The sequence below is a fragment of the Trematomus bernacchii genome, unplaced genomic scaffold (genome assembly GCF_902827165.1).
Source record: "Trematomus bernacchii unplaced genomic scaffold, fTreBer1.1, whole genome shotgun sequence".
NCBI lineage: Eukaryota > Metazoa > Chordata > Actinopteri > Perciformes > Nototheniidae > Trematomus > Trematomus bernacchii.
This window is the reverse complement of record NW_022987654.1, coordinates 393133-505884: the sequence shown is the minus strand read 5'-3', so window position 1 is coordinate 505884 and position 112752 is coordinate 393133. Positions and strand designations below refer to the sequence as shown.

The window sequence follows — 112752 nt, the reverse complement described above, 5'->3', positions numbered from 1 at the left end:
TTTGGCTCAACAAAGAAAATCAATGCAACAGTTTGCATCGATGTTTATTGAGTTATGACAACTTCTAATGAAATTGTCTTAAACCAACAAAGTTATTTGAGTTAGGGGAGAAGGCTTTTCCTCTACAATCAGAGGTGTTTTTAATGACCACTTACCGTTGTCATTTAATTGGTAGCATAAACACCATTTTTTAAGTTGATTACTCAAAAAATTAAGTTGTTCCGATTAGTTTTACCACGTTATTTAAAAGGAATTTTAAGTTGTATGTACTTAATTACCCTCATTCGGGATACAAGTTTTTAAGTTGATTACTCAAAAAATTAAGTTGTTCCTATTAGTTTTACCACGTTATTTAAAAGGATTTTAAGTTGTATGTACTTAATTACCCTCATTCGGGATACAAGTTTTTAAGTTGACAACCATTTATAAATTAAGTTGCTCCAGATATACAATACAAAAATGATAGGCAAGTAACTTTTTTATTTTGAACTGCAGTTGTGTATTTCAACACATGATATTTAAACCTTGAGGAAAAAACATTTAAATTGCCCCACAAATAATAAATAAACACATTAGTCATAGGGAAATGAAAGGGGACACAGCAAATAAATTCTGCCATCACATCAAAGTTAAACTTTTTGTTAAACTACACAGTAACAAACTTTCCAAAAAATGTAAATAATGGTTTAAAAAAAAAAGAAAAAACTGGCCACCAATCTGCAGATCACACATACATTTTACAAAATATATAACAAAGTTGTTTACACTGCTGACAGTCAACATAGAAACATAAAGATATGTTTACAGCCACGGTACGGTTAAGCCATAGACTAGCTCTTCAGTGCCTTTGGGTTTTGCTCTCTAATGCCATCATCCCATCTTTTTTTTTTTTGTACAAGTCTTTTTATTTCATTATAGTGTACAATAATCGATGCCATTTCATTTACATTGTAATATCACAGTACACTCACTACACTCCCCGCTCCCTCCCTCCACCCGCACATGCCCACACAGGAAAAACCAAAAAAAGCTTATCAAGATAACTTAAACAACAGAGCCATGAAAATAAACATAAAAAGGAAAAGAAAAACAAAAGAAAAAATAAAAACATCAAAGTAAAACAAACAAATCCCATCTTTTCTTGACTATCAGCTTTTCTGTAGAACATAACTTTTTCTGTAGAACATCACTTTTTTTTCTTCTGCAGAACATAACCCAAGTCTACATGAACAGCCAAAGCCAAGTATCATGCTGTGGAACTAGTGGAATCTTCAGAAAATACTGTACTTGAGACTCATCACTTTTGCACTGGCTTTCAGTCCATCAAGTTCAAGGAACAGCTTCTGAAACACTTCACAAGTATATTTAAGTTCCTTGCGATAGCTCAGATTCAGAGCATATAGTATGCCCATTAGCAAAGCACAGAGCCTTGGGATATCCTTTCCCTCAACAACTTTGGTTCCCTCGACCACGACGGTTGCCATCTTATGGTCAGATCCTGATCGGTCACTGATAATGGTGATATTCATTACTTGTCCATCAAGGCCGGCCTCGAACTCTTTTGTGTCCTTTTGAAGCAAATTAAATGATAGGTTAGCGTATAAGAGATAATGAATTAGGTGATTGCTTATACTTTTTAAACTGTCACTCTTAGTGAATTCAGAGCCATTATTACCAGCTGCTAAAGCGATGCTTTCCACTGGTTTCACCTTGAGGATGAGGTGGTAGGTAATTAACTTCAGCATTTTTAGCAGGAGTCTGGTCCTCTGCTGGTTTCCTCTTGAGTGAGTTCACCAGAACTTCTGGACAGCCAAGACCTCGAAGTTTCGATCTGAAGTTGTTCATTTTATATTTTAACCGCAGGATCCATCCATAAAATCCATTGTAAGATCCTGGTTCTTTAAGGCAGGGATGTTTTTTTATCAGGGCCTCTGCTACTTGACTTAGCTGCGCACTTGAAGGATAAGCAGTGTACTCATAAATGACCTCAGCTAATTTTCCAAAAATGTCTGGTAATGCAAACAGAAATCCCTAGAAATCTCAAACTGAATTAAGTTCTTCAACTGTTCCAGGGATCCCAGATGGTAATGTCAGTTTCTGGACAGCATGGTCTGAAAATAAAACTCGGAGATGGGCTGGTTGCGACATTAATCAATCTGTAATACATACAATGTTTGAAATGTTTCAGTAAGTACCATGACTACAAAAGTCAGTAAAAATACAATATAGTGTTTCCCCCTGAGTTGTATAGGCTTTGCACAGTACCAGACTGTGACAGAGCGGCTCTATTACTGACTGCGGGCAGTGCACACACGCAGACATTCCCTGCTCCCTGTGTTCTCGCTAAGTTGTAATCAAACATCACTATTATCACTCTTTTCCTACCCGTTTCAGTAGCGCGACCATGGGTGCACACTTGGCCGTTCTATTTTCATTCAAGCATACATTCACAAACATTAAAGTAACTTATGTGTTGAAGTGTGGGGCAGATTCGCCACCGTGACGAAGCCGCTCTGTCACTGAGTGCGGGCAGTGCACACACACACGCACGCGCACGCGCACGCACACGCACACACACACACACACACACACACACACACACACACACACACACACACACACACACACACACACACACACACACACACACACACACACCACACACACACACACACCACACATTCCCTGCTCCCTGTGTTCTGGCTAAGTTGTAATCAAACATCACTATTGTAGTGCCAAGAGATAGGAGTCGGAGGCGGTGCATCAAAGGTGTAAAAGGCTACTTTATTGAGGATCAGAAAAGGACATGTTGCTGGCTTGCAGTCCGAGTAGAGAAGAGAAAGAGAAAGGAAGGAGGACACAGTATATACCCCGGAGGTACAGTAAGCATTAGTGTCCGTGCGGAACAATACCCCCAACCTGTAGTTCCATGATTGAATTATGTAACCCAGTGTATTAATAAGTGATCACTACACAATTATCACTCTTTTCCTACCCGTTTCAGTAGCACGACCACACTTGGCCGTTCTATTTTCATTCAAGCATACATTCACAAACATTAAAGTAACTTACGTGTTGAAGTGTGGGGCAGATTCGCCACCGTCTCCCCAGCTGTGATTTGTATTGGCAGAGGCATCTCATTTCAGCGCCGTAGGCATTTCAATAGGTTAAATAGTGTGTTCTCGTGCATTTTCATGATCACGTGAAATGCATTATTATCTGTTTTGTTGGAAATGTTAATTTGTGTTTACAAATGACCTTTTATGTTCAAGGGGAAATGTTAAGGTTAATAGAGAAAATCCTCGTTTTATATTGCTTCAGATTTAAGAAACTGTAATGCTTTATTTAGTAAGAAAACAGACTAATTGTATTTCCTAATGTAAAAGTTTAAGCCTAGTGGGAGGGGCTACATGTTTAAAAGGGGCTGCATCGGCCCTGTAATGCAACATAAATGTAGCGTTTGAGGGTTACAATGCTTTTCCCACCAAACACGTAAGGTGTTAAGGGAGCATGTCGGACAGCTCTGCAGGCTCTAGCACTTTCACAGTTCGTGTTTTCTCAAGGACATAGCTCCTGAGATGCTCAACTGACCAAGCACTCAAGCATTTCACAATGAATGAATACAAGAGTGCCCTTGACAACAACTATTTGGATCAGCTCTCCAAAATCTGTCAGACCACCTGTTGAGCCATTAGCCAAAATCATTCCAATTGCATACTTTGTGCCACTGTAACATACATTGTTGGCTATCTGGATACGTGTCTCCTCAGGGAATTTTGCTCGCAGTTCTTCCTGGATATCTTCTCTTAGCACAGTAACATCTACAGTAGACAGTTGTGTGGCCTGTAAGACAGGTTTCACAACACTGGGATCATGATGGTTATATGCAACCATCAGCTGATGCTTCATGGAAAGTGACAGCAGAATATTTCGAAAGCTGTGAGTTTGCCTGAAAACCCACTTAAAAAAAGCTGTGTTTGGCTTCAAACCTCATAGTCCACAGTAACACTAGTGGACCATAGGCCTTGATCAGCTGTGGATAATGTTCCAGGAAATTATGTTTGGGGATTAGTTTTTCCTGTGGGAAAACCTGGAGAAACCTGTGTCTGTGTTCAGAGATCTTACTGTCTAGGTAACAAATAGTCTCCTCTGTGTGAACATGACTTACTGCAAGCTCAACTATCTCTTTGAGCACTAGAAGTACTTCCCATGCTGGTTCACCCTCAGGGATTTTTGATCCAATTATGAGGGGCAGGAATCGCAGCAATGACCAGTTTTCATGGGCGTTCCCTCCAACACTTTTCCTTGCTGCAAAATTCAGAGGGACCTGCTGTGGAGCATGAGTTTTGTCCGACCATTTGTAGGGAAACGTTTTGATGCATGTGTTGAGTTCATCAAGAGTGAAGTATTTACTCTTGATAAACACTTGAAGACATAGAGCCAACTCTCGCGGGACTACACCCTCAAACAGATCGTGCAACACATCAGGTGGATAACCTGTCAAAACACTGAAATACTAAGTGCACACTGCCTCTTGACTCCACAGACATGAACCAATGCAGTATTCTCCTGCACAGTCTGGACATGCATTTCATGCTGTTCTATAGTTCTGGGTTGAAATGCCCCTGTTCTCACTTCTTCCACCTGAAACAGTGACTTCTCACCCAGACAAAATCTGCAAACATAAGAACTGGAGAAGCTTTCCACAAATCCCCCAGGAGAATGGGCCCCAAGATTATCTGCCACAACACTAAACACTGATCCTTTGATTTTTTTTGCCTAATGCTGGGACATACAGGCCCTCCTCTTCCAAGCTCACAAGATCCTTGAGCAGTGGCTCCAGTACAGTACCGTAACCAAATCTTTTTACATCCTCAGCCCTGCAGAGAATTGCTAAGAAGATGGAGGTCAGAGAAGATCTGAGCAGTGCAGGAACATCAGCTAACACCCAGTACACAGCTGTGACTTTGTGTTTTTTCCTAGATGTGCCCAGAGGATTGCATATCTCAAAGTCATCAACAAAGACAATGATAGCAATGGTAGGATCTTCTCCAGAAAATAACTAATTTGTTTTATAATAAATGCCATCAGAAAATGACCTGTACTGAGTTTCAGCATTACTTTGAGCTTCTCTGTCATGCAAGATCAAATCCTGGATCTCTTTCCGGCTCAACAGCTGAAGCATCGACTTCTGAATGGGGACATACTGGAAGCTTCTCTCTCCTTCGCTACTAAGTACATACTCCACTGGTTCCACCACAGCAAACTGCTCCGTAAAATAAGCCCTTCTCTTATATGCAGAAGAAAGTGGACCGCCACTGCTCACAGCAGAGGTAAAGGGGTTGGCATCACAAAGCTCTGTCACCATGTCTGACACAACAGACTCATCAATCTCACAATCGTGCTTCCTCAAACAGGAATTTCAAATGTCTTTGATAATGGGACTTGATGCTGAATGAGAGATAAAATGTAGCTCTTCGACAACCTCATCAATACACCTGTTAGGTACATTAAAAGTGCTCTCAAGTTTTAGAAACAACAAAGCCAAATTCTTTTCAATGAGGTTTGGTAGATCTCTCACATCATTATCTTGACCATCATCAGTAATGGACAGTTCACCATCCTGAACATCTACATCACTGTTATCATCTGTATTTGAACAACTTGCATACCTCTTTAGCAGGTCTTCTTTAAAGTCTTGCAGTGAGTGAGGAGTATGCTTTCGGCTTTTGTGGGAGGCAAATGTTCCGTAAATGTTAGTGCTGAAATTGCAGTTCTTAAAAACACAGGTGACAGTCTCATGTTTTTTCAAATGTCGACCAAGGTGTTCAAAAAGCTCTCTTTCTGTGGAGATTGTGCTGGCACTGCAACACTGGCAAGTGAAAGAGAAACCTGCAGTTCTGACTCTTTCCTGAGTTTCCTGAGAGTGATTTATTGATAGATGTGATCTAAGGCTACCCCATGTTTTGAAGGAACAAAAACAATCTGGATAAAGACATGGCAGAGGTTGCCCACCATGACCATGGCGTAACCTGTAATGTTTTAGCAACCCTGTTTTTGCAGAGGTTTCAAATTTACATATTTTGCATCTCCAGCCCATTTTTTATTAGAATTCAATTGTTCTAGATACAGTATATAAGCAACATTGCATGAAATGAGCAAGAAACACAACAAAAAGACACTCTCTGCCTCTACTACTTTGTACCCTCTCACAGAACTATTCACAGTTCAAAGGCTGCTAATTTTGGTCAAACAGCAATTTGCCTATACCGTGCAACTACAACTAATATCTACTGTATTTGAATGACAAAAGATGACACCCACTTTTAAAATGTCCTTTGTGTATTTCTTCAGCCTGTCCTCGAACACACATCTTGACTGTCGGAACTTGTTCGGGTGTGTTAAGTGGGAGTGGACTTGAAATCCTTAACTCAAGGTGTAGAAAAATTAAGTTATCAAGCCAATTGCATTACTTACTACAACTTGAATGTTGTTTTAAGTCAATTAACGCAGAAATCAGAGTTCAAATTACACACAATATTAAGTTACCAACATTATTAAGTAACGTGTCTCTCAGAATCGTAAGGGAAAAACCTATGGGAAAAACACAAAAGCATTGTACACCATTAAACCAATTAATGTTGTGTAATTAAGGATAAACGGATGTTTTTACTGCAGATATCACTGTAAAATCATTTGACAGTGAGGGGAATACGGTTTTATTATGAAAACTTCGAGACCGGAAATACTGTTTTCACCCCGTGAGGGTCGACGCTAACTTTACATGGACGCTGCAGTCAATAGAAATGAATAGGGAGAAAGACGCATACACGTTCTCCTGGCGAGACCTCAAATCATCTTCGTAATATCTATCAAACTATAGACCCTACACATCCACTGGACGTCGATTCTAAAAGTACAATATGCACTTCGCGATAGAAATGTAATCAAAAAACATTTTAATGGCCAAACTAATCTACAATTTAGGATTTTCCAAAGAGGGTTATTTGTGAATACGACCCACCGGAGCGTTTGCAGTCAACGGGAGCACTAGAGGTCGATAACTTTAAAACGTGATTATAGGTCGTGATAAGCTGCTTGAACAATCGACCTATTTGGTCGTATGAGTTGGAGGACTTGTTGATTTAAAACCAAGATTTACATTTATGAAAAATACTTTTGGATAGGCATAAAATGAGGCCAGTCACAAAGAGAAATCAATCATCTGCATAAAGTAAAACACAATATCATTTTCACATTTTTGAATGTCCATATGGAGAACAAGGATTTGAAAATGGACGGAAGGTCGAACACTAAGATAAATTGTGAGGGGCGCCCTGACTATCATATTTTCAAATATAAATAAATAGACTTTCAATAATAAAATCATGACAAAAAAAAACATATTTATTCAACTACAGTATGACTTCTTAGTCCTGTTTACATAGATACACGGCTATACAGTATTTTAAACTGCTTTTTATGGCTGTGGATGAGATTTTACAGTGATAGAGGACATATTTGAGCCTTTGTTTATCAAGGCAACGTCCAGAAGCACCCTCACATTCATGGTTACATGACATCTGGGAGCTGCCAAATGCAACCAAAATCTTTAGTGGTGTTAGTTGAACTGGAATTACAGTTGTTGTTTGCATCTAAAGGACACTTAAGTTTGGATTGAGAGAGTGTTACTGATACACTGTACATAATTTTTTTTTTAAAGGGTACAGATCCATACCATACATTAATATGCACACTTGTAATATCCTACATGTAGATCCCAGGTACAGAAATATTTTGGTATGCGTTTGATTCAACCTGATATGTATCTCAGTGTGTGTATACTGTATGGGTCTTTGGATGCTTGATTTTAAACTAACCTATAAAACCCTAAGTTAAATCACATTAAGACTTTCATGTTGAAGTAAATGCTGCAGTAACAATGACATCAGTGACACAACGTTAACATACTAATGTTTGGTAGCTATAATATTTGTTCACTATTTCAGTTTGTAATATTATCAAGCTTTCATTTTATTATTAGCACTAAACATGACATAACACAAGACATAGACTACCCTCAAGACTGAGCCACTGGTTGGATTGATATATTATAGGTTTCCCTATGCCATAAAAGGCTATTTCCAATTAACACACACTCTCCTGCAAACAGCCAGTTCCTGCTTTCAATTGTTGTTTTCTATAAATATAATTTGAGTGTCAGCTGCAATGTGTTAACCCTTCCCAAAAACAGTGTAAAGAAAATGATAATTAGAGTGGGAAAAATACCAACCATTGCATGAGAGTTTCAGCATACTGCCATTCACCCAAACCATAGTGAAGTTTAGTATATTGTAACTCTGTTGTGTCATTGCCTCACTGTTGCATCATAATATTAAATGGGATTGTATTTTGGGGTCAATTTAAGCATTTAAAAAAGTATGTTTTTGTTACACATTTTGTAGGATTTCAGTTTTCATATATTGGAACTTAAAAATGTCCCCTAAGATTGAATGCATTGGAGAGATTAAGTATTTAAGTTAATGTTTGGATAATATTCAGAAATGATGATGATAAAACAGACTTAAAAAAGGTACGTGTGATTGCTGTGTAATTATAAGACCAGGGTGTCGGACACACTTCCAAATCTCTCCACCAGAGAGAGTCAACAAGCTGTGTTGCGGTCCATTTTGTATAAAATGGTCAAGATTGAGAGACTATTTATTCTTGGATCAGTTTAGTTCCCTCTCCAGTGATCTCATCCTCTCTCAAAAAGGTCAAAATGGTCATGTACTTCATGTGCTGCAAGCAGGACAGGTCATAACCTGTAACACAACTGATTTATTTTTTTATTTTTTTCACAGTATAGAGATAAATTGCACTTGCTGAACCACAAACCAAACTCTATTACCATGGCAACCATGCAAAGAGAACTGGCTGATAAACACAGACCTGTTGCCATCTCCCATGCAAACACACACACACACACACACACACACACACACACACACACACACACACACACACACACACACACACACACACACACACACACACACACACACACACACACACACACACACACACACACACACACATGGAAATACAAAGATACACACTTACACACACAAAATGGTCTCCTTGGCTCCCCAGGTACTTTGAGGTTTGAATTCCTTCAAGCAGAACACATACTGTAGACCCAATCTCTCACACACACACACACACACACACACACACACACACACACACACACACACACACACACACACACACACACACACACACACAATGCGCGAGTTAATTGAAATGTGTCACATTGAAATGATGATTAATCGTGGTTAATCACGTTGTCTTTGGAAAACAGGAAGAGGCCACTGACCCATCTGCTTTTGTAAAATGACAAACCACAGAATAATGGCACATTCATGTCTGTGCGCAGGTCTGTCCCTGCAGGCGAGTTGGTTGGATAATTTGTTCAATTAGAAACACCTTGAACCTGTGTGAACTTGTGAGATGTATATTTAAGATATAAACAGGCTCCATTTGTTTTCTCTTTATGGCCACAATTATGTCAAAAAGCATTTCACTGTAGGCCTATGTATGATGTCCCTTTGCACTCGTTGTAAAAGAACATGATCAAAATGTAAATACCGTGCAACCTGTAGTAGCACTCAGTGTTCAGTTCCCTTTCTCTGTCCCTCTGCTCTCTCCCTCGCTCCTCTACCTCCCCCCCCCCCCCCCCCCCCCCCCCCACAGGCGACTCAACAACCACTTGCTTTTAGATACAGCTCGGCTTGTCACCATGGCAGCAAATTCTCAATAATATTTTCCTTATCTGACGTGTTTCGAAGTGCACACACTCTCACAAACTCACATACAAGTTTAGCGGTTGTCATGTGGGAGGTGTGTCTGTCTGTACTTCTGTACCCAGGTCCAGCTGGACCACATGCAAACAGAATTCATAGTGCATGCTGTGACAGGAAGGGATACTGCGCCATGAATGATTAGCACACCATATTTTCAACATTTTCACAAAATATCATGCCATTATGTGCTATCATGCATGGCATGGCAGATTTGTGTACCTCACGGTGAGTGCATGCGTGCAAGCTTTTCTTCTGATGTATGAGTCACACACATTCCTAAACTTGACAGATTTGCCTACTTCTGTTCAGGTGAACTGGGAACAAAGATTACATTTGCAAATTGTATCAGTGCATGAGATTTAGGGTCCTTGAGTCACTGACAGCTGAACCCATTTACATGACTTCAGAGCACTGTCAGTCTCTGTATTTGCATTGTGGCAAGGGGAGAGTGAGGTAAGATGAGCCAGTGGGTAAATTGACCCACCCCTTTTATCTAGTGCACTGTGCACATTTGTTGTCATGTGACCATAGATTCAGGAAAGACCCATCATTTATATTTTGGTGTGACATTTAGAAGCACATGGTAAAGTGGCAAATGTTTTTTGTTCACAATAAACCATGTTTTGCTTGTCAAAGTACATTTCAACTTGTCAGGTATAATTACAGTTGTGTCAAAGCAAATGAATCCAGGTCTAAAAATATGTAGCAAGGTGTAAAACCATGTGAATCATTTAGCTAAAGATTAGCATAAATGACTGAGCTAGACAGTTATTTTCCACAAAGTGAGACAAATGTTGTGGGGTAATTGAGCCAGAAGTTCAACTTAACCCCCCATGAGGCACTGAAGTTAAGTTAAGTCTTTTTAGTATATGGTATTTGAATTTAGTTTCACACAACTGATGTGTTTTTTATGTTTTAAGCATTGTAGAAAAGGCTAACATGCCAAGAACGTACAAGAGAAAGACTGAGGAGATGGAGAGAGCAGCCACTGATGGCAAGGCTGGAAGATCCATCAGAGCAGTGGAAAAAGACAGAAATATTGACAGGTCAACCCTGCGTAGATACATAACAAGGAAGGAGGAAAGGAAGTGAAAACAGTAGGGTACAGTGGAACAGCAGAGACAAAAAGGGTCTTCACACAGGAGAAAGAAGGAGCATGCAGACCATATCAAAAAACTAGCTGACCAGATCCATGGCCTTACTCCAAATAAATGCTTTGAACTGACTTTTGAATTAGCAGACAGAAACAACACTCCTGTACCAAACAACTCAGGTTTGAACTAAACATTTGTCAAATCACCTCTAGATGGCTCAATTTACCCCTTGACTTGGATCAACCCCATACCTCTTAGATGGGGCAAGATAAGACCACTTTTTTTTCAAGTCATATTTTCAAGGCCCTTTGCGATAGATACATTCTTATAATTGTGGTTGACAGAGGACATCCTGAATTAAAGGTTGCTGTTGTCATTGGACTTCTATCCAACTTTTCCTTGCCTAGAGGATCTCATAAGTCAAAATTAGCTCATCTTATTTTAATATGAGACATACCCAAAGGGATATTTTCTGTACAGATTTACACTTAGAAAAACATTTGGTTAATTAATCATAAAAAATAACAAATAATGTGATACTGGAGTAATTTTCATACAAAATGTCAGAAACATTTCTGTTTTCAGTCCCTAAAATATGGACATTTCCTGCTTTTCTCTGCTTCATATCATATTTAACTGAACCTCTTTGGGTTGTGGACTGGCTAAGTCATTTGAATACACCATCCTAGACTTTAATCATTGATGAAAGTAATTTCTAGTTGCAGCATTATAATAAACTATATTATATCACTCCCCAAATTGCAAAAATGAAACTACTTTCAGAAAAATAATTTAACAGCAGATGTGACTTGAATGTTCACGTCTCCAATAGATGTTTGCTGAAATCAGCTTGTGAAAAATGAAATGAACTCACAGAGAAAGAGAAAGGTGATATATAGAAAGGAGAATTGAGAGAGTGAGGAGAGTGAGATAGGAGGATAAGGCTGAGCTGATTTTCTTTCTCCAATAAAAGCAACAACCCCCCAGTGTTGCTATGGCGACCTCCTCTCTCTCCCTTCCTTTCAGCCAGCTACCACTTATCCTCGCTGCCTTTCAGTCAGCCGGGCATGTGGGTGTGTGTGCTTTTGTGTGATGGCTCCTGAATGAATCAAGCAAATGAAGAGGAAAGCCATTAGAGAGCCAAGTCAAATTGTTTCTCACACACACACACATACACATAAATACACACATAAATACACATAAATACACATTTATACATAATAATGTAAAACCACCAGCTGCAAAAATGATTAATTTCTTGTTCACTTACTACTCTGTTTTCTTAGTTCATTCTCTATTTGTTTTGCTCTTATGTCTCACAGTATATTCTGCAGTAGCTGCTCTGTATCCACTATTTTCGCTTTTTCATAATCACTCTGCTTGATTTTCAGCTACCACACGCCTACATGAAAACACACATATCCTCTGCACCGCTACTCTCTGTGAATATGTTCTACAGTCAAAACATAAACAGTGTGTGTTGGAATTTTTTCCAAGAGCAAACGGTCAATGATCATAAAAACGAAGCATTGAATACAATAAAACAAGAATCAACAGAGTTCCAAAGTATTCAATGATCGCAAAATATATACTTTAATTCCACTATTTGATGGTTGCTAAAGTATCAAAACTACTTTCAATGCAAGTTTGAGATGACTTCACAGAGAAAGAAGGATTCACTGCAGTTAGACTTGATTTTACAATTGCCTCAAGTAAAAATGAGCAGCATGGTCTCACAGGCACTTTTGTTTTCATGCTGTGGATGATCTGCTTAAATTCTGTGTGATTCAACATCACCACTGGTGCATATATTTGTCATTTCTGACCAGAGGCTGTGTTTCTCAAGAGTCTCTTCACAAGCACCTCATTTTAAAAGTTCTCTAAGTGCCTCAATTAAAAATGCATGTCGTCATGCCAGATTCTGGCAGCTGCCAGTATCGTTTGACCCAGTAAAGACCCTGGATCTCATGTCTCCTCAGACTTACTAAATATTTAATCGTTTTAAAGACGCATCAAATAAACCTGTATTGCATTTTGTATTTTAACACTTTAAACCCTTTTTGAATGCTTTGCTGCAATCAATAAAGTAGAGTTGGGCAAACGGGCTGGTAGAAGTAATAAAATGATGAAATATTCATGAACATTTGGGGTTTTTATTGCATATCATAGATACCTTCTGGTAAGGATGAATCCATAACACTTGTAATTGCTGCTAAAAGCTATACTTACAGTTAGAGTGGCAAGATCACATTTTTCCCACAATGCATAATATCTTTATAGACACATATCTGGTGATCCCGAGATGTGATGTGACATGTATATCAGATCCATTAATGGACAAATATATCTTTATGATGATGGCAATAAAGGAAGACATGTGCCCTCTGATCATACCGTTTTTGTGACTACAGGTAGAATATGTTGCGTGCATCAAGATTGAGTAGTATCCTGCTTTTTTCTACAGCTTAAGGAGTAGGGCTATGCTGAAAGACCTTCAGCTAAGTGCTATCTTAGATAATGTGGTTGATTTGGGTTCTAATATTTCTTCCACAACCACTTGAAGCAGATGACAGACCTGATTTTTTTGGCCACTTGGGGGCAGCAAAACAGGCTGTAAACTGAATTTGAAACTTTTTAGCCAACAGATGTCTATTTATGCATCCAGGTAAAAACTGTTTATTCCTATGTTTACCAGTCAGTCACTAACTCTGTCTGCAGTTGGTGCTGGCAGGCAGCAAACACTTGGTGTTAAGAACTTTTTTGCTGGACTCAGCTTTCTTCTGTGGTTGGAAACAACGCTGATGATCTAAGTTAGTGTGTACCAACAGAAACAGCTGAAAAGCACTAGAAGATGCTGGGGGAACGTAAAGAGATAGGTCACATGTAACACTTTCCAAATATCATGTAGTAATTTGATACCTATAAAAAAACCTTTAGCAGCTTTAAAAAAGAGTCAGACTCAGAACTCAGGACTCGATTATGTGTCGAGACCTGCTGGCAGATAGCACGACGCTGAACTAAACTGGTTTTGGGACCAATGTGAAACCAACATCCGCTGCCCACATTAACCATCATCGCATTTCACTGCAGTAAATGTAATGTGCTTTAAGTTTTCAAGTCATATTTACCACTTTCATGAAACATTTGCCCGGTATTCTCTGCTTTAACAGCAGGTGCTGTTTTTCCTCCACTTCAGCCTCCACCTGTCTTTTACACTTTTTATATAAAGCGTATAGTCTTACACTGCTCATTTATTTCCCAAGGGGAATACTTACCATGTTGAATGTATAATATATCAAATTACTGCTGTATTACTGCAGGCTGGAGCAATCTGCAGAGTAGAGTTTTATCTCCATTCTAGGACAGTCACACTGTATTGTCTTTGTCATTTTCAATAAAAAGTCAAAGTAATGACTTATACGTTCTTCCTTTAGCTACGGAGGAGTTATTGAAAATATAGTGCTGCTTCCTGCAGAAAGTCTGGGTTCCATTTAACATACTGTATGCATAGATACCAGACTAAATTCAATTTTTCCTATACATAAATTACCACCACATGCCAGTGTGGCATTACAGGCGCTGTGTGAGGGACCTTTACTACAGAATCAGGACAAAAATGTGAGTTTTGGAATCAGAAAACTGAGAGAAGCAACTAAAAATCAATTTACACCAACATACCTAGAGTAAGCTTCTTTTGTATTTCTCTTCTTTGAATATTGTTGATTGCTAGTCTGATTAAATGGGTTGAAATACAGATTCAGTTTCTCCTTTATCTGTATTGTATTGTTTTAAAAAATATAGATTTTAAAGGTGAAATTGGAATAAGGCTTAATAAAAGCTTCTGAATCTTGAAGTTGTCTAAGTTAACAAACATATTTCAACTCACAAAATACACAATTAAAATCTGAAATGCTAAGCAATGTGTATATGTATACACTGTATATTTTTAACAATCCTGTGAAAATACCACATTGAAATGGCTCAACAGATCTGTCAGGTGGCGAGATGAGATACAGCTTGGGCTCTGAAAAAGTGCCACACTATTGTTGAATTAAGAGACAATCAACATTAGAGGTACTGCAACACAAACCTCTATGACAATGTAACTATCTATGACTTAGCATTGTGAGCCAGTCTTTAATCTGCAAAGAAAATTGCAAGCAGGACCCAAAGAAAACTTTCCATCCAGAACAATCACACACTGTAACTAACGCAAATGGCTTTGTGAAACAGGGAAAGAATAAGAGGGAGAGAGTAAGGCAGGCAATAGAAAGAGAGGAGGAGAGATGAGAAGGACGGAAGCTCTGCTGCAGAACACACCTCATCTCCATTTTAACTGGAGGGAGAGAGCGAGACAGATTCAGTCTGAGCCAATTTACTCTTCATCTCCAGTGACGGAGAGAGGAGAGCTAGGGAAGCGATATATCAGGAATCTGAAGAGATCCACAAACGTGAGACTGAGAGGGCGAAGAGGAATGTGAAGCAGTTGCAAAGAAAGCAAATGAAGAAATGACAGAGAGAGATGTAGTCGGTGCTTCAGTTGCGGTAAGAACCCCTAAACAAGCCAGTCATTGCAGCACTCACACAGACATGCAGCTGTGGATGCTATACATTCACTCTGAGTGGAAGCAGTATGATTCAAAGGTGATGTGTTAGCAGGTGTGTGTGTGTGTGTGTGTGTGTGTGTGTGTGTGTGTGTGTGTGTGTGTGTGTGTGTGTGTGTCAGGGCTCTTTTTCTCTTAAACATCTTACATTTGTTTATATGTATGTCTGCATGCAAGATGGAACTGATTCAACTGCAGGGCAATATGTGTCTTTTAGTTTTACAATATTTGGTATTATTATTATAATCTACACCCCGCACCTCTATTGCTTTCCCTCTCTCCTGCTCCCCTCTCTCTCCTTTCCACCCTGTTGCAGTGTCTCTCTGTGTCGTAGCTGGCCAGCACGATTAAACCTTATTCAATGACGAAAATATACGTCTTAAAAGTTTTTCCTCCACTCTCTGCTTCTCTCTTTCAAAGTCAAAGGCAGCTGAAGGAGAGGCATGTTTGACTTTTGCAGTACCATTGATGTGACTGGTCTGAAATAACAATCCTGTTGCTTTACATCCCATTAAGGTTCTCAAAACGTTCAAAACTGGTAGTAAACCATAAGAGTATATAGACCACCATCTAATTGGATACATCTAGTACTGCTTAGCAATATTGACTTGTTTTCCTCTCTCTTGTAGCACACGTTGAAGTCGGTAAACATATGTGTCAAGCGATAGTGGTCACACATGTCAAAAGTAATAAATAAAGGTTATTTAATTAATTTCACAGTTTCATAGCCAACTCGGGTACATATACAGTAGATACAGTAAGTCTAGCAAATGTGAATAGGTAATTTGGTGTTTGAGAGAGGGAAACAGATCCATTTATGTACAAGAGAATAATGCCCAAATGGTTTAAAAGACAAAAATATTGGCCAAGATTATAATGATCTAATATCCAAAAACAGATGCAGGTCAAACAATCCAAAAAAAGCAGTAAAGCATGTGGAGCAGAACGGCATCTTTTCTTTGGGTGCACAAAAAGATGCACAAAACCACATATGCATAAGAGCTACAGCTGGACTTGAATAGATGTTTTTGTTTGCGCTGATAGTGTCCCTGTTTTGTTAGAAGCAACCGTACAACATGTTGTGCTAAAACTGTGGTGGTATATAAATCATAGTATTGCCAGCATAGCATTCAATACTTTGGTTCCCAATTTTGGGCTTGTGAAAAAATGAATATTTTGAAATATAGGGTAATTTCTTACACTGTAAAGCAACACATAAATTGTATAGGAACTCAAGGCAAAAGCCACAACTGTTGACAAGAGTTACAATTACACAAAGCATAATTATATTCATTCACTATTTCATGTTAGACCAATATTTATTCATTATAGGTCCTGCAACTGTGTTAGAAAAACATCTACTTCCTCAGTCGACTGGAGAGTCACTTCAGATTTTGGATTAAGGTCAGTGCAGTTCTCTCTCTTACAGTAATTGTTATTACTCATCCTCATTGCTGGGGTATTGCTCTTGATAATATGTAAGCTGCAGTCATACATACTCAGACGAGCAGAGGGAGCAAATATATTCTACAGATTGTGGAGAGCTGGGCCGGGACAGAGTTAGGAAAGTAGCCGCCGATTCATAGAGATCTTCACACTCCTTTTTCCTGAATAGTTTATATTAAAATGCAGCACAAGTCTTTTGTAAACACACGTCTACAAAGAGTTATAGATTCCTGCAAAAGAAGAACACATCTTTTGGGAGAAAATGACAAAAAAGGAGGACATCATAATTAAATGATGAATCCATTATTGAGCAGGTTTCATTTGAAAAGATGAGAGAGTGGAGATGAAAGTGAATGGCTGACAGAAAAGTAAGAGGAGCCCCGGGAGGATAGAACCGCTCCAGTGTTTTTGACTTGTACCGATCAGAGCTTGGATAACGTGCTGCACTTAAAACCCAAAATGTCACCCTAAACTACAAGGTTTCTGAATGCTTATCACGTTTCTCAATAAATGTAATGTTACTTATTGGCAAGCATCTCTCCAGACGTTCTCCTCATCAGCTAACAGAAGGTACCGTACAGCCTGTGGAGATGTGAAGAACTTCCTGTTTTCATCACACCAGCTGCCAGGATAGAAATACTCTGCAAGTGTTGGAAAAAAGGTTATAAGTTCATTCATTGACAACTCAGAACTTGGTCACAGAAAATTGACACATTTTTACGATTGACAAAGTGCAGCATAAGAAATGTAGTCATGCTGCAGGTTTCCTCATTCTTATCAACTACTACAAACCAAAACAAAATCCAAAGTAAATCTCAAAACACTGAGACTGAGCGAGGATGGGAGATGTGTTTCCATGGCAACTATGCAGTAATCCTTCTCTCTGTGTCTGTGTGCGTGTGTGTGAGTCTGTTTGTCATGCAGGAAACCAGTATTGCATACAACATGACTGACAGTTGAATAATTGTTTAGAAGAGATCTGAAATGTCACTCTCCCAATGTCTACTTGACTGACAGGTCAACTTAAATGAGTACTAAGTATACTGCATCTATTAATAATGAGAGAGTGTCTCTTCTCAAACTTAAAGCCTCTCTCGCACAGATGTGTCAATTACACAACTGCATTCATTTAGACGTGGATTGACTAAAGTGTCTTTGATCAGGACGGATATATTCACAATACTAAGGTATAGTAAATGTATATATAGTATGTCTAACTATTCACACATTTCTGTAAGTGCAGCATATTTACAATGTTAGCGGTGGATATTTGCAGTTCTCCTCAGAGGCTTAGCTCATTGTTTGGGTTTGGTTAGATAACCCGTAACTTTAATGAATTTAGATTCACCTTCACCACTCTTATCAGCATAGCACCTAACTGCACCCAGTCAAAGTTAGCAGCAGTTATTGAACAGATTAAACACAGACCTTTTTCTGTGGTGGTGGTGGAGCTCCGATCTAAATGGAGAATGAAAATTGGACTTACATTCATGAGTTAGATAGACAATTCCAGATAAATAACAGTATTCTGTTGAGCACAGGTTGATAGCTTTTACTCTAACAAGTCAATGATCTGTTCATGTGATGGTTTTGTACCGTGCTCTAGATTTGAGAGCCTGCCAAATGCGCTAAATGTAAACACTGATATAACTCGTGTTCATGGTGTCTCTCCATGTGTGTGTGGGTGAGTGTGTCTGTGAATGTGTATTTGTTACAGCAGCAGCAGCTACGTTCATAACAGCCTTAAGTGTAGAAGGCTGATAATATAAAATATCCTTGGGGTCTTTTCAACTGTTACATAATAAATAATATTTTGCTTTGTTCTAACACTGAACACTGAATGTAAAACACTGACATGAAATATTTAAGTGCAACATTATTTCATCACTCGCACATGTTTACCTTTTCTCCTGTAGGCTGTAAGAAACATTGGAGTTGACAGCAGAGTGGTTTATCTCTCTATCTCCTCCTCAGGGATCTTACTACTTTTTTCATTTTTCCATATTCTCGTTTTTTTCTAAATGTGCCAAAGCATTCACAGCCAAAGATCCTTTCTGAAACCAAGATAACCTTCTGGTTTTTTTGTTTAACCTTTTGTCTTCTTGCTTATCCATCTCTTCTTCTTAACCTCTCCCTTGCTCCCTTGTCTGAAGCATTTTGCAAAGTGCATCCTTGCAAACTCTATGTAACCTTCATAGCTGAGACATTCATTGCACACCAATTTGTTTTGGAGTGGGACCTGAGGAGGTTTAACAGACTGTATCAAGCAGATGTATGTCTTTCTCTCTCTTAATCACTTTCTTTCTCTTCTTGTGTTTCTGATAAAACAGCGAGCCACTACGCTGGAAGTCCTCCACCTGTGGCCATGATGTGAGATCGATAATGTGAAAACGAAGGCCGTCTTCGAGCTTCAGCCATTGTGCAGCCCCAGATGCTCTACTGCTGAAATCAAAATTAAACGTCAACACACTCGCATGGGTCCTTGACTACAAATAGGAACATACACACTTCAGTTGTTTTAGTTGTGTTGTGGCCGCTGTAGAAGGCTGTTAACAATATAATTGCTATCTGTTCACATTTTATGAATAGTGACAATGAACCATCTGGCCCTTTTTGCAGACACACCTTAAAACTGTTAATTGCACAACTTCTCATCCATTTGTGGTCCAAATGACTCGTCTCACATCCCCATAAAAAACTCTTTCTCACTTTGTCTGAATCAGCTGCTGTGACCGGCGAGGATTATGAGGCCGACTTTAGTGTTTCTACATTTGCACTGTCTCCTGTTTGTGTTTGTTGGTGTGTGTGCCCCCATTGCTGTGGGCTCGCTAGCTCACGCATTACCATGGCACGTCTCCTGCCCGGTGCGGTGTGTGTGTCAGATCAAGCCGTGGTTCTCCCCTGACTCTGTCTACCATGAAGCTCCCACTGTGGACTGCAACGATCTGCTCTTGACCAAGCTCCCCTTACCCCTACCCCCGAACACACACACCCTGCGCCTGCAGAGTAACCTTCTGTCGGAGCTCGACACCGCGGTGCTGCATGGACTGACCAATCTCACCGACCTCGACCTTTCCCAGAACCGTTTCAGCCATGTCAGGACAATAAGTCAGAACACCTCCATGTCCTCTCTACTATCTCTACACGTGGAGGAAAACCATCTCAATCACCTCCCTGAGGCCTCCTTCTCCTCTCTGACAGCTTTGCAGGAACTGTTCCTCAGCCACAACAACTTACACGTGATAGCACCTGGAGCCTTCACTGGTCTCACCTCCCTACTGCGTCTACATCTCAACAACAACAGGCTCACCACTGTTGACCCTCGCTGGTTCAGGGCTTTGCCCAACTTAGAAGTTCTCATGCTTGGTGGAAACCCTGTGGAGGCACTTCCAGAAAGGGGCTTCCTGGCCCTGAAATCCCTCCGAAGTCTTGTCCTTGGTGGTATGGGTCTGAGAGGATTGGCTGAAAACGCACTGGAAGGGTTGGAGGGCCTAGAGAGCCTCTCATTCTATGACAACCTGCTGACAAAGGTCCCCACCCTCGCCCTAATAAAAGTGCCAGGACTGAAGTTCCTTGACCTCAACAAGAACCGCATTAAACTCGTTGAGACAGGAGACTTCCGAGACATGGTAGATCTGAAAGAGCTCGGCTTGAACAACATGGAGGAGCTGGTGTCCATTGAAAGAGCCGCCCTGGAGAATCTTCCAGAGCTCACCAAACTGGAGATCACCAACAACCCACGACTGTCCTTCATTCATCCGCAGGCGTTTCTCCGGCTGAGCAGGCTTGAAAGTCTAATGCTCAACTCCAACTCCCTGAGCGCACTTCACCAGCACATCATGCTCTCCCTGCCGAGTCTTCAGGAGGTCAGCTTACACTCCAACCCACTGCGATGCGACTGCCTGTTTCACTGGGCCGCTGAGGACGCCTCTCACACTCACATTGAAGACACACAGACAGAGAAACATACACCTCGGATGGTGCGTTTCATCCAACCGCTGGCCACGTTGTGCTCTGAGCCCCCAGAGCTGAGATCTCGCAGGGTGAGAGAGGTGTCCTCCAGGGAGATGTCGGCCTCGTGCCTCCCCATGATTCCTACCAACTCTCTCCCTTCCTACATTGGGGTAAGAGAAGGAGGAAAACTCGTGTTGCACTGCCGAGCTCTTGCAGATCCACAACCTGAACTGTACTGGGTGATGCCCTCTGGACTGAGACTTGGTCATGCACCGAGCCAGGCCTCCAAGGGTTTACCAATTCCTGCTCCCTGCCACAGCCTGACCGCCTCTGAGGGGTTCAACAACACATCCAGCTTTTCTCCTGGTCAGCCTCAGGATAATGCTGCCTGCAATCCCTCTCAACACTACCGGCTGCTGCCTGAGGGAACTCTGGAAATGAACAAGGTCACCCAAAGCGAGGCAGGCTTGTATACCTGTGTAGCTGAGAATGCACTGGGAGCAGATACACACACTGTTACTGTGGGTGTGCATGGAAGGGTAAAGAAAAGAAAGAGGGGGAATGCTGCTAACATGAAGGGATATCAGTTTAGAGTGGATGCCAGGTTGGAAGTGAGAGATGTCGGACAACACTATGCCATCCTGTCCTGGCAGAGTGGGCGAAACCTTCCTTCAACTCGTCTATCCTGGCAAGCCATATCCTCAAACGCACACACGCCTACATACACCACACGCATCCTGGCTGGTACACAGAGCTTCAACCTAACCCACCTTCAGGCGGAGACATTTTACAGAGTGTGTCTGCATTTAGGGATCAGTGAGGGTGCAAAGCGTGCCAGCAGGAGATCAAGAGAGAGCAGAAAGTCTCAGTGTGTTTCTTTCAGGACGAAGGATGTCCCAGAGCCTCAGCCCAGCCTGCAGCTAAGCCCAGAGCTGACCTCCACCGCAGTCACACTACTGCTCCTCGCACTCATACTGCTGCTGCTGGCAGGCCAGGGAGGGGACAATGAGCCTGGCGAGGGGGCAGGAAAGCACAACATCCTCAAGGAAGTCAAAAGTCCTAAAGTTCTGATCATCAATCATACAGACGGAAGCACTGCACATTAGCCGAATCAGAGTGAGGAACTGCTGTTGCATCATGACTGCTGAGATAGTTATATTTGTGCTTATCAAATACAGACAAAAACACTGATATACTCACACACACACACATAGATAATGTTAAATAGTACCTTGTAAATCGCAGCTTAAAGAGAAGAGTCATGAATTGATTAATTGATGTAGAAAGAGATTTGTATTTATTTTATATACCATATAAAATATATATTGACATTATTTCTGTGTAAAGTTGTATTGTAAATGCCTAAACCCTAACCAGGGAAATACAAGTGGACAATCAGACTGCTGCAGCACAGTGAGGGATCTGAGGAGGAACAAATGACGGATATTTGCAGAGGTGAGCAGTCCAAATCTCCAGAGCGTCCGTCTTGTTTCCTGTCTACATGTCCCCAGACTCAACCATTCTCTCTCCGAGCAGATGAAACTGTCTTGAGACATAAACTGAAAGAAATCCCTAATTGATATAAACATCCTTTTTTTCTTAGCTTTCACTACCTTGAACTGGGTTGTCATGTGGATTACATTATACAGTAAACTCATCCTTACTTCCTCCCGAACTCCCCGTATCTTCTTTCAACATTTAAGTGGTCTAAAAGTGATTGTGTTAAACTCTATTTTGAGCTATTATACAATAAAATCTTTTTAATTTACACAATTTGACTGTCTATTTAAGTTCTTCTTGTCTCAAACATGGTGTGAACATAGCATGACAGATGAGAGACCTTAAACTCTATACATACAATTAAAAGCATATTAGGGATTCACCTGCAGCATCTACTCCTTGCAGCTGGCATTACTCCACTGTAGGAGTATGATAATATCTCAGGATATCTGACACCTATACAGTAAACACAAGACACAGTGTGTCCCCTGCTGGACAAGATCTGAAACTGAGCAATTCTAACTAAAGAGATGCAGGAGTAAATCAACTCAAGTACAAATCTCACACAGTTAGAGGGTTTTTCTGTATGAAATTCTCATTTTGTGTACTCACAAACAATGCTTCTTTCCCGAGCTGTAGCACATGGAATATCGACCTAAAATAAAACATTGATTTCTCTAACTAAGACGTATATATAAATTCAGCTGGACTTGATTTACACAATTGTGTTGTATATTATATTGTGCTGTAGGTTTGATATCCTTTTAACCAACGATAAAAATGATGGCCTAATTAGAGCTTTTGTGGATCAAAGGTGTGAAATGGATGTAATTGTTGGTGAATTTGTTTTTAAGCTTCATAATCCCTATATAAAAACTAAAAACAAATTGTCAACAGCAGTTAGACTCTGTATTTATTCACACAAAACATAATACATTTTCTTTAATAAGGCAACACAATACATCAATGATTTATATGTATACCATATTTAGATTTTATGTTGTTATTTCTTATCTAACAACACGTCATTCTTTACTATCACTAGCAAGTGTAAATAAATAACTTAGCAAGTCATGTAAAAGAGTACCAGATGCGTAAACTTCAAGTCATACTGTTAGTACATCCAATGCAACAATCCTTGACTTACTTTCGGAATTTATTGATATATTTTAGCAGTAGTTAAATGACTTGCTGAATTATAAATAACCTTTTTTAGGCAGTAAAAAGGAGGCCCTGTGGAGTTTTCTAGTAAACAAACAAAACATATGTATAGCCAAGGTCATACAACAGTTCACAATACTTTTGCAAGGTCGATTTTATAAGTATTTTAACTCCAGTACTGTTTTAATAGCTTGCTCAACACTACGTCCTTTTCTGGCACATTGCTGTATTTCTTGGTGATTTACCAAGCCACCTGTTGAACAGTGAAATATCGTAAAACTATTAGCTGGAAAGTGTACTGCATGTGTTCCCTTGTTTGTGTGAACAAGAAAAAAAAAACAGGCAGTAACATCAAGAAAAATAGATCCCCAGAACAACTCATGGTCTGAAATCTCCACAGGGTACCTTTCTAACATTCAACATCAGTTAAAAATCAGACAGCAAAAACATTTTCCGAAAAAAAGCTGATTTCAAATATATTCCTTTTCACAAACATCAACAGTAACGGCAATTTTCATTATTTCCATAAGCATTATAAGATACATTAACACTGACATCATCATTAGGTGCTGGAGTGGGTGTCATTCCTAAGAGTATGAGGTGCTTGTAGTATGAAAACGTGGTTGTGACTTTAAAAATTGTGAAGATCAAAAGCTCTTTCCAGTGTGAGATGCCCTTCCACAGTAATGAGCGTGTTGAATGTACCGTACAGAGCGACACAAAGGGAAAATGCTGTTAGTTGGATACCCTTTCTCTTCACAGCTGTTAAGATTGTACAATCATTTACAAAAATATAAATCTATTCTGCATTAACAAGTGACAGTAGTGATTAGTACATTTGATAGTTGACAGTGACATGAATAAAATACACAAAACAATGACGCTCTGGTAAAACAACATCAAACAATAGCACTATAATGTATATCACTTTACTGTACAGAGCACAACTACGTTCTGGTCATATGTTACATGAGCTGAACTAGATGTTCCCGATTCTCACGCACATGACACTCAGCTGTTTCTGACCTGCTCTCATTCCTTTATGCAGTATGAATGAAACAAAACAATATCAAGCCTTAAACGGCTGATTAATAGAAGTTTAAAGGTCCCCTATTAGACTCTTTTTCAACAACACATTATAGGTCTCAGATATGAACAAAACATGCCTCTGAAGTGTTTGGCTGAAATACCAAACAGATCATGAGTTGTAGCATCCCATAAACCCCTTTGTCTCAGCCCTGTTTCAAAAGTGCTGATTCTGTATCTGTAGCTTTAAATGAACATTTCTAATGCTCCCCACGCCCCTGTGTGAGATATTTGGTTAAAAAGAACACATTGGTGCTCTAGGAGAAGATTCAGGTGATAAGGTGTGGGGGGGGGGGGGTATTACCCTGGTTGGTGTTTGGCTAATCGTTACACAACCCCAAAACTTGTTATGACATCATAAAGTGGCCAAAATCTGATCAGCTCATTTTCAGACAGGTTTTTATATAAATGGATCAGGACTAAGTTTTCCTCAAACTTTCCAAATCTCAACACAGAGCGGACACAAATGTATGTATAAAAGACATGAAAAAGTGGATTTCGCATAATAGGTGACCTTTAAGAGGGGCGTCAAACACATTTGAATTTAATTTGTTCTTCAAAAAAAACAACTGCTACATACAGAATATTCATATTTGTCAGTGATTTCATGTCAATTCGGCGAACATAAACATCAATGATGATGATTAAATTAGGATTAAAAATCGGGAGAGCCGGCTCGTTCGTTTTTTCCGACTAAACAACATCTATTATTTAGAAGTTGATTTCACATGACTCCAGTGTGGAACCCCACTGCACCCCCTGGTGGATCAATGATCCATTGCAGCTGGCTTCACAATAATTAAATGTATTTATCATGGGGGCGGTATCAAGTCTGACTGGGGGCCGGCCGGCCATCACGGAACGTGCATGAACCGATCACGACCCTCGCACTTTAAACTGTCCAAAATAAGACGCTTCATCTGTAATATCTGTTTAATATTGTATTTGTTAACAACTGTTACTCTTCATATAAGGCATTTACTGTTGTATTAACAGTTAATTATGTTTGATAACACAGCAGAACATTTCGTCATAATCATACATATTCATATTTTCAGTGGTTTTAATTACATCTAGAAATAGTTTTAATCTTGCTCTTAATGTAAAAAGTTAATATTAAGAGTTCCTAAATTATGTTAAACACACTGTAAGATAAAAAAAAATGTAAGCTAATACACAGTAAAAAATAATGTAACTATTTAGAAAGAAAAAAAATGTAAGCTAATACACAGTAAAAAATAATGTAACTATTTAGAAAGAAAAAAAATAATTATATATTATTTCAAGTGAACTGCTGTTATCAAACATTGATTAACTGTTTATACGCCATGTATGAATGCTTCTCAGCAAAAAATGTTTTCAACACACATTATAGTATAATTCATGTACTACCTTATAAATGCTAATGTTACAAAATATATATAACGACTTTGAGTGATAAGGCAATGCAGTGACTATGAATAAAAAAAGGTAATTCATGTTTTATAATGTGTTGGATGTGGGAGCTTTAGCCCAGCATCACACTCACGAAATATCTCTCAACATAAACAATTACCACTAAATCTCAAATACGTGTACACACAAATGTACACTCTTTACGGCAGAACAGCTTCTCAATGAGATACATTTACCCACTTCTTCTCACTGTTTTACAAACTATAAAAGGTTTGTAGTCTAAGGAGAGAAGTGATTTAAAGCAGCATGAATGTCAAGAAAATATATAAGCTGACAGCACCACTTTAGTGCATCTGAAGACATGTAGAGTAATAATTGATAAGTTGCTGGACAGGCCTTAATTCTGCAAAAACGACAAACACTTCATTGTTTACGAAAGATTCCTCTAAGAAAGAGAAAGAACACCTACATTTACTGGTCCTAGCTTCTCAAATGTTGGTAACTGCTGGTTTTTCTTTGACTTTATAATAGAAATTAAAATTGCTTTGGGTTTGCAAAACATTAGTCAGACTAAACAACTCATTTTAGATCTTTTACTCCTGGTGAATCATTTTAAATTATTCATGTCCCAGTATGAGAGACATGTTATAACACTGAGATTAGAGCTCATCTGCTTCTGCCTTACACAAGTTGACTATTTATGTTTCCTGCTCTCTTTATTACTGCATGTCCAAACCTTTCTATTGAAACACTGAACTGATCGTCAGATATTAAACATTTATGAGACCTCGAAGGGATGGTGGATGGTGTACTGATTAGGGAGTTATGTTCGATCCCCCCTGACATCAACGATCCCTCCTACTGAAGCGACCTTGATCACGACACCAGCTGAATATCACTTGTGCAAACTCTCGGCCCACTCACTCTACTTTGTGTCACATTTCACTGTAAGTCTGTCTGAAGGGACAGACTGAATCAAAGAGAACAAAGAATCCTAACTGGATAGGTAGCTAATTCATTTTCTGTTGCCATGGAGACAACACAGATTGAGTGACCAGTTAAGCCTCAATTTGAATAACATACTTGAACAAAGACTAAATAGGAGTTTTGTACAGCTTTCATTTATGTCCCCCATCAGGTAAAGTATTACTCGACTTTACAGACAAGTTTATAAGTTTAAATAGCAAGAAATGAGTAGACGTTGCCTGGAAACGGCACTGATAAAGGAGAAACACTCATTGAATCCTGACCGGCGGCTCTGTAGTGGACCATGACCTCTAAACTCCCTGTGAAGCTATAAACATCTCCTATTTGTCAAACCATACAGCATTACAAACACAGGTGGAGAAAAGTCTCCAGGGTTCTGAAAGTAAAAAAAAGTATTTTCCACGGCAGCTTAATTCATCAAAGAATACTCATCCTTGACAAACACACACATGCACTGCACACACACGCATCTCAGCTGTAGTTGTAGGTGAAGTTATACGAGCTAGGCTCCTTGGGCACGGGGGGCGGGGCTTCTGGGATTGTGATGTTCTCAAGGTCGAGGAGGCGGAGCTTCATCTCCATGCTGATGAGAGTATCCAGGTCACTGCGCGTCAGGTCGCTGCCCATCTCCCTGCCCAGCAGCGCACACAGGCCGTCGGTCCAGATGCAGTACTGCTCCGAAAACATCAAAATCGCACACACACACACACACACACACACACACACACACACACACACACACACACACACACACACACACACACACACACACACACACACACACACACACACACACACACACACACACACACACACACACACACACCACACACACACACACACACACACACACACACACACACACACACACACACACACACACACACACACACACACACCACACACACACACACACACACACACACACACACACACACACACACACACACACACACACACACACACACACACACACACACACACACACACACAGGATGAGAACAGAAACTTCAAGTTAGGGGTTAGTTAGTCTAACTGTGTCTTTCGGCTTTTGCTGTTGAGGCAGGTGGCAAACTGTTGAAAATAGCTTCTAGCTAGAGCTGTAACTTAAGTTGATGTAAGCCTGTCGGAGTGAAACAAAACAGTAAAGTTGTGTCTGACCAAAACAATGAGCTGAAGGACACTAAAATGGTGCTTAGAGCTGAGAAGAAGTATTTATAATTTAACCGTCACATCTGCTTAGCTTACCTCATACTTGTTGGGTGCCACAAAATTGAGTGTCTCATCAGGATCATAGAGGACAGAGAAGGCTAACTCCAGCACCTCCTGAGAGAAAGAAAAGGGACAAACAACACGCTCATTGACAGCAAAGAAAAGAGAAACAGCCATGTGAATAGAACAACAAAAGAAACTAATTAAAATCACATTACCTTGTTTTGTTTGAGAGCACTTTTTTCTTTCATATGAGGGCAGTCCTTCCCAGTCACCACAGACTTGATGTCAGAGACGGGGACTGAGATGAATATAAAAGAAAACAACTTAATAATAAGCAAAGTTAATAAGGTCAGCCAGTGTGCACTGCTGAATGTGGCATTGTGTGTGTAATGAAAAGTTTATGAGTTGGGAGGCGGAGCCACTTGAAGAAATACATCTTACTTTTGTCACTGAGTAGCTCAAAAGGCACTTCACCCTGAGGTGACTCATCGAGGTCTCCATAATGCAGCACTTTGTGATTGAGTGAGAGTCTGCAGAACCAAAACTTCTCTACAAAAGAGGCAGGGGACACAATGCTTAGCCGATAATCAACATACATCAGTGAACCTTCAGCTAAAGAAACAGCAAAGTGATTGTATTGATGCTGTAGGTACCTTGCCTTCGGCGGTTCCCCAGCTTCCGGAAACAGCTCCCCTCACACAGGCGGTTGAGTCGCTGCTGCTTGATGAGCTCTAAGATCTCGGGCTGTATTCTCTCCCGCAGCTCACTGGAGGACAAACACAGCATGAGCAATATGGAAAAACACACACAAATGCGTACAACCCTGTTATATTCACTGTATTTTATATTATCTACAAACTCACATGATGGGAGGAGACTGGAAGTCGTCCTGACTCATTCTCTCTGACTGCCGCAGACGCAGGATCTCTGAATAGTTGAGGCCTCGCAGCTTGTTCTTCAGCTGGTCTAAAGAGGACGGCTTCATCGCCAGAGCCCTGGTGATCTGCTCACGAACCACCTGCATCACCTGCTCACGGTTAAAACACACACACACACACACATATACGAATGCATTAGGAAAGGTGACAAAAAACATATCAGACTTCCTAAATATTGAGGCAATGTATGTTTCATCAAGTCTAATGTTATTAGATATATCTGCATTAGTTTTTAGAGAACAGTGAATATTGTATAAGCTTCCTCTAGAACTCACTCCCACAACTCATCAGAGACGGCACTGACCTCATCACCTTCAAAAAAACTTACAAAAACTCACCTCTTCAAACTGGCTTTTAATGTGTGATTGTTGTTTTGTTGCTCAATTTTAATGTGACTTTTACTATATTTATTTGTTGTCCTTTTTTTTACTACCTCTGTAAAACGACTTTGAGCACCTGTAAAAGCGCTTACAAAATACATGTATAATTATTATTATTATTTAGTTGCCCTTGAAATGAAACCTTGATTTGCATTCTGAAACAGATATTGCCGCCAGACATATTTCCCCATCAAAAGGCATAGATGTTAGATATATATTAGATAGTCCCAGGTGTTCTGAACCATTGAGTTGCATGCCCTTCAAATACATGTCTGATATCAGCTTGACAAAATACTTTGAATCCAAATAGACAGCCTTTGGAATATAATAGTCCAATATGTTATCTAAACAAAAGACCTCCAGCTCTCTGCCTCAGTGGGCTGCTCACCCACACACAGTGGAGGAATACAGCAGCTGCTAAAGCTTCAGATTTCAATTCTATCTCAATAAATGTTTTACTTCAATACATATTTAGCTTTTCAAAAACAAAATGTTCACTGCTGTCAATAAAAAATGTCTACCAATTGACACACAAAAGGCACCTCTATTAATTGGGCATTCTAACAACATCATAAAAAAACATTTATATAACCACAATAACAAGGTCATGACATCATAAAATATGACGATTGAGGCCTAAGATGGGAGGCAAGTACACAATCAAGTTGGGAGTGTAAATATTTAAATATATGCTTAAATCTCAGACCTTATTGAAGTCCTCAGCTGTGGCTCGCATCTCCTTCCAGGTTTTATTCAGCAGCTGGATGCAGACACAGAAGAACTCCTCCCATGCCCGGTCATGAGTGAAGAACATGGGGTGGTAGTCGTTACATCCCTCATTAGCTACACAAAAGAAAATATTAAATTAGAAGACAGGAAATGAGTACAACAGACTTTCTCTTCTTTCACACACAATGTCCTGGACTGGAGTAACAACTGCTGATACTTTTTAAGATTGTAGATTATTAAAAGTACAACAGCTCCAACTCTTTCAGAGAGAGATCTACTTACGCAACTCTCCAACCTGGAGAATCTCGCACAACATTCGAGTGAGTTCGATGGCACACCGGCCGAAGGGACATTCGTGTTTGTCTTCGCGGCTGCTGTTCTCCAGCACAATCTGTCATGGGTGAGAAGACATGTTGGGTTTGGCTGACTTCACCACCTTTGTGAGATGTGCAACGTCATATAAAGGCCAAAACTAACCCTGATGTACGTGTCCTGGTGAACCTTGGCGAGGTACAGCATGTTATCCAAAGCCAGCATTCCCGGAGGAGTCTGGGTGAAGTCCATGGCTGGATTCACATGGTTCTGCATTTGAAACAGAAATAACATGAGCCATGAGACAGCAACATCTAAATTATATTTATTATTATTATATATTTATAGAGCTGGTTTTACAGGTACTACAGAGGACACTGATATAGTGGAGACTCACAGTGAACCCCAGCATCTTATAGTCCTTGGTGTACATGGCCTTTCTCTTTTCTGTACCAGTGGGGTCATTTTCTCCATCGAAAGCAATCCTACGCAGCTCGAAAATGATGTCTCTCTGAGCCTGAACCCCAGCGAAGAAAACACGTTATCAGCATAAAAAAGGGACATTTTAAAGAAGATAGCAGCAAAAATAAAAGATGTCGCCATTTGATCGTTATTGAAACCATAGATCTTTCATTACATCTAAAAGGAATTTGTTTGAATTCCCTTATTATGTTTGTTAAACTAAGGCATTATAGGAATATATAAGCCATTGACATGTCAAACAGAACATTCATTTTTTACCTGGTCATTGGGATCCATTTTGGTCATCATCCGTTCTTCCAAGAGGTTGAAGGTCAATACCTGCAGCACATACAGCTGGTGTGCCATTTCTGCTTTGATTGGTCGATTTCCTCTGATCACATGCTGAGAAAAGAAAGATTGGCAATAAGGAAAGAGTAAAGCCTCTAATTTCTTTAGAGAGTAAAGCCTCTATTTTGGCTACAAGTTGTGTACAAACTGCTGAAACAACACAAAACACAAAACTACAGCCTAATATACTGTTTGCCTCCACTGGAGAGAAACCAAAGGTTGTTGCTTCCTCAAGATAGGAAGAAAGCTGATCATTCTAATGCTCTTTATAGACTTATTACGCTCTGTGAATAATGCATAATGACAAGGAAAATGATCTGGCTTTATAAAACACATAGCAAGACTCCAACGGGTCTTCCTCACTGATGTGTGCAACCACATGCAGGCACTTCCAGAAGAACGGGTGCCAAAATAAATCATTTTCATTTTCTGCCACTTCACAGATTTCATGCCATATAGCATTTGCTGGTTTTCTGTCACAGCTGTGTAAGTGACTAAAGTAACTTAAAGTGAGTTTCCACTTTCTGAACTGGGGGGTCCCTGGGATGAAACGTATAGCCCCACACTGACCACCAAATCCCAGCATTGGATAGTCAAACGAAGGTTGAAGAGATTTTTGTTGAAGTTTTTTTATAGCCACTAGTTTCAAACACAATTTCTGGGAACTGCTCGAATCCTGTGTTCACACCTGGATATTTCAAAGCCGTCGAAAAGCTTTATAGCCCGTAGAGCAGGGCATTAACTCTGATGTGCAGCTGTTATAGCCAGAAAGACTTTCAGAATTTCATTTCAGACTTCATACTCACATTGAGGATGATGGATCGCAGGTGTTTCTGAGCCAAAGTGCTTGCCATTTCCTAAAAGGTAAAGAGATGCATTATTTCGACACACAGGCCAGATGAGGGAAGTAGCTTCATTACACGGTAAAGCAGTGCACACAGCAGTAACTTCACTCAAATTGACCTACAGTGAATTGAAATGTCAAACTACTGAAATGCAGCATCACTCAAAGGCTACATTTCCATCCCTGGCTTCAACCATCTGCCCTTCACACATTCTGAACAACATTTTCAATCTGTCAACACAGTCTGCCTGCAGCTGCAGCAAGCTGTCCGTGACACGGAAAGAAATACAGAGCGGAGGAGGAGAAGGGCTGAGGTGTGGAGAGGAGGGTATGAGATGCTGAGGGATGTGTACTCACAGTGAGGGGCTGCTCCAGCGGGTTAGTATACTCCTCCTACAGGTTGAAGGGAGGGAGGAGGGACGTGGGTGTAACAGTGATGGAAACAAAGAGCGCACACACGGACAATGAGATACAGAGAAAAATCACCGGCACAGCATGCAACGAAATAAGAACATAAAACAGCATAATAGGAACGTCCGGTAGACACAACATGTAGCTGTTTAAAAAACTCCACATGGCCGGCATGCAGTATAAGACCACTACACGTTAATTGGTGAATAAGACTGTTTTATAAGACATTTCAAAAACCTAGGAGCTGTGAAATGATATCAACACAGAGAAGCAGTGGAGCTTTAAAACACTATTGTTGCATGAAATTCACTGTTGTGTCCTGATAGCTCCCTTAGTAGGGACGTCTTGCAACCTGAATCTGCTGAGGATTTGCACTAGTGTTAATGTTCAATTGTGCAAAAAAATGTTTGCTCAGCTCTGCTTCCTGAAATGCTGCATTTTCAACAAGTCTCTTTCATTTGAAAAACTATAAAATATGCAAAGATGTGATAAAAAAAACATCTATTTAATTTTTCAAAAGTAGCTCCACTCTATGTATCGATGTATTTATTTTTAATCTTGTTAGTTAGCAGTTCGACAGTATGCACTTTGTGTCCCTTTGCTGTATTTATCTCAAAAGAAGTGACTCAGTCGCCCTCCAGTGGTCAACAAAGGCAGCTGGAGGTGAATGCATGTTCAAGGACAACTGTCCGAACATACTGTGCGTCATATGGCAAATAAATTGAAAGGAAATTAGAGCACTCAATAACACTTAGGGAAATACTCCCCCTCCTCTCCTCACAATGTCATCCAACCCTTCGTCAACAAACACAAGCTTAACAGTCAGTCAATGGAGGTTTTTCTTAAGCACAAATCAGTGAAATCTTAACATTTTCTTAACTTGGCGAGTGATTACCACAAACATGTTTGATCAAAGTGTTTGGAATAAATGATCAACAAAAGGAAAGCCAACATGAGCAGCATTTACATAGCTATTTGTCAAACATTTGCATTGAAGGCATTTGTCATCTCTGTTGTATCTTTTCCTCCTTTTCCTGCACGTATTTAGCTCTATTTGTAATATACTAAAACGGTTGCATTTGGTTGGATACTGAATTCTGAAATGCAAAGGGCAAAGAGTTGAGTTTGTGATAGAAACACAGCTAAGAGAGATGATGCCAACGAAAATAGAACTTCTGTAATTGTGTTGTTGGAAAATCATTCTGGGAAACGGAAAATGAAATCATATGTTAGTAGATAGCTGCAAATGAATGGTTTTCAAATTATATTTGTATGACACTTAAAGTTACATTACTTTATATGGTTATATTTAAGTGAAAATTAATTGTGCTGAAGGATGTCAATTATTAATATACTACTGTTAAATTTGATGTAATCCTCTCCCATTTCATTGTTGATTTAGTATAGAACAGCTTAATAATAAAACAAGGCTTTGAAGTTTCTATTGTAAAAATGGTCTTAACAAATACAAATGAAACATGGAGAACTGAAATGTAAAGAAAGACGTGCAGCACTAATGACAATGCATGAGACAGGATGAGACACAGCTGTATGCTAGCTAGTGTGTGAGCTGGGACAGAGGTTATCACAGAGCGGAGACAAAGGACACATGACGACAGTTATGAGTAGCATACTGGACACACATCCAAAGCAGCACTCGCTCCTTTCATCTTTGTACATTTTGCTCGCTACAAAGATCTTTCAGAATTAGAAAGCATCTGTTTGAGATGTTTCTGTCATTTAAAAAAAAAAAAAAAAACAGAACTTAATCTTATATCTTGGTATATTTTGGTTATATGGATAATTCTTCATGTTACATTTGTTAAATCTGGCTAACTATGCCAGGTTTAATTAATCATCCCAGTGGATTTTCTTAACTCTAGTGTAAATCTTTGAGTTTAATATTTTTAAAAAAGCCCATTTCACTGAATTTAGCAAATGAATACTTAATCACTGCATTCTGCTCGGATCCTATCCAACTCTTTGTCTATTTGGCACAGTCATCCTTCAGTTGGTCTCCTGAGCTGAGCTATCCTGAAATAACTGCAGCATAACAAAAGTGCAAACTTCAAAGGAGAACGAGTCCTATTTTGAGTGAGTGTGTCATTACAGCAGTGACTGTCGGATATAATCATGACAGCTGGCAGACAGACGTCTAATTCGTGAGATTAGCTTTAGTAACCAACCTGCTGCTGCATATATCAGCACTAAGGGTGAGGCAATATCTGCAGCTTCCTAACATGCGGGTATTATGAATAAATGTCAGTCCATTATGTACGGGTGTCTTTATTTAGAGCGTAATGTGAGCACAGAACATCATTAGTATTCTAGCTATGTCTATCTATTATGCGTATTCCGTCTTTTCTCTAATAAAGTACACTGTGTACTGACCTGCCGTCTGTCCTCTGGTGCCTTCAGGAAGAGAGCGTTGATGAGCGCGATGGCGTAGGTTTGGATCTCCTGGTTTGACCTGAAGGAATATCAAGCATCGTAACAACCAGTTAGAAGCATCGGGCTCCACAGGAGTCAACAGTTTAAACTAACAACTATTCTGCATAACAATTCATTTTACTTTTATCACTACCATTACTCGGGATGGGTGCAGGATATTTAGAAGCCACTCTTTCACACCAACAGGTTAGAATAATTGTTTGTTAGTCTAAGGCCCCGCTCACACGGGACCGTTTGCGTTTATGCACAGTATGCGTATTCAAAAAAGTGTTCCGTTCACATGCATTTGTTTCATTTAACGTGTCTGTTCAAACGAGACCGCTGGAAACGCTGTAGTACATATGCCGGGACTGTAAGTGGCGCTGTAACTTCCGCCACAAAATACACCAAAAGCAGTGAAGAAGACTCCGCAGCAGCCCCGCAGCAATGTTGCCATGGCTACCCTTCTGTTTACGCCCCGCCGTGGATTTAGCAACATGTAGTTCATGTAATTCTCCATGTCCACTTGTTGCTGATGGTTGTGGTAGAGGAGCTGTATATTTTTGCACTAATATCTGTAGCATGGTCAGTAGCAGTAGCACTAGCAGTAGCTACTGACAGGAGGAGGAGCACGTCTCCGTGGAGAGGACTCGCTCAGAGAGATATTCTCTACAAACACCGGGTGAGATCCTCCTTTGTCAATATAATGGATCAATGCATGAAATCTGACTCTGTTTATTTTGTTTAAGGAGTATATTGGGCGTTAACAATTCTGGTTTGCCTTTTATAATATTATTTCATTCAAGAACCCCTTGTGCGTTTAATTAACACAGCCATGCTACAGCAGTGAGCAGGAGAGGTGGGGAAAGGCGGGGCTATCGTTATTTTTTCAGGAAATATTCGTATAGAGGTGATTACACGGACTCGGTTGACCCCCCAGAGCGTTTCGTTTGCAAATCTATCCACCTTGGGACCCGTTATCGTTTGTGGGGTCAGTTTCTATCGGCCTCGTGTAAATAATAGGGCTATACGCACGCGAAACTATGCAGATACAAGCAGTTTTCTCCTCGTGTAAACGGCGCCTAAATAGAGACACAGGGCCACACTGTTGCAGGGTTATAATTACATGTGATAAAGATGGGTATTTTATGTTATTTTTAGCATTCCTACATACATCCTCCTGCGGCTGTACATAATAACTAGAGCACGAAATGTGTATTAATCCGCTGCAAAAAGTAGCGCCTAACAAGTGCACTACTTTCTTCTGAATAAGTAAAGTATCGTACATAAAAAAGGGCTTGTTTTTTTAATGTTTACATCTTCAATAGGAACCAACGGGAGACAGACTAACACATTGTTAGTTTGTGTTTTATTCATAATATTTGTTGACGATAAGAAAAATATAGAATAACTGCAACCATGGTGTTTGATAGGGGTCATCTAAGCATCCTGAACTCACCCTTTAAAAAGTGGCACGAGCCAAATATCACAGCAACATTCTAAGACTTTACTATCTATGTTAACCCCAACTAATACATCACACAACAACCCCCCATATCAGAGTGCGGGACGCCCCTGTGCGTGTGTGTGTGCTCACACTTGCAGGTGCCCGATGAGCTGTCCCACGGTGATCTCCTGTGCCACCCGATGGTAGAGGCTGTGGCTGTTGAGGACCATGCTCTCCAAGATGGCCAGAGAGCGCTGCAGGATGGACACGTCCACCATTGGCTGGTTCACGTAGCCTGCAATCTGAAAAGGAATGGAGAAGAAACAACACTGACTTCTGAGGCAATTCAACAAGAGCTTATGAAAACGTATATTTATCTGTGAGAAAAAATTAAATCAAGAGTTTAGAAAGTTTCCCTGAGTGACTGTCAAGGCCACAAAGTTTTCAGAGGAAGTCTAGTCACACACTGCACACACTGATGAAGCTCGGAAAAATGTGGAGTTGCTAAGCAACAGCACCCACTCATTTCCGGCATGTATGGAGAAAGGTTGGTAAGGTATATAAATAAAAGTGTATGAATAAAAAAGTGTGGATGTATGCAGTGGGCTCTCTGTGAAACCAATATTTTGGATACAGGAGGAGGAGGAGGAGGAGGAGGAGGAGGAGGAGGAGGAGGAAGAGGAGGAAGAGGAGGAGGAGGAGGAGGAGGAGGAGGAGGAGGAGGTACCTGTTTGATGAAGGAGAGGGAGATAAGGTCCCAGGACACAATGCCGTGGTCCATGAGCTCCAGGAAGGCAGTGAGAGTGAAGGCCAGCATCTCACCAAAGCTGCAGGAAGCAGAGAACAGTTAGTGGATGCTTTATCACATCACATGACCAGGTCTCAGTGGATGTGTGAGACTTTCTCACCATCATCATCTTGATGCAGTAGGTTTTATAAACTAATTTAAAACAAATGTTTTACCAGATATTTTCTTTAAATGATAATAAGACATACACCTATTAAAAGGTGGAGTCTGGGATTATAATCCATTACCCTTTTTTTTCAAACTCATTGATTACCTTTTTTACAGTCCACACTGTAAGCTCCGGATATATATGATTAAATATATCCATATATGATTAATCAATATATGGACTGAAGCAGAACATTTTGTAAGACAAAAACATGCTATGATATATTTAAAATATCATATTTCTTCATTACATTTTGACTAAGAACAAAGACAACTACAGACTGAACTGTTTGAGCATTTTGTTTTTTTGAACAATAAATATAAAGAAAATGCTTTTATTATGCATTATAGAGACATGGGGAGAGAAAAACCATGCAACCACTTTTCATTATTGTAAAAGAAAAATATTGATCTCACTGGGTGCCACTCTCAACAAGACGTGCCAGAGTCCCTATGCCCTCCATGTTGATGAACTCTGCTGCAAAGGTTGGGTCTGCGGACAGCTTGGCGAGCTCCTTCAGAGCCTCCAGCCGAGCGTCAATACCGTGAGACTGGATCCTCTCCAGGAGCTGGCGGGCGGCACGAGCCTGTCCAACACAGAAAACATCCATTTTATAAGTTTACCTCACCCTCACATTCATTCATTCTGAATTATGATCTTAAGGATTTGCATCAGTGCATTCTAAAGTAGCTATAATACATGTTAAAATATTAGTTAGTAATTTTTTAGAGACCGACTATTTCTTTGTAATCCAACACTGCGTGCCAGAGGTAACTTCTCTCAGCCTTTTTGCACTTCAAGAAACAGTTTGGTTAAATTAATTAAATGTGACTACTCATATCAACATGGTTGATGAAGGCTGTGTGATATACATGTAACCTGATATTGTTTAAGGGTTCATTGATGGGAATCTAGGCACAGAGCATTGATAAATACATATTTTCTCAGATTATGAAAGGGCAATGTTGGGCTAAAAAGTCAGGCAACAAAACTTGTAATGAATCTGAATTATTCCTTAAAAAAACAGCTTAGTGCAAAGTGCATCGGCAGCACTTAGTTGTGTGTTTTGGCGGTGGAGGCGTGAGCTGCTCCCACAGTGCATTTGGGAGAAAGGGTGGGATTAGGCGGAATATATTATCATACATTATTATTGTGAGGGCTTGGAGGCTGGTGTCAACCATGGCAAATCACATCAACCTCTTTCTTTCTCTAAAAAGCAGTGCTCTCCCACATCATGTGCTGACAGCAGGTTATGAAGCACCGACACTTGCAAAGCACAACAAGTTTGCCTGCACACAAGAAGAGTTTGCTGATGCTCTTTTCAAGTCTTTACAAAAGAAGAATGAGATACTTGATGGGGGGAAAAATACACTCTCATTGTAAAAATAGCTCACGAGCTTATGTGAAGTAAATTACAATTTCAAAACTAGTACAGACACAACTGAGCGGGAATAAAATAAAGCAGACTCACAGGTGAGATAGCTAATCGAAGGATCGTCCCATTCTTGATTTCACTACGGCTCTGAAAGATAATCAAGGAACAATATTTCCAAACGTTCAACACTGATTTGAAATGCCATTAACACAAACCTTGGAGGAAAACGTTAAAGCTCACCTGCTCCGTGATATAAAGCTGAGGGCCATCAGCATAACGCAGAGCAAACTGCTCTGAGCCGGATAAAGACCAGCTGAGGACGAGGACAGAAAGAAAACGTTAAGAAGGAAAATGAATATGGAAACTAAAAGAAGCAGTAGGATATCAAATAAACGTGAATGCACAAACAAAATTCAGATCCTGCATTTGTATTTACACAAGTGGCAAAACTAAAAGACTGTGGAGGAGAATTATTCAGTGGGTGTAACAGTAACAGTTATGTGCAAAGAATGTCCAGTTTGAAATGAAAAAAGGAGGCAGTGGGTAGATACAGCAAAAAAGGTGGATGGGTAAGTTTAAAAACTAAAGTACCCGACAAAAGAGCAGATCAAATATCTAAAGACAACAGTGAAGCACAAAACCACATGTTGAGACACACACAGACATTATGATACATATAACATAAATTAATAATGGGTATTTAAGTAAGGTATAAACGGTCAGATCGTATGTCTGTGTGTGACCCACTGAAGTATTACACAACTTTACATGTGCCTGATTTTGTAATTTAGTTATCAAACAGAGAGTCAGAGACAATACAAAATATCAGGAAAATATGGAAATGTGTGGGAGTTCGGCTTACCCATCACAAACTTCCCGTATTATTGAGGACAAAGCTCTTTTCTGCAAACAGGAAGAAAACTCAGCATTACTCATGCCTTTCACATTCAAAACAAATCAAGAACAATATCCGTCAATAATTATTGTTCTGAAGGTTTAATTGAGTCATTAGAGGCAGATTGGAGATTTGTCATGATGTCACGTTTTTAGCAGATACACACCTGGTCCATCTCTATTAGCTGAGCATTCGCACCAGGCCATTCAATAGCCACCTTCACGATGTCGACTGGGGGCGGCATGATGTATTTTTGCAGTACTCTACATGGGAAAAAAATCATTAGTTTTATCCCTAACACAACTTTTCCTGTTGGACAGTATTCAACACCAGTTGGGAAAAATTGTTATGACCTGTGTACTTCACTTGAACACAGAAATACATTTTAAATACAAATACATTTAATTCCAGTTCAAATGGAATATACGTTTTATTTTTATTTTTTAGAAATCATTTATGACTTTATTCACACTATGTCAATATGTTTGGACCCCAGCCAAATAAAAATCTAAAAATACAATTTGGATTTCAGTCTGATGATTGATTAACTTCAAATGACATGAAATGAAGGTTATACATCACCTAATGGAGAAGCGTTGAGGGGGTCAACCACTCTCACAACTTTGCTGTATAAACCGCTGAGTCAGCTCCTCTGTGAACACAGAAACCCACACAGCAGTCGTGTCAGTGAAAAACTTTTTCTTAAAACCCAAATGCTCAGTTTGCTCCATCCATGCATTTCTCTCTGAACTGAATCTGTCAGTAAACGGATCAATAAGCATAACTGTTTTACTGAACCATCCACACACACACACACACACTGAATGTGTCTAGTTTTCTGCCTACTGGACTCTGGGCCGTGCTTCCTGCCTTTGACAAGTTGTTGTTATTATTTCCAATGAACTTTACAAATCAAACAAAGATGCTGAATAGAAGTTTACCCCAGTTGTGTAAAATATTTCTTCACCAACTTATTCTTCAAACATTTTCCTTTTTAGTGTCAAATGTCAGTTGTGTTCCAATTGCGAAGTTTAAAGGAATCAAAATGGGTTTCTGTAGTGGGGAAACAAAAAAAGACAAACCTAATATGCAACACAGCTTTTGAATGGACCTATAGTCTACCCTCTATAGCCTCTCTGCCCAATGTTAGCTTATCGCAGATACATATTTGTTGGCTGCTAAGTAAAGAAACTGCAGAAATGAAGGCCAATGATATGTCTGAGGTTATTTATAAATATTTCGCTCAGTTCAAATCAAAACAGTATTTTTTAAGGTATATTGTTATCAGGCTTTTAAACTCCTATATATTTAATCCTGTATATTGAAACAGGCACAGCTTTAAGCCCGAGTAGAAATCCAAGTACCGTTCAAGCTCTAGATGTTTGTCAAAGATAATATCACTATTTGTTATCACCGGCCTTGAAGAAACAGGTTCCACAGATTTATTACAGTGTCTTCACATTTGCATTTGAGCAATGAATAAATAAACTCACAAATAAATCATAGGAACAGCATGCTCTAAAAGCTGTGCAGAGATAGCTTCAGCTTAAAACAAAATGGAATACATTTACTGTTTTGCTTAACATCTGCTCTCAAATTACACTTTATTGCAAACTCTTATGTGGATTACATATTTGTACAAATGCAGTTCTTAAAACAGTTTGATTAGAATCATTGCAAAAGCACACATATTTACCAAAAAACAGTCCCTGTGTATTTATCCACATTACGTCACGTTTAATTTTACTGGTGCACTGACGCTTGTTCAACTTGTTTCTTTATTTGCTCTTTAATTCAAGGGTGGTGGTACGAGGTAAAGGAAACCCACAGCATCTGGTCTTTGGCAACAGAAAGAGACATGAAGAGTCAACAACATTTTACCATGTTAGTACATTTCTAGCACTGCAGCACAGTGTTTCTCAGTCTGTCTGACTCTATAAATATGTTTAGTTTACTTCAACAATGGCTCTGACGTCTGACTGGTGTTATTTGATCATTTGTAAAAAAAATGTCATATTTTGCTCTCATACACAAGTTTTGTCTTTTGGGAAAACACACTCAGTTGTCTCTGAATCATTGCACTGCAGCTGTCTTTTCTCATGATGAAGAAATCTCAAAGTTAGAAAAAAAAATTCAGCTGTAAGATTAATTATAAGCATGCCCGAATCCTTTCATTTAAAAAACGTTACACCACATGATCATTGGATATTCTACACATCATTTGTCACAAACTAATAGAAGAGTATCGGGTGATGTGATAAACATCAACAACAACAAATGAAGTTGGATACTGCATAATACAATAATACAGAGGGAAAACTGCAAATTAATTTCAGATTCCAGCCAGCCATCTGATGAGAGACTGCACTGCCTCCGCATCTTCAAGCAAACTGCCCAACACATCACATAAATGTGTGATCTCATAACTTTCTGAAAAGTTATTGTAATAAAAACATGTTTTCCACAAGCTCTGGAGCATGTTTTTTTTACGAGTAATGATACATTTTGCCAAAAACATTACAAGAAGGGATTAACCATGTGTTTCCTCTATTAGTGAGTTGTGGAATAATTGACAATGCAGCTTCAATTTGATTGTTTAGGTTGCCAACATTAACATGCAGTGAAATGTAATGAACATCATAGACAATTCAAGATGTCATATGTTGTGGTTTTTTTTTTCGTATTAACTTGCTTAAATTAAATGTTACCATGAAATAATATTTCCACACCTTAGTTTGCGTTCCCATGAAGCTTTGGGTGCTCAACAAGGTTGAAATAAAAACTTGTTTAAATGCTCTCTAAAACCATTTGAGTCAACTATGAAAAGCCATTTATCACAGACCTTGCAACTCATTCCGATACAATTGTAACTATTGGGGAATTGAGTATTGACCTAAATAAGGCTGCTGATAGCTAAGTTAAATATTAGTGTTACTTCTTTAGGTTTTTTTTAGTTCACACAGCTTGCACATGAAAGCTCTCACTCCAGTAGCAACACCTTTGACTTGATTTGTTCCACAGGATTGAGGCTCCTGCTCTGACTGCCTCCTGTCACATCTGTGCTGTCAGATGACATTATCACATGTTGAGCAACACTGGTCTCTGAAATGTTGGTGCGGATGTGTTCACCACTTGCTACATTGGTTTGTGAACTTTAACTGTATATGGTGAGTAAATTGCCTGTAGTCCTGACTCCTTTCGCTGTAGTGACAGGGCCGGTCAAAAGTTGTTTGACTTACACACAACTCTTTCCTATCTCCTGCGTTCAGTTTGCAGTTTTATTTTACTAAAACAAAGACTGTAAAGTATGTCTATACTTTGCTTTTTAAAAAGAATGTGTCCAGCCTTAAGCGTGTCTGCAGGAAATTGAGCAACAAATAGTCTACAGTTTATCAAAACAGTTCGTTTTCTACATATCATGGAACAAGTATGTATCAAAATAGCACTCTTTCCACTGCTTTATCAGTAACAATAAACACTAGATTTATTTGTGCACTGTAACCAAACTCACCCAAAAAAGGTTGTCTGTTAGTAGCTGCTCACCATTTAAGGTTTGTGATTTTTCTTCTTCAGAAGTATAGGCATATTAGATACAATCCACATTTAAAGTTACAATATATGGATATTGAACCTGAGATTCTGAAATGTAATTTTTGTGTTTGAACCCAATCAAAAATGTCTGTTCTTACACATTTTGAGACTATCTCGGCTGTCCTGGGACTGCTCACTCTCTCTCCCCCCATTCCAGATGTTTTGGATCTGGATATTTCCAAGTCTCCATGGTGGAGAGGAGGTTGTGATCCCAAGTTGCTTAACATCCGCCCTGATTCAAATTCTCAATTTTTATGCTTACAATCTTTCCATACTGTAATTTTTACTTGATTGGCCTTTTCTGTGACACATCTATTGCACACCTATCCTGGGAGAAAGATCTCTCGCTAATTGTTCCTCCTAGGGTTTCTTCTATTTCTTTTTTGGAAAGGTCTAACTAAAAAATCAAGGGTCTAATTCAGGACAGAGGGTGTTGTAGCCCGTACAGATTGTAAAGCCCCTTGAGGCAAATGTGTAATAGAGGGGTATACAAATAAAAAGTAGGCCTACTTGTCCGAGTGGAAGTGAGCCAGCTTGCAAAAAGCACTTGAACTGACACACCTGTTGTTGTTATTATTATTATTATTATTATACAGGTCTGCTTTTCCTGGGACTTTTTTTTGGTCAGGGTCGGATTAAAAGATTTAGGGACCAAAGGAAAGGCGACATTCCTCGTTTCTCAAATTGGGAATGTTGGGCTTGGCATTGTTAGAGGAAAAGCTCAAAACCTTTATGTCTGAAATAAATCTGATAACTATGATAAGCAACACTTTTAAATCCACACAACACAAGTCCTGCATTTGTGTTCAAGGTTGAGCTTTCAACTCTAATATAATGCGTAATGGATGAATGTATTACGAAGATCCCATTAAATTGTTATACTTTAGGAGTAGCCTACAATCTTAAACTTCATCATAGCCAGTTACATTTCTGACAGGTAAAAGTTGTAATGCAATGCTGTCATTTGAAGTAAAAGTAGAACAGTAGGCCTACGTTGAGTTGCATATTTTGTAAGTGCTTGGTTACTTTACATATCATACCTTTCAGTTGGGGGGCACCAGGCAGTTGACTGATGGTAAAGTCTGCCCCTGTTTTGGTGGCTCAGTGCAGCTGCTTGCTGATGGCAACTGTAATTCTAAATGATGGGAACTGTTTTCTATCCGTGACACTGTTGTTTCCTTGTAATGTGACTGGTAATAACTGGTATATGACTGGGTACTGGTGTTCTTTACTGGGAGGCTTTAACGGAGATCACTTCAGCAAGTGATCTGGCTGCATGTGTGCTGCGGCGGTAGCATAGCAACAGCGAAGGGTCTGAAAAGAGACCCCACAGTGTGTCTGAGAAAAGACAACTTTTTCTGTCCCCCACCAGCCACTTTCACCGCGACCCGGATGTTTCTGGCGCCATTTTACTATTCTTATAATGTGGTTAGGGGCTTCTGTCTGCGCTGCTTCAAATAAAAGATGAACACATGCAGGCTGTGAAGCTCCCAACTTTTACGATAGCTAGTTAGCTAGCGTCAGTAGAATATGCAAAGTGGCGCCCCCTTTGGTTAAACGATGCTTATTATATGAGGAGTTTTCCGTTAGTGGAGAAAAACTGCAGTTTTCCTATATTCCCCTTTCTATAGACAACCATGATTGCATCTAGACAAATGTACAGTCCATTTGCATGCAACGCGACAACAGTCACCCACTCGTATGTAAGGAGATGGACCTTCTTTTGGCTATCTTCTCCCAGGTGTTTGCAGTCACCGTTAATACAGTCAATAAATGCTTCATGCATCATAAACTCATAATAAAAAGGTTTAAGGCCTGATTAGATGTGATCGATCAGCCTAGGCTGGAACTATGGTAACCACAGGGAGCTGATGCAGAAACGGCAGCAACATTGTGATGTTTATCGAAATCAATCACTGCCCGTCATAGTGTCGGTGTATCAAACAGGGACTAACACAAGACAGCACTGCCTCATGATAATATCTGTGTGAAAGTAACATTAAACAACGATACTCACTCGCTTTAACGGTCAGTAGCAGCGTTATTCCTCAGAAGGCGACCAGTGTTATTCAGTCATCCAGCCAGTCTCTGCCTGCTCCTCCATTGCAGTCATGATGCAGCCTGTCTCCCGGCGGCTGTCCTGAAGCTCTCAGGATATACTTTGAAACGGCTTTATGATTTTAACTCAAGCCTGGTTGCTATTGTCGATGCTCAGTGTCATCAGGCCACCGATGATGCTCACTATCTCCATCTCTTTCCCTCTCTCTACAGAGAAACACTTTTGGAAACGAGACACTATTCCACGCCTTGTAGGCGGGACACAATGTAAATGTCACCGTCTGCTAATGAGGCAGCCCTTCTTCATCTGATCAATAATGCACACTCAAACTGACATTTCCCCCCGAACCAGACCGGTATACAGCGATGATAATACATCACATCAGCCCGTAGGCTATATTTGACTTATTACTCTTTGACAGGGTTATGTGTGCAAGTCTCAATTAGACATCTCACTACACAAAGAACATGGCTATTAATGTATGATATACGTTTGCCTTTTTCTCTTATGCAATCACATTTGTATAATTGGTTGTAGGCCTACCATCCAAACACAAACCAAGACAACCTATAGCTGAGAGAATCAATACAAAAAGATGTGTAAAGTATGAGGTCCATTTTCTTTTAGATTATGGCCTGGTTAGTTTTGCTTAAATAATAGTTACACAAATGAAAACCTCTGTGTATTACAGGAGCATAACACAAAAACCTCCTAGAGATGCATATTGAATTTCAGAGCCTTTGCGAGAAATGCCGGTTAATTTCTCTTTCCCTTGCCTGAAGATCTTACAGATCAAAATATTGACATGACAAAGAGAAAGAAATCTGCTCAAATATTCTGAATTAAGATACAACTCCAAGGGAAGCTTTATTTCATGCAAGTAAAACTGTCCTTTGTCATTAATTCTGAAAAACAAGGGCAGATTTGTGTTACTCATGAAAACGTACTTACTTTATGTTTAACCCACATGACCATGTTGTGTATCAAGACCAGCAAAAGATTAGAATCTGCACCACACATACGGATGATGGCATTCACGGCACAATACATCTTTATTGAACACAGAAACCATGTGTACAGGAATAATATCCACAGCCTCAACTGAATAGGTAACAGTGGCTCACTTCATGGGATGGCTGCTGGTGAAACTCGAAGGGGCCAGCAGACGACTGCACTTAAATTCACTGAGGAAACCACTTTTGAAAATCAAACAACAGCTGAATGTATTTAGCTCCACGTTACAACTCATGCATGACATCAAAAATAGTATTTATGACATAATAGTTTCATCAACAAACATGGACATACCCAATCAAAAATGTTCGACAGGCACAGAAGCTGAGTCAAACTGCTGCTCTGGAAAGTTAAGTTTAGAATGAGCTTCAGATTACGTGAGGTTTATAAAAAAATAAAAATGAACATCACCTTGTATCAACATCAACACCATCTGGATGCATTACAGTCAATAACACATTCTGCAGTTTATCTGTAGATCAAGTGTACCAATATCCCCAACAATCACCAATAAAATAATGATGGTACTTCAGAACTATAAGCTCCGTTACAGATTTCAGACAAGTGGCTGTTCAAATATTTCCCTTTTTGAAAACTTGAGATATCACAGCACAAGGTCTTTCATCCATGTCCTGGCAGTTTATGTTTTGTCATGCCATTGTATTATTAAAATGAAAAACAAGAAAATAACTGAAATAAAGCTCAATGGTTTAGGAAAGGCTGAGGGTAATAATACATATTTGATGGTCATTTTCTGACACGTACACCTCACTACATCAGACACACAAGCAAACTGGCATCAGTATCAACATGAAGCAATCACAGCTGTTCAAGGTTTTTAAACACACGACCATACATGAAGGTTCAGCGGCACAAATGTTGCTGAAGTGATCTTTTTTTTTTGTTTAACATCACAACATGTCACTGAGAACACACCAACATGTAGACCGATCTGTGAAGCTTTGCCTCAACACACACGACAAAATGAACCACAGCAAAGCCTGCTGTGATAAGATGTACATCAACACAATGCAAATAAGTTTAGAAACAAAGCATGTTCACTTTTCTAAACTCGGCTGTAAACTGAAGACGTCTTAGAGGTAGGAAATGGGCATGGAAAACGTTCCAGGAATAATCATTCACCCGTTAAAACCGGTGTTAATTATATATTATTTCTACGAATCATGAGGCCCAATAGGTTTCTCCTATAGAGTTACAGCAATATCTTATAACGCCCTAATAATAAAACAATCCAGCAGCTTTATTGCAGTTCATAATTAATTACTGTCCGTTGATTACATACAGTGATATAATCTGTAGTTGTAAAATGTCTATCAAATTGACATAGACCAGATCTGCAGATGGCATTGGTAGAAGTGTATTTAAATGAGAATAGATGACACTATTTAGTGGTTTGCATCATTATAAAGACTAGGCATGTGTAGGTTATTACACATACAGGCAAATTAGACTATGTAATAAAGTTGCAACACCTTATGTTATACGGGATTAAAGGCCACATAGGGAAGTGGGTTCTGCAAAACTGTCCAAGTTCTAAACCTCGACAGCTCGTTTGACACCAGAGGCTTGTTAAATACCAAGTTTCACACCAATTACATTCCCACTTGTTAAAAAACATTTGCATCTACCATGAACAATGTGTGTGTGCAGCTGCCATTTCAGGGACTAAATTAATTCATCAGAAGAAGAGCTATGACATCCAGCGTGTAATGAGCTTCATTAACATTACTCCAGAAATAGATGTTAGTACAAGTGTGAAGACAACAAATCCTCACGATACACAATAACCAAGGTGCTGCAGTACAACAGATGCAGATAACTGATCACACAGAGTTGCTTCATATGAGATGACATTTACAAAGAGCAGTCGGTTCAGCTGAGGTCACAAGTCACAGGCTCACAGGCAACACCATGCAGGTAACGTTAACACAGTCTCCGTCTGAGTCCTGTTATTTAAACACAACCTACACACTCCCATACGGTAAATACAGAATATTAAGCTGCAATGAGAGACTTTTGCATGTTATTATCTACAATAAACTGTATATATACTCTTTAAACCCAAATTGTTTTGAAAAAATTTTTCGCATCTTGAAAACAACATTTGGAAAAATGATTGATTAAAATGTCCAACAAATGGGTTTCATTATGAGACATTATTCACTGTGCATCAGCTGGATTTTTAATAGGTCTGTCCCGACTGTGTGAACTTTAATTTGAACGTTTTTATTTAAATAGTATCAGCCAGCTTCATGGTCAGAAAAATAACATAACTTGCTCAATGTTGTGGTATAAAGTACAGTATTACTTAATAAATACATATCTCTGGAGGAGTTGCATAACAAAAAAACAACCTACAATGATGTTGCGGATGTGCTTAAAATAGTATTTTGCAATGAATGTGTAACTGGGAGTCACAGACAGGTCTGGAGCTGTTGTTAATAACAGACAGCAAGAAAGTAAAGTCACAATTTGTATCGGCTTACCAACATGTGTTAAAGCAAGTTATTTATGTTATACTTCAAACATCCATTTTGAGCAAGAACAGTTTTAAGTCAGACACCAATGTGACACAATGAATGTTTTAACCAAAAGAAACTTAACCATCTTACAATTGGAAAGGGGCAATTATTTATAAACTCTATTTGTGTAGGACCCAACAAATTCAACTTTTGGGCATCCTGTCTATATTCTGGTCTCAATAACATGATAACGTATCAGCAGCCCTCTGCTTTCAAACCCATTGACTATTTGCACATTTTAACCCCAGAAGTGTTTATAATAAAATACTATAAAAAAAGGTAATTAAGCTCCAGGTCATTACAAATTAGATTATAACATTTTCATTTTACATATCCACTCCGATTGGATTAGAGATCAAATTAGTTACAGTGGTTATTTGTTCCTTTTATTTAATATAACACTGTTAATTCAATAATGCACAAAAAATGTGCAAAAGGTCCAGGGGTAGAAGACATCACATTTGATTGAACAAACATAAAATCATGCCATGAGTGTTTAGTCAATCATACTGTATTTACAAGGATTTACATTTACAAGGATTTTCTCTGCCATGCATTGTTTCTTTATCTGGTGAATTCTGAACCAGTTTCATTAAACCCATACACTATGAACACTGGACTATTCCCCAGGGGGATAGTAAGTCATATTTTTAGGGAGCCCAGGCAGAAAATGATCATATCTAGACGTGATTTATTTGTAATTCCTTTTGAGGACGGTACTTTACAATACAATACATGACTATAGATCTGTAAAGTTGTATTTGTTTAAGAATCTTACTCTCATGATGAGCTCAACGTAGCCCCGGGCCTCATTAATTGCTTCCTGGGTTTATAATAAATATATTTTGAATGGATTTACAGGTACATTTACTCTGCTTTTTCCCTAAAGGTGCCGGTGAGATGAACAGAGAGGGGGAAACAGGGAAAATACCAGAGTGGGGTTGAAGGAGGGGAGATGTACGTTTGTGAGGTCACTACCAGTCTGCATTATCCCAGGTCTCCTCGGCAGGTTTTGTGGGACTCTTCTTCGTCTTACCCTCTGCGTTCTCCCAGTTGTTGTCCCAGGCTTCCCAGCTCTCCTCTGTGCTGTGTTTGTTGTTGGACGCTCCCTCTGAGCCCCAATTGTCCCAACTGTCAGAGCTCTTCTTTGCAGAATTATCTACGTTGGTCCAGCTGTCACTGCTGGGGGATTTCTTGGCCTTTAAGGAGTTGCTGCTTCCAAAGGTTTCCCAGAAGTCCTTTGCGACAGGCTCGGTAGAACTGCCCTGATATCCCTCAGTGGCATCCATGTTCTGGTAGCTCTCTCCAGTAGACCTGAAGACAAGCAAAACATGTTTGAACAGTTAATGTTGCTTTGCATCAAGTCACGTAGTACAAAACATGTTGGAGATTTAGAATTGTATCAAGTTGTTGTCATTACCCATCCTCCGTTTTTCCCACGAAGAGATTAGTCAATTTGGAACCAGCTCCCTGGACCTAAAGAACAGAAACAGTTAAGCTAAGAATACTTTGACACAGTTGTTACTTGAAGTGTTTTTACAGATTGTGTTAAAAAGAAAAACATCTTAACAAAAATGTAATACAAAAGTAAAAACTAGCAATCATAGAAGTGATAATAAAAAGGAGACTAATTACCACAAATACATAAACATTTCTAGTTTTTGTAACAACAGTTTGAGGTGGTAATAATAAACTGAAAATAGATATTTCTAACACTTTACATCGGAGTAGTTGACTACAAAGTACTCACCACCGAATTAAAAATGGCAGCAAGAAAAACAAGAGGTGACAGTGAGTTAGAAATATTCAAACATTCATCATCATAGCAAAACCAGTCTCCTTGGAGGGCTAGGACCTCTGCAGTTTTTGGTTATCTGCCCTAAGACCCCCATGTATTTTAACTGTTGGATTAAAGCTGCTGTTCCTGAATCAGGAGACTGGTTTTGCGTCTGTACGGCGTGGCAGAGGTCTGCCCCCCCCTACCTTGTTTGCCAGCCCGGTGATGCCGAGTGTCATTTCATCTAGCAATTTGCCATCTTTTACCTGAATGAGTCAAATGTTTATTAAAATCGTATAATGTCAAAAATGTCCATTCACACATGTTTGTCTAAGCTACATGTAGCTAGCAGCAGTTTGGTTTTCCATTGTGAGAAAAGGATTGGTTTTGTTAATAATCATTGATAATCAACATGAGAAAACAACATTTTGTTTGAGTCCAACAAAAATTGATTCTTCCCAAGAGGAAATAAGGCCAAAGTTAAGCAACTGAAACCAGAGACTAAAAGCATTGTTACAGAAGAGCAGACTATTGATACCTCAAACCATTAATCCAAACTGTACATTAGAAGACAAAAACATTTAGTTTAAAATTCAGCCTCCGTCAATGGCTTTCCCACTTTTCATCAATTAAACCAAGATAGAAACCCATTTCCTGGATTTTGTTTTCTTAAAGCTTAACAAAACTCATTTCATCATATTAAAAGACTGATCCAGGAGCTGCTCTCTTGACTGGGTTAGAGAAGTATTTTGGATATAACTCACCATGATCCTCAGGGAGTGAGACATATTCAGTACAGTATTGTGATGCAACAGCACATTTTGCAAAGCCAGTAAGCAATTGATTGTCAATTGAAGAGCTCCAGATTGTGTCTTTTAATGTTTACCAAACTTTATAGAAGAATAGTTTTAAAAGCCTTGGAGCAAGACTTCGGCCAAATATGTTTGCCAGTGATCAGTCAAGCTCAACTTCAATTGCTAAATGTATATCAAATTAAGATTTGTTTCATTTGGTAGCCTTGCCTGGTGAAATGGAAATTACATTTGGTTAACATCTTTGTATAAATATAGATTTGGCCCAGCACAATAGGATTTGCATGTTTAGTGTAAAGGCTCATGTTTCTGATAATCAAAAAACACATTAGTGGTTATAATATATTCAGTAAATTACCCTTGCAATACTTCAAATCTCAAAAACCGACTGCCTTGAAATGACAAAGACTTTGGCTCATAAAAAAAGGTTTAAATACTTTTGAGCGTGGTCCAGTCACTGTGTGGAAAAATCCACATTGACTCACATCCGTTCCCATATAAACAGTTCACAGCTTTCTGCAAATCCCATTAATGAATCACTAACTTGGAGGAATAAAAAGAGTGTTATTTTTAAACTGCAGTTTTTGTCTTTTAATTTCAGCTGGCACAAAGCAGATAAACTGGCACAGACAAGCAGTGTAGAAAATAGCACATTCACATCTGAAGCCGTTTTGTCTCTAAAGCACTAAAGCCCACCACCAAATCAACAACTTCAAACATCAATGTTACCTTTTCTTGTGTGGGTTTGATAACATTCTCATTTAATGTCTGTCCTAACTCTGTAGCCTAGTTGGAAGTCAGAGAGGAGAATGCACTTGAATGAAACAGAGTTTAACATTCACAGTAGAGCAAGACACTGAGCTGCTTGTTCTGCAGTAGCATGAAGTGACTGATCATTCCCATTCAACATGACACTGAACAAGCACTAGAGGGTGTAATGGTTCAAAGAAATATGCATCATCAGTGTAGAGCGCATATCTTTTCTGTGTAGTCTGGTGAAACACTAAAAGCTTTCAATTGTAACTGCCAAAATCTCTGTTGTTTACTCGACTTCCTGAGTTCTGCAGAGCAACATGCTGCATAAAGGTTATATAAAACATATGTTATGTTGGTTATTCTTGTTTCTTTATGTATACGAAAAATATAGAAGAGTAGAGCTACCAACCCCTTTTAACTTAAAAAAACCCTGCCAAATGTTGCAATGCATTCATTGTAATAAATACCAACCGTAATTGTATTTACATACCATTACACCTCTAAGGCACATAAACAGCCAACACAAAACTCATGCATGAATTGAATAGCCACTACCAAAAGAGTTTATGGAAAAAACATATCCATATTAGGGGTAAAGGCAATCACTATCCCACTGTCTTTCACAGGTTATCCATTAACTCAAAGTACAGGCACCAAGAAAAACACAGTATATTCAAGCAGAAGCATGTGAAAATCATCATTTTGCAAAATATTCAATCAACACTGACAAACTAACAAAATTAAAGAAAATGGGTAATGCGTTTATTGAAAAAAAATATGATGCGGAATAAGCGCCATGCTCCTATTATCTGCTTTACCGGTTCTGGGGGTGCTTTATAGCCCTTTAACTACATCCAGAGAAGGCAAAGAGATATTGAAGTAGTAACAGTTATTGCAGCTTTAAAATGTACATTATAGGGTTAGAGATTTACAAAAGCTATAGATATTACTCAAAACAGAGAGAAAGGGTCAGAGGAAAACTTTATTAGCAGTACTGGTAACAGGTAACCCATGATTGTATTCATCTTACCTTTAAGGTTGCTTGGTTTGCCAGTTTAGATGTCTGTAAGAGGGGGAAAAGACAGATATATGAATTGATTTATTCTGACACCAATTCATTACAGCATAAAAACAAAACAGTATTTATTCTCTACTCACATTATCTTTAGCGATAGTAGCAATCTTGCTAGCTCCAACAGCGAAACTGCTCCAACCCTGCAAAAGAATAAACACATTTCCAAAGAGGGAAAAATACATGGAAGAAAAAAATCTGACAAAAGATATACAGCATGACTCACTGAATAAATAGAAGTCATGGCATTGTTGATGAAGTCATCCTCCTTCTTCTCTGGGGTCACGGTGTTGCCAAAGCCAACATACCGATTCTCTTGGTTGCCACTGTAGCCCCCTCCGCTGAAGAGGCATACGAATATATATTTAAAAAACAGATAATTGAAATCAAAAAACATTATAATAATGAAGTGAAGGCTCTCACCTCTGATATGAGTTAACATCATCACTCAGCCAGTCTTCAAAAGCTTTGTCGCCGGGTTTCGCTGAGCTTTGTCCCGGTCCTCCAGAGCTGTATGAAACATGAAATCACTGCTTTAAAACCTGTCTTGTAGTGAGAGCGTGTAAAAAAAAAAAATCCATCACTCTTACCGATGAGAGGATGAAAGGCCGGCATTGGGTTGAGGAGATGTCCAGTTTCTGGCAGAGGATGTCTCAATGGACCACTCCTTACCCTCTGCTATGGTTGCAACCTGAGTGTGTACATTTAAAATCAAGTTCCTACAAACAAGCAACCTCAGGGTCTGAACGTGATACGTAAAAATACTGAAGTGCTTTACACTTGCATTCTTTCTCATAGCCAGCAGGGGGCAATTCCTCAGTTTGCACAAAACATCTTCAGTCAATGAGAGTTTATGGTCTCAATAGCTCGTTTTGAATCTTGTACATATAGTATGAGGTTCATTTTGTAAATGATGGTCCCATTTAGAATAATACAGATGACCGTGATCGAGGTCAATACCAATGTGTTTACCTTTTAGTAATTTAACCCTTTCACAGTGTGTCAGTTAATGACACCTCATTTCATTTGGTCACTTAAAAATGCTTTGTTCACTTTCCTAGTGTGCTTAGTAAAGAGCAAGCATCCTCCAGTTGGTGTACACAGTGAACAAACAAATAAATAGCACAAATAGATAATAAAAAAAGACTGGGGGCGATGCTAGTCTATCATCAGCATTGAGAACAATGTGTTGGTTAAACTCTGTGGAACTGGTCAAAGTGGTGCACACCTCACCTTGTCTCTAAAGAGTGCAGCAGGTTTGCTGTTGTATTTCTCCTGTAAATTCCAGGTGGGATCATAATCATCTTGGAGCTCGAGAAATTTGCGGAATTCCCCATTTCCTCCCACTTTCATCTTCTCAAGCTCAATATCTTTCCACTTGTCCATGGTGACAGAGCGCACGAAACTGCAGATAAGACAGAAGGGATTGATCATTATCAGACCTGGCAGGAACTCCACTATCATCAAAACCATAATACAAATCACTTGTCTTACCTCAGATGTACTCCCAGGCCCCTGTGCTTGCCAGAGCACTCAAGACAAATCCAGATCCCATAAGTCACACTAACCCATTGAGGGTTAAAACCCCCACACTCATAACATAGCTGAAAAAAACAAAGAACAGTGAATGAATTTAGACATCTGCTCAGAAAAAACTAAAAAGATGAATTCAAAGAAGTGAATATGTAGCCTGAGCCTACATTTAAAAGAAAATATGTGTCCTTGTATGCCAAGCAAACTCTGGTGTTAAAGCAAATGAACCAACCACAGGATGATATGATATCAGATATCTGATCTTTGCATTTTGGTTCAAGATAAACTACTAATATAATGAAAACTATAATGAAATATTTGTAGGAATCATACTTGATCTGTTTCAGGGCATGTATATAACCTATTTATGCTAATCATTTGGTTACAAGCTGTTATAACGGCTGTGCATGTTCCCGACTTTGTCAGTTGAATAACCCATTATAAAATGATAACCGTAATCCCACAGCAACAATTTTATTTTATAGAATGTCCAGGTATTGAGGCTAAATAAAATTTAAAAAAAATTATTTTTCAGTTAAACAGAACAGAACAAAAATATGTTTACTTATTTATATAGTTTATTTTTAGGTTTAGTAGACGAATTTGTCTGGTGTTATTGCCAGAGATGCATGCCAACAAGATGTCCACTGGCAGTGAAACTCCCGTCTAAAATTACTCCCAGCATTTATCTGAACATGGATGAGAGCGGAGAACGTTGATCGTGGAAAGGTGCTTCTTTCAGGGTTCTTACACCTTTTCCAAAGTCAAATTCAAGCACTTTTCAAGCATTTTCAAGGTGCATTTTCAAGCTTTTCAAGCATCTTACAGCTGTTGTAAATTACATATTTATATACACATACTTATACTCAAATGATTATTTCCCTACCTCACATTAAATCAGATGTTCTTTATGCTATAAACAACCAAATGTGTGTTTCATAATAGCATTCTACATGAGGATGAAAAATTAAAAATGTTAGAAAAGAAAACTAAGTTTAATATTTCAAAATGAGTGACCCATCTGTACGTAGACTGGGCATCCCATATAACCTGGCTGAGCCAATATAAAACAATCAGCCAAATAACTTTTCAATATATTATTGATTACTATTTTTGAGGTACTTTTTGGTTGGCAGTAAACACAAGTCAGAGGTAAATGGTGTACTTTTCCTCCACTACATGTATTTAATACCTTTAGTTACTTTACAGATGTGGATGAATGATGTGAAATATAATCAAGTGTTAAATCAGACTTTAGTTCCACCTGGAGTAAATTCACAAGCTACTCTGTAGTATACAAAGTCATTCAAACTAGCTGCAACTTTACCAGCTTTGATAACACTTTCATGATCAATCATTATAAAACATATCATATACAATTATTAGGGATGCTCCGATCGCCAATTTTGGAGCCGATCGCCGGAATCAGTATCGGCCGATACCGATATCGCTCTCTTTTCCTCTCTCCCCCTCTCTCTCTCTCCTGACAGCCCGTCAGTATCTCCTGCAGCTCACTGATCCAGTAATGAGCGACCCGACAGTGAAGAATAAATATATTTATAACTAGTTTAGCTAGTTCCAGAGGTAGATCAAATAGCTAAGTGTGTTAGGTCTAACTCTTAATGTGTGTTCTGCTCCGCTCACCGGTCCGTCACAGCGGGTGGAGCTGCAGGATTTCTGCTTCACACACACGTTGCATACCGCTATTTTATTGTCATTTTCGGACACTTAAAATACTGCCAGACTAGTGAAGCCATTTTGGCGAGCTTGTTTTGCCGCGCACAGAGAAAAGTGTCATGTATTTTACATGCAACGATAGCCTAATCTAAAATGCTCTACTATGGCGTACCTTTCGTATGGTGTGTGGCTCGTCAGCGCAGATTCTCGCATCGTTATTGTTGCACACTTTGCAGGAGGCTACTCTTGGGCTTCGCTTGACCCTCGTCTTAGCCATGGCTTGTATTTGTCTTCTGCTAGCCAACGCTCGTTGAAACGGCAACCTCCTGGCATACTGTCATCTATCACTCTCATCAGAATGCCCAGGTCACACAAGTAACAAAAACACTTGCCGGTCACGCGCATTGCGCGGGAAGGCCGGAGCGGAGCTGTTTTATGTAAAAGCGAAGCAATTAAGCGCGCTCTGACTTCTTTATTTTCTTTTAATCTAAAAAGCGAAGTAAAGCATTTACAATTTCAAGCACTTTATCCCAAATTCAAGCACCATTCCCAAAATTCAAGCACTTTTCAAACCTTGAAAACACCTCGTACAATTTCAAGCATTTTCAAGGATTTCCAGCACCAGTACGCACCCTGTTCTTTGCAAGACTCCCAAACACCTGCTACCTGAATTATAAGATGCCAGAGAGGTGAAACTATTCTGAATAAGAAATGAAAACTAGCCACACGAGTAACTAACTTACATTATTCTCTTCTTGGGTTCTCACTTCCTTCAGAACTCGTCTGGTCCTTGGACTCGCCATGTTGAACCCCACTGAAAGAGAAAGGTAAAGTGTATTTTGAACATTTGTTTAAACTTGATCAAAAGACACAAAATACTCCTGTAAATGAATACTCCTAAACACAACTTTAAGGTAACAATCTAATAATTGCCTATAATTGTAAAACAACCGTATCAACACCAGAGCACTATTTCAAATACTGAGATCACAGATTTTTTTTTGTATCGTCTCCTCAACAGAAAATTCTCCTTTAATAGAAGTGTTACATTTTCTATTATTTAATGAGGTCGGTTGTCATTTCTGAATTTGAACTTTAAATCTCTGTTTCAAAGTAGTGAGGGAAACTTCTTTGATGGTGTCATCTAAAACAAACATGGCCCAGCTCCAAAAACAGCAGGCTAGATTAAGGTGCACTGCGCCTCGCCTGGCAGGTGGATGATAGCAGCAGGAAGCCTGCAGCCAAGAGAAAGGGCAAAGGCTGCAAGAAGACCTTCCCAGAATGATACAGAAAGTAATCTCAATACTCATCAGAGTATTACTGCAACTTTTAGAGGTCACATATAACGCATGTCACTAATGTAGATGAACGGAAAGTCATATATGATTATATGTTTTGACTCTGAAATAATTGTTAGCACAGAAAATGCAGTTGTTTTTGTACACCACAAAGACATTGCTGTACATTTCAGATCAATTTCATAACGTGTTCTGTTGTCCGTGGCACTGGGACACACAGAGTTAATGATTAATAAAGCAATTACCAGAACATTCAGACAGCCGTGATTGTGATATAGTGTCACATTCACTGCTTTAAATCCTACACAGTCTGATGCTATGTAATGTCAACTATGTCGTGAAAAGACAAAGACCAACAATAAATGGGTCCTACTTAGAAGAATAAGGAGCCAAAGCATGATATATTGTTTTCCTTTGTGTTATAAACCTCTGTTTAGTCATCCTGAGAATATGAAAACACATCAGGGAGCCACAACGTTAATCTGTATGCCGTCCCTTCCATGCAAAGAAAATTGGCACTGCGGTTTATATAGGCAGATCATACATAAAATGTCCTTCTGCTGTAAATACTTGAAGCAAAAATATATTTATTTTAAAGATGTACATATTAGGGCTGTGCAATTAATCGTATTTTAATCGCAATTACGATGTTGGCCTGCCACAATTACGAAAACAACATAATCGAAAAAAACGATTATTTTGCTTTGCTAGGTTGTGACAGTGCACTAGAACATATTTGATCAAATGTATTTGTATTTATCATATTTATATATGTTTAGTAGCTTGTTGAAGTGCGCTCCAAAATATTTGTTGATCTTGTTTATTGGTATTTATTATTATTTATTTAAATGTAGATATAAATGTATAATTTAATTTATTTTGTATTGGTTTGGCAACAGTTAAAAAGATACTGTTCAAATTATTATTTGTATTTAAAAGTTCAATAAATGGATGTTTTCAAAGTCAATGAATAATCGTATTTAATAATCGTGATATCAATTATTGACCAAAATAATCGTGATTATGATTTTTGCCATAATCGCACAGCCCTAGTACATATTATGTAAGAATGCATGGGCCTGGGACTTAGAGCCACAGCCAGGGCAATAAGGTCAGAAAGGATTAGAGAACACACTGGGGGTATTGGTATTTGTTATGTAACTTTAATCACAATACCAGCAGATAACGCCAGCCTTATCATTTATACTGATGGGTATGTTTCAAGTGAAAGTTATTGAGTTGGGGAAGGTTTTCCCCTCAGTTTTTGCTAAGCCCAATATGACCCAAAGATATTTAATCTACAATGGTATTAGGATCGCCTTATTCTTTCACCAACTAAGTTAGTCAGTACTACCGATGTTTAAAGATACTGTTGTTACTATAAAAAAGAAAAATCAGGAACAGTACAGTATAAAACACAACTGTATTAGGTTGGACATGAAATGTATGATCTCATACAGGTGTAATGTTTTCACAGTGAGGCACTCTTTACAAATCTATGTAGACATTCAGGTGAAAAATCTTTAGCAAATAAAACAGTCGACAGGTAGGATTACATTTCTCCAACCAGCCTCGCTTTGAGAAAAACATTAAGAGGAAATGTTACTTGCCTCCAGTGGTGTAAAGGTAACTAAGTAAATGTACTCAAGTACTGTAATTAAGTGCACTTTTCAGATACTAGTACGTATCTTTTGCCACTTTGTACTTCTACTCTACTACAATGTAGAGGTTATAAATAAGACTTTAGTTACACCTGGAGTAAATGCACTAGCTACCCTGCAGCATACAAAGTAAATCAAATTAGCTCCACGTTTACCAGTTGTGATAAATATGATCAAAACATATATATTACTAGAAAATTGATCTGCATAACAAGTACTTTTTATGATGGTACTTTAGGTATTTTGATGCTAATACTTGTGTACTTTTACTTGAGTAATATTTGCAATGAAGTGATTTTGCTTCTAACAGAGTATTCATAGACTCTGGTATTTCTCCTTTTACTTTAGTGCAAGATCCGAGTACTTCTTCCACCTCTGGATATGATACTGAGAGATTTCCATACAGAACTGCAGTCGTGTCAAAGCTCCTAGACTCGTTACGTTAGCAAACACTAGAGATGTTAATCTTCGTGTATATTAACAACATACAACTAAAATAGAACAACACTGTTACGGTGTCTTATTCCTGGTCATGATGAAAGGGTTGTTTCTACATGGACATCACACCAAAAGGTTACATTTTAATGGATTGATATGGTAACTAGCGACGATGCTAACGTTAGCTGTGGACCGAGACAACTGACCGTTACCTGTCTGTGATGATGAACAGCGGTGTTTTCTGAGCCTCAGCTGGAAACTCTACGAAGGCTTTTCCTCTCTGACGGAGAACCAGCAAATATTACACTGTGACAGACTGTGTCAGACCCTCATAAGTGTTTTGTAACGATGGATTGCTGCTGTTAGGCACCGGTAGCCATGTTCCTGGTTTGCATACGTTGGCAGTGCAATGCATCATGGGAGCCTGCCTTTCCTTCTGTTTTCTTCTTCTTCTTCTTCTTCTCTCGGTTTTTGGCGGATTGCAAACTACTTTAAAGGTGCATACCGCCACCTACTGTACATGAGTGTGAATCATTATATCATTCCATCTCTTAACTCATGGACGATCTAATCAACGAACAACAACAACAGAATCAACATAAAATAAATAAAAACAAAACGAAATAAAAATCTATGATCTTTCCTGACCTAATGTTAAATTATTTTTCCTACCCCAGTTTCACTCAGGAAGGTAAACAGTGCCTTTCTGGTAGCTCTTACTCCCTCTCCTTTTGTTCCCAAAATACCAACCACACTCCATTCCCTCTCTGCCTCTAAAACTTTAGACTTTAGTTTTTCTCTTTCAGCTTTATAGATGTCACAATGTAACAAGATATGTTCTACATCTTCTTTAACTCCACAGTTCCCACACTTGTCACTGTCACTTTTCCCCATGACATACAGCGTACCATTCAATGCTGTGTGATTTATTCTGAGTCTAGCTATCATGATTTCCTCCCTTCTGTTTCTTTCTTTATACATATTAATTGTAATTGTCTTTTGTACTTTGTGATAGTCCTTTGCCTTTCTGGTCTTTCTCCCACCTTTTCTGCCAGATCTCCATCCCTTTTTTCTTAATTACTGCTTTTCCTTCTCCTTTTCCAAGTTGCACTGGTAATGTTATTTCCTTTTGTAGTGCACTTTTTGCTAATTTATCAGCACACTCGTTCCCTTTCACCCCCTCATGTGCAGGCACCCAGCAGAACTGCAGATCTATACCGCTTCTGTGAAGTCTTAACAGGCTATGATTCAGTTCTATGAGAATGTCTTCTCTGGCAGTTGTTGTTGACTGTATGCTTTTTAATATGGATAATGAATCTGTGCATATCACCACCCTATGGTCTGACCTCTTCAACCCACTGTAATCCATTATTACAGCCAACATTTCTGCTACACTGATAATTGATCAGACGCTCTTTTTGAGATCGATATTTTAAAGTCTGGGATGTATATACCAACTCCAACACACTCTTCCTTGTTCTTAGAACCATCTGTGTACATTTTTAGGTAATTGTAGCACTTTTCGTTCAGATACATACTTGTTTTAATTCCCACTTCATTTATTTGCCACTCTTTTTTCTTTTCTACAATACTCATATCTATGTTAGCTTCTGGGAAAAGCCATGGGGGAACACTGCTAAATGGGGTTGCTTTTGCAAACGTGATGGTCTCCACTCCATATGCCCTCGTTCTTTCCTTATTTGTCCAGCCAAACCCACGTCCCTGGAACTTTGTATATTCCCAGCAATCCTGTAGTATTCTGTTTGTAATATTTTCCTCTCCACTTCCTTGTAGCCTGACCCAGTACGACAGAGCAAGTTTCTCTCTTCTGATCTCCAGAGGTGTCTCTCCTGCTTCTATCAGAACTGCATTGATAGGGGATGACTTTATCGCTCCAATACAAAGCCGCAATGCTTTATATTGTATTCTATCAATTTAAATTTAAAATTAAATTTAAAAGCGATGTTTCTGCTGCTGCTCCATACACTATACAACCATAGTCTATTGTGGATCTCATAATTGATCTGTAAATGTCTATTAATGCTTGTTTGTCTGCGCCCCAGTTGCATCCACAGCTCGCAATAAATGTAATACTTTTTTGTATTTTGTTTCCACTTGATTAATATGCATTTTCCATGTATATTTGCTATCAAACCACAGTCCTAGGTATTTGAACTCATTCACCTTTGTCATTGGACGATCATAGCTGTTGGCCAGCTAAAAGCCATCATGTAGCATGACTTGCTTTCTGACATTTTGAATCCGCAGTTATATGACCACCTCTCCACTTTTTTAATCGCTCTAGCTATATTCTCCATTACGTATGGGGCATTTCTTCCCATCATCCAAATAGCCCCATCATCTGCGTATAGAGCCGATTGGATGCATGTGTCTAAGCATGTAAATATGTCATTAATCATGATGTTAAATAATATTGGAATGACTGCACTCCCTTGGGGAATACCATTTTCTATTTCAAAATAATTGAAAATATCTGCTGCAACCTATACTCTAAATGTCCTGTCTGTTAAAAAGGCCCTTACCCAATTGTACATTCTCCCTCCAATACCCATTCTACTCAATTTGATCAGTAATCCATCCCTCCACATAGAGTCATACGCCTTTTCAATGTCAAAGTACACTATTGCCATTATCTCTTTCATTTTCAATGTTTTTTCCACATCATTACTCACTCTTACTAATGCATCTATTGTGGACCGCCCTTTATGAAATCCGCTCTGAAAACTACTCAGCAGCCCTTTCTGTTCCAGTACATATGAGAGCCTACGAACAATGATCTTTTCCACCCATTTACATAGGTGTGATGTAAGAGCTATTGGTCTGTAGTTACTAGGGTTAGCTGTATCTTTCCCTGGCTTATTGAATGGTAGCACGACTGCTGTTTTCCACAAACTTGGCATATCTCCTTCTCTCCAGATTTGATTGAAAAGACTCAGCACCATTGTCATAGTTTCCATAGGTAACTGTCTAAACATAGCATAGCATAGCTGGTCTTGTCCTGGCGCTGTATATCCTGTACCTTGTAAGGCTATTTTGAGTTCTGACATTGTAAATTCCACATCAAGAGCTGACCTATTATCCTGTCTCTTCTCCTTCACGTTTTCATTCTCTGCTAGTAACTGCTGTTTTTGCTGCCTATGAATATCACTGAAATGTTCCCCACTATGTACTGCTGTAAGTGTCCTTCCTAACATATCTGCCTTCTCTTTATCTGTCACTGCCAGCCTCTCCCCATCAGCCAAAGCTGGAATTTGAATGGATTTCCTTTTCCCACTCCTCATCCGCTTAAACATGGACCAGACATCACCTAACTTTACTCCTCTGCCAATGGTAAAACAAAATTCTCTCCATGTTCTCTTTTTTGTGTATTTTATTGTCCTTCGAGCAGCTGCCCTTTTCCTTTGATACTCTATATAACATTATTTTGTGTCATGTTTTTTTTTAATTCTCTAAATGCATTATTTTGCTCTTTAATAGCCCTGCTGCATTCCTCATTCCACCATGGCACCACTTTCTTCCTACCCTTGGTTGTTGTTTTGGGTATACTGTTCTCTGCTGCATTTAGTATATGTTGCGTTATTTGGCTTGTACTTACCTCTATGCTTCCCTCTGATGTTAGCAGGTGTACCGACTCCTCACACCATATCCTACATTTCCCCCCCAATCAGCTTTAGCAAAGCACCACCTGGTTATTACACCTCCTTCCTGCATATATACATTATTATTCATTTTAGTAAGCACTGGATAATGGTCACTTCCTACTGTGGAGTTATTCAAAACAAACCATTCGCATGTATGAACCAAACAGTTCGACACTAATGTCAGATCCAGGCATGAAACTTTCCCCCTATGCACATCTACTCTTGTGCCATGTCCATCATTAAGGCATATTAGTGTTCTTTCCTCCAGCATTTCTTCCACTATATTTCCGTTACTGTCTGTATGGTTGCTGCCCCATAGACTGTTGTGTGCATTGAAATCACCACACCAAACTTCCTTCCTATGTTTATTGCCTGCTTTTTCTTTAAATATATCAGTGGTTAGATTTTTACATGGGTTGTATAAATTGATTATCCTAATGTTATCTTGTTTTCCAGGGTTGTAGATTTCCACTATAATACACTCTATAACATCAGGAGATTGCACCTCCCTATATGCCACACCATCTTTGAGAAACGTGGCACACCCTCCACCATTTTGATTATTATCTCTATCATGCCTTATACAGCTAAATCCCGGAATGACAAAGTCTAATTGAGGTCGTAACCAGGTTTCTTGCACACATATTACCTCAGGGACTACTGTACCTCTAGATCATATATATATTTCTTGAATTCTTGACCATTAGCTATGAGGCTTCTTGCGTTCCACTGTAGTATGTGCAGCACCATGATTAAGGATCTAACCCTCATCCTGATTTTCATTTTCCCCAACTCCATTTATAGCTGCATGTATCTGGTCTGCTTTAATATCTTTCATGTCAAGGAATTTTCCAGCTCTGTTTTCTTCTTCTTCTTCTTCTCTGTTTTATTTGCTGCCTCCACTGCTCTGGAGGGAGAAGATTAGCACACTGGACCGAGATTGATGTATCATAAAGGTAATACCGAACCAAAATGCACAAGCTATAACCTCTCTACAGAAGCCCAGAGAGGTGAGAGAGAGACAATCATTCATGTGATCCATCCATTTGATATCAAGTCATTCCAAAATGTTTCATCCTGTATTTACGAGTTAAAAACATGCCAGAATATTCTTTCTAAATGTCTTTGTGAAAAGCTGTGGTGAAACAAGGGCAAGAGTTTTACCTGATGAAGAAGTTTCAGTTTTTCTTTCTTTTATTTGTTTCAGTATGTGTCTTCCCTATGTTCTGGAGATAGAACTAAAAACATTATGCTATCTTCAAGGTAAATTAGAGTATGGGGTGGTGGTGCACTTATTATGGCTGAAATATTTAACTTATTCTTATTTATCTATCTTAAATATATATTTTTTAAACTAAGCTATCGGCAACTCCAAATAGACTTGTGTGCAGCAGCCGTCTGACTTGTTCTGACTTGTTAATAAATACAAAGAACAAATGTGAACTGAGGTTAAAGTTCACCTTTAATTTCATTATGTTGTTGGTGAGTTTTCATCTTAGATCAGCTGTCATTACGTGAACCCAAAAATCTAAAGTAATGATCTGCATGGTCGATGGTGTAAATGTATCAGTTAAGCTATGCAATTGTTTTTACTGTATTTCCAAATTGCTAAATAAATGAACATGAGAAAACTCAAGGTAATTGTGAATAAAACTGAAATTAAACCATTACCACATGGCGCAGTGATTAGTGTCAGAATGCAGCCTTAATTCTGGTTGTGTTTTCAAATCAATTCAAGCATTTGTTTTATAGCACCCTTGTTAATATTTTACATTGTATTTACTTATCATGTTCTTAAAAATCATCCTTCACCTTTAGACAGTGCTACAGTGACCTGTTATTAATCACTGGGTTATGGCAACGCCGTTAGCCGCTGTTATCTGATTAAGAAGAGGTATAAAGGAGATGTTTCTGCAGTTGGAGCAGCAACTACTGCATCATCATGAATTCGTCTACAAGTTTAAAAGTGCGCCTGCCGGTGCTTGTTCTGGTGTTTGAGGTTGTTATGATCATTCTTTTTTCTCTTTTTGTAACGTACGATGACAATGCCAATGCAAGGCTGCAGAACAATGAGACTAACCCAATGGATAACTCTTTGTATCGAGACTATCCCTACTTTGCTGACGTACAAGTAATGATCTTTGTAGGCTTCGGCTGTCTGCTCGCCTTCTTCCGATTTTACGGCTTCAGTGGAATGATCTTCAATTTTCTTACAGCTACATTCGCAATCCAGTGGGCGATCGTGATACAAGGTTTTTTCCAGTTTTACTATGATGGTAAAATTCACCTGGGAGTTGTCAACCTGCTGAATGCAGAGTTTGCCTGTGCCGTTGTGCTCATCTCTTTCGGAGCCGTTATTGGAAAAACAAGTCCTGTTCAGCTGCTGGTTATGGCTCTGCTGGAAATCCCTATGTTTTCTGTGGTAGAATGGGCTGTATTGAAGTACATAAGGATCAATGACGCAGGCGGCTCTATACTTATTCACCTGTTTGCCTGCTACTTTGGTCTAGGCGTGACATTTGTGCTGTACCGCCCGAGCCTGAATAAGGGACATTCAAAAGAGATCACCAGTTATCAATCGGACATCCTCTCTGTGATGGGGACCTTGTTCCTCTGGGTGTTCTGGCCTTCATTTAACTCTGCTCTGACCCTGAAGGGTGACGATCAACACAGAGCAGTACTCCACACTTTTATAGGTCTGACCTCCTCCACTATCACTGCCTTTGCTCTCTCTGCGGTGTTCAACAAGAGAGGCAAGCTCACAATGGCGGACATTCAGAATGTGACTCTGGCAGGGGGTGTGACTGTTGGGGCTACTGTGGACATGATGATTTCCCCTGTAGCCGCATACGTCCTGGGCATCATGGGCTGCACCGCCTGTTTCTTTGGATACAGGTACCTGACCCCCTTTATGGCTCGACGCATGAGGATCCAAGACCAGTGTGGCATTCACAACCTGCACGGACTCACTGGCCTCATTTCATCCACAGCAGGGATCTGTGCCATCCTCCTCGCTACAGAGGAAACCTACGGGCCCAGCATGTACCAGATCTTTTCCCATCGTGCTCCACCGGCGGGAGACCCAAAGCTCCTGGAGCTGCAGAAGCTGATTCCCGGGCTGAAGCCGGGCTTGGGACGTACTGCGCAGGAACAAGCCCTCTACCAGGTGGCAGCTATTTTCGCCACCATCGCAGCATCTGCTGTCGGTGGGCTGCTCACTGGTATGGTCATAAAGCTGCCCTTCATGGCTTCCCCTTCCGACAAGGACTGCTTTGATGATGATCTCTTCTTTGACGTGCCGTCTGACTTTGACAGCGGACACCAGGCCCTCATAAGCTATGATGAAAAGTTAAAAATGAGCTCTATTGACACCAAAGAAGTCTCAAAGTCAGTCTAAATCATTGCATTTTTTTAAATGTGTCACTATGTGAGAATGTTGAAATTTGTCACTTTCACAATTCTTAGGCTGTTTACTGTTGTAAGGAAAGTTTTAGTTTTTTTTTCATGAAATTACAAAAGGCAAGTAAAAGTGTAAAATATAACAGTTATTACCAGAAAAGAAATCTGATGTAATTTCAAATTATGTTTTGTATTTCCTTTCAAATAAACGATTTTAGAAAGTCAATGATGTGTATGTTGTTTTTAAAAACGTCTTGTTTAAATGTTGTAGCATGATCGAATAAAAGCATCTGCCTCATTTAATTTTGTTGTATCTTATCTTACATTTATAACTAATGGTAACTCAATGCTTACTACTGCCTCACTGCATTGTTCAACATTGCACTTTGGTATGAACAGCTTTTAGTGACATAACACCAAAAATAATGAAATTGAGCATAAAGAGGAGTGCTTGAAAGATAGTTAACACATTGAATACCCTTTGTAACAGAAATGGGAGCAGAAGAAAAGTATAAAACGTGAAATTATGAATGACATTTGATATTGCAACATTTCAATTTCATATCTGAAACCGCTTTTCAATTTGTAGACCCGATTGAGAAGTCCAGAAACTGTACACCATGACAACAAGCATAGTCAGATAATAATCCTGTAAGGGTTCATTTGCTAAAAGAGATATCTTCCTTTTTATCTGTTTTCCTTATTGTTTGTGTGTAAGGTCTGTCGTTTAGATAAGATACCTTTCTTTGTTTCGTATCAGTTTTATTATATTTTGATTGTGCATTCAAAGGAGTATCATCAAACGTATGTTGATTTATCAACTCAAAGGAATCTCCTGCTCAATTGAGAACTTTCTCAGCATTGAACCGTTGGGATTGAATACCTCCCATGAGATGTCTACTCATCATCAGTACAGGAACAGCACATGTGAATGTATGAGCTAAGATATAAACACATTCATTAACACATTTTATCTGGAGGTTTACAAGCCAACGAGAGTGAGTATATTTTATTGACTGTATTTTACGGTGTCCAGTACTTGTTTTTTATGGCATAGTTTATTTTAAAAGATATCACAATCTTGATACCTGCCACTAATAATAAAGTATATTAGTACATGACCAACTCATACACTCCTGATAATGACAGGCCTCCAACCAACCTTTCCAGTGATAAAGCCAGGCTCATGAACTCTTCTTCATCACAAAGGTTATTGATTTACTCTGTAAGCAATTAAGTATTTTACTTTCTACTTAGTGTATCAATAGATTAGTGGGACACTTTAGCTTTTTATATTGCACCTCACTAAAGTAAATCATGTGTTTCTGTTCACAAATGTCCTTAGAAAAGTAATGTCATTAGTTACAAAGCTTGCACTGTATCTTATGTTAACTGATCTAATATTCCTTATCTAATCAGGGGCATTGGCTAAGTAAAGTTCTATCTAATTTATACGTAAAATGCATTATATTTAAAGTTCATAAGTCCCAGAGAGCTGATATACTTTGAAGTTGACCGTCATTATCTTTACGTGAAAGTCATTTTATGGAAAATGTATTTACTGCTGATAAGTAATAATTGGGCGTAATAAATGAGCACACACATCACTTTTTCAAGAGGATATATCACGTAATATTTCATTGTTATTTTATAGAGACAGTGAAGAAAAAGATATGGAAACATAACTGTGTAATTGTAAAATTAGGAGTCATAATGTGGTGTCCAGTGTCTTCAATGCATGACCTCATTTTCTGGAACACAATGTATCAATAATAATCATTATAGAAGATTATTATGCTTCCTTAACTGATTTCACTGTCATCATAAATAAGATGTATGATGTCAAATACAAAGTACAGACTAAGATAATAGTTTTTCCCAAGAATAGTTTTTAGGCCTTATTGAATGAACAATATGTGTTAAAAGCAATAAGTAAGGTGCGAGTTGAAGTCACTCTTGTTGTTGTTGAGTTAGATCTGAGTGGTTTAAACATTAATCATCTTATCAAAAAAGGATAACAAAAGGACAAAGAGCTGACATTTGCAGTCTAACACTTCCTCAGTAATCAGAGGGTCAGCTAAACACTCGTATGATCTTGGTAACTGCAGTTGGTTGTCTGAGCTTCACCGTGCAGATTGATTATGTGTTTTATTTTACATTCATCCCATGAAGGGGGAAAGTTTCCACGTGCTCACATTAAATCTCAGTCTCACATGTACATATGAGCATGATTTGGTGACACCACAACTGTTTTGAAGAGGAAACCTAAAACATAAGGCTGCTACTTTTGGTGGAGAAAAAATATGGGGAACATTATTATTCAAATCAAAGTATTTTAATCATTTAAACATGTTTAATAATCCATGTTTGTCATATGCATACTGGTAAACAATTATATGTTTATAGGTAGCTTAGAAAGAAAGTAAGTAGGAAATGTACAATCAAATGCTTCATCAACACTAGAGCAAGGCAAGTCCAAAACATGTATTAAACATTTTCTTGGAAAACTGGATACATTTTATTATTGTGCCTGGGCCTTCACTACTTCACCGCAGAAAGGCTGTCATATCTAATGTAATGACAGACAACAAACAGTGCCCTCCAGTGGTGGGGGGCAGGGACGTGCACAGACATTTTGGGGGGCGGGTGCTCAAGTGAGAAAAAGGGTATTTCCCATAATCATTTATAAAAAAATGTTTTAAAACAAAAAGTTAAATATAGTTGCACATCTCTGACTTACTGACCAATTTATTTTAATACCCTCACACTCACGCAATTGTTTAATACTCAACAGAATTCTACAAAATAATCAGCTAACACAGAGACAATGGTCTTCTTTAGTATTCACAATGCACAAGAGCAGACAACAAACTAATACAATTAATAGTTATTACATGAGCAGGGGGGGGGCCAGTCCGCCCCTGGTCTGAAGTGACTGCCGATGACTGTCCGCACCGCTGTGCAAGAGACGTGGAGGGAGGGAGGGTAGAGAGAGCATCGGAACTTCACAGTCTAATCTCCCGACCTGATATTTTAATCTTGTATTCAATCAATATATTTTTGGAAAGGGAAACTGTGCGCAAACAGCAGTAGATATATATTCATTTATAAAAAAAATAAAAAATGGGGGGAAAGGGCACTTTCTCTGGAGGAAGAAAAAGGGCAGGGGACTCAAGCCCACTTTGATGTCTATGTGTGCACGTGCCTGGTGGGGGGTCAGCCTGCACAAAGAGCATTGATGGCCTCTCAGAGATGGTTGGCGTAATCTTCTCCGCTGTCTGCAGGGTTGACGGTTTTGGTGCGTTGGTTTTGCACAGAGGCATACAGATCAGACACGTTGGAAACAAAGTCAGGTTTGCCTTCATCTTCCTTCTCTGACTCTGAGGGCTGCTCTAAATGAACTACATCTGAGTACTGTATCTGTGGAGAGCTGCGGCCCGACTGCTGCCTGGGAGGCTTCAGGGTCAGGTTAGCATAGCAGTCCTGAGTACTGGACTGGAGGGAGAAGCAAAACACAGTTATATATGTCTCACCAATATTCCTAGGTTTATAGTTTTGCAAATAACAATCATTTGTACAACTTTTTCAAAGACTTCTACCTAAATAATTAAAATTCAAACACTCTACCTGTGAGGTAGGATCAACTCCTGTGAACAAAGCTGTGCCTGTTGAAAACAACATCACACTGTAATGGGACTCAGTTGAAGGCGTTGTATGGAAATAGACACATGTGAAATGCACTTACTTGTTGCGATGAGGCCAATGTTTCCATAAATAGGATTATCTTCCATCTGTCTTGAGCTCAGCCTTAATTTGGAGAAAGTAAAAGGATATTTTGTTTTTATTATATATTTTCACTTTTGGCAATGACATCTGACAATGCAGACCGTTATAGGAGATGATGTTGCCTTTTCTTTAATATATAAGCCACATACCTTCTTCTTGTCCTTTGTTTACATAATCCTTTTCCTGTCGCAGTATAAAAAAACGACACTCACCATCAGATACAGAAAATACATTTGCTTTCATTGGATTATGAACTAGCAAATAATGAAATGACTGTACCTGAGCAACATTTTGACACCCAGCAAAAGATATTCAAAGCTATTGAGAGGACCAGCATCGCGCTGATAACATAAAACAGCAGCTGATAAGAAAACGGCATGCACCTCCAGTCTAGAGAAACTGAGAAAATGAATGATATTTATTATGGATTAATACAAATAACTGAATACACACTCCTAATGATTATAATCTTCTTCTTTTTTATATAATTGGTGTTGGATTTGTTTCTCCACCAAAAAGTTATGCTACTTGATTTATAAAATCATCAATTTAGATTGAAAAATCCAGAATCTAAAATGTGGATGTCCAAATATTTACTTTTTAAAGTTTAAAGGTGGGGTAGGTAAGTTTGAGAAACCGGCTCGAGATCGCTAGAATTTGAAAATACACAACCGGAGAAAATCTGCCACTTCCTTATAGAGCCCCTCCTCCAACACACACGAACGCGCACATGACCAATGAGGGCACGAGATAAGTTTGTGCACAGATGGAAGGCTGACAGGCAGGTAGGCCATCCAGTTATTTTAGCCGGGCCTGCTAAAATGATTGGTCGTACTTTTTACAGTATTACGGCTTCCACAGATGACATTTTTTTATGGATTTTTTGTCAAAGCACTTAAGATATTCATTGCTATCGGGATGTTAAGAGCATTCCATGGAATATAACAAAAAGTGTATCTCGAGCCGGTTTCTCAAACTTACCTACCCCACCTTTAACCGACCAATCTCTAGAGGCCCCAAGTTTCCATATACTTACCACATTTAAATTGTGTGAGGAAACCAAATGATTTGAGATAACCTCTGCAGATATGAAAACGGGGTGGGGGTGCCAAGGCAAGTTTATTTTCAGGCCACATTTCCATCACAAAGACAGTTGAAGGATCATAATGATAACAATAACACACCAAAGACATTACAGTATAAAATACTTTTAAAGGAACAAAACATCTTGATAATGCTGTGAAATATGTGTCCAATCTCAAAGTCAGTATACAAAAAATGAATCAGACACAATCCATGTCAAAGCCGATGCCCATTCTCATTATAAGGGTAGGTACCGTGTTGCAAATTGAGCACAGTGCATCTTCTTGTTCACAAATCTCTCCCTGAGTCATATGGCTGGGTTTGTCATATGGAGTGCAATGGTAACTAAAAAAGGTTTGATAGAAAGATAACACAGAAGTGGTTCCCTTGAGCAACAGATTTACACCACCTGTGTGCATTCATTGCATGTATCTGCTCAGTCGCCTGCTGCGGAAGATGTGGTTTGTACCGAGACGCTTGCACAATGCAGTAGGTTTATTTTGCAAGAAGACATGCTGAGCAAAACACACTGGATGCGTTTCCTACTTCGAAAAAACATTTGCAACGCTTTGTTTCGGTCCAACATACCCAAGATTAACATTTCACTGAACATATCTTGCATATCTTGTCACTACACTTTCTTCATCCTCCCCACAACATTTATAAATAAGATTCCCATTCAAAATAATTTGTCCCTTGCAATCACTTTTTCCATCACAAAAGTCTCTCTCTGACAAAGACCATAAATCCATATGAGAGATGAAGAAATTGGTGAAAATGTTAATGCACTTATTTTCTCAAATGTAACTTTTCTGCTCTGCATAAAACCTCTAAATCTACATGCATGCTTCCCTGCAGTACCTTGTAGTTATTTTTGACAAACAAACAAACAAAGACTCACCATGTCAGTCTATAGCCAAAAATAACACAACTGAAATCAAACTAATCAAAACATCCTTAAATGTAAACAATTAATGTACAGAATATATAAATCAAATAAGTATTTAAAATCCCAAGCAAAGCATCCTGGAAGGAGAGTATTATTCCTATTTGGGTGCCTATCATTTGTTTCAGTTTAAGTGTTTTTTTTTAATCCACATTTGTTTCTAGTTTATTTAAACAGGCTGTTGACTGTGTTTCACTAACCACCTTCACTTAGTTGCAGGTCATTTAGAGAGTTTCTGAAAGGAGTAATGAGACCACATTGTTCGGGTGAGACTTTACTGCTAATACCATGTAAATATATGTCACAAGTAAAAGCCGTACATTTAAATGTAAGTTAAGTTATCCAAGTATAATCAACATGTGTACTTATTATTTCCTGGCAATAAACTCAAAAATAAAGAGGATTCCTCAAGTCTCCAAAATCTATATATATATCATGTGGACACAGTCATACCTGTACTTCTATCTCACATCAACCTCATCGTCATTCAAATTTAGATGATCCTTTCTAAAGCTTCTATCAAGACTTACCCAATGTGCAATTGCGATCATCAGCCATGGCATTGAAGCTTTAATCAGGAACAATTCACTCACGATGTTTGTCTCTCCTCTATTATAAATGTGAAAAAGACTACAGCATCTGTTGCATGTTTATCCTCTGGGTGTGATGTCGCTCGAGAAGGTTTTTTTATTTTTTATCACGTTGCAGGATGTGTGCTTCTGCAGAAAACCACAAACTGTTTTTAGATTGAGAATAACATCAAGGTAACACAGAGAGAGAGACTGGAATGAATATTATTGAATCAACCTATTTTTACTGAAATGTCAAGGGGGAAATTCCTTGTATGTAATGTCAAAGTTAAAAGTTGACTATATTGTACCATTAAACTTAATATGTATTATTTAGTAAGAAACACCGTTTATTGGGTTAATTAACCCTCCATCTTCAATTAAACAGGATATACATATGTCAAATAAAATGATGCATTAACTCAGGAGTGGCCAAACCTTTTTTGTGCTGGGCTATAGACAGGCCAGTGACCAGCCAAAAAACAGAAAATGCAGAGTTTCTAAAGATTCACACTGCCATAGAAAATCTGTGTCTCCATACCAGTAACCCATGTGCCCATAGAGAAATTATTATCTTTCAAAATAACTACCCAACACTACCGCAGTTTAGTGTTGCCATTACATTGTTTTTTTAGTGTGCTGCTCTTAAATTTAGACTGTGAGCAACTAGGACAAAAATAAACTAATTACAATCACTGAGACAAGCCAAGTGTGAAGGAAAAATGATGTTATCGCCTTCAAATGCAGCACAAGAGTGAGATAATGTTGATTTGTTTAACTTTTATTATGGTTACCTTCATGAAACGGAAGTAAACCTCTTTTTATAGGTTGACTTGCTAAACCTGGGCTGCAGCAGGCCAATATATTAGCCTCTGTAAAACAATATGGAGGTAGATGTCCCCATGGAGTATAGATCTATTCAAAACCTGTGAACTAGTATCCTGGATTGAAGTCCTGTTCTGGTTTAAACATATTTAAGAAATATTGTTTACATGGACCACAGTTAAAGGATCTCCATTATGCTCATTTTCAGGTTCATATTTGTATTTTGTGCCTCTACTGTGACATGTTTGCTGTTCAAAAAGCTCTTTATTTCTCTCATACGGCCTGTACTGCAGCACCTCTTTTCACCCTCTGTCTGAAACCAGAGCCCAGTCTGCTCTGATTGGTTAGCTGGCCGGCTCTGTTGTGATTAGTAAACCTCTTAGAGATGTTTGTCATCTATGCATTTATCAGATCGTTTAGATATTTGAGTGCTCTTAACAATCTAATCATTTGAATATAAAGCCAAGGGAGATAACAGTCTAGCCTCTGCTATTTTGATTACTTCACTGTAGTTTTCTCATAGTAAAATGTTCTTACATGCACACTGCACACCTTATTTTTTAATCATTTGCGATGAATATCCTTTCAGTGAAGTGGCAGCTCGGACCTGACACGTCCTCCAGCTGCTTCTCAGGTCTGTTTTAACACATCCCACCCACCAACACTGGATGAGTGGCTTCCTGCGTGGCGTGTGGGCTCCTATAGGTCAAGTCATGTCCTCCTTCACATGATGATGCACAGTTATTTAAAGAGATCGATCTGTAGACAAGGATCTGGGAGTTTTAGGCTTTACCAGAGGAAGCTGTGCACATATGACACTCAATGGTTTAACATGATGGGTTTAAAAAAACTGCTCATCTTGGTAACAGCTTGTTATATCTCTCACAGGCTCCGCCCTCTACTGGACTCTATGGGTACTCCCCTCGATCCTATCATGCAAGCATTCATCCACTGAGACTTTCTAGACGTAGCCGGCCCCTGGGCGGGCCTACCTGAATGCGCGCGCATCTCACCGCATAAAAGGAGGCCTCGCCTCCTTACTGTCATCTCTTTCTCTTCAGCAAGGCAGTGAGATACAAATGAGTGAAGAGAGACGGATACAAATATAAGACAACGAAGAAAATGGACTCACCATTGGAGCGCCCTTGTCCTTCGTGTCCGGGCTCCATAGAGGGCGACGACCCCCACTGTCGGTGCATCGAGTGCCGACCACGCAGCGGGCAACCTGGGCCCGCTTGCATTCTGCAGCGCCTGCCAGCTAATTCCTCGCCCCGGCCGCCATCAACGGCTGGCGCAGTTTGAGGGTTGCTACGTCTCGCCGGTGGAGGACCCAGAGCTCGACGTGATGGAGATGGAGGACCTCGTGGAGGGAGTGCCCTTCGTGTTCGCCATTCCAGCGGACCGGGCGGGTCCGAGCATCGGGGAGAGGGACGACGATGACGACGATGACGACGACGATGACGACGATGACGACGATGACGACGATGGCGACACCTCGTCGTCTGGGATTTCCGGCGGCCGCCAGGAAGGCCAACAGTCAGAGTCAGAGAGCAGACAGGCATCCTTGCTTCGGGCAGTTTGCAGACTGCGACAGGGGGCAACAGTGACAGCTTTGACTGTCATGCAGACCCTGGGTCTCATGGCGGCGGCTCACGTTGTGGTCCCGCTTGGGTTACTGCATATGCGCCGCCTGCAGAGGTGGTTCTCCAGCCTGCGTTTAGATCTCAAGAGACACAAACGGCGTCTGGTGACTCAGTCGAGGGCAACCTCCGGTTCTGGGGGTCCCCGGATCACCTCCGGAGGGGGTCCCCACTGGGACGGGTGACCTCCTACATCACAGTGTTCACGGATGCATCCGGAACGGGATAGGGAGGGACCTGGGGAGCCCTTGGGGGTGGACGCATTTGCACACGAGCCATGGCCAAAGAAGCTGCTTTACGCCTTTCCACCGTTATGTCTCATTCTCCCACTCCTGGGGAGAGTGAGGCACGTCTTTCAATCATCCTACTAGCTCCGGATCGCGTGGGGGCACCGTGGTACTCAGAGATGACACAGATGAAGGTGGGCCAGCCCTGGGATTCCTGCGATGGTGTGAGGAGCGGAAAATAGAGCCCCTATCTTGTGAATTGGGATCTGTTTTGTCATACTTACAGTTATTGATGGACAGGGGGCTTGCTCATTCCACAGTGAAAGTGTATGCAGCAGCCATCTCGTCCTGCCATGAGGGATTTGGCGGCAGGTCAGCCTTTTCTCAGCCACTAATGTTGCGTTTTTTGCGGGGGGCCAGGAGGCTGCGCCCAGTAGTGCGCGCCTCCGCCCCGCAGTGGGACCTGCCGCTGGTGCTCGAGGCTCTGGTCACAGAACCATTTGAGCCTCTGGAGCTCTCCTCCCTGAAAGCACTGTCGTGGAAGACAGCATTGCTACTTGCCTTGACGTCAGCCAAAAGAGTGTCTGAGTTAACCGCTCTGTCGGTGCACCCGAGTTGTTTAATGATCCGGGGTGACCAGAGCGGGGCGACACTCAGACCAAACCCCTCCTTTGTGCCCAAGAGTCTAAGGAGTGCGTTCAGGTCGAGGGCTATTCAGTTGGGGGGCTTTAATCTCCCCCCATAGTGGGGCGAGGGAGGCTAAACGCGCACATGGGCCCATAGGGGCTGGAGGACTCTTTTTCCCCTGCTTTAGGGCAGGAGGGGGGAGTCCTCCACGTTATAGCACACCTCCACGGGGTAAGCGCGTCAGGGTGTGCTCTGTCAGCCGCAGCCTCTTTTCTCTCCACGGTTACGACCGAGGGAGAGGTGAGTGAGGCGCAGCGGCTGCTAACCAGAAAGCCGGTCAGAAACAATGAGATGGAACAGTGTTGTTGTGGGACAACAGCGCGTGTATACATCGGGGAGCCTGTGAGAGATATAACGAGGGGTTACGTATGGTAACGCTTGTTATATAAACACAGACGGAGCCCTCTACTTAGGGGCCCTGTCTGTCCTTTGCTGCTTGCTGAAGAGAAGTAAAGGATGACAGTCAGGAGGCGAGGATGAGATGCACGCGCATTCAGGTAGGCCCGCCCAGGGGCCGGCTACGTCTAGAAAGTCTCAGTGGATGAATGCTTGCATGATAGGATCGAGGGGAGTACCCATAGAGTCCAGTAGAGGGCGGAGCCTGTGTTTATATAACAAGCGTTACCATACGTAACCCCTCGTTCTGCATTGTAACTCCCTGATCTCTATTCGCTGCTCATAACATCGTTTTATGACATTTTGAAAGATGAGAGTAACAGTTTTAGGGATGTTTTCTATTTAGGTTTCAGTATAAAGTCTGCTTTTGGTGCAATTCAGCTACAGTGACATCTTGAGGTTCATTGCTTTATCCACATCCTACACTGTTTTTGTCTTTCTTCCCCATGATTTCAGTCAGTACCTGACACAAAGTTCACACAAACTGGGAACATCAGAGACTGATTCTTTATTTCTGAATTAGACTCATTATTGTACAACAATTGTAGTGCAAGGACATTAAGGTTCTATACACAGTGACTTTTTAAGTTTGATCAAAGCCTATCCATATATTTACAGGAATATATTAGGTCACATTGACCTAATAATAAATGAATGGTATATTGTAGATGATCAAAAAAATGGTGACAACATCTGGAGAACACAATGTTTACACACTGTGCAAGATTGCACAATGTATGAAATGAAAGTGAAAAATGTGAGCGAGACATTACATGTTTTATGACAGTAACATTCTCCATGAGTAAAACACAACCTTCAAGCCGATTTTCTGTAGTTATATATTGAAACAATTTTTACTTAGTGTGATTTTCAGATCTTTAAACACATTTTGCAAAGATATTTCTTGCACATTATTATAGCCACATTATGCATTCATAACATTTAATTTGTACATTTCAATACATTGAAAATATATATTCTAACTCATATAAAAACCTATTTAAAAAATAAGCATTTAAAGGTAGGGTAGGTACATTTGAGAAACCGGCTTGAGATCGCTAGAATTTGAAAATACACAACCGGAGAAAATCTGCCACTTCCTTATAGAGCCCCTCCTCCAACACACACGAACGCGCACATGACCAATGAGGGCACGAGATAAGTCTGTGCACAGATGGAAGGCTGACAGGCAGGTAGGCCATCCAGTTATTTTAGCCGGGCCGGCTAAAATGATTGGTCGAAATAAAGAAAAAGTACATCTGTTTACAGTTCTGCTTCATATGGGTGTTGAGAGAGGTATCCATAGATCTCTTCATTTTGCTCTCAAAGTGCACCAGATTGATGCATTTAACTTCAATATTTAAAAAAAAATCTTCCCGGGGGAGCATCCCCCCGGACCCCCCTCGAGGAGGTGAGCCCCCCCACTCATAAAAAAATACCACTTTACCCCTGCCTATATGCCGTGAGCTGATTATCGAGCCTTCATTGTAACAGTCGCGGGTGTACTGTGTGTGTGCGTGTGGGGAGTGTTGCAGTAAAAAATGCCACTGTAGTGCCGCCGCCACTGTGGGCTAAGCCCCGAATGTTTTCAGGTCCAGGCGACGCCCCTGGTCGTGCTTTTTACAGTAGGCTATTACTGCTTCCACAGATTACATTTTTGTATGGATTTTTTGTCAAAGCACTTAAGATATTCATTGCTATCGGGATGTTAAGAGCATTCCATGGAATATAACAAAAAGTGTATCTCGAGCCGGTTTCTCAAACGTACCTTTAATAATAAAACCGATTATATAAACACCTCGTGTAAATTCTAATGTTTGCTCTATTAACCTTTATCCAATGCATTTGTCTAGCTCATTGTCTATATGGTGGTACACATCCCCAGGAGACTTGTGATATAAAATGTATTGTAAAAAAGGTTATTCACAAAACTTTAAAACACATACTCAACCAACCAACCCACTGAAGCTCTGGTAGTGAGCCCTCCCTCCTGCCCACAGCAGGCGGGTCTTCGCTCCCCTTGTCCCGCCTCTTCCCCGCAGCTATCCTCTCCTCTCCTGAACGCTGATGTGTTACTAACTTCAGCCTACAACTCTGCAAAAATGTTTAATTTCGGGTCAAAAATGCTGCTGGTCTTCCTCCTGGCCTTCCCCTGTGGATTAATGTCCATCGGTAAGTCACATTTCTCGTTTAAAGCAGGAAGTGTATAACTTCGCTTTACGACGGCAACAGTTACAAAAGTTGTAAGATAGCCTCACATATTGACGTGGCATAGTCACACAGCTTTCCACCAGGAGCTATACGTCCTCACCGCCGCTTTCCTACCTGCAATGTATGGATCTTTTACTTATAAGTTTATTCATGATTATAAGAGAGTTGTAGCTCGTCTCTTTTGCTCTAAAAAGGATCGTCTCGTAACAGCTGCTGGCGTCGAAGCTTTAGAAAAAGTAACGTCAGCCATTAAAAGTGAAGTTGCATTACACTTTGTGCTCTTTAGAGGTGATTTTAGACAAAGTCTAAAAGTCGTTGTTGATGCAGCAACAGTTAACGCTCCGTCCTGCTGGGACACGTCACCATAGATAAGATGGTGACTTACTGTATACAAGTTTGTGTTTCTAAGTTTCTCATTGCTTCTCCCAAACACTTACATTAAAGTGGGGGCTTTTTATTGTCCTGGTATTTTTCATTTTTTAACTGGCAACAAAGTGGCCAGTTTGTCCACAGACAGGGAAATATGGCAATAATAAAAATGTTACAATGTGGTACAACATGTAGGACATCATCCATTCATTTTACTTTGAAATATTGTAGAAACCGCTTAAATCTAGCAAAATATCACTTTTGAAAACATGTAATTCATTGGTTGTTTTGGTGAATGGTCTAACTAGTGCCACATATTCCATCTTTTCCACCAACAAAAGTTATTACAGAAGAGAAAATCATATTGATTCACTCGTTTTTGTAACCCTAACGACATAACCAACCAATAAGGACGGTGTGAAATCGACAAAAATGCCTGATATATTGTGATTTATTTGGTGGTTACTTGGGAGATCTAAAGGCATTTGTACAAGCTATACACACAACAAAAGTTATATGATAAGTAAAACCGTAGTAAATTATTTTATGATATAATAAGGTCGTTTATTGTTCATTATGCTCACCAAAGACTGTTATAAAAATGGTAGCGGGAAATACACAGAACAGGAAAACACAATGCATTAGTATAAGATCAGACAATAATCAACATCCTTGACAGTATAATCAATATCTTTTTGTCTTCTCCCCTGCAGGCCATGTCTCTGCAGACTCGGACTCTGCTGAGGACCTTGCGGAGGACCTTGCTGAGGACCTTGCTGAGGACCTTGCTGAGGACCTTGCTGAGGACACAGAAGCTGCAGTAGATGAGGAGGAAGATGAGGAAGAGGTGCTTGTTGAGGAAGATCAGATCCAACCATCGGTATGTTTTAATCATATAGCAGCAAGGCAAGCCATTGGATTTACATGCAGATGATCAAGTAACAATGTCATGTGATGTTCCTCTTCAGGAAGCAGAGGAAGAGGACTCTGATGACGGAGCGGATAAACAGATAGGGTCTCACCCTGATGCTGACACCACCATCCTCTTCGTGACTGGAGAAGGTAGGCTTTCAGTTAACCATCATCATTCGAGCTATTCTTTCAAGAGACGAAGACATTTTGCATGTTTGTTATGACATCTAATAACTCATACTTTATCTGTATTCGTGTTTTTAACATTATATTTATTTGTTGTTTTCATTAATTTAGAGTTCCCTGCCAATGAAATTGTAAGGTTCCTGGTGGGTTTCACCAACAAGGGCAGTCAGGATTTCACCGTTCAGTCGTTGGAGGCTTCCTTCCGTTACCCACAAGACTTCCAGTTCTATATCCAGAACGTAAGTTTGATCTGAAGTACATAAATAAATATTATTACACACACATGTGCTCCACCTTTAATACAAATCCGATAGAAAATACTTTAAGAATGCAATTCTCTGTTGACGTGTTTTAAATCACTCAATGCCTATGCGTTTCAAAGTTTTTGGAATGTAGGTGTATAAGAGTATGTTAAAATATAAATCGGGTTAGAATACATATCTGTATGTGGTAAAAGAAACATAGAATACAGGCATAATTCTGCTAAGTTAAGACCATGAAAATATAGAAATTACAATATAAAAAACACAATTATGTACACTGCCAGTTTAATGCAGGTACAAAGTACTCATAATATTGAAAAATATTGATATTATTCAATATGATTTTCCGGCCCTGCATGGATTTCATGATTTCTTTTTTGACATTCAGAATAAAAATTCACATTTGTTTTTAATGACAAAACTATTTCCCATTTCAGGATCATTAAAGTATATCTAATCCGATCTAGTTATCTTCTGCATGTGTTTTAACGTTAAATGTTTTGTGTAGTTCACAGCGTTGCCTCTGAGCACCGTGGTGCCGCCCCAGGCTCAGGCCTCCTTCGAGTACTCCTTCATCCCAGCACAGCCCATGGCGGGCCGTCCTTTTGGTCTTGTTATCCTCCTCAACTATCTAGACACTGAGGTAAAAAGGATTTTCATTATTTATTTATTTATTTATGAATAGCATTTATTATTAGTGGTGGTGCTTGAGGTCTGTTAAGGTTGCTTTGAGAACAGAAGTAGAGTGATGGGAGGAAGTATTCTCACAGCCCGACTTCAATTTGAATGACTAATGAAAGCGCATACCTGACGAAAACAATGTCAGCAAAGCAGTTAGTCTTCATATTCGTATATTTGTTTCCATTTTTACATAATTAGGATGACTGGTGGCTCCTCACTGTCATTATGTTCTGCCTGCTGCTGAGCTTTGACTGTTGTTTTGTCATAATGACATTCAGATTTTTAAAGAGTCGCTCTTCTAAAAAAAAATTCATTAAGTTATTCCAAGGTACCTATTTGCTTTGATTCTTTGCTTACTAGTTTTTTTTTTACATTTCTTCAGGGCAACACATTCCAGGCGGCCATCTACAACCAGACTGTCACCATCACTGAGCTGGAAGAGGGAATTGACGGAGAAACGTGAGGCTCTCTTTTACTGATCTCTAACCCTGCACACTTAGTAGGAAAATATAAATCGGGTTCAGATTATTTTAGTTGTTCTTGTAGGTAGATTTGGTTTGCAGTTAAAAGACATCGGATCCATTATGACACATGTTTTAAAACAAGACAGGCAACAGGTAAATAAATAAAGCTTTTCCATACTATTTCACTGCAGAAATGAAAGGGACTTAGCAAACAATAGGGTGGCAACAAAATGATTGAATCAGTAATGGATGAATTAAAAGGATTTCTGCTTCTCAGTTTTATGTAAATCATGTGTAAATCTAATTATTTTACCCCATTATTTCTTATTTGAATCATCCTTTCAGGCTAAATACAGCTCTCTAAAGCTTCACAATTACAATCTTCACAGACTATTGCAGCGCATGTAGGAACCTGTAAAAAAGGAGGTGTGAAATTGGCACAAAGAGATTAGTTGTCAGAATTGTGCTGCTGGTGCAAGATGCAGAAACTGTCACCAGTGAATTATTAAAGAAATACAAAATGTTTTCCATCCTAAAATCTCAAAACCAATCAAATCCTCATTTCAGATACTAGATTAGTTAAAGGTTATTTTAAATGGCTCTAGGGGGCAGATTTGGTTAGACTGGTCTTGATAACAATGTGCAGTTGATGATAAAGGTATCTGTTTGCTTGAATATTGTTTTTTTGCTATCATTCTTTAATAAGCAAACCGCAGAATATTAAGAAGAGGGAAACATTTATTTCATATCTTCAACTAGCTTGGTTGCTACAGGTATTTAACTAAAATGCATTGCATAAAAATGATTTTATACCTAGATAACCAGGACATTTGACCTTGCATTGCATAGTGTCTATGTATGTACAGTCAATTATGTCTTCAGTTATCCACAAGCATTGCACCGCTCCCAGAGCATGGTATGGAAAAACACCATGTTACACTGGAAATCTTTTTATTGATTTAACATTTTATTTTGTTCTGCAGAATGTTCTTGTACATCTTCCTGGGTGGACTGGCGGCTCTGGCGCTCTTTGGGGTGTACCAGGTCCTGGAGACGAGGACGGTATGTGTTAGTCTTCAATCAGCTGTTTTATTTGGCATACTGGTGTCCCAATGCAAATGTAATAAAGTGTGGTCATATCTACAGCAGCAAATGGATTAAAGTGCACATTAGCAAGCGGTGGCATGCATCCTACTCCCTCTAAAACCTTCTCAAAAAGGGATACGTGGATGTTGAAGCAATGGTTTTAAAATTATTCATGTTGTCTTTTTCAGAAAAAGAGAGTCCCAGTGAAAATAGAGAAGGGCACTGGTGGGATGAGCGACGTGGACATCAGCTGGATTCCTCAGGAGACTCTCAATGTCATGAGTATGTTCATTTTTTATCCCCAACCGTTACAAATAATTACAGTTTAAACAGAGAAGTGATTCATTTGATCATATTACTGTTAATTGCCATGAAAATAAAATCTGATCTTCACATCCTGTCTTACAGACAAGGCTTCCCCTAAAGCATCTCCACGAAAACGGACCAAGAGGGCAGCTGGTACAGATCAATAAAACCATCCGTTTCCATCCGTCATCATACAGTCCAGCAGGCTTTCAAAGCTAATTTCATCACCACAGTAACCCGATTCCCCATTTACAATGGAGCAACATTTCCAGTCTGAGCCAAGTGCTAAAGATGTTTGTTTGGATCTCATCCTGCTGCTCTGCTGGAGCCTTGACCGGAGAGCATCCCGGACTGGAAGGCCATTTAGACACTAACAGGACTGAACTACAGCTCATTTTTAAAGGGACTTTTTTTATCGGTATGTGTGTGTGTGAAAGATGAACCAATAAGTCATTAACCTTTTTGCATTGCGGTACAAACTACAAAAAAATGCTACAAATATCTGACACTGCCTGTATGAATGTTGTCCAGTCAAAATGGTTAATTTGGATATTTGTTTCTGCATTTTTAAGCTTCAAAACATTGCTATTTCATCTGTTGAATGAGATGAATCCCCCTCCTCGTAAACACCATTGTGCCTTATCTGCAGTGTTTTGCCAAGCATTAATGCTAAGAAAAACAGTAGATGCAATTGATTCTAAAAGTGTTCCTCACTTCTGCTTTTAACATCAAGACAAATATAGCCTGGGGTTTATGAAAATAAAAACTTTTGCATTTCAGTGGGGCAATGCAGCTGCATTTACAACCAATGTTAAAACAGTGTTCTCTGGAGGTTTCTGCGGGTTGGTTTACCTTTTTTTCTTCTTTTTTTTTTACTATGTGATGGTGATGCCGTCTGTTAGATTGCATACCATTACTTTTGGGGGAAAAAAGTGTTTTTTTTTAAACAATAAAAAGGTGAACAAAGTGTATTTTTCAATAATGATTATTTTCAATAATATTACTAATTACTATTCAGTTATCTGTATTCTATGACAATTGGTGGTTTATGCTACTTATGTTTATGCAGTCTTCAGTTTCAGTGGATAATGTAACTCAAGGAAATTTAAAATGAAATTACATAGGTTTCCAACTACAATTATTTATCAATCGAAGGAATGTTTGGGCTACACAACCTCAGAAAATAGTGAAAATGCATACATGATAAATAAATATGTATTTGAGTTTAAATGTGCAAAATGAACAGATCAGTCTATTCTACTTTATCTCCAATCAGTTGATACTCACATATTACTTTTTAGATTCTTTAAATATTTTTCAGATCCTAATTTTATTTCATTTTGCAATTGAACACGTTGAATACTGGCATCAATTTTTTCCCAATTGACAATCTATATCATTTTAATAACACAGGACTATTTACTACGATAATAATTAGTAGGCCTACCAAATTACATTGTCATTCCCAGGAAATAATTAGGAGACAATGCAACGTAAAATATGGCATGCACCCAATATTTTCATTGTGGACAGGACTGATAACATATTATAGCTGCAGTCTTTTATGATATGCTACAGCATTAAGCATCTGTAGTGGAATAGGGTGAAGCTCCTACATTGAGATAACATAAGATACAAATCTACAAAGTATGAGAAAGTGGATGATAACAACACGCAGGAGCATCCTGAGAGTCCTGCCGGTGTTGCGTGAGTGTTGCAGGAGGGTTGTACGGAGGTTCCTCCTCCTCGGGGAGGTGAGAGCTGTCCGGTGCTGAGAGGGAAGAAGATGAGCTCAGCGCGCGCCGGGGGGCAGGTAACGTCAGCACTCGGCCGGAGCAGAAAAAGACTACACACACACACACACACACACACAGGCTCACACCAAGTGTTTATCTCCGCTTCATCTCTGATACACACCGACACACGTTAATGATGGGCGGATAAGCAGCTCCGTGAGACTGAGCTCCGCTTTTTTTAAATTGCTTTTCACGAGTGCCTCGGCAGCATCCCGCGCCCTCCGCTTGGCTTGAGATGGGATGATATGGGATTTTTCATGTCGACGAAGATCGGAGGGATACTCGCGTTTGCCCTGGGTAAGATATCTCAAGCTGCTTCGTGGGTATTATTTAAACTATGAGCCACTTTGGATGTATGAAAACAAAAAACTGCCTCTTTTTATCTTCACACATCAGAAATGTATCTTATCTTTTATCTCCATCAGGGTTGTGAGACCTGCACCGTAGCAGGTTGTAGTAGGCTACACCCATCGATGGTATAGTGGGGTCTCTTTAGTGTGCAGTCCTATGGACATGCAATATCCAAAAATAATACGATTTATGTCCCGCAAGTGCTACTTTTATATTTACAGTATACTTAATAATTTGTCTGTAAGTGTTGCTTGCCTTGCGTTATCCTCTTGTATACGGTTGTATTGACATGTTTTATATCATTTAAATTAGAAAAAGAGCATTACACACCCATGTGAAAGTAAAACACTGTGTGGAGTGCAGTGGTGAAAACTATTGTCTGATAACATCTGCTTCACAGCCCAACGCCCACTGACATTTGTATAAAGTGAATACTAAATTACAGGAAGGGAAAATATTTAAATTCCCTAAAGGCAATGAAAAACATGTGTATGCACTCATGAAACAACTAAAACAAACATTACATTAATATTGTGGTTATTGTAGCAGAAGTTGCATGATTGTTAGCTGTAATAATGTGGGGAACATGGTAGGGAAAAATGAACCAGAATGAGGAAATAACAATAAATTAATTATCATGAATAATTAATAAAGCTGTTCACTGTGTCTGTTTTGCAGTATTTCTGTCCCTGATGGTGTCAGGAGACTTGGATGCTGACGCTAAGTGTGAGAACATTTATAAGGACTTTTCTGATTGTGTCCTGGAGCTGGGAGACAGCATGGATAACTATCAGGAGAACGTGACGAGCGAGACAGGAGTGGCAGCCGTGTGCAGGTGATGATAACTTCATTAGTGAGGCAGTGTGTGAACAGCATGCAGCATTTGCACACATGGCACATCCCCTGTATGTGTTGTAATTAAACTGATGAAGTCATTAAACCAGAGAAGGCAAAACTGTAAGCTGAATGTGATGTGTTAGAATAAAAAGTGAAAACCACTAATCTTCCGCCCTGAACACAAAACTTTATTCCTGTTCAATTTGTTGGAGGTAGGGCATGATTTAGTGGATTAATATAGACAGACACAGTTTGAAGAAGCTGTCTCACAAAATGCTGGAGAGAAAAAGAGCAGATGCCACAATCTCAGAGGGAGAATAGAGAAATGGTGCTGAGACACTGAGCCACTGTACTAAATAATTTATGACTTTGCTGCAGCAGTAATGAAATTCTGGGGACGTTTTTTATCATTGTTACTGCACGCACTCTACAACCCCAGCACTGTATATTGAAGACAAAGATTTACACATGAGCCTTCTGTCGGAAATTGCCCTCTTGCAATATCATCTGCGATATTGTTTCACTCTCGGATGCAGTTGCCATGGTAATTAAAGCTCAGTTTGACTTACGTGAAGCCATCGTGGCCGTCTGACTGATAGATTACTGGCAAGCGAATTAATCCACGACAGACAGTGCAGGTTTGCATGCTGGAGCCGGGATAAACACTTGACAGACGCCAGTGTTGATCTGATGATCTTTTTGTTTGCCACAGCCACTGGGAAGCTTTCCACACGTGTGTCCTCACAGCGCTGTCCGACTGTCAGGAGGAGGTGAGCTCCATCTGGGAGACTCTGAGGCAGGACTCCACCAAGATGCGCTTCCAGGGAAGTCTGTTCGACCTGTGCAGCCCCAGCTCCTCGCCCAGCATCAGCTCGCCTCTGGCGGCCCTCACACTGCCTCTGATGGGTGCGATGATCATGGCCGGGCCCAACTGGTATCCTGTATAGATGGTGGGGATTGAGGGTGAGGGCCTCACATTCCCCTGGGTCAGTCCTTTGAGTTCAAAACTAAAGCCAAGGATTTAAGAGGATAAGGATTATTATCACACAGAGCCATCAATATTTGCTGTGATGAATAATACTTGATCCCCCCTTATGTCGAGAAACTAGAGTAGAGTAGTTGAGAAAATTACATTTCAGCCAACTTATCAACCGAGACAGACTTGAGTATTCAAAGGATTTCAGATACAATGTAAGCAGGTCAGTCACATACCTGTTGCTCTGGGTTACTGATATTCAAGAAGTGGACACAAAAGCATGAACACCCTTGCAATCTAATTGAATGAAGATTATATATTTATTATTATTATTATTATCATGTTTGGTTCTTGTCGGTTCTAAAGTGTAGTTTTGATTAGGTTTCACTGGATTCAATTATAAACAATTAGTTTATTAGTTATATTACATTAGAGACTATATTATAGTAATTTAGATTAAATTAGATAAGATTAAATTACATTAAATAAGAATTGACGGATAGTTTGACTTTTTGCAGGTACAGGACAGTGCAGGTACATTCTTTCATATCTCTCAGAAGCAATTTTGTAAAATAAGTAAGAAAAAAAACATCAAAGTAAATACATACTACATGCAATATGAATTGTAAAAATACAGACTATGAACAATTATACTTAAATGTATTGCACCAAAGAGTGGACTGTTGAGAGACACACAGGTAAAGGATGCAGTATTTGTGGTTTTCATTAAGGTGTTCATGTTTTTGTACCCTCTTCCTGTATATTGTGTTTTATAGGATAGTTCAACATTTTGGGACTTAGCCGATGCTATACTTACCTCATGTCTGTATTCTAAATATATAAGTATGCTAGTGCCATCAGCCAGTTAGCTTAGCTTAGCACTAAGCAGCTCGACTGCCCATAGCCAAGAAATAGTTTGAAACATCCCTGTAAAACCACAGCTTTTTACAACTTTGTACAGATTTAACAATCAAATCTATAATAGCAGCTTTAGTCTACAGACAACTAGGTGGTATCCATTGTCACACAAAAGCACATTTAAGTGTATTTCTGAAAAAGTGGAACTATTCCTTTAAACAAGAGCTAGTGTATGTTAAACACCAGGATACAGATTTTAATCCCCAGTGAGTTTGTATAAATAAAAACAATCCATCATACAATAATTACCTGTCACATAACAAGGACACATTTAAAGCAGCATTTCAGCAAAAATATAGCAATATCCCCACACATATGTCACTATCAGTCATTAAAACAGCAGGATGAAAAACCATGAAAAAGATGGAACCAGACATTAATCTGACTGGATTCCATCTTTATTACACTAAAGCTAGCGAATAAACACCATCCAGATAAAGGTGAAATGCCCCTTTAATCTGTTGTCAAGCGTGCTGAATGTTTGTGTTTGTGACAATCAAGCCACTTTACCCCTCCAACACTTTGGCCCAATGTGGCTGATGTTGCATGGCTGCTATAAAGACACCAAAAACATCCTGACACTAAACACCACCAAAACATTACTTTAAACGACTTCATAAACACAGTATGGCATACAGACTACACATGGGTGGATATATTGCAGAGATTGTTAAGGAAGAATCGATATATTATGAAAACTCTCCAAATAATCATATTTAGGAGTACTAAAACACATCATTTATTTCAATTGAAACACTCTCCAATTGAGTAGAATATTATGCAACAGCAAAACAATTGCTTATTTTTGTAAGATATCTATACAATCACTTTTGTATCAATTGTATTTCAATTACAGATTTACCCATTAATGAATTGCATATTTACAATATCAAACAAAATACATTACCAACTGTGCTGCTCACGTTATGCTTTAAATCTATATTCCTTTGAGAAACGTTGGCATGATTTTAAACTTCAGAAGCAGCCAAGAACGACTGAATCTCGACAGAAAAAAAGCATCTTTGTTACAGCTTAAAACAAAAAGAACTGGCAAGATCTCCACTCATGTAACACTGGTAGCCAATAGGCTGTGTGATGTATCACAAATTGTAATGGTGAATACGAAATCAATGTTCAGGTTAAAATCACCTCACAGAAATATGATGTTTTATTGCAGTGCTCATCATAGATTCTGAGATACAGATACACTGAAAATGAATGAGCGAAAGTATCAATTAGTTTTATTTGTTTGCTCTTCAAAAACTGTGTCACCATTTGCATAATTTATTTTTTATCTTGACGGTCCTCATAGGCCTTTTCAAAAATATGGATGATTTCCTGAATATTTTATACCTTTGATCCAAAATGCATGATACTTTTAGTGACTTCATAATAATGAACAGTCTGTTGATGATAACTTGGACTACATGTGCAGTGGTATTGCTCTGCACATGCAGTTATAGCATCCTTTGTATGCAGATCCTGAATCCACCCACCTCCACCTCTTCCAGCATGTTTGTTCTAGTCGTTTCTATTTATTTCATGTTTCACGAGTGATGGCATAATGTCAACCATTGTGTGTGTCTGGTGCTGAGAATTACAAAAACAGTCCTCAAAGCATGAGCAATATGTACGGTCACGGTAAAAAGAGGACTCTCATTCCTTTGTGTGCAGAAAGCATGAAAACAACTGTGTTATCATTAGCATTATACCAACATGGAGAGAACTTCTGAATGTAAAAACAAGCATCCATGTTTTTTTCAGTTTACTGATAGAAAAGCACACTATTTACAACTGTATAAAGCAATATATGGCAAAGTAATGTGTTTGTAATAATAAAGCACCGTGTTTAAAACATACAGTGTGGGGGTGTGTGTGCATCACCTTAAGCAAAACGATGGAAAGATATAGAAAGTGGTAAAACAGTGGAGCCTTTAATCGATGCAGCCAGTCCTCGCTGCTGTGCACTCACTTACTAGAGTTTCTGTTTTTAGCCCCCCCTGAAGCAAAGTGTTGGTAATGAGGATCGGGACCAGTGTTTTTCAACTCGTTAGCAAGCTCCCATCTGCTTCTCTCCACCTGGACACTTCCAGAAGAGGGGAAAGGGATGGATCGGGGTGGAAACCTTTCAGAGATCTAAAGACACGCTTGTGGTGTGCCCCTCATTAGAGGACCTGTCTCTGACATCTAAAGCAGAATGGCCAATTATTTTTTCACCTTCAGTTTCCTGACTTAGATTTACATATTTCCATACCGACTGGTGATCTTTTGTTAAACAGCTTCTACGCAAAAGTAATTGTACTTTACCATAATTCTACATGTATTTATATCTTTCCAGAACGTAAAAATGCATTACATTACAAAATTGTAACTTTGTGTGAAAATACAAAAGGTAGCATTGTACTTCTTCTGAAGACATATCCAAATAGTAGGTGGGACTGGACTGGAAAGAATAACTGTTTCTTGACAAGAGTTAAATGAGAGGATTGATATCATTCGTGATTGTGTGAATACCGAGCAATACAGCTAGCAGCCGATTAGCTTAGCCTACCATTAAGAAACAGCTAGCCTGTCTTTCTTTTAAAAGCTACCAGTTCATAAATTACAATGGTATATCTCAGTTTATTCGCAAGAAAACCTAAGAAAAGACTTACATAAAAGCATATTATTACCAAACCCATCAAAGAAATAATTTAACCCAGGTAACACCACAGCATTTTAACACTTTCGTTTAAATCGAAAAAGATACAATGTGTTAATTAGTAAGCTTAGAGGTAGTGGGTGTAACAGGCTAGCTTTTTCTAAATGTTATTTGATCTTCTCATTTAAAAGTGTATTTCCCCAAATATCTAAATATTATACAACTTTAAAATATCAATCCCTGCAGCTTTTACTGTATACTACACTTTAGAAACCCAATTTCAGACACTGCCTTTGGCCACCCTTTCAGTCACCACACAGAATAAAAATATAAGCGTTACAGAACCTGTAAATCTCAAGTAAAAGGCAGTTCATTTGGACAGGTTTTTAAAAGCCAATGATGAATTAGAAAGCTGTTCCAGAAACCACCCGTGCTGCACATTTCTGTTCTTTTCTCGTCACATCGTCACAAACAGACACAGTCTGCTGTCAGAGCACAGCTGGTGGTGGCTGACAAACTGTCCCCGAAGTGGGCACTATGTCTGCATAATACATCATAATGTAAAGAGACGGAAACAAACAGCACCCACTGTGCAACATGCTCTACAGACTTGACAATGATGACTAAATCGAGCATTGAGCAATACTAAATGTACAAACTTAATCCAGGAAGTGAAAAATAAACCATTTAGAAAAAACGAAAGTATATTTGTTTGAACAAAGCACTGGTTTCCTAACATTTAACTTTTAAAAAAGCGGCAAAATACAGCATGCTTGCTTTAATGTATTATTATTAGGTAAATGTTGATTATGGCTGTAAAAAAACAACACAACCATCTTCATTTACAAAGGTTATCTGAAGCTTCCTTTTAGAAAGCAATTCTTTCTGCCGTCAGATCATGATTTCCCGTTCACAATAAAAGCCTTAGACATATCCACTCCACCACTGCCTCTCAGAGAGCGTTTGGCCAAGTCAAGCTCGACAAATAACTTAAACTTAACAAAATAGCTACATTATCTAGCCCCAGGAAGCAACAAAAAGCGCATCACTTGTTCAAATTAGAATCAGCGGACAGATAATATGTTATCAATATCTCCAACCACGCAGTTTATTAGCAAATAAATGCAGTGTGTCCTGTGTTTTTGGCAGCTCTGAGGAAACAGAAATCAATCCACCAGCACCTTAAATAACTCGAATGGGGAAATGTATCAGTTTCTGCTTATAAATACAGCTGTAAGAAAACATAATACATGCTGTTGTAGGTAACTTTGCACACATTCATCTCTAAATTGCAGTGAGATTCGACTGGAACTATTTAATTTTAAAACCACAGTATCCTTGAACACGATGGTCAAGTTTGTATACCCAACAGGCAAGTTATCACACCAACACAAAGAGAGAGGATAATTTCTGTTGTTGTTGCTATTCAGTTGCATTTTTGTCACTTGTTTAAGTTTGTCAGATTTCACAATGTGCACATAAATGGAAAAAATAATATCGCAAATCTTAAAATGAGCAGATTAGATGCTCATGCTGATGTACTTAAAATGAAAACAAAAAAAGGAATTACTAAGAATAAAATGTAGTCATTAGGTTCAGAGAAAGGTGTAAACTGATGTCTGCTTTTATAAGCAATAAAACATGTATCTTAATATGCTACAGAGTTAATACTGTCCAACATTGAGCAGACAGCCATGAATAAATAGATCAGTTTATCTGGTGAATCACTTGAAGAGATGACAATCCAACATCTTGATGATGAAGGTGCTCCTTGTGTGAAAAACTTTTTCCGAGCAAGTTCCTCAGGGGTTAAACGTCCACAAAGCGTGGTGTCCAGAAAAGTTCACAGGTTAGATTTGGGTCCAGTGTTGACTGGGATGGCCCTGAGCTCAGTCCGCATGCACAGGTACTCTCCGAGGACAGCCATCAGCGCCATGCAGGCTATATTGACGAGCCACCAGGACAGGGCTGCTGGAAGGTGTGCGTTATAGATCCAGCAGCCAATCATATGGAAGAAGTGCACGGTGACTGTGAAGTCCAGGCACTGTTTCCCCCGACGGATGAAGAACCACAGGCCAAGGGCGCTGCAGGATTGGTTAGACAGAGAAAAGTATTTTAATCAGTCATGCTCATTTATGTTTCAGACATGATTTGCGAGTGTACAAATAGCCTCTGCAAGTTTGTAAATGTCAAAGTCTTGCCAAATCTATAAAAATTATCTTTTATTTCAACTGCTATGTTAACTACTTTTAGCCACATAAAGTACTTCTGGCGGAAATCCTTTAGTGGTGCAGGTGTTCATAAATCTGTTATGCCATTGTATCATGAGAACATTGTACAACAGCATTTTAGTAAAAGGTGTCACAGCTCTAATGTTTTTGGACGTACAAACAAAGATTTAAGAAATGACTCACCAGGTAAGAGAGTTCAAGATGAATGCCATCATTGAAAGCCTTCCCTGAATCGATGAAAAACCAAGATGCTGCCAAAGCAGAGCAAATATTAGTAACATTTTAGGAGTCAACATGTGTCCTACTGCTGGTAGAGATCTGTTTACTTACACCATAGCTGAAGATCTGATCCAGGGACCGATTGGTGTGCACCAGACTGTCCACTCCAGCTAGCCACAGGCCCAGGAAGCTGTAGTAGATGCACTGCATCAATACAATCTGACTCACAATGAGGACGGGGTCCCAGATGTAGCTGCGGAAGTGACTGGCCATTGCAAACTGATGTTTCACAATATGGCCCAACGGATGTTAACTGTTACCACCTGGGCCATCCAGGGTGTCCTGCGTGTGATCTTAAATCTGAAACACAAAAAATACATTTAATGGAACATATTTTCACATCTTAACAGCTTTTTTATGCATAAATAGGACAATAAAAAGGAGCAGAAATGTAGGTTTAACACTGGATATATGAGCTGTAAAGCTCACATTTACCTTTACTGTTAAGAAAGCCAGTTCAAATGAATAAAAATCTATTAACTTGCAGCTATTTATTGTTTAACACTTCACACATATTGTTCTAAGGGTTTTTGTTGCGTGAAGAACAATTGATACATTCAAGCGGTACAAACATTTGTTATTTAAGGTTTATCAAAATCAAGAAGGCTTTCTTATCAGTGTCAACAAGAAGTCAAGAATGTAATCATGCAATCTTTGAACTGACATGACAGAAATAACTAATTAATAGCTTAAAATGAATAGCTCATTATTTTGTGTTTGTTTGTTTTCTTCACAGCTTGTTTAGGTAGACTGCAAACATTGATTACAGCTATGAGGTCAAATCAATTATGAGGAAAACCGACAAACTGCAAGTAATAGCTATAGCTACAACAGACAGCTATAAATATTGAGCATATTAAGTAACACTTAAGGACACTGAACAAAAACTAAGCTATGCATTACATTATTCCACCTATTGTCAATCGTCATGTTCATCTCTCTTCATATATTTTGCACATTTCTATATATCCCTACCTCACTGAACAGTCCTCCACTTTAAAATATAATTTACTGGAGTATGTCATATATTCATTGTACTAAGTTTGTTAGCTTATTCAGTTTATAAATACTTGTCTTTATTTCTTTTTAATGTTTAATCGTTTTTATAAACGTTTTATTTGTTATGATCATTATATTTGTTACCTTCCTTTACAACCTATTTCCTTATGTTGTTCATATTTGCACCACTATACACCAAAGCAAATCCCTTGAATGTGTAAAAGCTACATAGCAATAAACTGCATTCTGATTCTAGCTAACCACCAGCACAAACTCAACGGCTGTTAGCTACAGGCTGTTAGCATCGTCACACTCTTGACTAAACTACCTTAACCCAGCTATACATACAATTTAAGCTAACATAAAAGCCAAGTAAACAAGACATTAACGGAGGGTGAAAACAACGCTGAAGCATCTCGTCTAACGGTACAACAACACGAAACAAACGAACAAGTTACACCATGTTACCTTCAAGGTTGTTTTCTTTATGAGAAACCGTTTCAATAAAACATACAGACAGTCGATACAGACCTGAGTACTGAATTGAAGGTCTCAGTGGGCCGTATTCACGATAATCCCGTCGGTTGCTGACAGTTTAAAAAACTTTAAAGTTAATAAACCGGGCCTTGAAGTCGACCAGTTGTAGCTTGTTAACAACACGGAAGTCACGGCAGTGGATCCGGAAGTAAAACGTTATATCTCTTCAATGTAAAATATCTTACATGTATTGTTGAGAAAACATGTTCTGATTTCTTTCGGAATGTACTTTTATACGAACAACCCATGGAAACAATCTTCTTGTTTACTATATAATATCTACATATGCGTTGTACACGATGCACTTGTCTGTTGTTTTCCTTTTACGCAAGCCGCGTCGTTTATTTTGAAATCTTTTCCGGTTTAGCTTCCGGAAGATGCATTAGTACTTTCCTACTACATACAATACTTTTTTTCCCATAAATAAAAACATTAAAAGTAATCTCACGCTATTTTTCTTTCTTTTTTAAGTCATGATAGATCAGACGGAATTATATTCAAAACTTGTATGCACATTTGGTTTTCCCTCTGGTGATCTTCTTTAACTTTTCATTTAGCGCCATCATCTGGTCACAGTTGAAACGGTCCAGTTCAAACATCTGAAAAACTAACTAGACATTACCAACAGCTTTAGCCTGGGCTAATAATGTAAGCTTTTTATTTCAGTCTTGTTCTTCTGAGGGTCTAAAGAAAGAGTTTGGTCATATTTTACAGATTGTAAAGTCACTCTAGAATAAAGTTGTGATTTTTGACTACGTAAACTAAATTGCTCATAGTCATAGTGTTGGTTGGTATTTTCATATGTAATCATTAAATAGTTTATTCTTCAATTCTAAAAATGTAATAACCAAAGTTGGGGTAAAACGAAAAAAATATATTTTTTATTTATTTCTGCAGGAATGGTGGGTTTTAGACCACATACAAGTAATGTACACATAATGTCAGAGTAGTATCAATGACAATTATTCTTGCAAGGGGAAAAACAGATGGAATCAGTGTACATCTCTGCTGGTTTGTCTTTCATTATGAACACTAAGGATATAGTCCACATACAAATACAAACAACCCTATTAAAGTACTCTTAAAGAATCAACACTAGGCAAATGACTGAAATCACAGGCAGGACACATTTATAAAGGAAGATTTCACACAAAAGGCAAGCCCACAATGTAATACACAGACAAATGTGTGATCAATGTAAGTAACACATGCTCATTCTTCATGGACTAACTGTTTTGCAAATAGCAAACATATACAAGGACATTAGGCACCAATAATTAACTGGCATGTCTCATATGTAAGTTTGTAAAACCAAAACAGCCACAGCATAGATGTGACTGATGGTCGTTCTGATACCTGTACCTGTGACACTCACTTATAATGAAACATTGAATTTGACTATTGGTACTAGTTCTTTGACCACGACTAAAGTCTAAAGAGAGGAAGTAGAAAAGTCACGGTGGCTCAAAAGACCAAATGCTCTCATCACATGAGCTGTGACTGTACTTCTCCAGGTTCAGCTGGGTCACAAGAAAAAACGTCATTTCAAGTCATTTCAGAAAGCAGAAGTTAAGCAAGATAGGCATATTTGTTTTTGTATAAAACAAAAGACTACTAATTTATCCCTTACTTCTATGCTGGTGCAGTCTTTGAAAAGACAAGGCAAGTAACACAATACTGAATAAAAAAAGTATGACCTTTAAAAGATGCATAAAATACACAGTTCAGTTAAGAAAGTTGAAAAGTTGCATGTGGCAAAAACAATGTGACAAACAAACATGAATTACTCAAACATAGTATTTGAAACAGTTGTAAATGACATGCACACCAAGTGTGATACAAACATAATGTGGCTAAGAAGGCACGGTTTTCTTTCCTGCATTTTGTAAGCATAACATTTGTATTTCTGTTGATGTTTAGAAAATTAAAAAAGGGGACAGAGCTCATTTGGTTATTTAATTCAAAGCTGCCGATGCAGTTGAATTCAGTAAAACATATTGTAAGATAAACAACCTGAGTAAAAAAATTAAAGAACAATTTGATGTGATGTCTCCTTTGCAACTGAAAACATAAGTAAGGCTTTTTTTGTTTAATCAACTTGAGCATTCCCTTTTGCTGCAGGGTTAAAAAGCCCTGTTACCCCATTAACAATGACAGATATACTTTCCACAAGGACACCTCTAGTGACAAGTGTGACACGTTGGACCTGATTTGTTCCCAAATAACACATTAAAGCATCATAAAGTAAATGAAAAAAAGTTCAAAGGACTTGTGCCTAAAATAAAGGTAAGAAAGCAATGAGATAATGGCTGTGACCCCCATCACTGTGGATGGTGGTTGAAGAGGTCAGGTAGGTTCTGTGGGGTCGGGCCAGGATAGAGACTTAGTGGTTTTATTTGTAATTTACTAAAAATGACCAAGATTGAGTCACTAATAACTTCTTCTTCTTTTTAAAACAACAATTTTGCCACTTGTATATTGTAAATCCATGCAACAGGAGCTAATAACATCAACATTTTCACTTGGCAACCTTTTTACAGAACAACTACAAATGTGTCATAACATATTTTATAATCAAAACACACAGACAAAACAATCTTTTTATCCCATTTAGATTGCACATTTCCAGGTCTGCCATGTTTGAAAAATGCTGCAGCACGTTTTAAGTGGCTGAGAGAGTATGACTGGAGCCCACTATCCATTGAAATCCGGGTTGTAGGCGGGCTGGGCGAGGAAGTCCTTGTTTGGGAGAGGAGCGGTGGGCTGCGGCTGGACGGGGGGCTGCAGAGGGTACGGCGGCTGGCCGGGGGAGAATGCAGCCTGGCTGTAAGGCATCGGGTTGGGAGGGTAGCTGGGACCAACTGTAAACAAAAAGAAAACATGGCATGAGGACAAAGTGCTGCAATGCTCCAACAGTAAAGTTAAACGTATGCTCTGTCAACCAAAAACGTTCAACTTTCTATTCAACAAATGTAGACATGACCCAACTTTATCCCAGCATTTATCCCACCCGCACTTCCGACTGCAGCTACATTGAAGCCCCAAAATACATCATGTGGTTTGTGTGTTTTTTGACACTACAGTCTTATTAAAGGGGTCATTATCCTGTGTTTATGGGTACTTTTCTATAGCGGGCTGGTTGTTTTAAAAACACACACTACTTAGTCTTGTATTTCATTGTACATTTTAAGTCTTACTCTTGAAACTTTTTTGGCATGACTTGATATTTAATAGCGCAGGCATCCTCACAAAGATGTTTTGCGTATAACATCGCCTGCTCAAATGTTCTAACTTTGTCTACAGTCTTTTTTTATATATGTGTGTGTTACATGAAAATAAACTGGACTATACTAAACTTAATTTTATATCCATTGCCTAAAATGAGTCCCCTGAATTTTTTAGCCATTGCCTACAGATACAATACAAAATGCACCCCTTTTAAATTCAGTATTAAGTACACAGACAACTATACTAATTAAACAAAAAGACACTTAAAAGATGCTGAAATCCATTCAGAGGAAGATAACATTTCTGGAGCTTCGATGAGTAAATTCAAAGATGCATCCAGGTTGTTGAATAAGACTTTGGGTTAAAACAGTAAATTGTGCGTTGGTCCATCTTTTGCATATCCCTTTTAAAGGATACATTTAGTTTCGTTTCATTGTTTTGTGTTACAAAATGGTGATGATAATTACACTGGGATGGTGTTACAGAAAGGGAAGTTTGACAATAGGCTGTCATCAGTGTTTCCTCTATATTCATTTTGTCTAGGTTATTAAAAAAATCCACACTCACCGGCTTCCAAGTATGATGGTGGTGGTACGGCTGTGAACGGTTGTCCTTGGTAGGGTGGTGTTGGCATGGTTGGAGCTCCGTAACCCTGGGGCCCGGGCTGTGCTCCGTAACCCTGGGGCCCCGGCTGTGCTCCGTAACCCTGGGGCCCGGGCTGTGCTCCGTAACCCTGGGGCCCCGGCTGTGCTCCATAGCCTTGGGGCACAGGCTGGGCACCATAACCGGGCTGCACTGGGACGTGGTTGTAGGGTTGGTACTGGCCCCCCTGGTAGGTCTGAGGCTGTCCGGCTGAGGTTGGCTGCTGGGGGTACTGCTGAGGAGCGGTGTTAACCACAGTGGTGTGTGTGGTGGTAGCTATCACAGCTGTAAGCAAAAACAACACAGAAACAGATTAGAAATACACATAACAAAAGCTGAGTCAAGGGTTTAATCACAGTCTCAGTTGAAGTGATGGGAGGAGTTGCTGAGCAAGAAGGCTAAATTAAAACTAATGTATACCAATTTAAGTTAGTCTGGTCTTATCTGCTAGTTTTTGGATGGCTGACATAAACCTAACAGTGGCATAAAAAAGTCCTAAAATAAGCAGTCTCAGTCACAAGGTTAACCAGCAGTCGTGGTCAAAGCATGATCACTACCACCAACACAAAGAATAATACAAAGAACCAAGTATTGCAACATCTAAACAAAAGAGAAGTTCAGATTTCATAATCAGTTTGTTCAACAAAAATGCAGCGAGACTTTTACACACAAACATCCCTCTAAATAGTTTCCTTTGACTTTCAAAGCTACCAGAAGAGTAGAGAAGTTAAATGAAGTTCTTTACAGGTTCATCTGAGTTCACAACAGTGATTATCTCGTTACACAAATTCAGCTTTATGAGCAGCTGTATGTGTTTGTTGGATTTTCTTTTCCCTGGGTGTTGCCTTTACGATAGCATACTGTTTGTCCTGTCCTTGTGGTGGAGGATGTGGAGGCTGTATGCAGTTTGAAAGGAAAGAAAAGGAAAAGCAGTAGAAAATACACTGGACTAAAACAAGTGTGTGTTTCTTAGGTTATTAATGTAATCTTGTATTTTCATAAACTGAAGCTAAAATGGAACATAAGGCAATAAAGTGCAGTGCTAGTTAAGTTTTCAATCAAGGAAGCTTAACATTGTTTTATCACAAGATTTCCATAAATCTATATCAAACAGAAACCAAACCAATGAACCACCCTAGCTCATAATTTTGATTGTATTTCTGTTGGAAGAAAGATGCATGTGTGAGCTTGTGTGTGTCCGTCACTCCCCCACCATGTTTTTTTCCCCCGGCACAGAGGGAGTCATCACGACCACTTCCTGTAAATGACGTGGGATGGTCTTGAGTTTTCCCCCACTGTGGTTGTCGTGGAAACAATGAGTCATAAGAGGTGGAGCTCTGACATTCCTGGATCTAATCCCAACATGCAACAGCCCAAGTAGGGAGTCTACATATCTGTCTGCGTGTTTTAGCCTAGCACTCTCTCTGCGTGAGCTTAAATGCTGAATGGCAGAAGCTGAACAAGTTGGCTGTGAAGACCAATCTGACAGGAAGAGCAAGAATGTGACGGTGTGCGCATGTGCTTCACAAACTCAAACAGTACCAAGGTGCCTTACTCCACTTTGGGGAATTTTTAAGGAATTCCTCTGGGTGAGCAAGTCAATGGCTGGACATGATGCGTGATGTCCAGTTTTAGTAGAGATACCAAAATTAATATACAAGTTCTCAGCTAATAGATTTTTTTTTGAAAATTATTTTAGTATTTTTAGGTAAAGAAAAGTATATTTCCAGCTTCTTAAATGTGGATATTTTCTAATTGCTTTAATCCTCTATGACGTATACTGCAAAGCTTTGAGTTTTTAGGACAAAACAAGCTTCGAGCTAAATGTATTGACATTTTTCACCATTTCCTTTAGCATTATAGAACAAAGAACTAATACATAAATCAAGAAGATAATCAACAGCATCCATAATGGAAAATGAAAGTAATTGTTGTTGCCGCCCCTAAGTGGGAGCACTATAAAGACAGAAAAGGACTTTAGAGGCTGAAGATAAACTCGCATGTAAAGACTCGTTGAGCTTCACTCGGTCTTCGCTGCTCAGAGGCACACAGTTCCTGCTTAAAAACAACAGAGATGCAGACCCTAATTCTGTGTCTGGAACGTGAACGTAGAGACTCACAGCACAGCTTATATTTACATTACTCCCTGTACCAAGCATTGTTTCCCTTGATTTGAATGGAATACATTTAAAGAAAAGGGTTACATTAATGCAGGTGATGTAAATAAAGCTATACAAAGTACTTACAGAGTAACCCAATGTTATTGGTAGCGCCAACGAAAAAAGAAAAAAATAATTAAAAGGAAATTACATTCTAGAAAATGAGGGTGTTAATATTCTGTATTTTTGTTATCGTCAAATAACTGTCTGTATGTGGTGCTCAGCTGGTAGCCCATTGGTTCCCACTGATATTTAAAAATATTAATAAAAAAAAGAGGGCAGCATTCTTCCAGTTATTCCTACATCACATGAATGCAGCACAAACGCCCTATGTCACAATGTTAACAAAACTAAACAATTTGAGTTTTCCCTTCATGATTCTGAACTGCTTCAAATAAAGTTGAATACCTTGTGTTTTTTAAGTATTTCCATACGTTTTCTGAAAAGACAGAGATTCAAAGAGACGGCCGACAACATGGCCCAGCATTGTCGGGAACTATTAAAGTCACGGGTTTGGGGCAGTTAGGAGTATTTACGGCAGTAGGATGTAGGTGTAAGTTGCCCGACTCAAAATGAACTACAGTGTATAGACATGTTCCTGGTAATTAAGGAAGAGGTTCCTGTGCAATGGGTGGACACACCCATGTTTGTTTATCACACAGGAATCAGATATCAGGCTCTGGCTACACAGACATTACTTGTTAGTATAATCAACTTTTCATTTGTTTTGGTCATACTTTGCTTTTTATGAATTGGTTGGCAATCACAAAAATATTGAATATCCAAAGGCTAATCGTTGAACAACAGTTTGATTAAAACAATATTTTCCAAGAACGCGTTTTTTAAGCATCTTAAGCCGGTATTCATCACATTAATGCCCTTATTCGAAGCATGGACAAATGAACAGGCCCTGCCATATACAACAGCAGCATAAACGAAGTAAGGGCATGATCTTTCTGGTGATTAAACTAAAGTTAGATCTAGGTAAAGCACAAACTCCAAATAGCAATTACCACTGATGACTATACGGGTGGGTCATCATCCTGCAAGGTACATTGCTCACCACAGAAGCTCACTAAAAAGCCAAGAGAAAACCTGCACAGTATGCAGCCTGAGAGACATAAAAACCAGGAACCCCACAGCTCTGTATAGAGAGAAGTTCAATAAATAAAGTTCCCTTTTGCAACTGTTATTAGTGTAACATTTCCTAGTGATTCTGGGAATTCTCTGCGTCTCAATGTCGATGTTATTAGTGAGACTCAGTCACTGCAGTAATGAAAGTCATGTGGTGCGTTGGCCAGCAGACCTAAAATGAGTCCCCTGATGTTGAGTTTTCAAAACTAAGCAGACACATACTCCAACACACTGGAAACCAAGAGTCTGACTTCTTCACTAACGCAGATCCCTCCCAAAACAAATAACACATTTAATTTACCGCAAAGTAAAAATCTGTCAAGAAGCTGTGCATGAAACCTAGATATGCATCTACATGTTGCAGAAGCAACAGAACCACATGCTGTCAACACATTACTCACAAGATGAACAACCTCTTTACCATGGTACTTGAATAAAACAATACCTAACTAATTAGCAATACTCAAACTGGTTGATCAGGGCTCATGTGTTAAAGTGAAGGGACATATTGCTTTAACACTTTAAAATGCAAATCAAAATGATTTTCTTCCTCAATCAAATTGACAACTACTTCCTTGATCTGTTTGAGAAAGTCAATTGGGCCCCTTTGCAATTTACCTGCCCAAGTTGACATATTCATGCGAACAAATACATTTTAGATTAAAGACTGTTTGCTTGTTCAAGTCCTGTTGCGTTCAACCGGTTTTTGTTTTGGTCAGGTAGTTACAGCATGCAAAAGTATTAAGATTTGGCTGGTGAACTAGTAAGCAAAACAAAAACGACATTGTCTTCTAGTATATCATATCATATTGCCCAATCCTTCTACCAGTAATTACCTCATGCCACCTAATCATTCATCAAAAAGCTTCTAAGACCTTTTGTAAGATAGTAGTTACTTTAGCAGTAATGTCTTTCTACAGTTAAGAAGAATGACACCTTGCTACATGGAAAAAAAGGTTAAAAAAGGTTTCCTCAAATTCTGCCCTTCTGCCGGTTCCCTGTTGCTAAAGATATGGTTACTAAATATGGAGACGATTGAGAAAACCAAATAAATGAGGCATCAGAGTGTGTTCATCATCTATGTTTGGTGCACCTGAAACATAGTTTTCTGTAAAGATGTAGGCGGTCTTTCCAGTTCTTATGAAGGTGGGAGGATTCTGTTTGTTTCCTTATATGTAACAAAAGAGGGGTAGTGCAATTTCCTGTAATAAGAAAACCAAAACCAAGAAATGTGAAAAATGGTAGTATTGTCTGTTAAATCTGCACTCCTTAATATAGAAATGAAAAAAAGATATAGGCGTTCAACTTGTGGCCAACAAACCACATGCCACATCTTTATCCACAAAGCATCACCAACAACAATAGAGAGATTAAATTATTAGGGGAAGGTCTCTTACGTCTTGGCTTGCGGCACATCTTGTACAGGCAGCAGCAGGGACACACACAGCAGCAGATGAAGATGAGCAAAATGGTGACGAAGCCCCCAATCCCAAGCACCATGGGTATTGGTGAGGAAATATCGTTAAAGATTTCACTGTAAAAGACAAAAAAACGGTAACACTTTATATTAAGGTACACAAATTAACCATCAACTAGTTGTTAATTAACATGCATATTAGCAGTATATTGGCTCTTTATTAGTCATTATAAAACACTTATTAATGCCTTATTCTGCATGACCATATTCTACAAGTAATAAGCCATTAGTTGAGAGTTTTTCCTCAATAACCCTCTAATTAGTGCTTATTTATTGCAAGTAAGGAAGTTGTTGTACATGAGTTTTGGTCTTAATATGCTCTGCTCAATATGGGCCTAATAAGGCAGTAGTACCACAAGAATAGTTATTCTACCATAATAACACTTATTAAAAGTGGGGTAGGTAAGTTTGAGAAACCGGCTCGAGATACACTTTTTGTTATATTCCATGGAATGCTCTTAACATCCCGATAGCAATGAATATCTTAAGTGCTTTGACAAAAAATCCATAAAAAAATGTCATCTGTGGAAGCCGTAATACTGTAAAAAGCACGACCAATTATTTTAGCCGGCCCGGCTAAAATAACTGGATGGCCTACCTGCCTGTCAGCCTTCCATCTGTGCACAAACTTATCTCGTGCCCTCATTGGTCATGTGCGCGTTTGTGTGTTGGAGGAGGGGCTCTGTAAGGAAGTGGCAGATTTGTTCCGGCTGTGTATTTTCAAATTCCAGCGCACTCGAGCTGGTTTCTCCAAAATTACCTACCCCACCTTTAAGTACAGGTATCAGTACAACAAAGTGAAAATACTCATGTGCCTGGCATAAGCGTTGTTTGTGTACACTAGCTACATTAGTGATTGAGCTGCTTCCTAATGGTCACCCGATTCACTTTAGGGGTTGTTAGATTATTATGGGTTTATAGTTTGTTGTTCACTGCTTGAACAACTAACATCAAGTCATTTCAGTAGTTGCGTGCTATAATGTATTTACAAAGTGTGAAGAGGAGGCAACTTTAGAATAGGGAACATGTTCAGGTCAATTAGAGTCAAACTACTAGCTTATTGGTTATGAACAAGACTTCACTTTAAAATAGGGAACATATTCTTAGATATAAATACCTAATTAGAGTCAAACTACTAGCTTATTGGTTATGAACAAGACTTCACTTTAAAATAGGGAACATATTCTTAGATATAAATACCTAATTAGAGTCAAACTACTAGCTTATTGGTTATGAACAAGACTTCACTTTAAAATAGGGAACATATTCTTAGATATAAATACCTGATTTTGAGTTATTTAGACACAATTAACACTTATAGTTTCATGTCTTGTTACATAAGAGATCATATTTGTTAAGTGTTATTATGGGAGAATAACTATTCTTGTGGTACTACTGCCTTATTAGGCCCATATTGAGCAGAGCATATTAAGACCAAAACTCATGTACAACAAATTCCTTACTTGCAATAAATAAGCACTAATTAGAGGGTTATTGAGGAAAAACTCTCAACTAATGGCTTATTAATTGTAGAATATGGTCATGTAGAATAAGGCATTAATAAGTGTTTTATAATGACTAATAAAGAGCCAATATACTGCTAATATGCATGTTAATTAACAACTAGTTGATGGTGAATTTGTGTACCTTAATATAAAGTGTTACCCATTATAAATACACAATAACAGTCACAACAACGATCCCCTGTGCAATGATCACAGCTGGAAAAAACATAAATATCCCCTAAATGCTGAATAAATTAACTTCATAACTTAATCTCATGAGCTGAATATTGAATCAGAATCTGTTCTGTGAAAGGAGATGTCTGGTGCTGCAGGTTGCAATGGATTCACACATTAGCTTCATGCCGGTGGTCGTGCACAGGAAGACACGACATCCTGTTGCTGTACTGTGTTTTGCATAGTTTCCTAACTGTGATGACACATTTTATAAAAGGACAAAGAGAGACTAGTTCAAGGCAATTAACAATCCATTACAAAATAACATAAAATACCAGTTATCTTGTGTAAGCTCAGTCAGCTTGTCAAAAGAATTAGTACAGCAGAATCTGTGTGTGCAGGTTCCACAGCAAAATCCTGGTCTGCATTTTTGGAAGGGTTGGTAATTGTATGCCTGACAGTCCTTGTCCCAGGCTGCAAGAGAGCAAACAGAAAGGTTAGCTAGCTACCCCCAAAGCTATATGGTGCTGACCTGCCAGAGATGGGTCAAATATGAGTAGTAAAGCATGAAAGTAGTTTGATGAAACACACGCATGCCTTACCCACTCAAGGAAAACAAGAACTTATTGGTTTGATGTGGTTTAGAACAACCTAATGAAACTAAAACAATTAGTCCATTTATCGATTTGATAATGGACAGAAAACTTTACAGGAAGTCTTTAGGATAGACTAAATGTTTCGTCAATTTTTTAAGCAAAAGTGTCAAATGTTGTCTTCTTCTATATTAAGCATTGTGAGTATTTGATTTGGTTGCTCAAGAAAAGAAAAAGGATTTGCACTATTGTCTGATGTCTTTACACAGAAAGATCTATTAGAAATTAGAACAGTACTAAGTTGCAGCTCTACAATCAAATGAATATGTGTATTGATATTTAATAATATCCATAGCAGTCATTATCCGGACTTTTTTAACTTTTAAATTACATTAAATAACATGCATTACCTCATTGTTCACATGCTTTCATTCTCACAGCTCTCATCGTTCTGGTGGCCACACTTTCACTTCACTGCTGTCTGTGTTTTTAATTAATTTTCTGTTTATCTATCCACCTATTGCATTAAATCCTATATTCAATTAAGGTTATAATGTTTAGTTATTGACAAATCACTCAGTATAAAGTTGATTCTACCTGAATACGTTATCAACCTTTGTTTATACAAATTGGGGTTGTTTAGCTAGAGCTGTTCATATTTTAGAAATACTGCAATAGCTTGTGTTTTTCTATGGAAAGACAGAACATTATTCCTATCTTAAAAAGATCATATTATATTGGAAAATAACTATGTTTGGGGGAACAGCAAAAACAGTTTAGTCCGTTTTTTAGCCCAAATTAGTCGGAGTTTCCTTTAAATCATGAAAACCCGATGGACCAGTTCATTTCCCATTAACATGTTGAAACAAGCTAAAGTTACAATGTGAAAACAATTTTGTAAATTAACTTAAACAGACTGGGTGGCGAGGCTAACGTTGCTGACATCGCCCTCGATATGTTTTTTGTAAAGCCTCGATTTCTAGCCAACCAAGCTTAGGTGAAAAAAACGGTCAGTGTATAAAAACAGTTACAGAGACAAAGAAGAAAAACAACGATAGATTCGGGTTAACAAATGTATACTAACCGGAGCAAGAAGGGGCCAGAATCACACATAACGCCAACACAACAACACTGGGCAGGCCTGTCGCCATGTCTAACGCTGCTTCCCGGATCCAGCTGCTAGACCTCCGATGAACCGAGTGATCTGCCGTCGCAGTTATCGTCTGCTCCCCGGCCGCGTCACACCGCAGAGACCCCGCCCATATCCACCCCTGCGTCTCTTTATAGAAGTGTATACACTTTACCAGTTGTGGAAAAAGTATTCAGATTCTTTAACTTGAGTAAAAGTACTAATTCCACTCTGTACTAAACACTACATTTAAAGGGCACCTATTATGCAAAATCCACTTTGTCATGTCTTTTATACATAAACATGTGCCCCCTTTGTGTAAAGAGATTCTGAAAGTTTCAGGAAAAAATATTCGCTCACTTTTTGTCCTGATCCATTTATATAAAAACCTGTCTGAAAATGAGCTGATCAGATTTTGGCCACTTTATGATGTCATAACGATGTTTGGGGTTGTGTAACCATTAGCCAATAACCAACCAACCTAACCCCTAACCCCACTTGGAGTGGCTCCTTATTTTCATCTAAAGTAACAGACACAGAATCAGGACTTTTGAAACAGGGCTGAAACAGAAGGGTTTATGGGATGCTACAATGGGTGGTCTGTTTGGTATTTAAAAACGTTAAAAAATATATATATTTTAAAGCAAAAAACGCAAATCTTTACATTTAAGAAACTGTAAACTGGATATATTTTTGAACAAAAACAATCTTAATTCCAATAAATGTTCTGTTAACCCTCTCTATCTCAAATGTGTACTTGACTAAATGTACTTAGTTACTTTTTATCACTGCACTTTATTGAGCATTTTTTCTTTATAGTACTGTACAGTACGGTGGTGGGATGTAACAAACTACGTTATAATTTAGGTGTGCCGGGAGTGGTTTTCCAAGGGCTGTGTTGTGGTTACATTTATTCAATTACCATACTGAAGTCACTTTACATTACTATTTTCACTTTGTGCTACTTTATACTATTTCTCTATATATTTGAGAGGTACATTTTCTATTTTAACTTCACTACATGAATGCAACAATCAAGTTAGGCTACTGTTACTCCTTTACATATAAAAACACATGGTTTGCTTAAAATGATTCAGTAGTGTTAGATAACACAGTAGGCTATATTATTAGAAATGATCCTGAATTGGTTCCATTACAAACATTTGAATTGGTCTCACATGTATTCCTTTGTAATGTAAACAGGACAATAATATATTCAATGGATTACTGTGAAAAAATCTGCCTGTTATTTTTCTTCTGATACTTTAGCTGACACTCTTCTGTATAGGCCTATCTACTTAGATGTACTTTTATTGGAGTATTTTGAGACCATATTATTTTTCCTTTGTTTAAGTAAAGGAACTGAGTATATTTTCCACCTCTGATCAAAGGCTATATTAAGTATGATAAGGAGAAATTGTATATGTAAGCAGGGATTTGATTTCGACAATAATGAGACTATGCCATCCCTTGGAAAAGCTTGGAAAAATACTCCACTTTAGTTCACTTGCATAATCCTGGATATTGGATCATGAATATGACTTTTTGATCACATAGCAACTCAAATATTGATCCAAGATAGGCTTATGTTGCAAATATATACCGGTAACCAAAATGTGTGTCTTCAGGCCTATATTAACTTCTGACAACAGGACAATGGGAAAAAACAGTAAACGTTCGTATCTCTGAATTAAAACACATACATAAGCAGTGTCCTGAAGCCTATATCATCCATTAATGTAACACATCAGTTTCAGTCCAAATCAGCTGTTCTGGTATATTTTTAGGCCTACTGAAAATCAAATAAAGCAGGTCCAACTTTCTAGCAACCAGTGCCAGAGAGAGCCTAAATAGATCTGCATGAGACCACACCCTGTCTGTCAGACCAAAGACTTCATTCACAGATTCAGATGAAAATTAATGGATGAACAATTCAATATATAAGTGTGTAAGTGCGCTGGTCTTCGGAACAGGAGGGCACAGGCTGTGTCCCTTGGCAAGACACTTCACCCGAAATTTCTCCTCTGGGGATGGTCCAGAGTATTGAGTATGTTATTAAGTCGATTTGGATAAAAGCGTCCTAACAAGTGACATGTAATGTAATGTAAATGCCTCTGGTCATCATGATGTGAATGAAAAAAAGAATACAAAAACTGAGCATTCATAAAGCAAGGAATTATTGCAAGGCTGTTCACTGATATAGCTTTCCCCAATACGCTTGTAACCGGGTGTATATAGAGTTTAAAAATCAGTTTGTTTTCTATTGTTGTTATATTTAGGACAAAATAGGCTTAAAATTCATATGAATTCCTTAATTGTCTGCAAAAATCACACAAGCAAACATATGTTTACAAGTGTCTCATCAACCCAACTTAAAGTACAATATACAATATCATACAAAACAACATTTTAGAATAAGCTCAGGTTCAATAACTCGGTTTCAACACCAGAGGTCACTTGTGCACAGAAAATCCCTCTACCCAACCACGTCAGAAATCATGTCACATCAATTAAAAAACACTACTGTGTGTTAAAGTTCAGCAAACAATACTTAATGAAGCCAGAATCATTGTGTGGAATAATATATCCATATGTTGAATATATTCAAGGTCAATAACTGAAACATCTTTTGCTATGGTTGCAGATAATTTATTCTACAATAAAAGATTTAGGCAAATCATTTTAGTTGAATTACACACAAATATGAATGGTTTTAAAATACCAGCAGGCTACTGCGAAACATACTGAAACTACTAGTTTAATTGTTTGTAGCCCAGTTTGCTACTCCTAAACATGTATATCACATACAGTATTTACATACACTTGTCTGTGTAAAGACATTTTCATAATAGTCTTGTCTATTCCTTTGTCCTTATATGTTTATTTCTGTGTACACTGAGAGAGAAAAAACAAATGGAGGTAAATTCTATGTATGTGTATGTGTATAAATACTTGGACAATAAATGGTAATACTGATTATAATAAAGTAAGCATATGCATGAATGTCTTTGCGAATTTGCAGTCCTTGGAATATGTAACTAATGTCCATACAGGGTAAACATTGATTTATATGCAATGTTTGGAACAAAACCCAAAACAAATCAAGTATATTTTTAGACAACCTTCAAACATCCACAGAGAAAAGTCCCTGCTTTATGCTTGATTAACAGAAAACTGGAATGGCCCTTTGACGTAAATTAATGAGATCTCGCGAGACTTCCACGCGATATGAGGCATGGCGTAAGCTGGTTATAAGAACTTGCACGTCCTCGTCCTATCGTTCGTCCTCAGTGCAGGATAACGAAGCAGTCACCTCCTTCACCTTCTCTGCAAAAGAAGTCATTTTTGTTAGAGTGTAACACAACATTGGCTCAGCTGCTGTTACCCTGTTTACTAAACGACATTTGAAGAGGACTACGCAATTAAACGTGAAGTTTTGAGGAGGTAAGTCTCTTATTTTGGTCATCTTCATCTCCTGGTTGTAGCTTCTTGGCTAATGTTAGCTACATTGCTAAGCCCGGTCAACCGGCAAAGATCACAAGCAATCCGGTAAGCATTTAGTCTTAGTCTATTTTACAATAGCTTTGTTTCCGAAAATAAGCTTTAACCACAACCATTGATGTAAGTAAAGCGTTATCCAACGTTGGAGACAGACAGGTCGTGACTCTTCCTCTCCTAATGTGTTACAACCATGACATGTTATGCGAGTCAATACGGAACACCACTTTAAAGGGCGAATTATTAATTGAGTACAAATGTGTGTGATTTGTATTTAATAACAGAAAGTAAACTAAATGCTTGTGTCAATGCCAGTGTTTTTGTATTTAAATTGTGAATACAGTTGTACAGTACCACTAGGGATACCGGGTTTCATGTTACGCAACCTGACGGAATAACACTTGTGAGGACTATGGTTTTAGCTTTTGGAGAAAGTCGACTTTTTCCCCAAAAATGTATCACGGAGACGAGATATCTTAATAGCTTAAAGTCTTGGTTTTGGTGAAATTAGTTCGACTTCACGTGTACGTTTTATAAGGGCTCGTCTCCTTTTCCTGGAACTTCAAGTGGGAAAGAAGTTGGAGCGATAACTCTGTCGAGGAATGTTTAGACCTCACTATCCGGGGGAAGGCTTATGACACAGGGATAGACGTAATACAGCTGGAATTTTCCCTTTTACGCAATGAGACTTTTTTTTTTTTCATGTTTTTTTTCCCCCAATTTGATCAGTCACCTGTTGCAGTGACTTCATCAGTTCATCCAGTCAATAACATTATTGTAAAGTGATAGAAAAACGAATAGGATTTTTAGGTTTCAGTGGAAATAGATGTTGGGTATTCATGTAATGAGACAGCCTATACTTTTAGCTTGAAGGTTTATAACTCACCTTGAAACATTACATAACAACTTTAACCAATAGGTCCACTGACTTGGATGTTTCTTAAGACTTTGACAGCTTATTAATACCTTCATCGGTTTATCAAAGTAAGCAAACATCTTCCAACAATTTTCAATTGCCCTCAATAATTTAATAGTTATAGCGGACACATGGCAATTGTCATATAAGCCCTTTAACTGCATATTTTCGAATGCAGCAAATACTATGTTCAAACTTCCAAAATGTCTTTATTTAATTTACTTCCCAGAAATCCAAAAATAGGTCAACTGTAAAAAAAAAAACAAGAAGATGCAGTATTTGACCCTTAGAATGAAGAAGCAAACCCATGGGTTGGGAACCACTGCCTTAAGCAACAACTCTGTAAAACAGGTTGTTGCAGCATACAGAAAAAAGGATCTGAACTGTCCACAGCCGTTTCAATTTGCCTTTGTCAAAGCCACGCCCTTTGTTGTTAGCCACTGATACGTTTCAACTGTCTCCCACAGATCTCTGGACAATCATCATCATCACCACTGCTGACCATGGATGTGATCGTGCGCCGCTGCCCCTTCCTGGCTCGTGTGCCCCAGGCCTTCTTCCAGCAGCCCAAAAAGTCTATGGTGTCGTACGCCCAGAAATGCCCCATCATGATGGAGCTGGCCGCTAAACCTATGGCTCCATCAATGGCACGGGCCCTCTGCTCCTCCTCCTCCTCCTCCCACCAGAGGACTGTGGACGCCATGTCTGCCACTGAAGGTGAGGGTGCCAAAAAAGTAGATTAATTAAAAAATATATATTTTGTGAGAAATACCAGCTAAAATAATGACTTACTTTGAAATACTGTGTGTGATATTGTTTAAAGGTTGTTAGCATAAATCTAAAGCTTATTTTGTCTGCTCGCAGGCCCCAAACAGGTACAGGAGCCCAAGCTGCCAAGTGGCCACCCCATGCCACCATCAGGTCAGGCGGCCTCCAAGTGCCCGTTCCTTGCGGCTGAGATGGGCCAG

General features: G+C 39.0%; 9 protein-coding genes across 14 annotated transcripts in view; 5 read left to right on the top strand and 4 right to left on the bottom strand.

The window, feature by feature from the left end:
• Positions 1-15319: 15319 nt before the first annotated feature.
• Positions 15320-23190, top strand: LOC117486439 (leucine-rich repeat neuronal protein 2-like). The gene is made up of 2 exons (XM_034134872.1): positions 15320-15505; positions 19341-23190. The coding sequence occupies exon 2, from the start codon at positions 19755-19757 to the stop codon at positions 22068-22070; it is 2316 nt and encodes a 771-aa protein (XP_033990763.1). The 5' UTR covers positions 15320-15505; positions 19341-19754; the 3' UTR covers positions 22071-23190.
• A 2762-nt stretch (positions 23191-25952) lies between these two features.
• Positions 25953-45668, bottom strand: elmo2 (engulfment and cell motility 2). 5 transcript variants are annotated; one of them, XM_034134926.1, is made up of 23 exons: positions 45444-45668; positions 40418-40487; positions 40002-40098; positions 39803-39843; positions 39181-39253; positions 39037-39087; positions 37982-38151; positions 37337-37436; positions 36760-36911; positions 35124-35202; positions 32679-32714; positions 32284-32334; positions 31409-31531; positions 31065-31184; positions 30833-30937; positions 30638-30746; positions 30333-30469; positions 29172-29335; positions 28962-29074; positions 28750-28857; positions 28524-28606; positions 28342-28419; positions 25953-27765 (listed from the first exon to the last, which is right to left on the bottom strand). In XM_034134926.1, exons 3-23 carry the CDS (start codon positions 40077-40079, stop codon positions 27565-27567), a joined length of 2172 nt encoding a protein of 723 aa, XP_033990817.1. In that variant the 5' UTR covers positions 40080-40098; positions 40418-40487; positions 45444-45668; the 3' UTR covers positions 25953-27564. The 5 variants fall into 5 exon arrangements, with proteins under 5 accessions (XP_033990817.1, XP_033990819.1, XP_033990818.1 ...); XM_034134928.1 differs by having other exon boundaries at positions 36766-36911; XM_034134927.1 differs by lacking the exon at positions 45444-45668 and adding an exon at positions 41532-41571.
• An 836-nt stretch (positions 45669-46504) lies between these two features.
• On the bottom strand, positions 46505-60492 carry arfgap1 (ADP-ribosylation factor GTPase activating protein 1). 2 transcript variants are annotated; one of them, XM_034134923.1, is made up of 13 exons: positions 60279-60492; positions 57413-57483; positions 54954-55063; positions 54693-54864; positions 54050-54150; positions 53883-53969; positions 53686-53800; positions 53546-53602; positions 53418-53450; positions 52361-52417; positions 51026-51085; positions 50463-50518; positions 46505-50356 (listed from the first exon to the last, which is right to left on the bottom strand). In XM_034134923.1, the coding sequence occupies exons 2-13, from the start codon at positions 57470-57472 to the stop codon at positions 50017-50019; spliced, it is 1248 nt and encodes a 415-aa protein (XP_033990814.1). In that variant the 5' UTR covers positions 57473-57483; positions 60279-60492; the 3' UTR covers positions 46505-50016. The 2 variants fall into 2 exon arrangements, with proteins under 2 accessions (XP_033990814.1, XP_033990816.1); XM_034134925.1 differs by lacking the exon at positions 52361-52417.
• A 5178-nt stretch (positions 60493-65670) lies between these two features.
• LOC117486463 (ammonium transporter Rh type B-A-like) lies at positions 65671-67260 on the top strand. Its single transcript, XM_034134905.1, has one exon. The coding sequence runs from the start codon at positions 65671-65673 to the stop codon at positions 67123-67125; it is 1455 nt and encodes a 484-aa protein (XP_033990796.1). The 3' UTR covers positions 67126-67260.
• A 12049-nt stretch (positions 67261-79309) lies between these two features.
• LOC117486566 (translocon-associated protein subunit alpha-like) lies at positions 79310-84735 on the top strand. The gene is made up of 9 exons (XM_034135079.1): positions 79310-79458; positions 80580-80746; positions 80835-80928; positions 81076-81203; positions 81736-81870; positions 82291-82367; positions 83356-83434; positions 83647-83740; positions 83867-84735. Exons 1-9 carry the CDS (start codon positions 79389-79391, stop codon positions 83929-83931), a joined length of 909 nt encoding a protein of 302 aa, XP_033990970.1. The 5' UTR covers positions 79310-79388; the 3' UTR covers positions 83932-84735.
• Positions 84736-85587: 852 nt separating this feature from the next.
• LOC117486551 (neuritin-like) lies at positions 85588-90503 on the top strand. The gene is made up of 3 exons (XM_034135058.1): positions 85588-85857; positions 86590-86746; positions 87461-90503. Exons 1-3 carry the CDS (start codon positions 85806-85808, stop codon positions 87693-87695), a joined length of 444 nt encoding a protein of 147 aa, XP_033990949.1. The 5' UTR covers positions 85588-85805; the 3' UTR covers positions 87696-90503.
• Positions 90504-91969: 1466 nt separating this feature from the next.
• On the bottom strand, positions 91970-95467 carry sys1 (SYS1 golgi trafficking protein). Its single transcript, XM_034135057.1, has 4 exons — positions 95324-95467; positions 93845-94093; positions 93698-93765; positions 91970-93367 (listed from the first exon to the last, which is right to left on the bottom strand). Exons 2-4 carry the CDS (start codon positions 94004-94006, stop codon positions 93127-93129), a joined length of 471 nt encoding a protein of 156 aa, XP_033990948.1. The 5' UTR covers positions 94007-94093; positions 95324-95467; the 3' UTR covers positions 91970-93126.
• A 721-nt stretch (positions 95468-96188) lies between these two features.
• Positions 96189-107467, bottom strand: LOC117486520 (protein shisa-5-like). Its single transcript, XM_034135003.1, has 5 exons — positions 107326-107467; positions 105984-106122; positions 103890-104026; positions 99125-99484; positions 96189-98190 (listed from the first exon to the last, which is right to left on the bottom strand). Exons 1-5 carry the CDS (start codon positions 107390-107392, stop codon positions 98024-98026), a joined length of 870 nt encoding a protein of 289 aa, XP_033990894.1. The 5' UTR covers positions 107393-107467; the 3' UTR covers positions 96189-98023.
• A 3176-nt stretch (positions 107468-110643) lies between these two features.
• Positions 110644-112752, top strand: part of alas1 (aminolevulinate, delta-, synthase 1) — a 5797-nt gene continuing 3688 nt past the window's right edge. The window contains exons 1-3 of the mRNA XM_034135012.1: positions 110644-110814; positions 112252-112501; positions 112649-112752. The exon at positions 112649-112752 is cut by the window's right edge and continues 76 nt beyond it. Coding sequence (XP_033990903.1) covers positions 112288-112501; positions 112649-112752 — 318 coding nt within the window. The 5' untranslated portion in view covers positions 110644-110814; positions 112252-112287. The remainder of the gene's footprint in view (positions 110815-112251; positions 112502-112648) is intronic.

Excerpts from the sequence above, each read along its gene's own strand:
- LOC117486439 (XM_034134872.1), top strand. The coding sequence starts at position 19,755 with ATGAGGCCGACTTTAGTGTTTCTACATTTGCACTGTCTCCTGTTTGTG.
- elmo2 (XM_034134926.1), bottom strand. The coding sequence starts at position 40,079 with ATGCCGCCCCCAGTCGACATCGTGAAGGTGGCTATTGAATGGCCTGGT. Across the intron at positions 31,185-31,408 it reads AAATGGATCCCAATGACCAG|GCTCAGAGAGACATCATTTT; the intron begins GTAAAAAATGAA and ends GCTGGGGTTCAG. Across the intron at positions 28,420-28,523 it reads GTGCTCTCAAACAAAACAAG|GAGGTGCTGGAGTTAGCCTT; the intron begins GTAATGTGATTT and ends TCTTTCTCTCAG.
- arfgap1 (XM_034134923.1), bottom strand. The coding sequence starts at position 57,472 with ATGGCGAGTCCAAGGACCAGACGAGTTCTGAAGGAAGTGAGAACCCAA. Across the intron at positions 53,970-54,049 it reads GGCCTTTCATCCTCTCATCG|CTCTGGAGGACCGGGACAAA; the intron begins GTAAGAGTGATG and ends TGTTTCATACAG. Across the intron at positions 50,519-51,025 it reads TCACCGGGCTGGCAAACAAG|GTCCAGGGAGCTGGTTCCAA; the intron begins GTAGGGGGGGGC and ends TCTGTTCTTTAG.
- LOC117486463 (XM_034134905.1), top strand. The coding sequence starts at position 65,671 with ATGAATTCGTCTACAAGTTTAAAAGTGCGCCTGCCGGTGCTTGTTCTG.
- LOC117486566 (XM_034135079.1), top strand. The coding sequence starts at position 79,389 with ATGTTTAATTTCGGGTCAAAAATGCTGCTGGTCTTCCTCCTGGCCTTC. Across the intron at positions 81,871-82,290 it reads TCAACTATCTAGACACTGAG|GGCAACACATTCCAGGCGGC; the intron begins GTAAAAAGGATT and ends ACATTTCTTCAG. Across the intron at positions 82,368-83,355 it reads GAGGGAATTGACGGAGAAAC|AATGTTCTTGTACATCTTCC; the intron begins GTGAGGCTCTCT and ends TTTGTTCTGCAG.
- LOC117486551 (XM_034135058.1), top strand. The coding sequence starts at position 85,806 with ATGGGATTTTTCATGTCGACGAAGATCGGAGGGATACTCGCGTTTGCC. Across the intron at positions 85,858-86,589 it reads GATACTCGCGTTTGCCCTGG|TATTTCTGTCCCTGATGGTG; the intron begins GTAAGATATCTC and ends TCTGTTTTGCAG. Across the intron at positions 86,747-87,460 it reads GGAGTGGCAGCCGTGTGCAG|CCACTGGGAAGCTTTCCACA; the intron begins GTGATGATAACT and ends TGTTTGCCACAG.
- sys1 (XM_034135057.1), bottom strand. The coding sequence starts at position 94,006 with ATGGCCAGTCACTTCCGCAGCTACATCTGGGACCCCGTCCTCATTGTG. Across the intron at positions 93,766-93,844 it reads ATCAGATCTTCAGCTATGGT|CATCTTGGTTTTTCATCGAT; the intron begins GTAAGTAAACAG and ends CTGCTTTGGCAG. Across the intron at positions 93,368-93,697 it reads ATCTTGAACTCTCTTACCTG|CGCCCTTGGCCTGTGGTTCT; the intron begins GTGAGTCATTTC and ends CCAATCCTGCAG.
- LOC117486520 (XM_034135003.1), bottom strand. The coding sequence starts at position 107,392 with ATGGCGACAGGCCTGCCCAGTGTTGTTGTGTTGGCGTTATGTGTGATT. Across the intron at positions 106,123-107,325 it reads TCTGGCCCCTTCTTGCTCCG|CCTGGGACAAGGACTGTCAG; the intron begins GTTAGTATACAT and ends GCTCTCTTGCAG. Across the intron at positions 99,485-103,889 it reads GATGTGCCGCAAGCCAAGAC|CTGTGATAGCTACCACCACA; the intron begins GTAAGAGACCTT and ends TTTTGCTTACAG.